General features: G+C 38.5%; 2 protein-coding genes across 3 annotated transcripts; both read right to left on the bottom strand.

Annotated features, from left to right (window-relative positions):
• Positions 1 to 35819: 35819 nt before the first annotated feature.
• Positions 35820 to 115876, bottom strand: CENPI (centromere protein I). Of its 2 annotated transcripts, none has more exons than XM_027053797.2 (21): positions 113581 to 115876; positions 111852 to 112084; positions 110584 to 110721; positions 106479 to 106597; positions 106084 to 106191; positions 91009 to 91057; positions 85827 to 85873; positions 80874 to 80963; positions 80197 to 80325; positions 79797 to 79964; positions 79524 to 79644; positions 71519 to 71610; positions 69904 to 70021; positions 69752 to 69816; positions 64992 to 65086; positions 54618 to 54753; positions 53633 to 53757; positions 51730 to 51778; positions 51380 to 51598; positions 37564 to 37605; positions 35820 to 36861 (listed from the first exon to the last, which is right to left on the bottom strand). In XM_027053797.2, the coding sequence occupies exons 2-21, from the start codon at positions 112069 to 112071 to the stop codon at positions 36727 to 36729; spliced, it is 2265 nt and encodes a 754-aa protein (XP_026909598.1). In that variant the 5' UTR covers positions 112072 to 112084; positions 113581 to 115876; the 3' UTR covers positions 35820 to 36726. The 2 variants fall into 2 exon arrangements, with proteins under 2 accessions (XP_026909598.1, XP_014937222.2); XM_015081736.3 differs by lacking the exon at positions 113581 to 115876 and adding an exon at positions 113417 to 113572.
• On the bottom strand, positions 115873 to 133548 carry TMEM35A (transmembrane protein 35A). Its single transcript, XM_015081739.3, has 2 exons — positions 127053 to 133548; positions 115873 to 117000 (listed from the first exon to the last, which is right to left on the bottom strand). Exons 1-2 carry the CDS (start codon positions 127170 to 127172, stop codon positions 116593 to 116595), a joined length of 528 nt encoding a protein of 175 aa, XP_014937225.1. The 5' UTR covers positions 127173 to 133548; the 3' UTR covers positions 115873 to 116592.
• Positions 133549 to 144179: the final 10631 nt, after the last annotated feature.

Below are 144179 nucleotides of genomic sequence, written 5' to 3'. Positions count from 1 at the left end.
TGATCTCCATACAGTTACGCTAAAGAAAGGCAAGATACTTGCCTAGCAGATGCAAAATTATAATTTCAAGGTGAGAATCTGTCAGTGATAAAAGGATGCCTCACACAGTGTTGTTCGGCCAATAACCAATCAAACTCAGAGTTACCACACTAGCCCCTCCTTCGGTTCAACTTTAAATTCAATCTTATAGGAGTGGATAGAGTTAGTAGGTACCAACTTGGTATGGTTTAAGGAGGATTAAAATGCCTTTACTAATCAAAATGACTTCCTCCACCGGCCCTGCCATGAGACGTACAGTTTCCTATTAATCACTTCTCTCAGGTTAAGGCACTGTCAAAATATAAGTGCTATCTTCAGTCATTATACATTATACTCATTAGTTTATCACTTTCATTATAATCACCAGACAGGTATGAGACACAAGGCAAATGACTATGAAGGGGAAGGCAGAGGGAAAGATTCAGTGTGACGTATGATGGGCAGCTAGAGTCCAGCAGGGCCAGATCAAGATACTTAGAAGCACCAAAGAGATAATGTTATAAACCCCACACACCCATATATAATTCAAGATATAAATAATACTAACCTGTAAAATAAGCATAAGATGGCTCAACAAAAATCTGATCTTTCCCATAATTACTACTATAATTCTTTCTTATTGCCATATAATTCACTCCTTAAAAGTGTACAACTTAGTGACTTTTAATATATTCGGAGTTGTGCAACCATCACCACAATCAACTTTAGAACATTTTTATCACTTACCCCCGCAAAACCCTTATCAGTCACTCCCACCCCCACTTCCACTCCCAGCCCTAGACAACCACTAATCTACTTTCTGTCTCTATAGATTTTCCTATTCTGTATATTTTATATGAGTGGAATCATAGAGTATGTGGTCTTTTGTGTCTGGTTTCTTTTACTTAGCATGTTATCAAGGTTCTTCCATGTTGTAGCGTGGATCAGTACTTCATTCCATTCTGTGGCTGAATGATATTCCACTGCATGGATATGCTACAATTTACTTATCCATTCATCAGTTGGTAGACATGTGGGTTGTTTCCTCTTTTTGGTAATTATGACTATTCCTGCTATGAACATTTGTGTACAAGTTTTTACATGGACATATGTTCTTGATTCTTATAAGTATACACCTAGGAATGGAATTGCTGGGTTATGTGGTAAACTCTATGTATAACTTTTTGAGAAACTGCCAAACTGCTTATCAAAGTGGCTGTACCATTTTATATTCCTACCACACCAATACTTGCTGTCTTTTTTATTATAGCCATTCTAGAGGCGTGAAGTGGTATCTCATTGTGTCAATCCTTGTTTGAAATGTCAAATATCCAATTCTTTCTTTAAAATATTTATTTATTTATTTATTTATTTATTTATTTATTTATTTATTTATTTATGAGAGAGGGAGAATCTTAAGCAGGCTCCATGCCCAGTGTCCCAATGCAGGGCTCAGTCTCACAACCATGAGATCACAATGTGAGCCAAAATCAAGAGTCAGACGCTTACCCAACTGAGCCACCCAGGAACCCCTAAAAAAATCTTTAATTCCTCTATTTAGCTGATTTACTAAGCATATGCTTGATCTGCCAGTTATTAGGCCATCCAGGACTGAGATCAGGTTGAATTGATTTAGATCCTGGAGTCGGAGGGCACATAAGGGAGGGCCTGTTATGTAAAATATTTCCAACATCAAACCAAGACACAAAGATGACTAAGCCATACTCCTTCTTGAATAGAGGGAGGCAGACATCTTCTCAAACAACTGTGAAAAAAAGTAGAATGAGAGAAGTGCTCTAAGGCAATGGAAGAAGAGGGGGGTGTTAGGACAATCCAGATGCAGTCCTCCCAAAGTATAGTGCTAAGCATCCCCAAATGTCACCAAAGTGGCCCAGCTCTCCATTCCTATGCAGCCACAGCATGAAGTCAGTCTTCTTGGAAACAGCTATTAGAGCAGGGAACAAGGCTCTTAGAGATATACTGCACTGAGCCTGAGAGGTATGTTTGTCACTTTCTCATTTCAATCACTATTCATACTTAACTACCCACTGGCTGACTCTTTCAGACTTGGCCTCATTACTTTTAGTCTTACGTCAATTTGTAGGACTGCACTGAAGAATGGCTATAAAGTGCTGTGTAATTCTGAAGTGCATTATGAATAATAATCTCCCATTGCCACCATCTTACCAACAATAAGCAAATCCTACTCCAGCAGTTCCTCATTGGCCTCTTTTCAATCTACTATTTTACCTGAATTGTTCCCATTACACCTCTTTGCAGTATACCCCAACTTCTGGAGATAATGCTTACAAGCAGCTACGCCTTCAGAGAGCTTTTGCAGTCTTACAAGCACTTTGATTCAGGATTTTGCTTTGGAAATAGAAAGCAAGCCGGAGAGATTGCTCCTATTTCATAATGGAGGTGCTGAGGCACAAAAAGATGAAATGACCCACTATTTTTTTTTTAAATCATGTTTTCGGACTGATGTTCCAGTTGTTCTCCCTGTCTTACCATAACATCTACCCATAAGAAAACTTCAGCTTATTAAGATTGTGAGTTTGGGGTACCTATTCCCCAAGTCCTAAGATTTCCTCCTGAGAGTAGCTAAGAGTTAGCAGGCTGCCCAAGCAGAGCTAACTTATATTCAACAGACCAGAGAAGGTAATTTCACTTTTGAACTGCTCTCTACTTTTCTGAAGTGGGACTCAATTGTGCTTGAAAAATGTCAAGCACAACCTAATTGCTCTTAGCCATCTGTCTAAACCCTGCTCACAGCAATGGGCCAGGGAGTTGTAAAAACACGTGATTCCGCCTGAGGGAGGCCTTGGGGAAGCCCTTCAGAAAATAGAGACCTCTAATCACTTATTTCTTTATTCAAATATTTATTGAGCACTCACAAATTTTAAAACTTCAGAGTAGTAATAGCATAGGGGTTACTAGCACAGGTTCTGAAGGTCAGCTGCCTGGGGTCAAATCCTGGCTCTAATGACTGCTTATTGACTTTAGAGTCCCTCTTGGTAAAACAAAAATAATAAAATTACTCATGACTTAGGGTAGATACAAGGATGAAATGAGAGCTACATGTGAAGTGCCTAGCACATTGGCTGGTGCACTGAAAATATTCAATAAATGTTAGCTATTGTTGCTATTTGTGTAGAATCATAACAAACCTGTCAAGGATCAATGGATAGGAGTAAAATTTTACAGCTCTTCAGCCAGTTTCATGGGCCCATTGCTGGAACTGCTCTGGGGAAGAATCATGCCCCAAGAAGAGTGGTTGTAAAGGTACCATGGTTGGAGGAGGTAAGTAGAAATGATACTTAGATGCCAGAGAACTGCTTGTTGCACCACTGAAGTTTCAGAAGATTATCAACACTGAAGAGGATATTATTGGGGTGCCTGGGTGGCTCAGTCGGCTGAGTGTCTGACTTTGGCTCAGGCCATGATCTCACAGTTCGTGAGTTCGAGCCCTGCATTGGGCTCTGTACTGACAGCTCAGAGCCTGGAGCCTGCCTCAGACTCTGTGCCTCCCTCTCTCTCTGCCCCTCCCCTGCCTGTACTCTGTCTCTCTCTCAAAAAATAAATGTTAAAAGAATTTTAAAAAGAGGAAATTATTGCATGCCAATACATTGTATTCTAAGGTAAATGATTCCTCTAATGTAGCCAGGCCTCAACCAGTCCTGTTTTCCATCACATGACAAGGAGCACAATGCAGACGTAGGGCAGTGATTCTTAGGTGCAAATCCCAGAACCTGACAAATCATTCCAACTTCTCCCAGTAGCATTTTACCTGGGATTAGTCCTGCAAGTTGGGGTACTCTAACTGACCCCAGGAAAAGGCAAAATTGTGGCCAAGAGAAGATCTAATCGATGAGCCAAATGAAGAGAGGACTTATTTGGGACTACCTTGAGCAGGTAGAGGGTCTTTTGCTGGGGCATGGTTTGAAAAGAACTAGGGAGGGTGGAGAGTGGAGGTGATAACTGTTTTGACCAGGCTAATGGCTGTCAGGCAGGAATCTTTAACCCCATTCCTGGCTTTCATGTTTATCAATCATCTACTCTGTGCACAGTAGTGTTAAGTTTCACGAGAGGCACAAACGTAGCAATAAATGAGCTTCCTGCTTCCAACCTGTGATTAAACTGAAGTGGAAAAAATATTCTGTATTTTCTACCTATAGCTTAATTCCAGATTGGGGAGTACAATGATAACAGCTGCACTAACTGCTTTTATTTCACATGCAGCACTTAGAGTTAGGGCTTCTTGAACTCAATTCACAGAGTGACATTAAACCGTGCATAGGCACTTCTGTTTGTTTATAGGATTGTAGCCAGAACTGTACAAAATTCTACATTTATGTTCTCTCACTGGATGGGCATTCTATAGTTTTTAAACAACAACCAACCCAGTGAAGTATCTCGAGTCCTCCCAGTAAGGGCTGGAGGGCCCAAGGACATACACACAGTGGATTAACATCATCAGGCATTCCTGTGCTAGATGTGCTGTTTTCCCTTAAGTCCTTTTGCCAGTCGAAGGCCCTGTTTTTGTTTTCCACTCCTGATGGGCTGAACCTCAGAAACAGTGGGCTAGTGAACAACCATTTGTGAACAATCTAATTGTGAGGGAATCAGGGCAATGGCAGACTGAGCATAATGAACCCTAAGCACCAACCAGCTACCAACCCACGCACTGATACACTCTCCAGATTCCTGTGCCCAAGTTCCTCGTACCTCCCACTTAGGGTAAGAAGGCTAACAGTGAGGGGAGGTACCAGGCGAGGCAAGTACTTTTCTATGATTATTTTTCTCTTCTACAAGACATTCTCAAAAAGTTCTCCTTTGCTAGTCTAGGGTGGGTTAGGTGTAGTTCTGCTGAAAGCAAAGAGACCCTTTCTTCCAGCTACGTGAATCTCTGGTTCTGTTTCCTGACTCGCACATAGATGAGCCAGGTTTAGCACCCATGCTCTCTATCTAGTCTTTTCTTCTGTTCAAAGCCACCAAGGCCAAACTATCCAAAAGGTTTCTGCTTATTAAAGGTTGCTGCTACTGGTAGTACTACTATTTCTGTTTATCACTGTTTCTCCTCTTAGAGAGAAGCTCAGCCTGATAGCATAGACTGAGAAATTAATTATTTTTTTAAAATCAAAATATATGTATATATTTTTCAGGAATAGAATTTAGTGATTCGTCACTTACATATAACACCTAGTGCTTATCCCAACGAGTATTCTCCTTAATGCCCATCACCCATTTAGCCCATCCCCCCACCCAAAACCCCTCTAGTAACCCTCAGTTTGTTCTCTGTATTTTAGAGTCTCTTATGGTTTGTCTCCCTTCCTGTTTTTATATTATTTTTGCTTCTCTTATGTTCATCTGTTTTGTATCTTAAATTCCACATATGAAGAAACTCATATGATATTTGTCTTTCTCTGACTAATTTCCCTTAGCATAATACACTCTAGTTCCATCCACGTTGTTGCAAATGGCAAGATTTCATTCTTTTTGATCACCTAGTAATATTTCATTGGATATATATACCACATCTTCTTTTTCCATTCGTCAGTCAATGGACATTTGGGCTCTTCCCATACTTTGGCTACTGTTGATAGTGCGGCTATAAATATTGGGGTGCATGTGCTCCTTCAAATCAGAATTTTTGTATCCTTTGGATAAATACCTAGTAGTACAATTGCTGTGTCATAGGGTAGTTCTATTTTTAGCTTTTTCAGTCATACTGTTTTCCAGAGTGGCTGCAGCAGTTGGCATTCCCTTTAAGACTGAGAAATTAATTCTGACCTCAAGGAGTCACTGTGGGACTTCTAAGAGGGGCTGATATTTAAACTGATCACCAGACAGAGAAGGGCATTCCAGGCTAAGGGAGCAGCATGAACAAGGGTACAGAGGCATGTAAGTGCGTGGCATGTTCAAGAAAACAAATAGCTGAGTTGGGGTGACAATGGAGGGTATTAGAGCAAGGAGAGTGATGTCCAAGAGACTGGATCAAGGTAGGGTGGGGGCAGATTGTAAAGAGCATTAAATGCCATGTTAAGGGGGAGGTGGACTTACTCCTCTAGGCAATGGGGTGTTCTAAGCAGATGAAACACAATCCAATCCACATTTATAAAATGAGCTCTGGTGGCAGAATGGAGGCTTAACAGGCAAAGGCAAGGAGGCCATTTAGGAGGCTCTACCATAGGGCTAGATAAGAAATAAGAGCCATATCTAGAATAGTAATAGTGGGAACTGAAAAGTGGCAGATTTGAACAACACTAAGAAGTACTGGTATGCACGGGGCCCCCCGGGTGGCTCAGTCAGTTGAGCGTCTGACTTCAGCTCAGGTCATGATCTCACAGTCCGTGGGTTCGAGCCCGCCTCAGGCTCTGTGCTGACAGCTCAGAGCTTGGAGCCTGCTTCGGGTTCTGTGTCTCCCTCTCTCTCTCTGCCCCTCTACTGCTCATGCTCTGTCTCTCTCTGTCTCAAAAATAAATATAAGCATTAAAAAAAAAGCTTAAAAAAAGAAGCAGTGGTATGCTGGTAAACAACCGGCTCAGCAGAAAAGGAAAAACCCTTAATTTATAGTGTTTGCTGATTTCCACAGTGTAAATACTTCCCCGTAGCTGATTTCGAGCTATCAACTGGATGTCACTGGATGTGGAATTGAGAAGATCTCAATCAGCTCTTTCGAGCCAGCCAGTGTGCCACTATGAAGTGACCAATTAGATGAGGGGGAGGGTAGCAACGTGGATGGAACTGGAGAGTGTTATGCTAAGTGAAATAAGCCATACAGAGAAAGACAGATACCATATGTTTTCACTCTTATGTGGATCTTGAGAAACTTAACAGAAACCCATGGGGGAGGGGAAGGGGAAAAAAAAAGAGGTTAGAGTGGGAGAGAGCCAAAGCATAAGAGACTCTTAAAAACTGAGAACAACCCAACCCTACCTTGTGGAGATGAGGGTTGATGGGGGGTGGGAAGGAGGGGAGGGTGGGTGATGGGTATTGAGGAGGGCACCTTTTGGGATGAGCACTGGGTGTTGTATGGAAACCAGTTTGACAATAAATTTAAAAAAAAAAGATGTGGGGGGAGGGGAGAGAGAGAAATATCAAAGATTATGGATGTGTCTAATTTGAATGACTCCTTAGGCGTCAAATTAATGGAGAGAGGGAACTCAGAAGGAAAAACAGATTTTGTTTGTTTGCTTGTCTGGGATGGAGGAAGAAAAGAGCTAAGAGGCATACCAGGAGGGAATTAATGACTTTGGTTTTCGACAATGTTGAGTTGGAACTGTTAGCCATGAAATCCAATTTTCAGTGAGGCTCTGCCTGGTAACAATAACTCATACTAATGGAATACTAACACTATACTAAGAACATTATGTATTTTTATGTTCTTTCCCCTTCATAATAACCCTATGGGTCTGGCAGAATAGCTGGAATATAGTAGTTGTTCAACAAATATCTATTAAGTGAATGAATGAATTAGGCACTCTTATTTTCTTTGGTTTATAAATAAGGGAAATGAAACACAGATTCATTAAGTAACTTGTACAATAGCACACAGCTGGACTCAAGCCTGGATTCCATCATTTTTTTTTAATGTTTATTATTTTTGAGAGAGAGAGACAGCGAGCAAGCAGGGAAGGGATACAGAAAGAGGGCGACAGAGAATCCAAACCAGGCTCCAGGCTCTGAGCTGTCAGCACAGAGCCCCATGTGGTACTTGAACTCATGAACCATGGGATCATGACCTGAGCCAAAGTTGGATGCTTAACTGACTGAGTCACCCAGGAGCCCCTAAGCCTGTGTGATTCCAAAACCACTTTGTGATACTATCTGTGTGCTGTGGAGACAAACCATGGCATGGAAGTTTTCTTTTTTATCTTTCTAACTCTAGCCCATCACAATGTCTATACATAGTGTTATGGACTGAATGTTTGTGTCTTCCTAAAATTCATATGTAGGAGCCATATCCCCCAGTGTGACTGTATTTAGAGATAGGGCTTTTGTGGAGATAGTTAAGGTTAGATGAGGTCATAAGGGTAGGTCCCTGATCCAAGGAATTAGAATTGTCCTCATAAGAAGAGTAAGAAAGACCAGAGCACTCTCTTTCTCACTCTCCAATCCCTGCCTTCATGTATATCCACTGAGGGAGGGCTTTTGAGGACAGAGCAAGAATGTGGCTGTGAACCAGGAAGAGAACTCTCATCAGAAGCTGAATCAGCCAGCACCTTGATTTTGGATTTTCCAGCCTTCAGAACTGTGAGAAAATAAATGTCTGTTGTTTAAGCCACCAAGTCTGTGGTATTTTGTTATGGTAGCCTGAGTTGACTAGTACACAAGTACAGGACCATAAATATTTGTTGAATGAATGAGAACTGATCTTAACATTTATATTGGAAATACTATTTTTCAGAGATAGAACCTAGTAGGACATAAGGAAATTAGGAGTTAAAGAAAGCCCCCACATGATCTCTTTGATGGTGGATTTTTCTTTGATGAAAGCTTTGCTCTGTAGGATTATTAAGGGGTTTCTTGCCAGAATTTACAGCGTTATCCATAGCCAAGCCTCAGAAATATCTTCTCCTAAGGATCTTTGTACTCTATTTCCTCAATTCTTAATTTTCTTATGTCACTAGTACAATGGGAGAATTACAAAAGTATTTATTACTTTAACAAAAATGGATTGAGTATCTTCTGTGCCATACAATATGTCCATTATAGTATTCATTTTTTACCACAAACCTTGGCGGTATTTCATGTTACCCCATTTATCCAGTGAGAAAATTGAGGTTGGTAGAAGGTAAGTAATGTGCTCAATGTTCTTATAAGTGAAATCACACATTTAAACTCCTGTTTGGCTTTTCAAAAAAATATCCTCTCCCTTTCTTTACCCTTACTAAACAGTAGGGTGCGACCTCTGCTCAATAATCTTTTCTCTACCTCTTGGCTTCTGGTTATTTCCACTTGGGGGCACAGTGCTAACTATTAATGCATTCTCTTATTTCATTCTCACAACAACCCTAGGTATCTAGCCCAGTATCTAGCTCATAGTAAGTATTCAACAAATATTTTCTGGAAGGATTACTATGTAATAATAATAGGAAGCAACATTTATTGATTTTCCCATGGGTCAGCATCCATTCTAAATATTTTACATGCATTCACTTATTTAATTTCCACAACAGAATGAGTTAGTGACTATTCTTTTTCCACCTTTTAAATATGCCTACTGATAACTTTTTGGGTGTTTCACGGGCATCTCAAATTCAACATGCTTAAAATTGAGTACCTCTTCCCATAGCTCCTTTCCATACAGCCACCCTTCCCTCCCATCTTTCTCCTTCCCTGAGTAGACATCTCTCTGCCTAACATTCTATCAGCCCTGCTTCTAGGAAAAGCATGTATCAAGGCGCCTGAGTGGCTCAGTCAGCTAAGCATCTGACTCTTGATTTCAGCTCAGGTCATGGTCTCACGCTCACGGGATTGAGCCCCATGTGGGAGATTCTCCCTCTCCCTCTCCCTCTGCCCCTACGGACCCACCCCCCCTAAAACAGAGAAAAGCATATATCATTCTTTGATATTTATACGTATCAATGAATGATGGAAATTGGCCCTCCACCATTTCATTGGTTCTTGAGGAATTATGAATACATTACCTCCACTTTCCACCATAGCAGTGGACATGTGATCCAAGCAAGGTTGGATTCTCTTAGAAAAGTGAATCTCTTTTTGGAACAGCTTGCGAAGGATAGGTATTATCTCTGCTTGAAATGTCTGATAGAATTCCCCAGGGAAGCCATCTGGTCCTGGACTCTTATTTGTTGGGAGATTTTTGATAACTGATTCAATTTCTTCGCTGGTTATGGGTCTGTTCAAGTTTTCTATTTCTTTCTTTTTGAGTTTTGTAAGTGTGTGGGTGTTAAGAATTTGTCCATTTCTTCCAGGTTGTCCAGTTTGTTGGCATATAATTTTTCATAGTATTCCCTGATAATTGCTTGTATTTCTGAGGGGTTGGTTGTCATAATTCCATTTTCATTCATGATTTTATCTACTTGGGTCATCTCCCTTTTCTTTTTGAGAAGGTTGGCTAGAGGTTTATCAATTTTGTTTATTTTTTCAAAAAACCAACTCTTGGTTTCATTGATCTGTTCCAAAATATAGAAAGGGAAGGAAAACTTCCAGACTCATTCTATGAAGCCAGCATTCCTTTGATTCCCAAACCAGACAGAGACCCTGCAAAAAAAGAGAACTACAGGCCAATATCCCTGATGAATATGGATGCAAAAATTCTCAATAAGACACTAGCAAATCGAATTCAACAGCATATAAAAAGAATTATTCACCATGATCAAGTGGGATTCATTCCTGGACTGCAGGGCTGGTTCAACATTCGCAAAGCAATCAATGTGATACATCACATTAATAAAAGAAAAGATAAGAACCATATGATCCAGTCAATCGATGCAGAAAAAGCATTTGACAAAATTCAGCATCCTTTCTCAATAAAAACCTTCGAGAAAGTCAGGATAGAAGGAACATACTTAAACATCATCACAGCCATTTATGAAAAGCCCACAGCTAATATCATCCTCAATGGGGAAAAACTGAGAGCTTTCCCCCTGAGATCAGGAACAAGACAGGGATGTCCACTCTCACCACTGTTTTTTAACATAGTGTTAGAAGTGCTAGCATCAGCAATCAGGCAACAAAAGGAAATCAAAGGCATCCAAATTGGCAAAGATGAAGTCAAGCTTTCACTTTTTGCAGATGATACGATATTATACATGGAAAACCCAATAGACTCCACCAAAAGTCTGCTAGAACAGACACATGAATTCAGCAAAGTCGCATGATACAAAATCAATGTACAGAAATCAGTTGCATTCTTATACACTAATAATGAAGCAAAAGAAAGACAAATAAAGAAACTGATCCCATTCACAATTGCACCAAGAAGCATAAAATACCTAGGAATAAACCTAACCAAAGATATAAAAGATCTGTATGCTGAAAACTACAGAAAGCCTATGAAGGAAATTGAAGAAGATATAAAGAAATGGAAAAACATTCCATGCTCATGGATTGGAAGAAGAAATATTGTTAAAATGTCAATACTACCCAAAGCTATCTACACATTCAATGCAATCCCAACCAAAATTGTACCAGCATTCTTCTCGAAGCTAGAACAAACAATTCTAAAATTTGTATGGAACCACAAAAGACCCTGAATAGCCAAAGTAATTTTGAAGAAGAAGACCAAAGCGGGAGGCATCACAATCCCAGACTTTAGCCTCTACTACAAAGCTGTAATCATCAAGACAGCATGGTATTGGCATAAAAACAGACATATAGACCAATGGAATAGAATACAGACTCCAGAATTGGACCCACAAAAGTACAGCCAACTAATCTTTGACAAAACAGCAAAGAACATCCATTGGAAAAAAGACAGTCTCTTTAACAAATGGTGCTGGGAGAACTGGATAGCAACATGCAGAAGAATAAAAGTACACCACTTTCTTGTACCACTCACAAAAATAAACTCAAAACGGATAAAGGACCTGGATGTGAGACAGGAAACCATCAATACCCTAGAGGAGAAAGCAGGAAAAAACCTCTCTGACCTCAGCTGCAGCAATTTCTTACTTGGCACATCTCCAAAGGCAAGGGAATTAAAAGCAAAAATGAACTACTGGGACCTCATGAAGATAAAAAGCTTCTGCACAGCAAAGGAAACAATCAACAAAACTAAAAGGCAACCAATGGAATGGGAAAAGATATTTGCAAATGACATGTCAGACAAAGGGATAGCATCCAAAATCTATAAAGAGCTCACCAAACTCCACACCTGAAAACCAAATAATCCAGTGAAGAAATGGGCAGAAAACGTGAATAGACATTTCTCTAAAGAAGACATCCAGATTGCTAATAGGCACATGAAAAGATGTTCAACGTCACTCCTCATCAGGGAAATACAAATCAAAACCACACTGAGATACCACCTCACGTCAGTCAGAGTGGCCAAAATGAACAAATCAGGAGACTATAGATGCTGGCAAGGATGTGGAGAAATGGGAACCCTCTTGCACTGTTGGTGGGAATGCAAACGGGTGCAGCCACTCTGGAAAACAGTGTGGAAGTTCCTCAAACAATTAAAAATAGATCTACCCTATGACCTAGCAATAGCACTGCTAGGAATTTACCCAAGGGATACAGGAGTGCTGATGCCTAGGGGCACTTGTACCCCAATGTTTATAGCAGCACTTTCAACAATGGCCAAATTATGGAAAGAGCCTAAGTGTCCCTCAACTGTTGAATGGATAAAGAAATTGTGGTTTATATACACAATGGAATACTACTTGGCAATGAGAAAGAATGAAATATGGCCTTTTGTAGTAACCTGGATGAAACTGGAGAGTGTTATGCTAAGTCAAATAAGTCATACAGAGAAAGACAGGTACCATATGTTTTCACTCTTATGTGGATCCTGAGAAACTTAACAGAAGACCATGGGGGAGGGGAAGGAAAAAAAAAGAGGTTAGAAAAGAATTTTTTAAAGATGAATGTTGATCAAGAACTTTGGAAATATGGCCTTTTGTAGCAACGTGGATGGAACTGGAGAGTGTTATGCTAAGTGAAGTAAGTCATACAGAGAAAGACAGGTACCATATGTTTTCACTCTTATGTGGATCCTGAGAAACTTAACAGAAGACCATGGGGGAGGGGAAGGCAAAAAAAGTTAGAGAGGGAGGGAGCCAAATCATAAGAGAGTCTTAAAAACTGAGAATAAACTGAGGGTTGATGGGGGTGGGAGGGAGGGAAAAGTGGGTGATGGGCATTGAGGAGGGCACCTGTTGGGATGAGCATTGGGTGTTGTATGGAAACCAATTTGACAATAAATTTCATAAAAAAAGAAAAGTGTATCTCAAGTGTATATGGAGATGAAAGTTGGCTAGGGTTTGGTAATCTAATATTAGCACTCTAAAGAGACATTCCATAATTTCCTGTTGCAGAGAAACTCATAGTTGCTTCTTTTTATTCTGTACTTTCTAAGGTCTGATCCAGCTCTTCCTTCAGTTGTGACCTACCCTTCCAATGAATTCCATTTTTTGTTTAAGTGAGTTAGAGACTTTTCTTCTTTAATTTAATTTTTTTGCTGCTTGCCACAAAAGGATTCTGTTTAAACCAAACTCAGTGAATGGTACCATTTTATTTACCCAGTAGTTTAGGTTAGAAATCTGAGAATACTAGGCTGATAATGTATTCATCAGTCTTAAAGTCTGATATTAATTTTATATCTTATATCTTTTTAATCTTTCTATTTTTATTGCTACTGCCTTGATTCAGGCCTTTGTCTTGCCTTAAATGCAGCAAAAGTCTTCTTCTGGTTTTTTCCCCTTCTGATATTTTCATGCTATAGTGATTGCTTTCTAAAAACCCAAATCTGATCATGTTACTCCACTATTTAATACCTTTTGTGCTTCCCCATCCCGTTGAAAATGAGTTTTAATTCCTTATCTTAATGCAAAGGGCAACTTATGACTAAGCCCCTGCCTACAATTCTCCCTCTAGAATAAAAGAAAACAAAACCACTATTTTTGTGTTAACATTCAACTACCCCTCTACCACATAGTACAAACCAATAGGCAGGAGATATTTTCAAAATATTTCCTCAAAAGCCCTTAACTCCTGGAGGAGAGTTTTTTTCATCTTTGTAATCACAGTGCCTATTCATAGACACATGATACTTAATTCTCTTCACTCTTTCTTATGCTGGATATTCTCCAATAATTCCTCAGTGGAATTATTTCATTCTATTTCTTTGTTGCTTTGACCCTTCTGTACAAGCCAAAATGTATACATTATTTTCTTTCCTTCCTGTGGTGGTCCCCCAATGAGTCCATGCCTCCCTATATTCATGCCCTATGTGACCCATCCCATATCCCTTGAATCTTGACTGGTCTTGTGACTTTTTTTTTGACCAATAGATAGAACTGACTGTGTGAATGCTGAGGCAAGGTTAGAAGAAGCTTTACGGCTTTTACCTGAGCAACTTGGACCACTCCTTCTCAGAGCCCAGGCATTATGCTAAGCTCAGGCTGCATTGAAATGGCACATGCAGTTGCTCCAGTTGACAGCCCCAACTGAGTTCCTAGCCTACAGCTAGCATCGGCCACCAGTGATGTGAATGAGCTACCCTGAATATCCAGCCAATCAAGTCCTTTGATGAATCCAACCCCAGCCAAGAATTGCCCAGCTGAGCCTAGTCAGCTCACAAGACTGTGTGAGACAAAAAATAGTTTTAACTTTGTGGTGGGTTTGTTATACACCAGAGATAATTAGAACACTGTTCTCATTCCAGCCTCTATCTAAAAAAAGTCTCATAGATAAACTAGCTCATGTTGTAGGATTGAACCTTCTTTCCTGGTTATACTATTGTCCAATCTACTAAATTTTTCCTCCTAGGACAAGCATTCAGAGAAACTAAGCTAGATGACTCAGCCTTACTGTACATCTACAGTTCTGAGTTTCTCTAAAAGAAGTAATATATTCATTGAGATTGACTGATTTTATGAGATAGAGAGAGGGTGTAAGTGAGCGAGGGCTGAGAGAGACAGAGAGAGAGAGAGAGAGAGAGAGACAGAGAGAGAGAAGTGGGGCTCACCTGAAGCGGGGCTCATTTTCACATGAAGCGGGGCTCATGCTCACCCAAAACAGGGCTCATGTTTACCTGATTTGGAGCTCAGGCTCACTCGAAGTGGGGCTCGATCTCACCCCATGTGGGACTCAAACTCATGAATCATGAGATCATGATGTGAGCCAAAGTTAAATGCTTAATCAACTGAACCACCCAGGTGCCCTGATTGGATTTTTTTAAAAATTAGGAGTAGTACTGATTATGGAACTTCTGACATTCATCCTAAGTAATGGCTAGGTACTTTTTTCTTTCATCTCTAAATGTCTGTTCTTGAACTCTTCTATCGGTAGCTATAGAATCCACAGACATCTTTATCCCTACACTTGGTCTCCAGGAGTAAATCCCTCTTCTCTTTGCAATAGAAAGATACTTAACAAAAGTAGACCACTGACATCTCATTCCCACATTAGAAAAGATCTAATGCTTCCCTGTTTTTTCTTAGTGGCTAGTCACTGAAATGTCAATTGTGTCTTTGTGTTTTTTTTTCTGGCAATATATATCAATGGCAACAATTAATAAGAACCAAGTTAACTATTTTCTCAATCTCACAACTTCTCCCTGCAAATCCTCAGCATCTTAACTAAAGATTCTCACTTCAAAGGAGAATTGCTAGATAAAGAATCCAGAGTCCATCCACTACTATCACTTTAGGCAAAATGTTTCCTTAGGTACTTATTGATGATAAAATGGGTGAAGAAGTGATAATAATAATGGTTAGCATTCATCAAGTGATCATTATATACTTAGCACTGTTCTAAGTGCTTTACATATATTAATTCATGTAATTCTTGTCACAACCCTGAAAGGAAGGTGGTATTATTATTCCTATTTTATAGATAAGGAAACTGAGACACGGATAGATTATTTAGGCCACATACCTAGAGTATGGCAAAGTCTAGATTTGAACCTCGGCAATCTAGCTTCAGAGTCCACTTTTTAACCACTATGCTATTAGGTCAAGATTTTGTTCAAAGCTTTCAGACACTCAAGCTTTAAAGAATGAATAGTGAAAGCAGAATTACCCAGTACCTAGTTTTCTTCTATTTTCTTTGTGTTAGAAAAGGATTATTCATTGGTCTGGAAAGGGTAGAACAATTACTAGTATGAATGTTATATCCAAAAATGAGTAAGCAACACTAAAGACAACATCTAAATTCTAGGGACCTGTGCCAGTAATTTACCCTCTGCTCCTCAACTTTACTCCTACCATTCTGTATTTGCTCTCTACAGTTCCCAGGCTTTCTTGCCAACTTAGGTCTTAGGGTCTGCCAATAGGAGGCATTAGCAGGAGATCAGAAGGCGGGAGGAAGAGAGATGCTTCCTGCTTTTGGCTCTGATGGATGATAGCTGCTGGCAGGAGCTGCAGTGCCAGCAATACCAGAGTTTCTAGCCTTGGTTAAGGTGATACTACTTTGGTAGATATATACTTGATTGTAATAATGTCTCTAACAGTGCAATAGTAGGAACAAGCTTATGAACTTCACTCCAGAAATATCAGTTTCTGATCTCTGTATCATCTCTTCCTCCTTTTTCCTCCATGTCTCCCTTTTGCTCTACCATTCTTTTCAAAATCTTTGTAATTAATTCATTTTATTAAATTTCCTGTTTGAAACACTAGAAATAATTTTGCTTTATCTGGCTAGACCCTAAGACCTCAAAGAACTTACAGATGAGACTATTGGATCCCTATCAAAGATCTTTGAGAAAGTGACAATTACAGGAATGGCATCAGAAAACTGAAAGCAGTGAAATATTGTACTAAAAAAAACCCTTTTGTATTGTGAAGAATAACACATACAGAAAAGTGAGCATACATAAATATATAGCTTAATGGTTTACCAAGAATCAGCCATAAACCAGCACTCAGGTCATGAAACAGAACATTATCAACACCCCAGAATCCCCCTGCCAATCATTAGATTGTCTTTCTTCCACAAAAGAAATCATTAACCTGACTTTTATGACAATCATGTCCTCATCTTTCTTTATAGCTTTACTGTCTAAGCATCAGTTAATCTTTAGGTAATGCCTGAACATTAATAATCTGTTTTTTTAACTATTATATACATGTAATCAGGGGCACCTGGGTGGCTCAGTCGGTTGAGCATCTGACTCTTGATTTCAGCTCAGGTCATGATCCCAGGGTGGTGGGATCAAGCCCACATTGGGCTCCACACTGAGTGTGGAACCTGCTTAAGATTCTTTCTTTCCCTCTCCCTTTGCTCTCCCCTGCCTGTGCTCTCTCTTTGTAAAATTTAAAAAAATAAAAATAAATGAACTATTATATACATGTAATTAAACAATATGTATACTTCTGTGCTGGCTTCTTTCACTCAACATCACATTTGTTAAATTAATCCATTCTGATGCAAGGAACTGTAATTAATAAATTTTATTGCTCTATAACATTCTATTTTATGAACAAACATGGCTACCAAACAAGGTTTGATCTGAGGCCATATCAATAAAGTAGGAACCATTTGGTAAAATATCAATGAACTAGATGGCATGCTGTAAAGGATGACCAAGACAGTAAAGGTCTAGCTGTATATACTGGTTTGGAAAAAGAGAAGGCTTAGGGCATAGAAGGAAAGGAACCACAGCTATCTTAAAATTTTTAAAGAGCTACCATGTATAAGAGGAATTGAACTTATTTTATGCAGTTTCAGAGGGCATAATTAGGACCAATAGGTAGATGGTGTAAAGATTTCAGCCATCTTATCACTATATTCTTGCCCTTGTCTTCCATAAAGTTCTTGGAGATAAATAGGGATAAATTAAATGATCTTTATGGTTAGTTGCCTGAGCCCAGGGTTTTTAAATGCAATTAAATAGTTCTAGAAATAATCTTTATCTCAGCATTTTCTTCAAACTTTCTGTTGACAGAGACTTTTCAGCTGGAACAAGCAGAGGCAAATAAATATTAAAGATAAGCCAGAAACTGTATTATATACTGACCATATGAATGATAAGAACTAAATGATGTGAAGACTTCTGATTTGGAAAATTGCCATTTCAGTACTAATCTTTTTTTTTTCAGTTTTACACTAATCTTAAAAATCAATTCCTATACTAGGTAATGCTGGGAACTTTCTAACAAAAAGGTTATCTCAAATATGAAAAGTTAGAGGAAAGCCAGCAGAAATTTCTGGGAGCTTCTGTGTGAGCATGTTTGTCTAACACTACTTGCTTTACAGAGTTATAAAGTTCAAACAAGATAAGGCATATATAAATACTTTATAAACTCTAAAGTGTATTAAACTAGAAGATGGGATTTAAAAGAAAACAAGGTTCTAAAGAACTCTCAGAAGAATCAGCCTAAAGTTCCAAACCAGGGCTTAGTCTGAATAAGTTTTTCAGAAATGAGGCTCCTAAAAATTTCCTGATGAGATTCTTAAACACAATTAAACACATAATAAGAATTAACCTCTAGAGAAGGAGTTAATTTGTGAATAATGAATAAACACAAAAGGATATACCATTAAACTTTAGACCCTCAGGTCAAAATTTTGCTAAGAAAAAGCCTCTTCTAATCTAACATCTCCTTAAATACAATATCAGAGGTTTTTCTTTTATAAGCTGGCCAAGGTACTAACAGGGTTGTTTAAGTGGCTATTGCAGAGATAACTAATAATTAAAGTGGTTTTTGCTAAACTTTATTCCCCAAATCTAAGCATATTAAAGAAAGATATGGAATCTGATATTATTAGTAAATGCTGGAGGAAAATCTCAGAGCTGTCAAATTCTATCTTAAGATTAAAAAAAAATTTTATTTGGGTGCCTGGGTGGCTCAGTTGGTTGAGCGTCCGACTTCGGCTCAGGTCATGATCTCACGGTTTGCGGGTTCAAGCCCTGCATCAGGCTCTGTGCTGACAGCTCGGAGCCTGGAGCCTGCTTCGGATTCTGTGTCTCCCTCTCTCTGTGCCCCTAACCCACTCGCATTCTGTCTCTGTCTCTCCCCAAAATAAATAAAAAACATTAAAAAAAATTTTTAAATGTTTATTTATTTATCCTTGGCGGGCTGGGTGGAAGGAGAGAGAGAGAGAGAGAGAGAGAGAGAGAGAGAGAGAGAGAGCGCAAGCAGGGTAAGGGGAGAGAAGGAGACACAGAATGTGAAGCAGGCTCCAGGCTCCAAGCTGTCAGCTCAGAGCCCGACCCGGGGCTCAAACCCACAAACCGTGATATCATGATCTGAGCTGAAGTCAGACATTGAACCAACTGAGCCACCCAGGCGCTCCTATATCTTAAGATTTTTGATGGATGGGAATGCAAACGGGTGTAGCCACTTTGGAAAACAGTATGGAGGTTCCTCAAAAAATTAAAAATAGAACAACCTTACAACCCAGCAATTGTACCACTAGGTATTTATCCAAGGGATACAGGTATACTGTTTTGAAGAGGCACATGCACCCCAATGTTTATAGCGGCACTATTAACAATAGCCAAAGTATGGAAAGAGCCCAAATGTCCATTGGTGGATGAATGGATAAAGAAGATGTGGTGTGTATACACACACACACACACACGCACACACACACATACATACATACATACAATGACAATCAAAAAGAATGAAATCTTGCCATTTGCAACTGCATGGATGGAACTAGAGGGTATTATGCTAAACAAAATTAGTCAGAGAAAGACAAATATTATATGCTTTCACTCATGAGGATTTTAAGATACAAAACAGATGAACATAAGGGAAGGGAAGCAAAAATAATATAAAGACAGGGAGGGGGACAAAACTTAAGAGACTCTTAAATATAGAGAACAGAGGGTTGCTGGAGGGGTAGTGGGAGTGGGGATAGGCTAAATGGGTAAGGGGCATTAAGGAATTGACTCCTGAAATCATTGTTGCACTATATGCTAACTAACTTGGATGTAAATTAAAAAATAAATAAATTATTAAATGATTATCAGCAAAATAAAATAATAATTAAAAAATAAAAAAATAATAAAAATACTTAGGAATATTTTAACATAGGAAGTTTAAGATTTGCACATTGAAAACCATAAAATATGGGGCGCCTGGATGGCTCAGACGGTTAAGTGTCCAACGTTGGCTCAGGTCATTATCTCATGGTTCATGGGTTCAAGCTCCATGTCAGGTTCTGTGCTGACAGCTCAGAGCCTGGAGCCTGCTTCAGATTCTGTGTCTCCCTCACTCCCCTCCTCCCTCACTTGTGCCCCCCCCAAAAATAAATAAACATTAAAAAAAAAGATTTTTGATGAAGACTTTGTCATTTGTAATGAGTACAATGATTTCAGTTATACCTCTCTCAATTTACTATTAGCCATAGTATGATGTCTCATTGTGATGGGGAAAAGCCAAGTAGATGTGGTTGGGTGTTTTGATTTTTGTTTTGTTTTCTTGAAATTAGAAAAAAAAATGATTAAGACAAAATAGAAATAAAAAAATGTTATTTGAAAGTTACAGAAGACAGAAAATGACAAAATATTGCTGAAAAAACATTTTAAAACCTAAATAATTGGATTGATATACTATGTACATGGGTCAGAAAACTCATTATTTTAATATGTTAATTTTACCAAAATTGATATATAGATTTAATACAATAGCGATAGAAATGTCAACAAGGTTTATTGTGAAAATCAACAAGATGATGCTAAAATTTATATGGAAATGCAAAGGTTCTGGAAAAGTCAAAGCAATCTTAAATAAAAACAAACCAGGAGGGCTTACACTATCAGACATCAAGACTTGTACTATAATGCTAATAATACTATAATACTATAGTTAATAATTAAGACAGTGTGGTACTCACGGGAAGACAGTCACATACACAAACAGGAGGAGTGAAGAGTGACATCAATAAGATGGCCACATAAGATGTCCTTTGCTCATATTCCCCTCTCAACATCAGTTCAGAATACATCCACAGACAAAAGTGCCTTGGTGGGAATATGGGTTCCAAGTAAGAGACTGAAATCCTGATACAGTCTATGAATACAGACAGCTGGTTTGAAAAGACAGGCCCACACCCAGGCTGTTGACTCATCTACTATGGCCCCACCTATAGAACTGATACAGTTGTGTACCCCTAAAGATTTGGATACAGCCCCGTTTAGGTTTGGTTCTAACACCAGTACCATACATCAAGGGACTCAAAAGGAGTCTTACTGTATCCATAATAGGCATACTGATTTTGGTCCAGACTGGACCTTGATGAAGCTTGTGAAATAGATCCAGCCCCTCTTGGTCACAGTCTGAGAACCCCTAGAGAGCACTGATTTAGATAATTACCTATGGATAAGAGAGCCTTTGCGAAAGTCAAGGAGTCCAGTGGAGAAGTTCCAGCATACCATTTAAGCAAAAAAAAAAAAAAAAAAAAAAAAAAAATCCAAGATTGGACACAGTAGAGAGAGTAAGATAAACAATAGAACTTTACCTGCATTATTCCTCCCTGAAGGCAGTATAGGTTAGGGTGAGAAGAGCACCCTTCAGTTCATGATTTCTCCCACAAGGGAAAACGAGAACATGTAAGTGAGCACTGAGCTTACCCACCTGTGCAGGACACTGCCAAAGAGGCCCACATCTCTTTCCCTCCGCCCAGAGTACCAAGTCATGAGTTGTAAAACTTGGGGTTTGGTGAGTAGCTGGGAGAATAGGAGCTGGAGTTAAGAACATATCAAAGGGACATGGATCCTAATAACTGTGTCAGGAGTCTGTTCCCAAACTGCTAAGGACTACTCACCTGCAGATCATCCCAACTGGCACATAGACACCCTCAAAGCTCCATGCACTCCATGCACATTTCTCCCTAACCCCTTAGTTGGTTCCCTGTGCAAATTCCCAGTGACAGTGAGATCAAGCTTTTTCAGACAGCTAGTGAACACGTGCAGAAAGCCAGCCTGAATCACAGAAAGACAATTCAACAAAATCAGGAAAATAATATACAAACAAAATGTAAAGTTTAATAAAGAGATAGAAATCATACAAAAGAACCAAATAAAAATTCAGGAATTGAAAACTACAATGAATGAAATGAAAACTGCAATAGAGAGTGTTAACACTAGACTAGATCAAATGGAAGAATCTGTGATGTAGAAGAAGGGACCTTTGAAATTATCCAGTCACATGAGAACAAAGAAAAAAATGAAAACATCCAACTTGAAATATGGGATATCATCAAAAGAAACAATCTATGAATTATTGCAATGAGTCCCAGGAGACAAGAGGGAGAAGGGAGCATAAAGTTTATTTAAGGAAACAAATGGCTGAGAACTTCCCAAATCTGGGTAGACATTTGGCTATCCAAGTCATAGGCCTTCAAACAAATTCAACTCAAAGAGATCTTCTTTAAGACACCTTATAATAAAACTGTAAAAAATCAAAGACAAAGAATCTTAAAAGCTGCAACAGAAAAGAATCTTGTCACTTATAAGGAAACACCCATAATGCATTCAGTGGATTTCTAGTAGAACCCTTATAGGCCAGGAGAAAGTGGCGTGATTTATTTAAATTGCTGGAGAAAAAAACCCTGCCAACTAAGAATACTTTATCTGGCAAAGTTATCCTGTTGAAATGAAGCATATATAAGGATTTTCCAAGACAAACAAAAGCTGATGGAGTTCATCACCACTAGACCTGTATTATAAGAAATGTTGAAAGGAGATTTTCAAGTTGAAATTAAAAGATACTAATAGGTAACGTGAAAACATATGAAAATATAAAACACACTGACTGGTATAGGTAAGCATATGTCATATTCAGAATATTCTAATACTATAATATGATGCTGTGTAACCACTTAACTCTAGCAAAAAGGTTAACGACAAAAGTATTAAAAATAACTATACCTATAGTAATTTGTTAATATACAATTTAAAAGGGGGTAAATTGTGACATCAAAAACAAAAATAAGGGAAAGAGTTAAAGGTGAGAGTTTTTTTGCAAAAACACTAACTCAAAAAGATATCTGCACCCCCATGTTCATAGTGGCATTATTTACAATAGCCAAGATATTGAACAAGACTTAGGAGACAACTTAAGTGTTCATCAATGGATGAATGGATAAAGAAGTTGTGAAATATATATGGATGGACCTTGAAGGCATTATGGTAAATAAAATAAGTCAAACAGAGATGGGTGAAAATAGGTGAAGGGGATTAAGATGTCCAAACTTCCAGTTATAAAATAAGCCACAGAGATACAAAGTACAGCACATTTAGTCAATAATATTGTAATAATGTTATATGGTGACAGATGGTAACTATACTTATCATGGTGAGCACTAAGTAATGTATATAACTGTTAAATCACTATGTTGTACACCTGAAACTAATATAACATTATATGTCAACTATATTTCAATAACAAAAAAGAGAATATATAACAATCCTATATATGCACCCAACATTGGAGAACCTAAATATATTAAGAAAATACTAACAGATCTGAAGGGAAAAATAGACAACAATACAATTATAGTAGGAGACTTCGATACCTCACTTTCAACAATGGATAGATCATCCAGACAGAAAAACAATTTGAAAACTTTGAATTTGAACTACACTAAAGACCAAATGGACCTAAAAGACATATACAGAAAATTCTATCCAACAACAGAAGAATATACATTCTTCTTAAGTGCACATGGAACGTTCTCCAGCATAGATTACATTACAGTTCCCCAAATAAGCCAGCAAATTTAAGAAGACTGAAATCATACGAAGAATGTATTCCAACTACAACGATATGAAACCAGAAGCCAATTATAGAAGAAAAATTCACAAATATGTAGAAATTAAATGACACATTCCTGAACAACCAATGGATCAGAGAAAAAATCAAAGGGGAAATTAAAAAAATCTCACAACAAGTGAAAATAGAAATACAATATATCAAAACTATGGGATGCAGTGGAAGCAGTTCTTGGGGGTAAATAATAAATGCCTCCATTAAGGAAAAGAAATGAAAACAAAGGACCTACCTTTACACCTTGAAGAACTCAAACAGAAAGAACAAACTAAGCCCACAGTTTGCAGAAGGATGTAAACAACAGAGATATATGAAGTAGAGACCAGAAACATAATAGGAAAGAGCAACAAAACTAAGAATTGGTTTTTTGAAAAGGTAAATAAAACTGGCAAGCCTTTAGCTACACTAACCAAGAAAAGAAGAGAGAAGACACGAATAAAATCATAAATGAAAGAGGAAACATTACAACTGATACCACAAAATATATAGCATCATAGAAGAATACTATGAACAATTATATTCCAACAAATTGGATAACTTAGAAGAAAGGGATAAATTCTTAGGAACATACAACCTACCAAGAATGAATCTTGAAGAAATAGAAAATTCTGAACACACCAACAATGAGTAAGGAAATTAAATTGGTAATCAAAAGCCTCCCAACAGAGAAAAGTCCAAGAGGAGATGGCTTCACTGGTAAATTCTAAAGAATTTAAAGTATCTAATGATTAAATTAATTTAAAGAGTTAATGCCAATCTTTCACAAACTCTTCCAAAATATAGAACACTTCTTAACTCATTCTATGAGGTCAGTATTACCCCAATATCAAAACCAGACAAAGATATCACAAGAAAATACAAACCATTATCACTCATGAATACAGATATTGTAAATACTCAATAAAATACTATCAAGTCAAATCCAACCACATATAAAAAGTATTGCATTCCATGACCAAGTGGGATTTGACACAGGAATGTAATGTTGAGTAAACATATAAATATCAACCAATAAATTACAGAAACAAAACCATATGATCATCTCAACAAAAGCAGAGAAACCAATACCTTTTTATATAATAAAAGAACTCAGCAAATGAGGAATAGAAGGGAATTTCCTTATAAAGAACATCTACTAAATGTCCATAGCTAACATCATACTTAATTCCAAAAGAATGAAAGCTCTCTCCCTGAGTTCAAGGAACAAGAAAAGGATGTCTACTCTCCCCATTTCCATTCACCATTCTACTGGAGGTTCTACTAGCCAAGATAATTAGTCAAGAAAATGAAATAAAACAAAACACATCAGATGGGAAACGAAGTAGTAAAAAAAATCTCTATTTGCAGATAGCATGATCTTGTGTATAGATAATCAAAATAAATCATCTAAAAAACTATCTGAGCTATTAAACAAGTTCAGCAAGGTTGCAAGATACATGATCAAAATACTAAAATCGGTTGTATTTCAAAACTGCTACAACTGAACAGAAAAAAAAAAAAAAACCAACCCTGATTTTTAAAAAAGGGCAAAGAAACTGAATTGACATTTCTTTGAAGACACAGAAATGGCCAAAAGGCATATGAAAAGGTGCTCAAATCAGTAATCATTAGGGAAATGCAAATCAAAATCATAATGAGATATCACCTCATACCTATTATGATAGCTATTATCAAAACAAGCAAACAAACAAACAAAAACCCAAAGATAACAAATGTTGTCAACACTATGGACAAAAAAGAACTCTTACAAAGTATTGGTGAGAATGTAAATTGTGTACTTCTATAAATAACAGTATGGTGGTTCTTCAAAAACTTAAAAATACAATTACTATGTGATCCAGCAATCCCACTTCTGGGTATATATCCAAAGGAATTGAAATCAAGTTCTTGAAGACATACCTGCACTTCCATGTTCACCGCAGCATTATGCACTATAGCCAAGACATGGAAACAACCTAAATATCTATTGATGGATGAATTGATAAAGAAGATATGTTATATACATACAATGGAACATTATTCAGCCTAAAAAAAAAAACAAGAAAATTCTACCATTTGTGACAACATAGGTGAATATAGAGGACATTATTCTAAATGAAATAAGCCAGCCACGGGACAAACACTACATACCATGTATATGAAGAATCCAAAACAGTCAAATTCATAGAAGCAGAGAGTAGGATGGTATTGCCATAGGCTGGAGGGAGGGGGAATGGGAAGGTAATATTCAAAATGTACAAAGTTTCAGTAAAAAAATAAAATATAGATAAAATCAGTTGTATTTTTATATACTGATAATGAACAATAAAAAATGAAATTAAGAAAACAATTCCATTTACAATATCACCAAAAAGAATAAAATACTTAAGAATAAATTGAACAAAGAAGCATAAGACTTGTACACTAAAAACTAAGTGTTTGAAATTAAGTAAAGCAGACTTCAATATATGGAAAGATATCTGGTGTTTATGAACTGAAAGATTTAAAATTGTTAAGAGGACACTACTCCCCAAACTAATCCACAGTTTCAATGTATTATCACAATTCCAATTGTCTTTCTTTGCAGACATTAACTAGTTAATCCAAACTTCATATGGAAATGCAAGAGACCCAGAATAGCCAAAACAACACTGAAAAAAGAGAACAAGGGGGATTATCCATACCTCTCAATTTGAAAGCTTACCACAAAACTACACTAATCAAGACAGTGTGGTACTGACATAAGAACAGACGTATAGATCGTTGGAACAAAATTGAAAGTATAAACCCATACTTCTATAGCCAATTCATTTTTGACAAGGATGCGAAGACAATTGAATGGGGGAAGTAATAGCCTTTTTACTAAATGCTATTGGGATAAATGTGTATCTTCATGCAAAATAATGAATTTGAACCTCTAACTCACACCATATAAAATAACTCAAAATTGATGAAAGGTCTAAGACTGTAAAACTCTTATAGAAAAAAATATTGATGTAAGGGTAGATGGGGAGGTGGGGGAGAGTGGAAAGCAGGTGATGGGCAGGGAGGAGGGCACTTGTTGGGATGAGCACTGGGTGTTGTATGGAAACCAATTTGACAATAAATTATATTTAAAAAAATATTGATGTAAATCTTCATGACCTTGGTTTGGGCAACAATTTCTTAGACATGACATCAAAAGACAAGCAATCATGGGCGTGTGGGTAGCTCAGTCAGTTAAGTGTCCATCTCTTGATTTCGGCTCAGGTCATGATCTCGTAGTCATGAGATCAAGCCCCGCATTGGGCTTGGTGCTGGGCATGAAGCCTACTTAAATTTCTCTCTCCCTCTCCCTCTCCCCCTGCCCCTCCCCCATCTCTCTCCCTCAAAAAAAAAAATACAAGTAACCAACGAAAAAAATAGATTGGACTTCATCAAAGTTGAAAAATTGTGTGTACGAAGGGCACTATCAAGAAAGTGTAAAGGCAACGAAACATTTGCAAATCATATATTTGATAAGCATCTTGTATTCAGAATATATAAAGAAGTCTTCCAACTCTACAACAAAAAAGACCAACTACCCAATTTTTAAACATGGGCAAAGGACTCAAATAGGCATTTCTCCAAAAGATACAAAATGGCCAACAAGACACAAAAAGAAGCTCAACATCATTAGTCATTAGGTGAATGAATATCAAAAGCCACAATGAGATACCACTTCACACCCACTAGCATGGATGTAATTTTTTAACACTGAAAAATAATAGGGATGCCTGGGTGGCGCTAGTCAGTTAAGTGTCTGACTCTTGGTTTTGGCTCAGGTCATGATCTTGTGGTTCATGGGTTCAAGCCCTGTGTCAGGCTCTGCACTGGCAGCATGGAGCCTGCTTGGGATTCTCTCTCTCTCTCTTTCTCTCTCTCTCTCTCTCAAAATAAATAAATAAATAAAACTAAACAAAAATGAAAAACGTTAGTGATTATGTGGAAAAAATGAAACCCTCATACATTACTGATGGGAATGTAAAATGGTGAAGACTCTTTGGGAAACAGTTTTGCAGTTCTTCAATAAGTTAAACGTAGAATTACCATATGACTCTGTAATTCTATTCCTAGTTATATACCCCAAAGAACTGAAACACAGGTGTTCAAATAAAAATTTGAATGTTCATAGCAGCACTATTCACAACAGCCAAAGGTGAAAACAACCTAAATGTCCATCAACTCATAAATGGATAACAAAAGATGGTATATCCATACAATAGAATATTATTCAGCCATAAAAAGTAATGAAGTACTGATACATATTGCATAATGTTGAAACCATTAAGCTAAGTGAAAGAAACCAGACCCAAAAGGCCACGTATTGTATGATTACATGAAATATCCAGCATATGCAAATCCATAGAAAGAGACACAGATTGGTGATTGCCTGGGGCTGGGAGAAGAGGGGAAAATGAGGAGCAACTGCTTAACAAGTACATTTGGAAGGGGTGATGAAAAAGTTCAGGAACTAGATATTGGTGATGGTTGTATAACATTGCAAATGTATTTGTTGCCACTGAATTGTACACTTCAAAATGGATAATCCTAGATTTTGTAGTAATAACATGGAATTCTAAACATGATTAAGATTTTTTATACAGAGTATATTAGAAACTGGGTTAACTTTTTGAAATAAGCCTAATTTTTACAAAAAGATGCTCAACATCACTCGTCATAAGGGAAATACAAATCAAAACCATGATAAGATACCACCTCACACCTGTCAGAATGGCTAAAATTTACAACACAAGAAAAAACAGATGTTGGAAAAACATATGTGGAAAAACGGGAAACCCTCTTACACTGTTGGTGGGAATGCACACTGGTGCAGCCACTCTGGAAAAAATTAAAAATAGAACTACCCTACAACCCAGCAATTGCACTACTAGGTATTTGTCCAAAGGATACAAAAATACAGATTCAAAGGGGTACATGCACCGTGATGTTTATAGCAGCACTATCAACAATAGCCAAACTATGGAGAGAACCCAAATGTCTACCAACTGATGAATGGATAAAGAAGTGGTATCTATATCTATATCTATATCTATATCTATATATACACATACACACACACATACACACATATACACAAAGGAATATTACTCAGCCATAAAGAAGAATGAAATCTTGCCATTTGCAACAATATGGATGGAACTAGAGTGTATTCTGCTAAGCAAAATAAGTCAGAGAAAGACAAATACCACATTATTTCACTCATATGTGAAATTTAAGAATCACCTGAAATCAAATATATACAATTATCCACCTAAAAACGTGAGATAGCTCCCCAATTTTATGTAAAATACCATTCACTGGGACACCTGGGACTTCCTGGTTCATAGACAGTCATCTTATAACTTTACTTGATGAAAGAGGCAAGGGAGTCCTCCAGGGCTTCTTTTTACAAGGGCACTTAACTCATTCATAATGGTTCTACCCTCATGACCTAATCACCTCCTAAAAGTCCCACCTCCAAATATCACATTAGGTTTCAACATATGAATTTGAAAGAGGGGGGCACAAACTTTCAGTGTATATACACCCCATTATCTGCCTCCCTTTCCCCATCAGCCCTATAGTCAACCACATTACTTTCTGTCTTTATAAACATTTGCCTATTTTGGACATTTTCATGTAAACAGAACCATACAATATGTGCTCTTTTGTGAGTGTCATGTTTCACTTCACATAAGTTTTTGAGTTTTTTTTCCATAGTATAATATATATCACTTCTTCGATCCTTTTTTTGTTTTGTTTTGTTTTGCTTTGTTTTTGGCCAAACACTATTCCATTATATGGAGATAGTGGGTTTTATTTATTCACTCATCAGTTGGACATTTGGGTTGATTCTTTTGGCTATTATAAATAATGCTGTTATGAACATTTGTGCACAAATTTTTATGGGGACATGTTTTCATTTCTTTTGGGTTATATACTCAGGAGTGGAATTACTCATACAGTATCTCTGTTAAAAATTTTGAGGAACTGCCAAATTGTATTTCAGAGTGGCTATACTATTTATAGTTTAGTCAGCAATGTATGAGTCTTTTAATTTTTCCACATACTCACTTGTTCTTTTATTATAGCCATCCTAATGGTTATAAAGTGGTACCTCATTGTGGTTTTGATTGAATTTACCTAATGACTTTTAATGTTCTTATTATCCATTCACAGACTTTTCTGGGGAGAAATATCTCTCTGGATCTCTTGCCCATTTTTTAATTGAGTTGTCTTTTTACTATTGACTTACAAGAGTATACTCTAGATACAAGACACTTCTCAGATACATGATTTGCAAATTTTTTCTTCCATTCTGTGCATTTTCTGTTCACTTTCTTGGTGGTCTCATTTGAAGCACAAAGTTTCTAATTTTGATGAAGTTCATGATTTTTTTCTTTTACTGTTTGTGCTTTTGTTATCTCAAGGTCATTAAGATTTACAGTTTTTATCTAGTTTTACAGTTTTAGATGTTACATTTAGGTTTTTGATCCATTTGAGTTAATTTTTGTATATGATGTGATATAGGGGTCCAACCAGATGGTTTTGCATGGGGATATCCAATTGTCCCAGCACCACTTTCTGAAAAGACTATTCTTTCCCCATTGACTGTCTTGTCATACTTGTTGGAAATCAAACTGACCTTACTTGAATGAGTTTATTTCTGGACTCTCAATTCTGTCCCATTCTTCTATGTGTATCCTTATGCTAGTATAATACTGTCTTGATTAGTGTAGCCTTGTAGCAAACTCTGAAATAGAGAAGTGTGAGGACTCCAACTTTGCTCTTTTTCAGGGTTATTTTGGTCATTCATGGCCTATTTCCATTTGAATTTTAGAATCACCTTGTCCGTTTCTGCAAAAATGCCAGCCAGGGTTTTAATCGGGCTTGCATTGAAACTAGATCAGTTTGGGGAGTATTGCCATCTTAACAATATTCAGTCTTCTGATCTATAAACATGGAATATCTTTGCATTTATTAGATGTATTCTTACTTTAAACCGTTTTGATAAGGTGTATAGCACTGATGTTAAACCAATCTTACATGACTGGCATATATCCCAGTTGGGGAGTATAATCCCTTGTATATTGCTGGACTTGATTTGCTAGTATTTCCCTGAGCTTGAATGTATAGACTGTTTTCATCAAATTTGGTGTATTATCAGCCATTATTTATTAAAATATTTTTCTATCCCTTTGTCTCCTCCTCTGCTATACCCATTATGAGTGTGTTTGTGTGCTTAATGATGTACCACATTTCTCTAAGTTTCTGTTCATTTTTCTTCATTCAAGTCCATGATTTCCATTTGGAGTGCGTGTGTATGCATTCTATCCCTTACAGATATTTTCCTTTGGATGTCATTATCATCATATATTCCTTTTAATTATTTTAAACATGGTTGAAGTTCCTTTAAGTAGGCTCTATGCCCAATGTGGGGCTTGAACTCATGACCCTTAGATAGAGTCGCACTTTCTACTGGGCCAGCCAGGCGTCTCAAACATGGTTGAAGTTTTTTAGACATATTTATAATGGCTGCTTTGAAGTCCTTGTCCACCAAGTCCAGCATCTGATGCTTTCAAAGGAAATTTCTATTTTTCCTGTGGATGGGTCACATGTTCCTATCTCTTTGCCCCTTATAACAGTTTAGATAATATACTGTAGCAGCTCTGGATACTGATTGTCCTTGTTCTGGGGCTTATTGCTGCTGTTTAGTAACTTGGCTAGACTAATTCTGTGAAGTCTGTTTCTCCACAGTATGCAGCCTTTACTTTTCCTGTTTGGATTTTTTCTTGCCTTTATCTCTAAACCTGGCATCCTAAGGGTCATCCCTGGGTCATTACAGTTTAGCAGTCAGTTACTGATTGACCAGAATTGTGTTTAAGTTCCTGAGCCAGTAAGGTTTTCATTTTTTGCTGTGTGATCTGTGTGGCTTGGAGACTGCTTTCACATTATAGGAAGTTTACAAGTTTGTTCCACTGAGGACTAATAGCAAAGCAGTTTCCTCTCCAGTTGCTGCTGAGAGAGTGTGGCCTTAGGTATCAGCACATTATTCTATATCAGGCCTCCTTTGCTGTCTCTTTCTGATCTCCCTGTTAAACTTCAGATCTGCTTCCACTGGTATTACACCATGCTTTTGCTCTCTGGTAACTGTTACCTGATTTTTATTTTGAACAATTCCTTGGAGGCATATATTGCTCCACTATCCAAATAAAGTCAGACCCCTCAGACAGGGCCAGGATGTTGCCAATCTTTGTGGTTTTCTCTTACCTCTCCATGGCAGAACCTCTGTATTATAGACCAGTATCTGGGACTGATGGGAGTTGCCATTTGGTTTCTAAGTGCTAGAACACCTCTTCTGAAACAAATTTGGGAGAGGGAATGGGTGTAGCCTTTACCACAAATGTTATAGCCTCCCTACTACTATTACTGAATCCTGTATGTTTTGAATAAATTGTTCTCAATTTGTTGTAAATCCTTTTATTATTCTCCAGAGACTTTTAATGATTGTCTTTGCTAATTGTGACCAATTAGACAGATACTCCTCTGGGAAGATATCACAGTTCGTGGGTTTGGGCCCTGCGTCGGGCTCTGCTGACAGCTCAGAGCGTGGAACCTGCTTTGGATTCTGTGTCTCCCTCTCTCTCTTCCCCTCCCGTGTTCATGTTCTGTCTCTCTCTCAGAAATAAATAAACATTAAAAAAAATTTTAAATGTAGTCTTGTTCCATATCATGTGATATTAACTGTGTTATTGTATCCAGGGCTGGAATACTCACACATGACCAGGATATTAAACTCTTGAATAAATGCTTATTCATAGTTTCAGCACTTTTTCCAGAAAGGGTCAGGCAACCTGTGTTCACCCACAATGTAGAGTATAACAAAATGCATATTACTTCAATATGCTACTACCTTCTGTGACAGTCTTCAATTGCATTCTGTAAGTTATACTTTGATTACATACACTTCAAAGGTAAGAAAAACTTTGTATCTTTTTCCCCCTTTATGGCTTTCAATGAAATTTCACAGGTTTTCTATCATTTTATATGCCAAATCTTTGAAAGACATACATTAGAGTCTAAATTTTGCCAAAGAGGGAATCAAGATGCAAAGTACTTAAGTGACTTCCAAGGTCATACAATTCATTAATGATAAACGTAAAACTAGAAGCAATGAAAGGATTCCTCAATATCCAGCCTTCATCTCTGTGCACCAAATCTAGTTAGATAAGCTAAGATTCCTCCTAGAAAGATAAAAAAAAAAAATTGCTCTTCTGATACATAACTAAAAGTAGACTTTAGGGCACCTGGGTGGCTCAGTTAAGCATCCAACTTCGGCTCAGGTCAGGATCTCACAGTTCCTGGGTTCGAGCCCCACATCAGGCTCTGTGCTTACAGCTCAGAGCCTGGAGCCTGTTTCAGATTCTGTGTCTCCCTCTCTCTCTCTGCCCCTCCCCTACTTGTGCTCTCTCTCTCTCAAAAATAAATAAATAAACATTAAAATAAATAAATAAATAAATGTTAACTTTAATTCACATGTACTTATTATGCTTCTGGGGAAGACATCCTTTTCTGGTATTATAAATATAAAGCATTGATGATTCAGATCAAAAATATATTCTGTTAAACATTGTTGGCCATTGTTGCTATAACATTATTTCTCACAATTCTGGAGGCTGAAAGTCCAAGATCAGGGTGCTATAACATGGACAGGTCTGGTCCTCTTTCTAGCTTGTACATGGCTACCTTCTTGCTGTATCTTCACAAGGGGGAGAGAAAAATCGGTATCTCCCTTGTTTCTTTTTTTTTTTTTTTTTTGAGAGAGAGAAAGCACACGAGTCAGGGAGAGGGAGGGAGGGAGAGAGAGAGAGAGAGAGAGAGAGAGAGAGAGAGAGAGAGAGAGAGAATCTTAAGCAGGTTCTACACTTACTGCAGAGCCTGACGTAGGGCTTGATCCCATGGCCGTAGGAACATTACCTGAGCCAAAATGGAGAATCAGACGCTCAACCAACAGAGCCACCCAGGTCCCCTTCTTGTCTCTTCTTATAAAAGTACTAATCTCATTGATGAGGACTCCACTCTCATGACCTAATTACCTCCCAAAGGGTCCACCTCCAAATACAATCATGCTAGAGGTAAGGGCTTCAATGTCTGAATTTGGGGGAAAAAACATTCAGTCCATAGCATCCATCTTTATCAAAAATAGAATTCTTATGTGACAAAAATATAGGCTTTCTATAATAAAAAATTAAGTAAAAAGTTACATCAATTGAAAAGAGATGGTAAAAGTATAATATCAATTTTAGAGAATATTTTTTCTTATTTCTAGTAAACCATTGTGTGACATAAAATGTATCTGATTTAGAGAGAATGTCTGCTATGTTAACAGAAATTATGTGAGATACCATAGACTTATCTAAACTTTTCTTTCCAGGTCATCCTCAAGACCAAGAGGAAGAAGTTATGATAAAAAGAAAAATAAAATGTTAGAAATCTAACAGAAATTTAGTATTGAACATTATTAAGTCAATATTTATAACATCAACAATGTTATATAAATACTAGGTAAATAAAATTATTGTTATTTTTGTACAATTGGGATAATAAACCAAATTTTCTATTTTTCTCTTCTAGACAACTTTTGCACTAAAGCAAAATATTCTTATTTAAATCTTATTTTTGTCATGAACATTCTTCAAAAAAGAGTTTTTAAATAACTAGATTTGGCTTATTTGCACATCCATTTATATAATCTTAAGTGGGTTAAAAAAATTGATCAAGAGAATAATATGGACTAAAAAGATCCCCAGGGAATCCTTACTGAACAAAAAGACAAACATAAAGGAAAATAGTTTTTTTCCTGGGTCAAAAACTTAGGTTTAGAAATTTCTTCCATGACTGGAAGACTGTTAGGGGTTAAATTTTAGGAAAAATAATCAAATCCCTTCTCACAATTGAAAGTTCCACATGACCTTAAAGACAAAAATATCATGTCCTGAGTAACAATATGGAAAGTTATTTAGAACACAAACTTAAAAACAAAGAGAACTCTCTAAATGAGAAAGAGTATCTATTGGGGATGCTATCACATTTACTTCAAAGTGGCTAAAACTTTTTTACCTGGGTATATAGGCAATATTCCACACCAATAAATACTCCTTCTTGTTTGACACACTTTTTTCACTTGGCTTCCAGTCTCCTGACTTTTCTTTAGCCACCAGTGGGTCTTTCTGTCATTTGCTGGTTCCTCCTTTTCTCTTCTACTTTTTAATGTTGGCATATACCATAGGGCTCAGTCCTATGCTGTCTTTATCTGCTCTTTTCTAGCTGCACTAAATGATCTTATATGATGTCATGTCTATTCACTAATGACACCAAAATTAAGTCTACCAGTCCCAACTTGTACCCTGAATTCTAGACTTGGGATATCCAACTGCCTACTCCATCTTCAACCTAACATGGCCAAAACAGAACTTCTGATTGAGCACTCCTCCAAATCTGTTCCTCCTCCAGTATGCCACATCTCTGCAACCCAGAATTCACCCAGTTGCTCAGTCAAAAACCTAAGAGTCACCCTTTTCTTCTCTCTTTCCCTCTCATATCCAAGCTAACAGCAGATCCTATCTTCTCTACCTTTAAAGTAGAGCCTAAATCCAATACCTAACCATCTCCCCATCATCTACCATACTAGTCTAAGACTCTTTCCTGGAACTCTAATAACTTAACCGGTCTCTCTGCTTTAACCCTTAATTCTCTTCAGTCTAACTAACCTTCAAACAACAGCTCCCATACAGGTAAGCCAAAGTATATCACTCTGCTCTCAATCCTTCTAATGACTTCTTACTGTATACCACATTATTAGGGCCTTTATGAACTACTCGATGGTTTCTTTCCTATGTCATTCCTTACTATTCTTCTCCTTTAATTACTATGTTGTAACCTGACTGGTCTCTCTGCTAGCTCTCAAAAGTATGCCAACTAAGTTAACATTTTTAAGCCCTTCACAACTTGCCTTTGACTCTGCCCAGAATGCTCTTCCCCCAAATATTCACATGGCCCATATACTTATTTCATTAGGGCTTCTGCATAAGTCACCTCCTCCAATAGGCCTTAGTCCCTAACCACCTTATCTAAAGTAGCAACCCTCTAAATATTCTCTCCCTATTCCTTGTTTCTTCTTTATAGCACCTCATGTTATATTTCTGTTTACATTTTTATTGTCTGCCTTCTCCAAAAGGACGTAGTAAATTTCACAAAAGCAGTACTTTGTATTGGTCACAGCTATACAACCAGCACACAAAAGAATATCTGCCACATAGTAAACTAGATAAATATGTACTGAACCCCAAAAATGAATGAATGGGATTCGAGTCTGAGCACTACCCAATAATATAGTTTTATTTTGCTTTAGAGGAAAAACAAAAGCCACAAGAATGTGCCCTTAAAACCAAAAGTAAACTCAGCTTAATTTCTCTCAAATGACATGAATTTTATTAAAAGGAGAAGAGTTACTCAGTAGCAGTGAATTTTAATTTTCAGCAAAATATTCTAGCTATGATAAAATTTTTTAAAAGCTTCAGAATGATCCCCCAAAATAAAGTCACGGTTTATTTAAATGAGCCTGAACATGTAAAAATGGGACATGTAACATATACATATATACACATACACAAAATAGTACAGTTTTATGAAATCAAAGTGGAATAAATGGGAACATTTTAGATTATCCCACAATCCTCTCCCCTTCCTTCTCTCATCAAATTGCTACCAGTGAAGGCCCAGGAAGCTACCAATTAGCTAGAGCTGGCTTTAAGCATTAGAAATGTATCCTGTTAACTTGATGCTGACATTGTTGTTCACAATAAGGAAAATGGCAATATCCCCAGAGGTTTCAGAAGCGGCAGGGCTTTTTGCACGAGTATGTCTGTGGCTTAACTGCCACTATATGTTATCTGCTCTCTTCCACTGATGCAACTTAGAGTCCACAAGAATGTGAAAAATTCCACCACCTAATAGATGAATCTCTTTATGTACAATCTGGTGGAAGGCTGAGCCTGATGATGAAGTCAGTTTTCACTAGTGGGCTAAAGAATCTAGATCTTGAAAAATAAATTTAGCCACACTGAGGCTCTCCTGAGCCATGCACAGAAGGCCAGTCCAAGTGTTCCGAGGATGGCAGTCTGTTGGTGAACAGATTATGGCAACTCAAGTTGAGCCACTTGGCCTCTCTAGCAACAAGGAAAAGAATTTAGTCCGGTATGGTCAGTTTGTTTCAGTCAAAACTCATTTAATGTTGATGATGTGGTTTATGCTCTCTGGTCAGGGGGGTAGAAGAACGATGAATACTACTCCTTATGAAAAGTTTCAAGCCTTGTAACCCCTCTGAAAATAAATAGTCCAAATACCAGTTCCATTTCTTTCCCTGCAGGCACAAAAAGGGGAAAATTACTTATCAAATATTTACTAGGCTTATTCTCTACCTCCTGATCTTTGCCTAGGAAAAGTTCCCAATGTCCTGAATGCACATACCAAGAGTTAGCTCAGAGGAGCCAGGTTTATAACTGGAACTCAGGCACTAAGTAATATTCAAACCAGAAAGTACCCATAATTTAAGGGCTAAACATTCCTTTTATTATACTGGCAAAAAAATTTTTAGCTGTTCAACTGAACAAGTACTATGAAATGGAAATGGGTCATCATTCGCACATTCTAGAAATTTAACATTTAAAATAGCTAACATGGGAGCAGACATTATGTTACTGCCTACATTAAATATGTACACAACAGAGTTTCTGTAACAATGAGACAACTATGTTAGGTTATGTTGAATCAGCCTCATTACAGTCACACTTTGAATACATGCAACTGTATTATAAAATGAGAAAATGCACAGATACAACAGCAAGAGTCAAACTATGAATAGCTGTATCTTAGAGAAGACTGTATAGGGTATGCGACAATAAATGCACATCAAAGTCACTGGAATGAATTCAGAAGGCAAACACTTCACTTTGACTTTGTGGAGGCAGCAGGATTAAGGTTGGGAGAAAAGTGAAGGTATAAATTTTTTGATGAAATGAAACTGTAGTAAATCCCTGAACATGATGAATATAAATTTATTTACCCGAACAGAGCTCATGTTTACTCTCCTTTCTTCTGGCCATTCCTTAAAAAACAAAAGCAAAAAAGAAGTGGGGAGATATGAGGATGGAAATATTTGGTTAGTAAAAATTACTAGAAAATTAAGATAGCTCTTCATTGTCTGATTCATTTGCTACATTTTATTCCTGCTATCGCTTTTGGATTCCTTTTGAATAAACACTCACAATAGCCTTCGATATTGCTCCCTAGAGCACACACAGAAGGAAAATAAGATCACAGTGAAGAAAGTATACATCATTTTGCTAATTTATGGCCTCAAATATGTACTCAGTCACTGGGGTGAAGATGAAAGATGTTAGAGAAGGCTTCTTCTGAGGTATAGGACACCCGAACAGAGTCCTGAAGGATGAGAAGGAAGTCTGGTGAGGCAGTCTCTGTACACAGTAGATTCTGTACACAGAAACTGTGATTCTTTATGAAAACTCAGATCTAGGTGATCTCATTTATTTCCTATCTTTAACTATCACCCACTATACTTCAATGAAAAGTCATTAATTCTAAAACAAACATTTTTATATATTACTAAGAAAAAACTATGCCTATTAAACTATATATAACACAACGTCTTCTAACACTTAAAATTTAAAAAATTTTTATTTTATAATGATTGAGTTTTAGATGTAGGCAGATTTTGATCATATATCCTTTTTATAAACATGAAATGATAAATATAAACAAAATTAAGTAGGGAAAGTATTCAGAGTCCTTCTCTTCTGATTTTTCTACTCAAGAGCTGTAGATAACTATGTTTTTTTCCCCACACAATATCATCTTCTGTGCCAGAGTGTTGGCAATGGAACATTTCTTATAAGAACTAAAAGATACTGGTACTGGGATCCCAATTACATAAACCTAACCTACTTTTGGCACCTGCTTCTAAGAAAGTCCACAACATGTATGGTTTACTTCTTCCCTCCCCTCTTCCTCCAGGACATTTGGTTTTTGGGGCTTAAAAGAGTGTTCCAATATTTCCTGAAAGTTTTTTCCCCAAGCTTCTGACAACCATCCCACAAGGTCTGATTTTGGCAACCCCCCGGGGCACACTCAAAAACAGCAAATGATGGGGCACCTGGGTGGCTCAGTAGGTTGAGTATCTGACTTCGGCTGAGGTCATGAACTCGCGGTTTGTGGGTTCGAGTCCCATGTCAGACTCTGTGCTGACAGCTCAGAGCCTGGAGCTTACTTCCGATTCTGTCTCCCTCTCTCTCTCTGCTCCTCCACCCTCGCACTGTCTCTCTCTCTCTCAAAAATAAATAAACATTTAAAAAAATATAAAAAAAAAAAACAGCAAATGACAACTATATCTTGATTGCTGCCTGGCTGACACTGATGACAAGACTCATCCTGATCTCTAAGAAGTTCAAAAGTGAAAAAAATGTGTTTTTACCGATTAAATATACTCTAAATTCCATGCTGATGAATTCCATATTTATATCTCTAGTTCCAACTTCTCTCTTGTGCTGCAAGTCCAGCTACAAACTGCCTACTTACACTTCTCTTAGATATCTAACAGGTATCTCAAACCTAAGTAGGTCAAAACAGAACTTGAGTCTCAACTTGCCCTCCCCCAAAACCAAAATAACTTCTCCTATTCTTTCATCAGTATTCCTGTTATTAATAAGTGGAACCAACATCAACCCAGTTGCTCAAGTAAAAAAACTCAAAAGTCCTCTTCTTTTCCTCATTCCCACTTCCAATAAAATCATCAAGTCCTGCCTGTTCTACCTCTGCAATATATCTCAAACCAGTCCACTTCTATCCATCTCCACTACCACCACATATATACAAATCTCTATTGCTATCTCCTGTATAGACTCCACCAACAGCCTCCTAATTGGTGCCCCTGCAGCCACTTAGGCCTCCTCTTATAACTCTGTCCTCCACCAAAAAGCCAAAGTGATGTCTATTAAACATAAACTCAGACCATACTACAACCCTGCTTTAAAATTTTTTAATTGTTTCCCATGACACTCCTAACAGACTCATAAGAGAGATAGCCCCTGAATCTCTGCCACCTTATTTCATTCCATTTTCCCTCTTTTCCTTAAGCTCTAAGCCAAACTGGCCTTCCTTTTTCCCTTGAACCTCTTGAGCCATTGTGCCATTCCCACTGCCTAGAATGCTCTTCTTCCAGCTATTCTTAGGCTGGCTTATTCTCATCTTTTAGAAGAAATCTCAGACCAAATACCACCTTCTCAAAAAGCCTTCCTTAAACACCCATTCCTCACAACTCCCCAGTCACTTTCTCTCACCCCACCCTGTTTATGTTCTTCATAGCATTTCTCAAAATTTATAATTATGTTTATTTACTCATTACTTGTTTATTGTTTGTTCTCATTAGAATATAAACTCCATTTGGGCAGAGATATTGGTATTTGTCTCCATAGGCACTATACTCCCAGTGTGAGAAGCACAATAAACACAAAATAAATATTTGTTGAATGAATAAAGAAACAACGATTGATTCAAAGGTAATTATGATAATAAAATGTAGAGCTTCAGAACTGCCTGAAATGAAGGCTCTACAAATGGTGAAAATATTTTGACTCATTAAGTGAACAGAGCTCTTTGACACTGAGAACTGATTGGTCAAATTATATTTACTAAATTATCTCTAAAAAGCTGACTAATTTGAAACATTAACAATGTTAAAATTCAGTAAAATCAAAATGTCAGAATCAAATCATACTATCATGGTATCAGAGGTTATTTTTACCATCTCAAAGGTAAGATACTTAGATAATGAAAGTTAGTTGGTGACAAGGGCTCAAAAAGGCGCTCTTTTTAAAACAAAAATTGACATTAAAGCCTAGTACTTTCAGAACCATATAGAAACATTACCAGTTTAAAAACTGGCAGTTTCAGGGGCGCCTGGGTGGCTCAGTCGGTTGAGTGTCCGACTTCAGCTCAGGTCATGATCTCGCAGTCTGTGAGTTCCAGCCCCGCGACAGGCTCTGTGCTGACAGCTCAGAGCCTGGAGCCTGCTTCAGATTCTGTGTCTCCCTCTCTCTCTGCCCCTCCCCCACTCATGCTCTGTCTCTCTTTGTCTCAGAAATAAATAAACATGAAAAAAATTTTTTAAAAAACTGGCAGTTTCACATTTTGCCAAATGTGCTCTATGCCACTAGAATTTAAATCTTCTAGTCAGAACCAACCTTCCTTAATAAACATTTTAAAAACTGTTTTCTGCTTTAAAAGAATGTATCAATTCCTGAGCTTTCAAAATGAGTTTGCTCACCTATGTTCTAGTTGATAATATTTACTACTTTAGAGACTGAATTTTATAACACATACGGTCTAGAAGAAAAAATTATTTGACTTATGAAAATCATTTCTACTTTATCTATGGTTTATTACATGCTTTGCCAAATAAGAACTGGGTGCAACATTATTGACTGGGTATGGAGAAACCAACAACCATTCATGGTTAGCAGTAATGTAAATCTGTATGAATTCTACTGAAATGAATTTAACAACACCCAACAAAATTAAAAAGACATAACCTTTGAGAACAATTCCACTTGAGAGCAATTTTATCCAGACACACTTGTATATGTATGAAATGATGTATATGGTTTAAGAATATTCATTAGAGGGACACCTGGGTGGCTTAGTCAGTTAAGCATCTGACTCTTGGTTTCAGCTCAGGTCATGATCTCACAGTTCATGGGTTCAAGCCCCACATCAGGCCCTGTGCTGACAGTGTGGAGCCTGCTTGGGATTCTCTCTCTCTCCCTCTCTCTCTGCCCCTCCCACAGTCAATCTCTCTCTCTCTCAAAAATAAATTTTAAAAATTAAAAAAAGAATGTTCATTAGAGTATAATTTCAAAACAGAACTAGAAACAACTTAAGTGCTCAACTTACAACTTACATGCTTAACTTTAATATAGATTCATATGATGGAATACTATGGAGACAACAAAAAGAATGAGGCAGCCCTTTGCATACAAAAATGAAACAAAGCCAAGATATTGAGTCAAAAATTCAAGAGGCCGTAGATATCGTATATAATGTTGTAAAAGATCATTTACACAGAAATATACAATATATCTCTAGAAGGATATTCAAGAAATTGAATGTGGGTGCTTTATGATAAAAAGTGTCCATATGGAGTTTCACTCCCAGGAGAAGATCATGACTTCTATGGACACACTCCCCAGAAAATGAGAAAATTTGGCAAAGACCATTTTAAAAAACCCAGCACTTATAGTATCTGGAAATTGTCCTAAGGGTATATTAATGTACAAATATAACAATATTTATTCAAGAAAATCTACTAAAATTCTGTAAGAACAGCAAGTGTCTGGGGCATGTGACCTGATCTTTCCTATGTGAGTGTGGCTGAAAGGTCAGGGCTATAAATACCTACATTAAGAATGAAGGAGGGGCACCTGGGTGGCTCAGTCAATTAAGTGTCTGACTTCAGCTTAGGCCATGATCTCTCGCAGTTTGTGGGATCCAGCCCCACACTGGGCTCTGCACTGGCTGTGTGGAACCTGCTTGGGATTCTCTCCCTCCCTCTCTCTCTGCTCCTCCTCCACTTGCACTCTCTCTCTCTCAAAATAAATAAACTTAAAAAAAAGAATGAAGGAAGATTTCAATTCAATAATCTAAACTACTGCCTTAAAAAACTAGAAACAGGAAGGCAAACTAAACTCAAAGCAAAAAGAAATTACAGGTGACCCTTGAATACAGGGGGTTAGGAGTGCCAACCCTGGCACAGTCAAAAACTCTGTGTATAACTTTGACTCCCCAAAAACTTAACTACTAATAGTATACTGTTGACCTGAAGTCTTACCAATAACATGTCAATTAACACATATTTTATACACATTATATATTGTATTCTTACAATAGAGTAAGCTAGAGAAAAAATGTTGTTAAGAAAACCATCAGGAAAATACATTTACAGTACTGTACTGTTATTGAAAAAAAAGGGGGTGCCTGGGTGGCTCAGCTGAACCAAACTCTTGGTTTCAGCTCAGGTCATGATCTCACGGTCGTGGGTTGGAGTGGGCTCTGTGTTCACAGAGCAGAACCTGCTTTGGATCTTCTGTCTCCCTCTCTCTGCCTCTCCCCCACTCAGGTTCTCTCTCTCTCAAGAATAAATAAATGTTAGATTTTTTTAATTAAAAAAAGAAAAAAAGAGAAAGAAAAAAATTCTGCATTTAAGTGGACCCATAGGAGTCTCAGACTTCCTAATTCCAAAACTTACTCCAAAGTTACAGTAATTAAAACAGTATGGTACTGGCATGAAGACAGACCTATATACCAGTGGAACAGAACAGAGAGCTGAGAAATAAACCCTCATGTAGAATATGGTCAAATTATCTTTGAAAAAGGTTTCAAAATCATTTAAAGGGGAAAGAACAGTCTCTCCAACAAATAGTGCTGGGAAAACCAGATATACACAAGCAGAAGAATAGAGGTGACCACTTACTTTATACCATATACAATAATTAATTCAAAATGAATTATAAACCTACACATAAGACTTAAAACTATAAAATCCCTAGAAGAAGACATATGAGGAAAGCTTTATGACAATGGATTATGCAATGATGTCTTGGATATGACACTGAAAGTACAGGCAACAAAAGCAAAAACAGAAAAAAAGGCAAATGGGGCTACCTTAAACTTGAAAACTTCTATATATTAACAGGCACAATTAAAAGAATGAAAAGGCAACCTATAGAATGGGGAGATATTTTGTAAATCATTTATCTGATAAGGGGTAAATATCCAGATTTTTAATTTTTATTACCTTTTTTAAAAGTTTATTTATTTTGAGAAAGACAGCATGTGATATGAGTGGGGGCAGGGGCAGAGAGAGAGAGAATGAGAATCCCAAGCAAGCTCCATGCTGTCAGTGCAGAGCCTGACACAGAGCTCAATATCACAGGCCATGAGATCATGACCTGAGCTGAGATCAAGAGCCAGATGTTTAACCAACTGAGCCACTCAGGCACCCCCAGACTTTTTATATAAAGAACTCATACAACTCAACAACAAAAAAATAAATAACTTGATTTGAAAAAATGGGCAAGGGACTTGAATAGACATTCCTCCAAAGAAGATATACAGATGACCAATGAACACAGGAAAAGATGCTCTACATACTAATCATTAGGGAAATGAGAATCAAAACCACAATGAGGTACCACTTCACATTCATAGGATGGCTATTAAAGAAAAAAGGGAAAATAAGAAGTGTTGGTGAGGACATGGAGAAATTGGAACCCATGTGCCCTGCTGGTATGAATATAAAATTAATATGGAAACACCTACGGAAAACACAGTGTTTCTTCAAAAAAATATAAATAGAATTACCATATGATCCAGCAATTCCACTTCTGGCTATATACCCAAAAGAACTGAAAGCAAGGACTTGAACATACAATTTTATAGCCATGTTCATAGCAGCATTATTTTCAAGAGCCAAAAGTGGAAAGTAATCCAAATATCCATCAAAGAGCAAACAGACATGGGTGGATCTAGAGTGTATTATGCTAAATTAAATAACTCAGACTGAGAAAAACAAATACCATATTTCACTCATATTGAATCTAAAAAACTAAACAAATGAACAAACAAACAAACAAAAAGCAGAATTAGACCTATAAATACAGAGAACTGATGGCTGCCAGAAGGAAGGGGGAGTATGAGGGATAAGCAAAATGAGTGGTGGGGAGTGGGATATACAGGCTTCCAGTTATCAAATGAATTAAGTCATGGAAATAAAATTATATGGTGACACATGGTAGCAACACTTGTGATGAGCATAGCATAATGTATAGAAAGACTGAATCACTATGTTGTACAACTGAAACTAATGTAACATTTTGTAAACTGTAACCTGCTTCAGATTCTGTCTCTCTCTCTCTCTCTCTCTCTTTCTCTGCACCTCTCATGCTCATGCCCTGTCTCTCAATAATAAATAAATGTTAAAAAATTTTTAAAGGAAAAGAAGTCTTTTCAACAAATGGTGTTAGGAAAACTGAAGCGCCACATGCCAAAAAATAGAGTTAGATACCTATATCACATCCTATGCAAAAATTAACACAATTTTTTAATCTAAAAAAAATCACAATTTTTAATCTAAAAAATCTAAATATAAGAGCTAAAATTATAAAACTCATACACAAAACATGGGAATAAATTCATGATCTTGGGTTAGGCAGTGATTTCTGAGCTATGACATCAAAAGCACAAACAATACACTAACGCCAATTATCCAAAAAGGAAATTAAGAAAATCCTATTTATAATAGTTTTCAAAAGAATGAAATATTTAGGAATAAACTTAACCAAAGGATATGAAAGACTTATACACTGAGAAACTATAAAACACCAATATAAGAAATGAAAATATATGTAAAAATGTTTGAAAGACATCCTGTGTTCACGGATTCTGAGAATATTGGTAAAATATACATACTAGCCAAAGTAACATACAGATTCAAAGATTCAATGCAATCCCTACCAAAATCCTAATGGCATTCTTTACAGAAAGAAAAAAAAAACTATGAAATTCATAGAGAACTATAAAAGACCCTGAATAGTCAAAAGAATTTTCAGCAAGAATAACAAAGCTAGAGAAATCATACTTCCTGATTTCAAAATATATAGCAAAGCCTCAGTAATCAAAACAATATGGTACTTGTATAAAAACAGACACAAACCAATGGAACAGAACAGAGCTCAGAAATTACAAGGGTGCCAAGAATACACACTTGGGAAAGGAGAGTCTCTCCAATAAATGGTGCTGGGAAAACTGGGTATCCATATGCAAAAGAATGAAATTGGACCCCTACCTTACACCACTTACAAAAACAAACTCAAAATGGATGAAAGACCTAAATGTAAGACAGGACAACATCAAAATCCTAGAGGAAAAAACTGGCAAAAACCTCTTTGACCTTGGCTGCAGCAACTTCTTGCTCAACACGTCTCCAGCAGTGAGGAAAACCAAAGCAAAAACGAACTACTGGGACTTCATCAAAATAAAAACCTTCTGCACAGCGAAGGAAACAATCAGTAAAACTAAACGGCAAGTGACAGAATGGGAGAAGATATTTACAAATGACCTATCAGATAAAGGGTTAGTGTCCAAAATTTATAAAGAATTTACTCAACTCAACACCCAAAAAACAAATAAGCCAGTGAAGAAATGGGCAAAAAACATGAATAGACACTTCTCCAAAGACATCCAGATGACCAACCGACACATGAAAAAATGCTCAACATCACTCATCATCAGGGAAATACAAATCAAAACCACAATGAGATACCACCTCACACCTGTCAGAATGGCTAACATTAACAACTGAGGCAACAACAGATGTTGGCGAGGATGTAGAGAAAGAGGATCTGTTGCACTGCTGGTGGGAATGCAAACTGGTGCGGCCACTCTGGAAAACAGTATAGAAATTCCTCAAAAAATTGAAAATAGAACTAGCCTACGACCCAGCAATTGCACCACTAGGTATTTATCCAAGGGATACGTAAGCTGTTTCAAAGGGGCACATGCACCCCAATGTTTATAGCAGCACTATCAACAATAGCCAAAGTATGGAAAGAGCCCAAATGTCCATCAATGGATGAATGGATAAAGAAGATATGGTATATATACAGATAAAGAAGATGTGGTATATATATACAATGGAGTATTACCTGGCAATCAAAAAGAATGAAATCTCGCCATTTGCACCTACATGGATGGAACTAGAGGGTATTATGCTAAGCAAAATTAGCCAGTCACAGAAAGACAAATATCATATGACTTCACTCATATGAGGACTTTAAGATACAAAACAGATGAGCATAAGGGAAGGGAAGCAAAAATAATATAAAAACAGGGAGGGGGACAAAACATGAGACTCTTAAATATAGAGAACAGAGGGTTGCTGGAGGGGTTGTGCGGGGGGGGGATTGGCTAAATGGGAAAGGGAGGGGCTTAAGGAATCTACTCCTGAAATCATTGTGGCACCATGTGCTAACTAACTTGGGTATAAATTTAAAAAAACAAATAAATTATAGAAAGAAAAATGAAAAATTAAAAAATCTATAAAAAATTTTTAATTAAAAAAAGGAAGAAATCCTGCCATTTATGACAACATGGATAAACCTGAAGGAAATTATGCTAGGTGAAATAAGCTAAACACAGAAGGACAAATATTACATGGTACCACTTATATGGTGAATCTAAAATAATCAAACTTGGGACACCCGGGGGGCTCAGTTGGCTGAGCATCCAACTTCGGATCAGGTCATGATCTCTCTGCTGCCAGTGTGGAGCCCGCTTCAGATGCTCAGTTTCCCTTTCTCTCTCTGCACCTCCCCCACTCGTGCTCACTCTCTCTCAAAAATAAACATATAAATAAATAAACAAACATACTCCTAGAAATTGAGAGCAGAATGGTGGTTGACAGGTGCTGGGGAGACAAGGACATACAAAGTCATTTTTCAAAAGCACAAATGATAAAGGAAAAAAATTCATAAATTAAAAGTTCAACAAAATTAAAAACTTTTGTCCTTCAAAAGATAGCAACAATGAAAAGACAACTCACAGAATAGAAAACTTTTATAAATCATTTCTCTGATAAGTAATCTAGAATATAGAAATGATTCTCAATGAGTCGATAACAATAAAACAAATACATTAAAAATAAACTAATTTATTTTTTATTTTTCTAAATGTTCATTTATCTTTGAGAGAGAGAGACAGAGCACAAGTGGGGGAGGGGCAGAGAAAGAGGGAAACCCAGAATCTGAAGCACGCTCCAGGCTCTGAGCTGTCAGCACAGTGACCTTTGCAGGGCTCGAACCCACAGACCGGGAGATCATGACCTAAGCCGAAGTTACACGTTTAACTGACTGAGCCACCCAGGCGCCCCCAGAATAAACTAATTTAAAGTAAAAGTAAACCAAAAAATGGTCTGACTCTTGATTTTGGCTTAGGTCATGATCTCATGGTTCTTGAGTTCGAGCCCTGCATCTCGCTCTCTGCTGTCAGCACAGATCCCGCTGCACATCATCTGTCCCCCTCTCTCTCTGCCCTTCACTTGCTCATTCTCTCTTTCTCTCAAAATAAATAAACTTTAAAAAATGGGCAAAAGGTCTGAACAGACCTTTTGCCAAAGAAAATATATAATGGGCAATGGGCAATAAGCACATAAAAAGGTGCTGAACATAAAGAGCTATCAGGGAAATAAAAACTGAAACCACAATATGGTACTGTATCACACCCTCTAGGATGGCTAGAATAAAAAAAAGAATAACAAGTCTTGGGGAAGATATGGGGAAAACAGAACCCTCACACACTGTTGGTACAAATGCAAAATGGTACAGCTACTTTCAAAAACAGTCTGGAAGTTCCTCCAATAATTAAACATGGATTATACCATATAATCCAGCGTTCCCACCTCTAAGTATATCCCCAAGAGAAATGAAAACATGTTCACACAAAACCTTGTATACAAATCCTTATAGAAACATCATTCACAATAGCTAAAAAGTGGAAATAACCCCAAAGTCCATCAACTAATGGATAAGCAAAATGAAATATATCTGCCCCAAAAATATATTATCTGGCAATAAAAACAAATGAAATACTGATACATGCTATGCCATAGATAAACCTTGAAAACATTATGCTAAGTAAAAGAAACCAGTCACAAAATAACATATATTTTATGAGTTTATTTTTATGAAATTCCAGAATAAGTGAATCTACATAGATATAAAAATAGATTAGTATTTGCCTAGAATGGGGGCAGGGAATGGGGAGACAGAAGTGACAGCTAAGGGGTGTAGATTTTCTTTCCAGGATAATAAAAATATTATAAAATATATTGTCATGAAGGCAAAGCTCTGTGAATAATCTAAAAGCCATTGAACTGTATACTTTAAATGTGTGGATTATACTGTATTTGAATTATATCTTAATAAAGCTGTTTTAAAAAGCCTAATTTTTTTAAAGTGCCCTATCTTTTAGAGGTATATAATGAAGTATTTACAGCAAAATTGTATAACATTTGGTATTTGCTTCAAAGTAACTGGGTGGAGTGAGAGGGTTAAAACCGGTTGGGAGTAGAGACTGAACTGGGTGATGGGTATGTGGGGATTTATTTTACTATTCTCTCTACTTGTGTATGTTTGAAATTTACAACATGAAAAAAGTTTTGTAAAAAAAAGTAACAAAGACCTAATGCTATGGTAAGGAATGCCAAAATCTATGGAAAGGTAAGCCAGTATCTAGAACGTGAGAAGCCAGATGGGTAAACCTCATTCTCAAAATCGCTCTTGGCTTTTCTTCCACAGCTTCAAAGGGCAAAGGTAACTAAAGTCAAAGCACAGGTTCTGCCAAAGTAGGAAGTCTTATAACCCAAGCCCCAATTTAAACTAGAGACCCAAAAGGCTATACCTTCAAGTTAAGAGTTTATCAGAAGTAAATTCGCCTTCTCAAAGGCTGGTCTATCCACCTATGATCAAGGGAACCTTAGGCATAGTACTTGGATTAGCGTAGTCCCAGACAAAGAGCACTCCTAGGTATCTATGGAAGTAAATGAAAGTTCTCTCTACAGGAAGATCTCACTCTAATCTGATTCCTTCTACAGATAATATTCCAGGTATCCAGCACATGGCCAAAGATAACCAGACACACAAAGAAATTAAGCAATATGAGGAAGAAGCAGCAGAAAAAGGAGGCAAGCAGTACACACAAACACTTCTGATACTGGAATTATCAGACAGATTATAAAACAATGTTTACTAAGTTAAAGAAAGGAAACACTGAATGGTTAAAACAAGAAGCAATAAAAATGGCTACCTAAAGACAAAGAAGAAAGAAGAAGAAGGAGACAAGGATGGAAGAGACATTTCTACAGTTTAGATTTGGAACTAGGTAAATGTTTTACATATTCTATGTTAAAAGTAACCTCTAAAGCATGAAAAGAAACTGAAACAAATATACCTAAATGTATATAAAATACAGTACATGCTCTGTACAGTTTTAGTAGGATTTAGTCCAGAAGCAAAAAGAACTAAAATTATTTCAAATTTCATCCAGTAGTCTCACTATTAATAGTAATATAAATGCTATGAATTTGAAACAAGTTTATATATATATATAAATCAGACAAATTATTATGAAGATGAGAAAAACAGAAAGAGAAGAACGAATATCAGAAAATCACTAAACTATACACCTCTGAAATCCCTCTATGTACTTAAAAATATAATTTTAATTCAAATACTGAAATCATTCAATATGTTTCTGAAGGCCTACATACTAATTTTTTCACCATCTGGTCCTTGACTACACTTCAAAACCTCATATCCTATAATGCTACAGTCTAAACTAGTGGTTCTCAACCCTGGTTGTATATCACAACAATTATATTAAAAAAGCAGATTCTGGATGTCACCACATTGTTATTAGATCAGAATCTCAGGGTGGGAGCATCAAGGATGTATACTTTAGAAAAGCACCCTGGGTACTTCTTCTCAGTTAAGGGAGAATCCCTGCTCAAGCCCTACAATTCTACTTAAGTTCCCCAAACGTGGTAAGCTCTAAAAGAGGGGTCAGCAAACCACGACCCAGGTCTCACATCCAACCCAATGCCTGTTTCTGTAAATAAATTTTCATTAGAACACAAATCAGCCCGTTTGTTTACCTACTGTCTATTGCTACTTTCATGCTACAATGACAAGGCTGAGTAGTCTTGATTGAGACAACATGGCCTGCAAAGCCTAAAATATTTACAATCTGGGCCTCTAATGGAAAAAGTCTACTGACCCCTTATCTATCTTTGCATTTTTCTTCAAATACTTCTCCATCTTGGCAAGATCATGCTCATCACTCAAAGCTCTGACTGGCACCATTTCTGTAAAGCCTGAACTGGGTTAGTACCCCTGTATATTTTTTTCAATGTCCTCTGTACTTTCCCTATATTACTCATCATTCTTTATTCTAAGATGTCTATTTAATGACCACCACCCTATCTAGACCGCAAACACTGAGGACAACACCCAGATGTGTCTTGTTTACCACATTGCCTGATTCATTACATGCATATATTAAGCATTTATTCAATAAATATCTCCCCCCTCCTGTACATTTCTTTTCCATCTTATTAGATTTCTCAGTGTTCCAATCTGTTAAGGGAATTCTGAATTTAGATTCTATCAGTGTATCTGTAATCCCATCATATTGTGTCATTTACACATTTGATATGCACACCATTTGAATTCCTCAAGTCACTGATAGTGGTGAAAATGACAAGGTGAAAATGATAAAGTCCTAAGAAGACTGGACCCCCTCCCTGCCAGCACAGTGACAGCCATCAAATCAGCAGTCTTTAGTGTAGCCTACATTTTCCATCTTGTCTAGAAGGATTTTATGAGAGTTTCCACTTCTTCACAGCCATTTCTTACCTGGTACCATCTCTACCCAAGTAGAACTGAACTAACAATCACTCCCCCATCTTTCTCACAACGGTACCTTTTTCTCATTTCACCTCACTATATTGTAATAATGTTTACAAGTCTGTCTTTGCCACAGCCCAAGCCTGGAGGATAATCCTCCTTGGGAGGATAGAAACTTACTTAAATTAACTTTGAACCTCCAGAACCTAGCACAATGTCCAAAAATCGAGCTGACACCAAAAAAGGAATGAATGAACACGTCTTACAATTCAGACACAATTTATTGCATTTCCTATTTCTGCCATTATAGCACTCCTATATAAAATCTAAAAATCCTTTAAACGTCCTTACCTGGAGCAGAAAGGAAACTGTATAACTCAATAGAGCTGGGTGATGAACTAAATTTAAACTGCTTTTATACTCTGCTACTCCAGCTTTTTCTATGACTTCATGGTCAATATACAATCCTTTCTGGAAAGGTTTGGATGTCCACAGGCAACCAACCATCACTGTCAAATAGTGATTAAATTCTTTATAGGTCTTGGTGCTGAAATTGAACTCTGATTTTGTCTGTTGGGAAAGAAAAGAAATATTCTCATTATAATCTTTTCTTCCTTTCCTTCTTATTCCCAATAGATCATATATATCCAAACTCAATTTTTCAACAATGGTGATTTAATACAGAGCGTTGTCATCTATACCTTTTGTACCAACTCATTTTTCTTTGCAGCAGTCAAATTTTTACGATACCTAAAATGGAGAACAGAATGAAATTTTGAACATTGAATGCTTTTGAAATGTGTAAACATAAAGGTGTACATTAAAATTTTTTTAATGTTTAGTTATTTTTGAGAGAGAGACAGAGTGTGAATGGAAAAGGAGCAGAGAGAGAGGGAGACACAGAATCCAAAGCAGGCTCCAGGCTCTGAGCTGTCAGCATGGAGCCTGACATGGGGCTCAAACCCATGAACCATGAGGTCATGACCTGAGCCGAAGTCAGCCGCTTAACCAACTGATCCACCCAGGCACCCCAAAAGTGTCCATTTTAAATGTAAATATATGCAGATGTGACATACACAAATAACCAGCTGCCTAGTTAAGGTTTTTATTCTTCTGTGCTACACTCCTCTTAAAGATAAAAGTTAATAGAGGCTCAAATATTGAGTTGTACATTTAAGATATGCACTTAACTATATGTAAATTTTAGCTGCCTGAATAAAAAAGAAAAACCAATGAAGGAAATACTTTTAATGTTTCATTATAAAAAATTAACAGAGGCTCAAGAGCAGTCACTAATATAAAACATGTTCTCTTAATGTAGAAAAAAGGTACAGTAGAAAGGATAAACGGGAAACTTATAAATTTATTTTTTTCTTGCCTGGGAACAATTACTAATTAGTTTATAAACATTCTAACCTTGGTATAATCCTTAAAGTTATGCCAAAGGGGTCTACGACAATTGTGGACTAAAAGAGGAATTTCAGGGGCACCTGGGTGGCTCAGTCGGTTAAGCGTCCGACTATTGATTTCAGCTCAGGTCATGACCTCACAGTTTGTGGTATCAAGCCCCACATCAGGCTCTGCACTGAAGGGCCAGAGCCTGCTTGGGATTCTCTACCTCTCTCTCCACCCCTCCCTTGCTCACATGCGTGCTCTCTCTCAAAATAAATAAATAAACATTTAAAAAATAAAAAGAGTAATTTCAGTCTGTAAGTGAAAGAATTAGAGGGGATCAGAAACTCCTCTTACAGTTTCATATAATTGGCAATAGCTCCCCTCATCTACCAGAAAATGTTCACTTCTTTTAAAGTTTATTTATTTATTTTGAGAGAGATAGAAAGCAGGGTAGGGGCAGAGAGAGAGGGAAGAGAGAGAATCCCAAGCAGGCTCCACGCTGTGAGCACAGAGCCTGATGCGGGGCTTCAACTCACAAACAGTGAGATCATGACCTTAGCCAAAATCAAGAGCTGGACGCTTAACCAACTGAGCCACCCAAGTGCCCTAAAAATGTTCTTTTTACCAGAGATACTACATAGAACTAAACTAGTTGTCAGCAACTAACTAATTTTTCTTTAGGACACAGCAATGAGAATGGACAATGCTGAGGGCACCAGTACCACTGCACAAAAGATTTGTTAACTAAGAATGTTTTTTTTTTTTTAATTTTTAAAATTTGAGTGTGGCTGACACACAATGTTACATTAGTTTCAAATGTACCACACAGTGATTTGACAAGTATATACATTATGCTATGTCTACCACTGTAGCTGTCACCATACAATGCTATTACAATATCACTGACTATATTATTCATGCTGTGCCTTTTATTACCATTAACTATAAATTTTTTAAAACCATATCCCCCATGGTGACATTTCAAAAACACAGTTAAAATAGTCCCATATCAGAAGGTCATCACCAAAAGAAAGACATGTTTCCTATTTCAATAGGTTCTGGCAGGAAATAAAAATAGTTTTATTGTCTTTAATATTTTATTGTATACAATATATTACAGGGTATAAATTATAATTTACTGTATAGTTGAAAAACAAAGATAGAAGTATGATGTGTTAATTTATATAAAACAGTAAAAATGTTTTGTACCTGTCCATGATATAACACAGCTGGTTCAGGATACTGGAATCTAGGCTGAGGAGAGCAGGATAGAAGATCCCCGGAGGAAACAATACCACTAGTGGAAGGTTATAATTTACATATATGTCACATACCTTTTGGGAAGAATGATAACATCAGTATACAGATTATTTCCCAGAACACCTCAACCAAGTTCACCCAAAGATTTATCAATAGAGAATAAGCAATAATAGAACATCAGATTTGGGTCTGCCTGATTCATAAATTGAATAGGTAATCACAGCCTGCTTAAAAATGTACCTCACTAAACATCAAACTTGCCATAGAGGATTATTTCTACAATGTCATTACTAAAATATTCCATTTTTTCCTGGGGAGAGGGCTTTAAGTTGGGAAGAGAGGAGAAGGGAGTCTTTAAGGGAGTATTAATCCCATTAATAGTGATTTATCATATTAGTTAGCTATCAACATGGAAAATGAGCATGCTTCTAAAATATATAGCACAAGACAATTAGTGCAGGGAGGAAGCCAAGAAAACTGAGATTAGTAGGTACTTCCAGGATAATAGTTTTGTCCACATCAAATACTACAAAATATAAGAAGACCATAATCATAGATGTTTTGAAAGGTAGAAGTGGATATATGAAGAAACAACAGGGTATTTTTTGGGTTTTGCCAGGAGTTTGGAGTGTACAATGAATGAGTAAAAAGTGATGCTATAGACAGACTTCTGCCGAGGGTCAGCATTCTTCAGGGGAATGTCTATTAAAGCAGTACCTGAACTTTTCACCAAAACCATTTGTTTCTCCATTTTATGAAAATCAGTTATTCAGGTGAGAATCTAATCATGAACTTCAAAATAAGAAGCTTATTTTAACTGTGTTAAACATAGTCACAGTCCAACTTAATAGTTGTACATAAAATTTAAATAATAGACCAGTAAAGCAGACAGCCAACACAAAAATCAAAATAGACAATATGGGATGTGTACTACCTTCTCATAGAAATCCAAAATAAAGTGCAGTAAGAAAGTATTGTTGCTTTCCAAGCGCATTGCAGTAGTGGACAGCCACCCTATGTAGTCAATCAGTTCAGACACAGTGTTCATGGATCCACCTAAAGTGGTATCCCTGCAATAAGAAACCATGACACTCAGACCCACATTACCAAAAGTCTTCACAATTTCTAAGCTAAAGTTAAATAATATACAGCAAAAAGTTTTTTAAGGATTTCAGAAAATGATCAGTGCTCCAATGTATAATTGAGGTTTTTTTTTTAAACCACAGTGATTAACCATAAAACTACACAGTGCTCCAGGGAACCATTAAGATAAATTCACAGAACATGCCCAGCAACTACTCTACTAGTAAACATCAGAAAAAAAAAGATTAAGCTCCAGACAGACTTTAGATGTCCAGGAACCACAGAATTCAGCAAATTAGTTTCTAAGTATACAAACCAAGACTCAGTTTTACCTGAATTACTGAGTTGAAATGCTATTAAAACTAATTTCACTTTAACTGGAATTCAATTCAATCCTAAAACTGAATTAGTATAATTTTTGGCATCTTTCTTCCAGTAATAACCAAATGTGGTTATATTATATCCTTCCCAAATCAATAAACTGTGTCTCTTTATTTTTTTTAAGATTTTATTTTTAATTAATCTCTACACCGAACATGGGGCTTGAACTCACAACTCCGAGACCAAGAGTTGCATGATCTACTGACTTAGCCAGCCAGGTGCCCCAAACTGTGTCTCTTTAAATCACACTTAAACACTGACTCCTGATTTCACTTCTCTCTCTCTCTCTCCCCCACCCACCTCCGCTAGCTCTCTCTCTCACACTTTTTTTTTAAATATTAACTTAAAATTTTTTTTAATGTTTGGTTAGTTTTGAGAGAGAGAGAGACAGAGAGATAAAGACACAGCCTGAGCAGGGAGGAGCAGAGAGAGAGGGAGACACAGAATCCAAAGCAGGCTCCAGGCTCTGAGCCATCAACACAGAGCCCAATGTGGGGCTCGAACCCAAGAACAATGACATCATGACCTGAGCTGAAGGCAAAAGCTTAACTGACTGTGGCACCCCCTCCCCCGGACCTTGTGCATGCATTCATTCTCTCTCTTCAAAAAAAAAATCACAAAAAAAAAATCTCAAGAAAAAAGGGAATAACAAGTTCAATTCATCTATCCACTCACCCTGTTCTTCAATCCACTGTTGAGTGGACTAGGAAAAGACTTACAAATGTGATTTCATACCTTTACCCTCTGATCTAGGTGGCCAACAATGGTTATGCACAAGATATAAAGAACGGCAGATAGTCTTAGAGCCTGAGAAATGATTATGACTCTACCACCACCCACTGATGGATCAGTGTCAGAGTGAACAGGGAAAAGATCAGGAGACCATTCACAAAGGTGGGCATCCATATTGTCAACTGGCTATTTGCAAACTATATTTTAACTATGATTTTTGGCAGCACCTGGCAAAGGTTTCTGAAATAATTTGAGCAATGATGATTGCTCACAACAGCACACTTTGAAGTGCTTCTCCACAGGACACAGAGGCACTTAAAAAAAATTTTTTTTAACGTTTATTTATTTTTGAGACAGAGAGAGACAGAGCATGAACGGGGGAGGGGCAGAGAAAGAGGGAGACACAGAATCGGAAGAAGGCTCCAGGCTCTGAGTCATCAGCCGAGAGCCGGACGCGGGGCTCGAACTCACGGACCGTGAGATCGTGACCTGAGCCGAAGTCGGCCGCCCAACCGACTGAATCACCCAGGCACCCCGAGGCACTTTAGATGAAACAATATTCTGTTCAGGACTGCATCCTACTCCCCACACACAGCAACATGTTTACCATCCTTGGCTACCACTCACTAAATAATGGTAGCACCCTCTTCCCATTCACAGTGCCAACCAAAAACGCCCAATGGAGAACCACTGCTGAGAATGGCTTCCTACCCTTCCCTCCTTATGATCTACAACTACAATTTACTCCCTCTTTGACAGTCATGTGGCATATGGTCATATGAGAGGGACATGGCATTATATCCATATTGCCAAAGAGAAGGAGTTACTGAGAGCATAAGAGATATATTATACAATGCCAAGTGGTATTATGACACTTAAGTTATCTACACTTATGTCCATTTGTTTAAGACTTTTAGAAAACTCCTTTTTAACTGCCCTGATGAAATTCATGACACTAGTTTAAAAAGGATCCTAGGGGCCCACGGAAGGGGGTACGAAGGCGGAGAGGCAGTGCATGCTACACGAACTGCAGGAGGGAGCCAGGGTGGTGGACGGGCAGCCCGCCCGGCAAGGTGGAATCCCCGAGTCTGGCTTGCAAAAGCGGAGGGACCAGACTGTGTGAGTTCTGACAGCCAGCGGGACTTAACATCTGGAAATTATAAGTCAACAGCTCTGCTCTCAGAGAGCGGGGAGGGTGAGAGGACGCCAGGAGGGAGAGGTGTTGAGCCCTGGAAGACAGAGCTCAGCTCGGTGGGGAACAAAGGCGCTGGACAGCGCCATCTCCCTCTCCCATCCCCCAGACAAAATCCCAAAGGGAACCAGTTCACGGCACCAAACTTGCTTGCACCACGCAAACACCCAACGCTGTCCTCCTCTGGATCCATCCCTCCAACGGGTCTGCCTGCCTCCCTCCCAGTGCTGCAGGGCACCTCCTGCAGGGGACCACCAGCGGCAAAGCCAGCTAAGCCTGCCCCTCCCACCCCTGTGCACCCTGCGGATCCACCATGGCTAATACGCCAGATCCCATTAAAGCAGCATCACAAGCCTGGCAGTGTCCAGGTAGCCCAGACAGGGGCCACACCACTCCACAGTGAGTCCTGCCCCTGGGAGAGGGGAAGATAAGGTACATAGCAGTCTGACTGTGGCCCCATTGGTGGGTTGGGGACAGACATTGGGTCTGACTGCAGCCCCACCCACCAACACAAGTTACTCCAAATAGCACAAGGGAAGTGCCCTGCAGTTCCGCGCCACCCCAAGGACTACCCAGAATGACAAAACGGAAGAATTCGCCTCAAAAGAAACTCTAGGAAATAGCGACAGCTAACGAATTGATCAAAAACAATTTAAGCAATATAATGCAACAAGAATTTAGAATAATAGTCATAAAATTAATCACTGGGCTTGAAAAAAGTATAGAGGACAGCAGAGAATCTATTGCTACAAAGATCAAGGGACTAAGAAATTAGTCATGAGGAGCTAAAAAATGCTATAAATGAGGTGCAAAATAAAATGGAGGTGACCACAGCACGGATTGAAGAGGCAGAGGAGAGAATAGGTGAATTAGAAGATAAAATTATGGACAAAGAGGAAGCTGAGAAAAAGAGAGAGAAAAAAATCCAGGAGTATGAGGAAGGAATTAGAGAACTAAGTGATGCAATCAAACGGAACAATATCCGTATCATAGGAATTCCAGAAGAGAAAGAGATAGAGAAAGGGGCTGAAGGTGTACTTGAACAAATCATAGCTGAGAACTTCCCTGATCTGGGGAAGGAAAAAGGCATTGAAATCCAAGAGGAAAAGAGAACTCCCTTCAGACGTAACTTGAATAGATCTTCTGCACCACATATCATAATGAAACTGGCAAAATACAAGGATGAAAATTCTGAAAGCAGCTAGGGATAAACACGCTCTAACATATAAAGGGAGACCTATAAGACTAGTGATGGATCTATCTACTGAAACTTGGCAGGCCAGAAAGGAATAACAGGAAATCTTCAATGTGATGAACAGAAAAAATATGCAGCCGAGAATCCTTTATTCAACAAGTCTGTCATTTAGAATAGAAGGAGAGACAAAGGTCTTCCCAAACAAACAAAAACTGAAGGAATTCATCACCACTAAACCAGCCCTACAAGAGATCCTAAGGGGGATCCTGTGAGACAAAGTACCAGAAACATCACTACAAGCATGAAACCTACAGACATCACAATGACTCTAAACCCATATCTTTCTGTAATAACACTGAATGTAAATGGACTAAATGCTCCAACCAAAAGACATGGGGTATCAGAATGGATAAAAAAAACAAGTCCCATCTATTTGCTGTCTGCAAGAGACTCATTTTAGACCTGAGGACACCTTCAGATTGAAAGTGAGGGGATGGAGAACTATCTATCATGCTACTGGAAGTCAAAAGAAAGCTGGAGTAGCCATACTTATATCAGACAAACTAGACTTTAAATTAAAGGTTGTAACAAGAGATGAAAAAGGGCATTATATAATAATTACAGGGTCTATTCATCAGGAAGAGCTAACAAGTATAAATGTCTATGTGCCAAATACAGGAGCCCCAAAATATATAAAACAATTACTCACAAACATAAGCAACCTTATTGATAAGAATGTGGTAATTGAAGGGGACTTTAACACTCCACTTACAACAATGGATAGATCATCTAGACACAAGATCAATAAAGAAACAAGAGCCCTGAATGATACATTGGATCAGATGGACTTGACACATATATTTAGAAATCTGCATCCCAAAGCAACAGAATATACTTTCTTCTCGAGTGCACATGGAACATTTTCCAAGATAGATCACCTACTGGGTCACAAAATAGCCCTTCATAAGTATAAAAAAATTGAGATCATATCATGCATACCTTCAGACCACAATGCCATGAAGCTTGAAATCAACCACAGGAAAAAGTCTGGAAAACCTCCAAAAGCATGGAGGTTAAAGAACACCGTACTGAAGAATGAATGGGTCAACCAGGTAATTACAGAAGAAATTAAAAAATATATGGAAACAAATGAAAATGAAAAGACAACAATCCAAATGCTTTGGGATGCAGCGAAGGCGGTCCTGAGAGGAAAATACATTGCAATGCAGGCCTATCTCAAGAAACAAGAAAAATCCTAAATACAAAATCTAACAGCACACCTAAAGGAACTGGAAGCAGCACAGCGAAGACACCCCAAACTCAGCAGAAGAAGAGAAATAATAAAGATCAGAGCAGAAATAATATAGAATCTAAAAAAACTGTAGAGCAGATCAATGAAACCAAGAGTTGGTCTTTTGAAAAAATAAACAAAATTTATAAACCTCTAGCCAGCTTCTCAAAAAGAAAAGGGAGATGACCCAAATAGATAAAATCATGAATGAAAATGGAATTATTTCAAACAATCCCTCAGAAATACAAACAATTATCAGGGAATACTATGAAAATTACATGCCAACAAACTGGACAACCTGGAAAAAATGGACAAATGCCTAAGCACCCACACACTTCCAAAACTCAAACAGGAAAAAATAGAAAACTTGAACAGACCCATAACCAGTGAAGAAATTGAATCAGTTATCAAAAATCTCCTAACAAATAAGAGTCCAGAACCAGATGGCTTCCCTAGGGAATTCTACCAGACATTGAAAGCAGAGATAATACCTATCCTTCTCAAGTTGTACCAAAAAATAGAAAGGGAAGGAAAACTTCCAGACTCATTCTATCAAGCCAGCATTACTTTGCTTCCCAAGCCAGACAGAGAGCCAGCAAAAAAAGAGAACTACAGGCCAATATCCCTGATGAATATGGATGCAAAAATTCTCAATAAGATACTAGCAAATCGAATTCAACAGCATATAAAAAGAATTATTCACAATGATCAAGTGGGATTCATTCCTGGGCTGGAGGGCTGGTTCAACATTCACAAATCACTCAATGTGATACATCACATTAATAAAAGAAAAGAGAAGAACCATATGATCTTGTCAATCGATGTAGAAAAAGCATCTGACAAAGTTCAGCATCCTTTCTTAATAAAACCTTCGAGAAAGTTGGGGTAGGAGGAACATACTTAAACATCATAAAAGCCATGTATGAAAAGACCACAACTAAGATCATCCTCAATGGGAAAAACTGAGAGCTTTTTCCCTGAGATCAGGAACAAGACAGGGATGTCCACTATCACTGCTGCTGTTTAACATAGTGTTGGAAGTGCTAGCATCAGCAATCAGACAACAAAAGGAAATCAAAGGCATCAAAATTGGCAAAGATAAAGTTAAGCTTTCACTTTTTGCAGATGACATGATATCATACATGGAAAACCTGATAGACTCCACCAAAAGTCTGCTAGAACTGATACATGAATTCAGCAAAGTCGCAGGATACAAAATCAATGTACAGAAATCAGTTGCATTCTTATACACTAATAATGAAACAACAGAAAGACAAAGAAACTGATCCCATTCACAATTGCACCAAGAATCATAAAATACCTAGGAATAAACCTAACCAAGGATGCAAAAGATCTGTATGCTGAAAACTACAGAAAGCTTATGAAGGAAATTGAAGAAGATATAAAGAAATGGAAAAACATTCCGTGCTCATGGATTGGAAGAATATTGTTAAAATGTCAATACCACCCAAAGCAATCTACACATCAATGCAATCCCAATCAAACTTGCACCAGCATTCTTCTTGAAGCTAGAACAAGCAATCCTGAAATTTGTGTGGAACCACAAAAGACCCCGAATAGCCAAAGCAATTTTGAAGAAGACCAAAGCGGGAGGCATCACAATCCCAGACTTTAGCCTCTACTACAAAGCGGCAATCATCAAGACAGCATGGTATTGGCACAAAACCAGACACATAGACCAATGGAATAGAATAGAAACCCCAGAACTACACCCACAAACGTATGGCCAACTCATCTTTGACAAAGCAGGAAAGAACATCCAATGGAAAAAAGACAGTCTCTTTAACAAATGGTGCTGGGAGAACTGGACAGCAACATGCAGAAGACTGAAACTAGACCACTTTCTTACACCATTCACAAAAATAAACTCAAAATGGATAAAGGACCTGAATGTGAGACAGGAAACCATCAAAACCCTAGAGGAGAAAGCAGGAAAAGACCTCTCTGACCTCAGCTGCAGCAATTTCTTACTTGACACATCCCCAAAGGCAAGGGAATTAAAAGCAAAAATGAACTATTGGGACCTCATGAAGATAAAAAGCTTCTGCACAGCAAAGGAAACAAGCAACAAAACTAAAAGGCAACCAACAGAATGGGAAAAGGTATTTGCAAATGACATATCAGACAAAGGGCTAGTATCCAAAATCTATAAAGAGCTCACCAAACTCCACACCCAAAAAACAAATAATCCAGTGAAGAAATGGGCAGAAAACATGAGTAGACACTTCTCTAAAGAAGACATCCAGATGGACAACAGGCACATGAAAGGATGCTCAATGTTGCTCCTCATCAGGGAAATACAAATCAAAACCACACTGAGATACCACCTCACGCCAGTCAGAGTGGCTAAAATGAACAGATCAGAAGACTATAAATGCTGACGAGGATGTGGAGAAACGGGAACCCTCTTGCACTGTTGGTGGGAATGAAAACTGGTGCAGCCGCTTTGGAAAACAGTGTGGTGGTTCCTCAAACGATTAAAAATAGATCTACCCTATGACCCAGCAATAGCACTGCCAGGGATTTACCCAAGGGATACAGGAGTGCTGATGCATAGGGGCACTTGTACCCCAATGTTTATAGCAGCACTTTCAATAATGGCCAAATTATGGAAAGAGCCTAAGTGTCCATCAACTGATGAATGGATAAAGAAATTGTGGTTTACATACACAATGGAATACTACTTGGCAATGAGAAAGAATGAAAGATGGCCTTTTGTAGCAACGTGGATGGAATTGGAGAGTTTAGGCTAAGTGAAATAAGTCATACAGAGAAAGACAGATACCATATGTTTTCACTCTTATGTGGATCCTGAGAAACTCAACAGAAAACCATGGGGGAGGGGAAGGAAAAAAAAAAAAAGGTTAGAGAGGGAGGGAGGCAAACCATAAGAGACTCTTAAAAACTGAGAACAAACTAAGGGTTGATGGGTGGTGGGAGGGAAGGGAGGGTGGGTGATGGGCATTGAGGAGGGCACCTGTTGGGATGAGCACTGGGTATTGTATGGAAACCAATTTGACAATAAATTTCATATTTAAAAATAAATAGATAAATAAAAGAATCACCTTTTAACAACAACAAAAGAAAGGATCCTAGGGGGGTGCCTGGGTGGCTTGGTCAGTTGAGCATCAGACTCTTGGTTTTGTCTCAGGTCCATGATCTCATTGTCTTTGGGATGAAGCCCCACATTGGACTCTGCCTTCCCACTCTCACTGTCCCTCCCCCGCACTCACGAACTCACTCTCTCTCAAAATATAAATAAATAAACATCTTTAAAAAAATAAAAAGAGGTTCTTTGTTTGGAATTTAGTATTTTTGAAAGAAAATATAGAAATGGAAGGCTCCTCTATCGGGTTACCTGAAGATTTACACTGCAAATTGGCGAAAGATTATAAATGCAAACACAGTGTCTGTAATAGAACTGAGATGTTTGAAGAGGTTAAACATTTAATTTCCTTATGATCGTGGTTCTCAAACTTTAGCTAGCATCAAAATTATCAAAGTTTTTGTTAAAACATAGATTACTAGGCCCTACATCCAGAGCGTATTTCAGTTGTTCTAGGATAGATTCTGAGACCTTGCATCTCTAAAAAGTTTCCAGTGATGCTGATGCTACTGGTCCCCAGACATCACTTTGAGGAGCACAGCCTTACAGGAAACTTTCACTATCCATAATATTCTATTTCTTTCTAAAAGTTACCAGACATATGTGATATATGGACACACTACAACAATGAATATGAATAACTAAAAACAATTTCTAGGCAACTCCCAAGCTTTTATTCATCATGTTCCTCTCAAAGGAGGAGATCACTATAGGTATAAGAACACATAGGAAAATAGGAGCTAATCTAACCAAGCTAACCACTAACCACGTGCAACTGAAGCTAAGGGATCCCTATACTTAAATAAACTGTGACTGATAATGTAAGGAATTTGAATGCTAATTAGATATTTGAAGATACTAACTAATTTTATAAGTCAAAGAAAAATACCATATGATGTCACTTAGATGTGGAAAAACAAAACAAACGAACAAAGAAACAAAAAACAAACAAACAGAAGAAGCCTCATAGAGAACTGATGACTGCCAGAAGAGATGGAGGTCAGGGGGGATGGGCAAAACAGGTGAAGGGGATTAATAGGTACAAACTTTCTATTATAAAATAAGTCATGGGGATGAAAAGTATAGCAAAGGGAATATAGTCAATAATATAGCAATAACTTTGTAGGGTGACAGATGGTAACTACACTTATCTTTTAAGTTTATTTATTTATTTTGAGAGAGAAAGACAGCATAAGCAGGGGAGGGGCAGAGAGAGAGGGAGAGACAGAGAATCCCAAGCAGGCTTCGCACCGTCAGCACGGAACCTGATTCAGAAGCTCAAACTCACAAACCATGAGATCATGACCTGAGCCGAAATCAAGAGTTGGATGCTTAACCAACTGAGCTCCCCAGGCGCCCCATAACTACACTTATTGTAGTGAGTACTGTATAATATATAGAATTGTCAAATCACTATGTTATACACCTGAAACTAATATAATGTTGTGTGTCAATTATACTTCAATTAAAATTTTTTAAATGATGATAAAATAAAGCTATTAATTTTTTGGTGTTATACTGCTATCATTTTTCAACAGTTGAAATGATGTGTGGGTTTTGCTTTTCCCTTAAAAAAAAAAACCTAGAACAAAAGAAAATGAGGAGTGTTATAAATTAGAAAAAAACAATTAATCATGACCTGATAACTGTTAAAGCTGGATGATGCATACATAAGGATAACACTGTACTATTTACTGTCCTTTTGAATATGTTTGCAATTTTCTATAAGAGTGCTTTTAAAATTAATGTTAAAAAATAATGTGGCTGATAATATAGGAGAAGCCAAAGATTTTATGTAGAAAGAGTAAAAAAGGGCACATTTAACAATAATCAACATAATGGAAAGCTGGGGTTCTTTTTTTTATTTCAAAGTGAAAAGAAATTAATGTACGTAACCAAAATACATCAGAGAAACCAAAACCAAAACTGTACAGAAAAATTACAGATTTTCCTAACCATCATCAGAACTGACTTTACATGTAAGTAAGAACATATTTTATAAAGTGAGCTAAACTGAATGGAAGCCAAAGATGCAAGTTTTAACATCAGCTCTCCAATGTTTTGCTATAGTAACTCTTGTAAGTCACTTAGAGGATTAGGGGTTGCTTTCTGATTTATACAATTGAACTTGAAGAATTTAGCCTCCCTCACAGGATTACAGGGAAGAAAAGCAAAAAGAAACAAAAACATTTTTGTTAAGAAAGCTATGACTATGTATTTACAATAAGGTCTCGTGCCATACTATTAAACTCTCTGCAAACATTTTAATGCAGATCATCTCTTGTGGAGTGTTGTAAGAGAACTCACAGAGGACTGTCCATCACAGGTTTCATGTGGATGTCCGTAGAAAGCCACAACAGCCAATTCTGCAATAGTTCTTTCAAACTCTGGAGAACACTACACTGAGGAATCAAAACAAACAAAAAAAAATCATTCATAAAACCATTCAGACACACTACAGTGTCGAGAACAAATTAAAACCAGAGGCTTGGCGGTGGAGATGACTGCATCTAATTCAGAACCTAATAGCTGCTGCTCCAGCCTGATCAGTCTCCAAGAGACAGATGAATGCCAAGTACAAGTTTATATTGCCATTTTCTCTACAAGACTGCCCCCAGCTTATCAGCCCAGGAACAGACTCTTGTTTCTCTAAATTACATTCATTTATAACATATACTACATCTTCAAATAAAGTATCACCTACCCCTTGCTGTCTCCCCTTCGATATCCTTTAAAGTTGCTATAGAAGTGAGTTTCCCATCCATTTCACCTTGTGTCACAACTACAGTTTACTCCCTTTTTGACAATCATAAACTTTATCTTACCTTCTGTAACTGTGGAAAACAAACAATTCTAGTCATTCTCAGGCTTTGCCTTGATTTCTCAGGGTCTCATTTACATACAAATACAGTCTTGACAGAAGTGTGCCCAGAGCATTAATGAGGATAAATCATAGTATCTATAAATTTGAAAGCTATCCATATCATCCCAAAACCTAATACAGGAAACCTTTATTACATATCCTTAACAACAGGGGGAGAGCATTCGCACATATCCTTAACAAATAATGGCCTAGATACTATTTGAATTTCTCTAGTGATAGGATGCTCACTTCACAGAACAGTTCAATTAATACTTTTTAAAGAAACTGACACCTTGCATTCAGGTTATAAATATGTTCAAGTTGAAAGTGACCTTGGAATCACCTAAAACAGTGTTCAATTTTGGTGTCAACCAAGGATTTAAACATCTGAGAAGGTAGTAAACATTACCATGTCATATTCAGAAAACTAAATCCTTTCATTCCCCACTCACTTATTCTAATCCACGCAGTCCCCACATTAAAGTCATGAGATTTTTATGTTTATGAGAGGAACATGGGCTAAAAAAAAAAAAGGTTGAGAAGCACAGCTCTACCCTATATAAGAACCTTCTCTACATAAATATCCCCAGTAGATACACCCACTAAGCCTATGCTTGACCTATTCTAACACCAGGAAATATACTACCTCTTAAAGTCCTTTATTCCATTTTGAGTTTCCTCTACCTATAATGAGATACTGCCGTGGGATGCCTGGGTGGCTCAGTAGGTTAAGCAACCAACTCTGGATTTCGGCTGAGGTCATGATCCCAGGGTCGTAGGATCGAGTCCCACATTGTGCTCCGTGCCGAGTATGGAGATCTCGCTTAAGATTCTCTCTCTCCCTGTCCCCCACCCCACTCTGGCATGCACACACATTCTCTCTAAAAGAAAAAAGTTTATTAAAAAAAAGATACTGCCCTATATCTAATACTGCCTTCTGAAGTCACATAGAGATCTGCTCTTTCCATGGGACAATCTATCAATTATTTGAAAAGAACCACAAAATATTCATCTTTTTTCCTCCAGGCACAATATTCCTGGTTCCTTTACTATCCCAAGCTAGAAATCTCAAAGTCATCTTGTGTCCTTCATGCTTCATTTCATCACCAAATCCTATCATTTTTTCTTTTGAAAATGCCCAACTTTTCCATTCCTTCCAATCCCCCTGTAACTACCTAGCCCAGGCCTTCGCATCTCTAAGATTACTTTATCCTCCTAGTCAGTCTTCTTTTTCTAGTCTCATCTCCCAAACCCCCATTCTTTCTCTATGGCTACCAGACCTTTGTTACTTAAGTACTCTACCTATTATATCCATCTTCCCTCAAAGAACCGCGTATGGCAAAGGAATAGCAGTACATAACAAGGTCTTAAAAATGTTCAAACTCTTTCCTTTTACCCAGTAACTTCACTCCTGGAAATGGATACCAAGAGAAGAAATCTGTATTATGAAGATGAGCAATATAGTTATCTATACCTACAAAGAAACAAATTAGAGATAATAACAGAAAAAGAATTAAATACATTTTTGTGAACTATGACTAGGTATTGACTATATTTGACTAATTCCGGATTGATTTTTTTGAGAGAGAGAGAGAGAGAGAGGGAGAGAGCACGTGCAAGTTGGGGAGGAGGAGAGGGAGAGAAGACATCTCAAGCAGGCTCCATGCCCAGTGTGGAGCTTGATCCCACGACCATGAGATCATGACCTGAGCTGAAATCAAGAGTTGAACACTTAACTGACTGAGCCATCCAGGTTCCCCTGTATTCTGATTTTTAAATTTATGTCCACTGTTTTTATAATTATATAGGAGATATAAATCAATGTGGACAAAAATTAGAAAATTAACATGTCAAAATGAAAAAAGCATTGTTACAGTGGATTTGTGGGATTTTCCCAACCAAAATTCTTCAAGAAAAAAGTTGTTTACTGATAGGCACAACTAGCTAAGCACAAACAAAAGCACTGAAGATGTGAAACTATTAGAGTTTTAAACATTATTTATTATGTTAAGCTGGGTAATCAAGCTATACAATAGCTAAGGTGATAATAAGTCATTAAAAGCCTCATAAACTCTACTCTGTTTTCTCTTTTGCCTTTTAAAAGCCTCAAAAACTGGAGCACGTGGGTGGCTCAGTCAGTTAAGTGTCCAACTTCCGCTCAGGTCATGATCTCACAGTTCGTGAGTTTGAGCCCTGCATTGGGCTCTGTGCTATCAGCACAGCTATCAGCCTGGAGCCTGCTTCAGATTCTGTGTCTCCCTCTATCTCTGCCCCTCTATCCCTCCCTCTTTCTTTCTCTCTCAAAAATAAATAAACATTAAATAAATAAAATAAAAGCCTCATAAACTAACTGAATTTTTAGCTAATTCTACCACAGGTCACATTGCTGTTATCCTTAGCCACTTTCCCAGAATGAAAACCCTTTGATCACTTATCCTTTCTTGTACCCTATACTTCTCTGTGCTTCTTTCTCTCTTTCATTGATCTCAACCTTTCCAAATCTTTCAATTACAGTTTCCACAACTTCTATTCCATGATAATCTAAACCTATACCTTCATATTCTTCAAAGTATGCTTTCCATCTTCTTATTCTAGTCATATCCTGGCTCTCCCTCCCCACTCGAGGACACTTTTCTCTGAATACATTTCCATATCTCCCTTCAACACCTGGAGGTAAGCAATGCCCTAGCTTCCTTGCTAACATGAGAAAAGAATGTAAGCCCATTCTTTGAGAAGGTAAATATAAAATCAGAAATGAATCTCCCTTTAAAAGGAAAGAAATCTGGTTCTGCCCCCATGATTCCACTGAAACTCCTCACAAAAGTAGCACAAAATTTCTGTATTATCAATTCCAAAAGAAACTTTCTTTGGTCCTTATCTTTCTGGATCTTCCTGGGATATACGGCAACATTCTTCCTTCACTACTTCTTGATATCCTGTATTCCTTTTGTTTCCTTGGCACTACTGTTCTTATGGCTCTTTTCATAGCTCTTGAGAAGGTTCCTTCATAGACTCTCCTTTTCAGGTAAGTGTTGAGTATTCCCCTGAGTTCTGTCCTTGGCCCACCATCTGTTTCCTTTCCTCTAACCCTTTCTCTCCCCAGCCTCCCACTCTCAAATATAAATATATGTATGTGTGTATAAATGCATATATACTTACTAAGTTGGACCATATGAAATTAACACTGATCAAATACTTTTGACCTACAAAATGGCAATTTTGTATGGTTCAACCTAATATTTATAGATAAATAGCTCCCTAGAGTGATGGAATAAGAGAAGAGATAAAGAATGACCCAATTACAAGATAGGAAGAAAATCACAAAAAGCTGCAAAATGAAGTCCCTGAAGATGTATTGGCTGGGGAGAAGTGGTAGGTATTGTCATGTGAATGATGACGTTGGTCAGGTAGTAAGTACAAATAATATAAATTAACCTCAAATCCAAGTTAATGTGACAGGTAGTTAATAAAGTACCATTTGATTATGACAAATACTAAGCAGGACAATACATTTTTACTGTAAATGTGGCCAACAGTAAGTGACTTAAGGTGAAAACAATGTTACAAAAGAAATACTCTTTATATTGTCACTCTTCTGAAATAGGAATAACCATTCTATATAAAAGTGGCTCTCAGACTCAGTTGGGTAGAACTCTTGGAACTCAGTGGTCTTTTTGGAGAACATACCAAAATAGTAACACATTTTAATTTTATATAAGGTTGGAACAATTTTATTAGCAGAAAATAAGAATGTTATAAATATACAGTATGAATGTCACAGGGGATTTTGTTTGTTTTGGCCATTACTGTATTCCCAGTGTCAAGAAGAGCATCTAGCACATGGTGGGTTTTCAATAAATATTTGTAAAATGAGTAAGGGTATCTATAAAAATATCAACCACAACAATCAAACTAAGTATGGTTAAGTATTTCCCAGTTTGTTTTTATTAATACTAATTTGCCATCTGTTCATTTACTTTGTCACCTGCTACAATTGGAAGCAGTTCAGGAAAACTGTATGCAACAAAACCTTTACAAATAAAAATCTATGCATTAACTTTGACTTGAGTGATGTAGCATCTCAAATCCAGATCCAAGGGAATCCTGGTAGAAAACCACTGCTTTAATGTGGGTTTAGAATCATGTACCACTGACCATAAAACCATACTTCCTATTTAATCTAAGCAATACAGTATTTTCTTACCTTGAAATAAATGGTTGATATAAAGAAGAGCTGTGCTAGATGGTCAAAAAGAAGTGGTTTCACCTCTAGGAATTGAAGAAAAAAGATTATTCAAGATTCCTTTAATTAATATTACAATGAATTAAAGGACTCCAAATTTTCATGATACATACCAGAGAAGCTACTAAAAGGAATCCAGCTCACAAGCTGAAGGAACTGTGATCGACAACAGAGGCCATCCCAGAGAGGAAGGCTCTTATACAGGAATGTTTCACAGGAATAGAACCCCTCCTACAACACAAGTCCATAGTAATAACTCATATAAACCTCTTCAGTCCATAATTACTCTCTAAACAACCAGTTTATTCTGTGCTATAGTTCTTTTAGACCAAATTTTTTTGTCATCAATATAATAAAAGCCTTGGGTTAAGTGCCAGAGTTCCTCATTAAAAGGACCAGATGATTCATATTTGGATACATTACCATCTTCACCAACATAGTTTTCAAATACCATAAAACATCAACTAGAAAGAAGGTAAAAAGACAAGTTATGTAATGTTTTTAAAGATAAATGAAATTGTACTACTCTGGAGTATATGCAGTCACTTGCACAGTCAATAAGATGTACACAATGTTATAACAGGGCTGTAATTTCTTTAGAGGCCATAGACCAAATTCAAACTCTGGGCAGCTCCATCAGGAGGAATACTGAATGTGTATGTTGCTTATATTCCCACCAAAGAGAGGATCCAGGGCTTTCCTTTTTTTTTCCTGTGTTGCCCTGAGCCTTAAATAATGGCATGCACCAGGACTCCATCTTAGACCTCCTTCTCATGACATGAGTTCTCTGAACAATATCATCTATAACATAGCTAAAACCACCACCTATATAATGAGGAGTCCTGTAGTTTAAATCTCATTCCTCAGCACTAGACTCATTATCTAACTGCCTACTGGGTATGACCTTTTAGATATCCAACAGGCATCTTTTAAGTCAAAATTCTTTCCTTCCAAGCCTGCCTGTTCCTTCTACATTTCCCTTTCTCACTGAATTCCATCATCATCCTCCCAAGCAGGAAACCTAAAAGTCAACCTAAATTCATCCCTTTACCCTCACCACCATAAAAATCACATCCAACTTCCAATTCAATGGCCTCACACCAAATCCTTAAGATTTATTCAACACATTTATTGGGCATCTTTTTTGTACCACATACCAAGATGAGCAATTGTACGGGAAGAAAATTTAGACATAGTTCCCCCTGACCAGGAGCTTATGTGTGAAAACAGAGATGCTGCAAGAGACAGGATACAGGTAAACACAGTGAACTAAGAGCACATAAAACAAACATCTAAACCAGACTAGGACAATGAGTATAGGCTTCTTGATGGTGCTGAGTGGCAGCTTAAAGTACAGCTAGGTTACTTACATAGGCCAAATAATTAATTGGCTAGTGGATTAAAAAATATTTATTGATTATGAGAACACAGTAACCCTATGAGATCTTACCAATGAATTCAATTGAATGCATTCAGTTATATCTTCAGTTTGTTCTCTTAAATTACAGCCCTTTCTCTCTTATTCGCATGATTTAACAAATTCTTTCTTCAAATCCAACAGTACAGAGATAAACATTAATTCAATTCAACTCTATTTATAACGAGTTTTGAAATGAGTAAATACGGTTTACAAATGATGCCGAGCACTAAAGAAAAGGTATTCAATGGATATCTAAATAAATTTTAGAAAGAAGTGGTGGCATGAATATGAAGCAAGTGGAATCTTACTTGTAAGAAGTACTCTGCCCTGATGATAGTGTCCAGTAAGTTGGCAAATTCTTTTCCATGTTCATAATTATTCACCTTATACCAAATACACTCTGGAGCAGAAATATTAAACATAAGCAACTGGTTGCATGACAATAAAAACTATACAAAATATAATTACCACTACTCTAAAATGACAAATGATAAATATAAACAAGTAATCAGTCTTATACATCCTTATACATCCTAGCCAACCTGCACTGCAGACTGTAACAGTTATGAGGAGTGAGATCGATGTTCCTCAAGAACTTCATGACATAGGGAAATCTTACAGTGAAAAAATAAACTAGTAAAATTAACATACAATAAATGTGATTAGCTTAAGTCACATAGTAGTCCAAGAGAGTATAAATGTGTGAATTAAAAGTTTGAGTATAACCCAAATTTCAACTAGGGTGAGATGGGGATAATCTCAGAGTGGTAGGACTTTAGTAAGTGGTAATCTAATAAAATATCACATCTTATCTAAAGAAAAACTGAGCAGGAGAAGGAGAGTTAGCCTGGAACTGACTAAAACCAATTTTGAACACTAGAAAAAAGTCAGGTGTTGCTTACCCAGGAAAGAAATGATCTGGCCAACAGAAATACGATCTCTAAAGAAACTGATCCACTTGGAAAAATTAAATTCTCAGGTCTTACTAGGGACTGGATGAAAAACTCCCTTACTGCTCTTTCCTTCAATTCTGTAATTAAGAACTCTTCCGATGACTAATTTGGCTCCCATCTACACTGACAGCAGAGATGAGATATTATTGTTGGCAGAAATATGTAACATGAACATGTTACCAAAAATAGTTCTTTTTTTAATTTTTTTAATTTACATCCAAGTTATTTAGCATATACTGCAATAATGGTTTCAGGAGTAGATTCCTTAATGCCCCTTACCCATTAAGCCTATCGCCCCTCCCACAACCCCTCCAGCAACCCTGTTTACTCTCCATATTTAAGAGTCTCTTCTGTTTCGTCCCCCTCCCTGTTTTTATATTATTTTTGCTTCCCTTCCCTTATGCTCATCTGTTTTATATCTTAAAGTCCTCATATGAGTGAAGTCATATGATATTTGTCTATGATGGGCTAATTTTGCTCAGCATAATACCCTCTAGTTCCATGGAGTTGCAAATGGCATGATTTCATTCGTTTTGATTGACGAGCAATACCCCATCATATATATATATGTGTGTGTGACACACACACACATATATATACACATATATATGTGTGTGTATGTGTGTGTGTGTGTGTGTGTATATATATATATATATATATATATATATATATATATATATATACGCCACATCTTCTTTATCCATTCATCCATCGATGGGCATTTGGGCTCTTTCCATACTTTGGCTATTGTTGATAGTGCTGTTATAAACACTGGGGTGCATGTGCCCCTTTGAAACAGCATACCTGTATCCCTTGGATAAATACCTAGTAGTGCATTGCTGGGTCACAGGGTAGTTCTACTTTTAATTTTTTGAGGAACTGCCATACTGTTTTCCAGAGTGGCTGCACCAGTTTGCATTCCCACAAGCAGTGGAAAAGAGACCCTCTTTCCCTACATCCTCGCCAACATCTATTGTTGCCTGAGTTGTTAATGTTAGCCATTCTGACAGGTGTGAGGTGGTATCTCATTGTGGTTTTGATTTGTATTTCTCTGATGACGAGTGACGTTGAGCATTTTTTCATGTGTCAGTTGGCCATCTGGATGTCCTCTTTGGAGAAGTGTCTATTCATGTCTTTTTCCCATTTCTTCACTGGCTTATTTGTTTTTTGGGTGTTGAGTTGGTAAGTTCTTTATAGATTTTGGATACTAACCTTTTTTCTGATATGTCATTTGCAAATATCTTCTCCCATTCTGTCAGTTGCCTTTCAGATTTGCTGATTATTTCTTTTAATGTGCAGATTTATTTTCATGAGGTCCCAATAATTCATTTTTGCTTTTGTTTCCCTTGCCTCCAGAGACGTGTTGAGAAGTTGCTGCAGCTGAGGTCAAAGGAGTTTTTGCACGTTTTCTCTTCTAGGATTTTCATGATTTCCTGTCCTACGTTTAGGTCTTTCATCCATTTTGAGGTTTTTCTTGTGTATTGTGTAAGAAAGTGGTCCAGGTTCATTTTTCTGCATGTGATTGTCCAGTTTTCCCTGCACCACTTGTTGAAGATACTGTCTTTATTTCATTGGATAATCTTTCCTGGGTTGTCAAAAATTAGTTGGCCATACGTTTTGGGTCCATTTCTGGGTTCCCTATTCTCTTCCATTGATCAGAGTGTCTGTTCTTGTGCCAGTGACATAGTGTCTTGATGATGACAGCACTGTAATACACCTTGAAGTCTGAGACTGTGATGCCTCCTGCATTGGTTTTCTTCTTCTAGATTACTTTGCCTATTTGGGGTCTTTTCTGATGCCATACAAATTTTAGGATTGCTTGTTCTGGCTCTGTGTAGAATGCCTGTTATTTTGATAGGGATTGCATTGAATACGTAGATTGCTTTAGGTAGTATTGACATTTTAACAATATTTGTTCTTCCTTCCCAGGAGCATAGAATATTTTTCCATTTTGTTGTGTCTTCTTCCACTTCTTTCATAAGCTTTCTATAGTTTTCGGTGCATACATTTTTTTTACCTCTTTGGTTAGATTTATTCCTAGGTATTTTATGGGTTTTGGTGCAATTGTAAATGGGATCAATTCCTTGATTTCTCTTTCTGTTGCTTCATTGTTGGTGTATAGGAATGCAACTGATTTCTGTGCATTGGTTTTATATCCTGCAACTTTGCTGAATTCATGGATCAGTTCTAGCCATTCTTTTGGTGGAATCTTTTGGGGAATTCATGGATCAGTTCTAGCCATTTTTTTTTTGGTGGAATCTTTTGGGTTTTCCATATACACCATCATGTCATCTGCAAAGAGCTAAAGTCTGAACTCCTCCTGGCTGATTTGGATGCCTCTTATTTCTTTGTGTTGTCTGAATGCTGAGGCTAAGACTTCCAATACTATGATGAATAACTGTGGCAAGAGTGGACATCCCTGTCTTGTTCCTTAGGGGAAAGCTCTCAGTTTTTCCCCATTGGGGATATTAGCAGTGGGGGTTTTATATATGGCTTTTATGATCTCAAGGTATGATCTTTCTATCCCTACTTTCTTGAGGGTTTTTATCAAGAAAGGATGCTGTATTTTGGCAAATGCTTTCTCTGCATCTATTGAGAGGATCTTGTCCTTTCTTTTATTGATGTGATGTATCTCATTGATTGTTTTGTGGATATTGAACCAGCCCTGAATCCAGGTATAAATCCCACTTGGTCATGGTGAATAATATTTTTAATGTATCATTGGATCCGGTTGGCTAGTATCTTGTTGAGGATTTTTGTGTCCATGTTCATCAAGGAAATTGGTCTATAGTTCTCCTTTTTAGTAGGGTCTTTGTCTGGTTTTGGAATCAAGGTAATGCTGACTGCATACAAAGAGTTTGGAAGTTTGCCTTCCATTTCTATTTTTTGGAACAGCTTCAAGAGAATAGGTGTTAACTCTTCCTTAAATGTTCGCTGGAATTCCCATGGAAAGCCATCTGGCCCTGGACTCTTGTTCTTTGGGAGATTTTTGATTATTAATTCAATTTCATTACTGGTTATGGGTCTGATAAAATTTTCTATTTCTTCCTGTTTGTTTTGATAGTGTATATGTTTCAAGGAATTGGTCAATTTCTTCCAGATTGCCCATTTTATTGGCGTATAATTGTTCATAACATTCCCTTATTATTGTATTTCTGCTGTGTTGGTTGTGATCTCCTATGTCATTCTTGATTTTATTTATTCGGTCCTTTCCTTTTACTTTTTGATCAAACTGGCTAGGGGTTTATCAATTTTGTTAATTCTTTCAAAGAACCAGTTTCTGGTTTCATTAATCTGTTCTACTGGGGTTTTTTTGGTTTTGATAGCATTGATTTCTGCTGTAATCTTTATTATTTCCTGTCTTCTGCTGGTTTTGGGTTTTATTTGCTGTTCTTTTTCCAGCTGTTTAAAGTGTAAGGTAAGGTTGTGTATCTGAGATCTTTCTTCCTTCTTTAGGCAGGCCTGGAGTGCTATATACTTCCCTCTTATGACCACCTTTGCTGTAGCCCAGATGTTTTGGGTTGTGGTGTTATCACATTGGCTTCCACGAACTTTTTAGTTTTCTCTTTTACTTCTTAGTTAGCCCATTCATTCTTTAGTAGGATGTTCTTTAGTCTTCCAGTATTTGTTACCTTTCCACATTTTTTCTTGAGGTTGATTTCGAGTTTCACAGTGTTGTAGTCTGAAAATATGCACGGTATGATCTCGATCATTTTGTACTTGTTGAGGGCTGATTTGTGTCCCAGTATGTGATCTATTCTGGAGAACGTTCCATGTGCACTGGAGAAGAATGTGTATTCCAATGCTCTAGGATGAAATGTTATGAATATATCTGTTAAGTCCATGTGGTCCAGTGTGTGATTCAAAACCATTGTTTCCTTCTTGATTTTCTGTTGAGATGATCTGTCCATTGTTGTAAGTGGGGTGTTGAAGTCCCCTACTATTATGGTATTGTTATCAATGAGTTTCTTTATGTTTGTGATTAACTGATTTATATATTTGGGTGCTTCCACATTTGGAGCATAATTGTTTACCATTGTTAGAACTTCTTGGTGGATAGACTCCTTAATTATGATATAATGCCCTTCTTCATCTCTTGTGACAGTCTTTATTTTAAAGTCCAGATTGTCTGATATAAGTATGGCTACTCCAGCTTTCCTTTGCCGACCACTAGCATGATAGATGGTTCTCCATTCCCTTACTTTCAATCTGAAAGTGTCATTAGGTCTAAAGTGGGTCTTGTAAACACTACATAGATGGATCTTATTTTCTTATCCATTCTGTTACCCTATGTCTTTTGATTGGAGCATTTAGTCCACTGACGTTTAGAGTGAGTACTAAAAGATATGCATTTATTGCCATTATGTTGCCTCTAGAGTTGGAGTTTCTGATGATGTTCTCTTGCCCTTTCTAGTCTTTGTTGCTTTTGGTCTTTTTTTTTTTTTTTTTTGTCTTTCCCCCCCTCAGAGAGTCCCCTTAAAATTTCTTGCAGGGCTGGTTTAGTGGTCACTAACTCTTCATTTTTGTTTGTCTGGGAAACTTTTTATCTCTCCCTCTGTTTTGAATGACAGCCTTGCTGGATAAAGAATTGTTGGCTGCATATTTTTCTGATTCAGCACATTGAATATATCCTGCCACTCCTTTCTGGCCTGCCATGTTTCGGTGGATAGGTCTCCTGCAAACCTGATCTGTCTTCCCTTGTAGGTTAAGGACTTTTTTCCCTTGCTACTTTCATGATTCTTTCCTTGCCTGAGTATTTTGTGAATTTGACTATGATATGCCTTGTTGATGGTCGGTTTTTGTTGAATCTAATGGGGGTTCTCTGTGCTTCCTGTATTTTGATGTCTGTGTCTTTCCCCAGGTTAGGAAACTTTTCTGCTATGATTTGCTCACACAACTCTTCTACCCGTATTTCTCTCTCTTCCTCTTCTGGGACCCCTATTATTCTGATGTTGTTCCTTTTTAATGAGTCACTGATTTCTCTAATTCTTAAATCATGCTCTTTTTCCTTAGTTTCCCTCTTTTTTCCTGATTCAGTGGTCTCCATAAGTTTGTCCTCTATATTGCTGATTTGCTGCTCTGTCTCATCCCTCCTTGCCACTGTGGCATCCATTCAAGATTGCAGCTCAGTTATAGCATTTTTTATTTCATCCTGAGTAGCTTTTAACTCTGCAGAAAGGGATTCTAATCTGTTTTCAATCCCAGCTAGTATTATTATTGTGATTCTGAATTGTGGTTCAGACATCTTGCTTTTATCTGTGTTAAGTCCCTGGCTGTCATTTCTCCCTGTTGTTTCTTTTGGGGCAATTTCATTCGTTTCGTCATTTTGAAGGAAGAAAAGTAATTAATAAAGTTAAAAAAATTAGAATTAAAAAATTAAAAACAACATAAAAAATCAAATAAAGGATGCTAGATCCTAGGTGTGTTATGGTATTGTTTGTGATAGGAGCTTGACAGATTAGAGAAAAAAGGGAAAGATAAGAAGAAAAAAGGAAAATGTTTGAAAATTTGAAAAAAATGAATGCAATGAAATAGAATAAAATGAAATGGTGAAAGTAAAAAAACAGAATTTGAAATATTTACAAAAAAGTAAAAAATAGAAAAAAATTTAAAGAAAAATATTTTAATAGAAATGGGAAATAAAAATATATTTTTTCTTTTTTTGTATTCAAGAATAAGAAAAGAAAAACATTGAATAGATGGACCAGCAAACAGACAGAAGTATGATTGGAATTACATCGGTTTCCCCTAGAAGGCAACTATGAAGCACTTTATAGTCCATATACTAAGGCAGAGAGGCTTGTGTTGTTCCGGAAGAGAGAGATTGGTCCAGTTGGGTGGGGTTTAGTGTAACCGCTCCATTCTCCACTAGATGGTGCTGCTTAGATTACTGGAGTGGATTGCTGTGGCACCTGCAGGTGTGTATGCACATGTGTGGAAAGGGTGAAAATGTTGTCACCTAGCTACCCAGTCTCTAGTATCAGAATTCTGTGCTCTCCCCCACCAGCAATCGTGTACCCCTCCTTTGTCTCCAGCTTCCATCCACTCCCTGCTTTTACACTGTCCGTGACCTAGCCATCAGGTTGCCAGGCGGCACCTCCCTCCTGAGTTTTATCTCAGATGTGGCTGTGTTTTCCAACCCCTCACTTCTGAGGGACTACAGCTTTGACCCGCTCAGACTGTCTGGGAGAGGGTCTCACTGAGCAATGGCCAGGTACCCGCCCGCCCCCAGTAACATTCGCGGGACCATGCTGCAACTGACGCCTAGAGACTGCAGCTAGGTGCCAACCTGCCCCAGAAAAACTTCATGCGATTGTGTAGAAGCAGCGTTTCAGGGACTGTGGTAAATCACAACACACATCTGGCACCAGGCTGCCCCCTTAATGTCTTTGTTCCAGCACCAGTGAATATGGTTGTTCTCCAGGGTCCGCTGGAACCCTTGCCTTTGGGGTGGCCACACAGCCTCTACCAAATGTCCTCCCAACAGGGGAACTGCGTCTCCCCATTTGGTCCTCTGCTCCTGGGGATTCGCCTGTCCCACCAGAGAATCGCTGGTTATTGAGCTGCAGATTTTCAGACTCTGCACTCCCCCAGTTTATAAAGTGTTAATGGAATTTAAACCCTCTTCTTTCTCCTTTCTCCCTTTTTTGTTCAGTCCCTGTGGCTTTTTCCACATTTCCACTTCCTCCTCAGCTGCTTTTGTGGGGCTTGTTTTCTCCTGTACTCTCCCCCAGCTCTGTACTCTCTCTGCAAGCAAAAACAGCTCCTTTCCCTCCACGGCTTCTATCTCTCCCAGTTCACCTCTCCACACTGTGTACCTGTGGAGTTCTGTGGTTCAGGTTGTGCAGATTATTGTTTTAAACCTCAAATCAGTTTTCTAGGTGTGCAGGATGGTTTAGTGTTGATATGGCTGTATTTCATGGATAGAGACATAAAAAAAACTTCCATGCTGTTCTGCCATCTTAAGAATTATTTCTAGTATGAAGTAGTAAGTTGATATCGTGACATGTATTAGTCTTCTCGAGTGTGGTTAGCATTAATCTGATTATTTTGTGGGCTGAACAGCAAGTCTCTGGACATACAAAGATGAAGAGGTTTTGGGATTGTGATGGTCATCAAAATGGAGCCACCCAGTGAGTTTGGGTGGCCATCTAGCAATGTTTCCTTAACAACATACCTCCTTTATTACTGTATCTTAAAATTAGTATAAAGGAAGCATACCAGCTCTGAATATATGATTATTAGAGATAGTTACAACATATGAAGGCTCCTCCTATTTAGAATTTGTCACCCTTATAAAAGATATAAGCTATTTGGTTCCCTCCTCATGCAATCAATGAGTTTAAATATCAATTTTTACCTTCCTGTAATGTTTGACTCAACCAGTGATAGAGTCTCAGTAAGATGGACTCGTCTTTGACAATGTTAATATAGTGAAGCAGCAGAGAGTTGTTCAACACTGCACCCATCTGAGAAGGCAGCTGCAAAGACAGAACAATCAAGTGTAAGTATATGAAAAGGAGTAAAAGGAACATAGCAACAAGGGAATCATCAGATAGGAAATACACAATAAAAATAAAGGCTGTGAAGATTGAATGGAAAATATAGATAAGCACATGGTCCAGTCACATACCTCTAAGGAATGGATGTTCTTTAAGAGTTGAGGGAAGCTTTTAAGCTGTTCTAGTGGAAATGATCCATTACTACGGAGATAATCAGAAAGAGCCATCCCTTTTTTCCCACATTCTTTACTGCAGCTACTAGAATTCAGCATGGGTATAACTGAGTAAGAATTCCATTTCTAAAGAAGAAAGACAGTAAAACAATCTATCAATGGACTAGACAGACTACAAACTAAATGTAAAAGCAGTTGTTAAGTTGTTCAGTTAATGAAGTCTAAATGTGGTTCACACAGAATTCTAGGTAATTAAAATGTATTTAAATTTCTATAATCTCTTGAATCATCTGAATGGTTACTGTTTGGCTTTAAGAAAAGAAACCTGCACAAATCATTTGGAGTTTTAGACACTTACTCTTTTTACAGGATGGACATTAGCTGGACCTAACATTAATTTTACAGGTTCAGGAGGGGGTCCCTGAATCCTTTGCCTCACAGCAAGTAGAGCTGTCTCCCACAGATTCTCTGAATTCCTAAAATAAATCTACAAGAAAATTGGATTAAAGTACATAAATAGGTACCCATAACATGAAGCAATATAAAATACAAAATTCTTAATTGAAAATGTATTAATTATGATACATTTCTCTGCCATGCAAATGGTTTTTTTCTGATCAAGAATCTATTTTATACATTAAATAGAATTAAAACAAAATGCCAATCCCTTAGAAAACTTCCTAGAAACAATGCCATAATACTAGATTTTAAAACGGTATGCTGTACGGGGTGCCTGGGTGGCTCAGTCAGTTAAGTGTCTGTCTTCAGCTCAGGTCATGATCTCACAGCTCATTGGTTCAAGCCCCACATCGGGTTCTGTGCTGACAGCTCAAAGCCTGGAGCCTGCTTAGGATTCTGTGTCTCCCTCTCTCTCTGCCCCTCCCCTGCTTTCACTCTGTTTCTCTCTCTCAAAAATAAATAAACATTAAGAAAAAAATAAAACAGTATGCTGTAAACATTTCATTTCAAATCTGTAAATTAACTTAATAAAAATATTTCGATCTCAATATGACTTATCACTCTTTAATCCCTCACCTTTTTCCTTGCAGGCAAAGATACAGAAATCAAAGTAGGAGCAAAGAACTTATACAGCGATAACAAAGCCTGGAGGTGAGGCTGCATTCCCTGAAATGAAATAAGAGTTCTCAATTTTCAATTCTTTGGCATAAGAAAGAAAAGTAACAATAAAATAAACAGATTAAACATATATTCCAACCCTAATTTTACTATGTGATATGGCTATTGGAAGATGCTATAAAAAAATCAAAGAATAAATAATCAGACATTTTAAGTCAACTATCATAAAACTACCCTCATGAGCCTGTGGACTTCTTTTATGACCTTTTCTTTTTTACTTTTTCCTTAATATTTTATCTTGTCTTCTATGCCCATGCCTGAGGTCTACAGTCATACTTACTAGCATGGCTTACTTTCACTGGTAGCATACTCAGGACTCAAAGTTGACTCATTCTTGATTTAGACAGAAAGGTGGGAAGACAAAAAGGGAAGCTAAGAAAACAGGGCAAGGAAATATTAATACGTTATCATAATTCCTGGAAAATTAACTAGGAAATCCAACAACAGGTACGCAGTAGTCAAGCAGCTTGATACGACTAAAACAAGTCTTAACAAAAATATTAATTTTAGAATGACAGAAGTCATTACTGCTGGACACCTGGCTATCCAGGTAGACATATCTGGCTATCCAGAGAAAGCATACTACTAAAATGAATTCCAAGAAGGGGCACCTGAGTGGCTCAGTCAGCTAAGCGTCTGACTTTGGCTCAGGTCATGATCTCACATTTCGTGAGTTCAAGCCCTGCATCAGGCTCTGTGCTGACAGCTCAGAGACTAGAGCCTGCTTCAAATCCTATATCTCCCTCTATCTCTCTGCCCCTCCCCTGCTCATGTTCTGTCTCTGTCTCTCTCAAAAAATATTTTAAAAAATTTTTAATGAATTCCAAGGAAATAACCAAATTGTTTTGTTGTATTACAATTTTGTTGAATCAAATATTGTACAAAATAAGACAGGCAGAAATTGGGGCTTAGAAATACAGTGTTCCTATTTTTGTAACAGCTTCTTGAAATTAAATTTGTTATAACAAAACCAAAATAAACCAATTTATCTACACCAAAATATCTTCTGATCTCTGTACTAATTGTCAATTAGTATCAGAGTTTGCTTTGAGTTGGAATGCTTTTTGATAGAGAAAATATTTAGTAGAGGAGAGACCTTTAGAACGTACTGTCTAGTTAACTAAACATATCTTTGTTGTTAAAAAGTTAACACTCTTTTCTTTTTTAAAAAGAATTCCAGTTAAATATGACATATTGAAAATAGATGTTTAACTCTGGGTCCTCCCAAAGCCCCACTAAAAAGTAAAGGAATGAAAAAGGCATAAAGCACAAGTTCAAAGAAAACAAGACAGGATACAACAGCAAATGAGACATCCCAACAAGATTTTGGAACCTAGAATAAAAATGGACAAATAGTAACCAACTTGGCAAAACAGAGAAAATAAAATCTAAGGTAGTAACAGAAAAAGGAGCAGCAGATTCATGTTTTAGAACTCTCAAAAGGACTCAGGAATTTGAGGGACGAGATACCTCTGAAAAGTGGGGGCAGCAGAAGTGCAAGAAAGGCAGCAAACAGGAGGATTGGTTGAAAATCTAAGTAAGAAGCAATTAGAACCCCAAATTCCTTCACCACACTAACAAACATCAAGATTTTACTCTCTTAAGATGAAACTGGAATTAGATAACAGGCACAGCTGAGGGAGGGTACCAGGACCCTTCCTCACCCCTTTCCACTGCCTGCAACCCAGAGTGCTAGGAACCAAGCTGATAACCTGTGATGGTTAACTGTATGTGTCAACTTGGCTGGTCCAGAGTGCCCAGATACTTAGTCAAACATTATTTTGGGTGTTTCTGTGAGGGTGTTTTAGATTTTAAATTGGTAGACTTTGAGTAGATTGTCCTCCATAAAGTGGGTGGACCTCATTCAATCAGTTGAAGGCCTATAAAGAACAAAAAGACCAGCCTCCCTCAAGCAAGAGAGAATTCTTAGCAGCCTGCCTTCAGACTTCACCTGTAACACCCGCTCTTTCTGGTTCTACAGGAGACTGTCTTTGGACTAAAACTGAGACATCAGCTCTCCAGGGTCTCCAGCCTGCTAGCCCACCCTGCAGATTATTGGCTTTCTAGCTTCATAATCATGCAAGCCAATTCCTTATAATAAATATCTTTCTACATATCTATACACACATCCTATTGATTCTGCTTATGGAGAAGCCTGACTAATATATGCCCTAGGCAGGAAACAAGAGGATTCCTCTCTGGGAAAAGTGACACAGCAATCTGTGGGGCTCCCCAGTGAAACATCAAGATCCAGCAATGAACAAGACCTGCTCACATGCAAAAGTTTCCAATCACCATTTTAGTTCTTTATTATTAAATATGGACAAACAACGTTTTCCAGGCATTTGAGAAAAGCCTCTACTGTGAAGCACCAAATTAACTAAAGAAAGGAACTCTGAGGAAACAAGAGACCAAGCTGGAAACAGGAAAAGAATCACAGCCAAAGTCACATAGGCTCACGCCTAGCAGAGGGTACAATCCTAGAAACCATCCTCACCAACTCCCCACCCCTGTTCCAAAGACTGTTCTCAACAGGGCCTGGTGTATATATGATAACAACATGCCTGCACCACTTCCCACCAGCCATGCCTGCCACCACAAAGACAGTTGCTGTATTTTGTTTCTTTCACAGATCAGGAGTTATAGGGTATGAATGGGTATAGAGAGGTTACATGCCTTTGCAGGTGTCAGAAATCCATATATCCAATATATTTTCTCAAACACACAGATTATGCCTGTTACTGCTATACACGTTGTGCTACATGTAAGCACAGCCACGATTTCTTGGTTTGATACTGTTGGACTTGACCAAAATCATCAAAATTCAGCTAATCAAAACAATTCTAAATGCCTCTCTATATGGCTGCCTAGGTGGCTCAGTTGGTTGAGCATCTGACTCTTGATATTGGTTTAGGTCATGATCTCGTGGTGGTGAGAATGAGCCTTGCCTCAGGTTCTCTAAGCATGGAGCCTTGATATTCACTCTCCCTTTCTTTGGATTCTCTCTCCCTTTCTCTCCCCGTCTCCCACTTACAAGCATGCATGTTCTCACTCTCCTTCTCTCTCTGTCTCTCTCAAAATAAGTATTTAAAAAAATAAAAAATAAACGAATCTTTATAAATGGGCATGGATAATGGAATAATAATGTACTATATAAAATGTTACTAATGAAGCCATATATTTAATGTCTGGGTTTAAAATTTTTACACAATCAGGGGCACCTGGGTGGCTCAGTCGGTTAAGCATCCAACTTCAGCTCAGGTCACAATCTCATGGTCCATGAGTTCAAGCCACATGTTGAGCTCTGTGCTGACAGCTCAGAACCTGGAGCCTGCTTCAGATTCTGTGTCTCCCTCTCTGTCTCTCTGCCCTTCCCTTCCTCACATTCTGTCTCTCTCTCTCAAAAATAAACATTAGAAAAAATAAAAAAAAATTTTACACAATCATGTACTAAACAATTTTTAAACTTGAACATAACACTATTGTTTCAATTAATACATCAGCAAGATCTTTTCTAAGTTTATTTATCTTGAGAGAAAGAGAGAGAGTGCGAGGGGGGAGGGACAGAGAGGGAGAGAAAGAATCCCAAGCTGGCTCCATACTGTCAGTGCACAGCCCGACTTGAGGCTCAATTCCACAAGCTGTGAGATCATGACCTGAGCTGAAATCAACGGTTGGATGTTTAAATGACTGAGTCACCCAGGCACCCCCCAAATCAGCAATATCTTACTTATGCTAAGAATTTTCTTATTCCATTGAAATACTTTGCTGTTAACATGAAGAAACTATAACTTTTTCACAATTTATATTATTGTAAAATAAAATTCAACTTGGACAAAAACATGATCATTAATATATTCAGAGAGCTAAGAGAAGACACTGGACTGACACAATGAAAACAGGAAGCTATTAAACAAGAACAATCAAGGGTGCCTGGGTGGCTCAGTCAGTTAAACATCTGACTTCAGTTCAGGTCATGATCTCACGGTTTGTGAGTTTGAGCCCCGCATCGGGCTCTGTGCTAACAGCTCCGAGCCTGGAGCTTGTTTGGAGTCTGTGGATCCCACTTTCTCTCTCTCTCTGCCCCTACCCCACTCATGCTCTGTCTCTTTCTCTCTCAAAAATAAATAAACGTTAAAAAAACAAATGTAAAAACAAGAACAATCATTGAATTGTACTAATGGGAAACCTCACACTGGAGAAGCATGTATGTGCACATTTGTTTGTATTTTTCATTAAACTTGCGTGCCTTTTGGTAGGTCATGCAGGCTTCAGCAGTTAAGACAGGCACTACAACTTCCTACTGATTTATACCCAAAACTTCACAGACTTGTTACCAGGCAGGTATAGTGAAAATAACAATGCAAGAAAGCTGTAAGGATAAGAGATAATGGTCAAGGAATATACTAAAGTCTATGTGTCAAGAAAGGAATGCTTTCCTAGATCACATCCACAAAAACATAAATAAATAAACTAACACTTTACTTTAATAAAGTAGCCACTTTTGATTACTCTCCAACACTTATTTTCCAGCCATAACAACACAGTTTCCTAAACAGTCTTGCTGCTTAACATCTATATATGTCTTTTCTTATGTTGTTCCCACCGCCAGGAGTGCCCTTCTCTTCCTTCTTGGCCTGGTTAAATCCTATTAATCTCTTAAAATTTCTCTTAAGAATTACCACTCCTCCTTGACCCTCATCTATTTCTGATTTTTTTTTATTTTGTTTTCAAAGCTCAGCAGATAATAAGCTCCCTGAAGATCATGATTCACTCAATTTATATCTCCAAAGCTCAACTCAGTACCTAGCACAGATACACTGGCCAATTTTAGGTCTTTTTGGTACTCACCATTTTGGCCTGAAGACCAAGCAGTTTTCTCACACGAAATGGTTTGACTAGAAAAGATAAAGAAAAGTACAATGCATGAGGTTCATAATAAAAACAAACCACGTGGCTCATAAAACATCTTCGTACAACACATCAAAAATATAAACACTCTGTTCAATTAAACCATTAAGCAGACACTCTTAGATAAAAGCACAAAAAATAATTCCCACAAAATCTTGTCATTGAACTAATGCTACCAGTTAACTTTATAAAGGCCAATAGAAATGTTAATTCCAGATACTCTGTCGAACAGAGAGGACGATGGTGGCGTAGAAGGACACTGTGATAACCTCCTGTTGACTGCTTAGATTCCACCAACATCCACTTAAATAACCCAGAAAACCGCTGCAAGACTAGCAGAATGAACTCTCCAGAGCCAAGCATAGACAAGAGGCCCACAGAAGAGGGTAGGAAGGGTGAAGAGGCAGTGCGTGCTACAAGGACTGGCGGGAGGAAGCCGGGGCAGTGGAGGGGCAGCCCACCCGGCAAGGCAGAGCCACCGAAGTCTGGCTTGCAAAAGCAGAGGGGGCAGGCTCCATGAGTTCTGACAGCCAGCGGGACTTAACATCTAGAATGTTAAAAGTCAACAGCTCTGCTCTCAGAGGGTGGGAGGGCGAGAGGACACCAGGAGGGAGAGTTGTTGAGCCCTGGAAGGACAGAGCTCGGCAGGGGAACAAAGGTACTGGCAAGAGCCATTTCCCTCTTCCATCCCCCAGCAGAAATTCCAAAGGGAACCAGTTCTCATCACTGAACTTGCTTGCACCACGCAAACACCCAATGCTTTGCTTCTGTGGATCCATCCCTCCCACAGGCCTGTTTCCCCACCCCCCACCCCCGGTGCTGCAGGGACCCTCGCAAGGGGACCACAGACAGCAAAGCAAGCTAAGCCTGCCCCTCCCACCCGAGCACCTTGCAGATCCACCCCGTCTAATACGCCCTTGGCCAGATCCCACCGAAGCAGCACCACAAGCCTGTCAGTGTGCAAGCAGCCCACACAGGGGCCACACCACTCCACAGTGAGTCTTGCCCCTGGGAGAGGGGAACATAAGGTACACACCAGTCTGACTGTGGCCCCAGTGGTGGACTGGGGACAGACATCGGGTCTGACTGTGGCCCCACCCACCAACACAAGTTAGTCTGGACAGCACAAGGGAAGTGCCCTGCAGTTTGGACATACTGCAGGGACTAACCTAAATGATAAAACGGAAGAATTCTCCTCGAAAGAAACTCCAGGAAGTAGTGACAGCTAACGAATTGATCAAAAACTATTTACGCAATATAACGGAACAAGAATTTAGAATAATAGTCATAAAATTAATCACTGGGCTTGAATAAAGCATAGAGGATCTTGCTACAGAGATCAAGGGGCTAAAAAATAGTCATGAGGAACTAAAAATGCTATAAATGAGGTGCAAAATAAAATGGAGGTGACCACAGCATGGATTGAAGAGGCAGAGGAGAGAATAGGTGAATTAGAAGATAAAATTATGGACAAAGGGGAAGCTGAGAAAAAGAGAGAGAAAAAAATCCAGGAGTATGAGGGGATAATTAGAGAACTAAGTGATGCAATCAAACAGAACAATATCTGTATCATAGGAATTCCAGAAGAGGAAGAGAGAGAGAAAGGGGCTGAAGGTGTACTTGAACAAATCATAGCTGAGAACTTCCCTCATCTGGGGCTTGAACAAATCATAGCTGAGAACTTCCCTCATCTGGGGAAGGAAAAAGGTATTGAAATCCAGGAGGCACAGAGAACTCCCTTCAGACTTAACTTGAATCGATCTTCTGCACGACATATCATAGTCAAACTGGCAAAATACAAGGATAAAGAGCAAATTCTGAAAGCAGCTAGGGACAAACAGGCCCTAAATTACAAAGGGAGACCCATAAGACTAGTGGCAGACCTATCTACTGAAACTTGGCAGGCCAGAAAGGAATGGCAGAAAATCTTCAATGTGATGAACAGAAAAAACATGCAGCCAAGAATCCTTTGTCCAACAAGTCTGTCATTAAGAATAGAGAGATAACGGTTTTCCTAAAGGAAATAGAAGCAGAACAGCAAAGACACCCCAAACCCAGCAGAAGACAATAAAGATCAGAACAGAAATAAACAATACAGAATCTAAAAAAACTATAGAGCAGATCAATGAAACCAAGAGTTGGTTTTTTGAAAAAATAAGCAAAATTGATAAACCTCTAGCCAGGCTTCTCAAAAAGAAAAGGAAGATGACCCAAATAGATAAAATCATGAATGAAAATGGAATTATGACAACCAATCCCTCAGAAAGACAAGCAATTATCAGGGAATACTATGAAAAATTATATGCCAACAAACTGGACAACCTGGAAGAAATGGACAAATTCCTAAGCACCCACACACTTCCAAAACTCAAACAGGAAAAAATAGAAAACTTGAACAAACCCATAACCAACAAAGAAATTGAATCAGTTATCAAAAATCTCCCAACAAATAAGAGTCCAGGACTAGGTGGCTTCCCTAGGGAATTCTACCAGACATTTAAAGCAGAGATAATACTTATCCTTCTCAAGCTGTTGCAAAAGATAGAAAGGAATGGAAAACTTCCAGACTCATTCTATGAAGCCAGCATTCCTTTGATTCCCAAACCAGACAGAGACCCCGCAAAAAAAGAGAACTACAGGCCAATATCCCTGATGCATATGGATACAAAAATTCTCAATAAGATACTAGCAATCGAATTCAACAGCATATAAAAAGAATTATTCACCATGATCAAGTGGGATTCATTCCTGGACTGCAGGGCTGGTTCAACATTCGCAAATCAATCAATGTGATACATCACATTAACAAAAGAAAAGTTAAGAACCATATGATCCTGTCAATCGATGCAGAAAAAGCATTTGACAAAATTCAGCAACGTTTCTTAATAAAAACCTCAAGAAAGTCGGGATAGAAGAAACATTCTTAAACATCGTAAAAGCCATTTATGAAAAGCCCACAGCTAATATCGTCCTCAATGGGGAAAAACTGAAAAATTTCCCCTGAGATCAGGAACAAGACAGGGATGTCCACTCCCACTGCTATTGTTTAACATAGTGTTGCAATCAGGCAACAAAAGAAAATCAAAGGCATCAAAATTGGCAAAGATGAAGTCAAGCTTTCACTTTTTGCAGATGACATATTATACGTTGAAAACCCAATAGACTCCACCAAAAGTCTGCTAGAACTGACACATGAATTCAGCAAAGTCACAGGATACAAAATCAATGTACAGAAATCAGTTGCATTCTTATACACTAATAATGAAACAACAGAAAGACAAATAAAGAAACTGATCCCATTCACAACTGCACCAAGAAGCATAAAATACCTAGGAATAAACCCAACCAAAGATGCAAAAGATCTGTATGCTGAGAACCATAGAAAGATTATGAAGGAAACTGAAGAAGATATAAAGAAATGGAAAAACATTCCGTGCTCATGGATTGGAAGAATAAATATTGTTAAAATGTCAATACCACCCAAAGCAATCTACACATCAATGCAATCCCAATCAAACTTGCACCAGCATTCTTCTTGAAGCTAGAACAAGCAATCCTAAAATTTGTGTGGAACCACAAAAGACCCCAAATAGCCAAAGTAATTTTGAAGAAGACCAAAGTGGGAGGCATCACAATCCCAGACCTTAGCCTCTACTACAAAGCGGCAATCATCAAGACAGCATGGTATTGGCACAAAAACAGACACATAGACCAATGGAATAGAATAGAAACCCCAGAACTACACCCACACACGTATGGCCAACTTTGACAAAGCAGCAAAGAATATCCAATGGAAAAAAGACAGTCTCTTTAACAAATGGTGCTGGGAGAACTGGACAGCAACATGCAGAAGGAGGAAACTAGACCAGTTTCTTGCACCACTCACAAAAATAAACTCAAAATGGATAAAGGACCTGAATGTGAGACAGGAAACCATCAAAACCCTAGAGGAGAAAGCAGGAAAAAACCTCTCTGACCTCAGCAGCAGCAATTTCTTGACAGATCCCCAAAGGCAAGGGAATTAAAAGCAAAAATGAACTATTGGGACCTCATGAAGATAAAAAGCTTCTGCACTGCAAAGGAAATAACCAACAAAACTAAAAGGCAACCAACGGAATGAGAAAAGACATTTGCAAATGACATATCGGACAAAGGGCTAGTATCCAAAATCTATAAAGAGCTCACCAAACTCCACACCCAAAAAACAAATAATCCACTGAAGAAATGGGCAGAAAATATGAATAGACACTTCTCTAAAGAAGACATCCAGATGACCAACAAGCACATGAAAAGATGCTCAACGTCGCTCTTCATCAGGGAAATACAAATCAAAAGCACACTCAGATACCACCTCACGCCAGTCAGAGTGGCTAAAATGAACAAATCAGGAGACTATAGATGCTGGCGAAGATGTGGAAAAACGGGAACCCTCTTGCACTGTTGGTGGGAATGAAAACTGGTGCAGCTACTCTGGAAAACAATGTGGAGATTCCTCAAAAAATTAAAAATAGATCTACCCTATGACCCAGCAATAGCACTGCTAGGAATTTACCCAAGGGATATAGGAGTACTGATGCATAGGGGCACTTGTACCCCAATGTTTATGGTAGCACTTTCAACAATAGCCAAATTATGGAACGAGCCTAAATGTCCATCAACCAAGGAATGGATAAAGAAGTTGTGGTTTATATATACGATGGAATACTACTTGACCATGAGAAAGAATGAAATCTGGCCTTTTGTGGCAACGTGGATGGAACTGGAGAGTGTTATGCTAAGTGAAATAAGTCATACAGAGAAAGACAGATACCATATGTTTTCACTCTTATGTGGATCCTGAAAAACTTAACAGAAGACCATGGGGGAGGGGAAAGGAAAAAAAAGTTAGAGAGGGAGGGAGGCAAACCATAAGAGACTCTTAAAAACTGAGAATAAACTGAGGGTTGATGGGGAGTGGGAGGGAGGGGAGGGTGGGTGATGGGCATTGAGGAGGGCACCTGTTGGGAGGAGCACTGGGTGTTGTATGGAAAACAAATTTGACCGTAAATTTCATATTAAAAAAAAAAAAAGAAATGTTAATTCCACAGAATAAATGTAGTAAAACTGGAATAAAAATACTCACCATTCTCTTTTCTGGTAAGTAAATACAGCAAATGGCACACATAAGGGCACTGTTATAATATAAAATTTTAAAAAGAAATGACAATATATCTTGAACAGAGTGGCAACGCATCTTCCTCAAATGTCAATTTTATCCTGATTAAGTAAAAAGGCTGCAGAATTTTGCTGAACAATAGCTCTTAAAGCTTCCCTTTTTCATACTACATAGTAGTGGTAAAAACCAACAGCTTTAATTGGTATCTCATTACACTATTTTTAAGTTTCTTTTGGAATATAGAAACACTGCAGACAATTTAAAAAGAGAAAAAGATCTTCTAGGGGCACCTGGGTGGCTCAGTCAGTTAAGCATCCAACTTCAGCTGAGGTCATGAGCTCATGGCTTGTGCGCTCGAGCCCAGCATCAGGCTCTGTGCTGACAGCTCAGAGCCTGGAGCCTGCTTCAGATTCTGTCTTCCACTCCCTCTGCCCCTCCCATGCTCATGCTCTGTCTCTCTCTCTTGCTCTCTCTCAAAAATAAATATTAAAAAATTTAAAAAAAGATCCTTCTACCTAACAAAAATTCATGCATTCCTTCCAGTAGTCCGTATTTAAGATACAAACAAACTTTTATCTTGTTTCCCACTTAAAAGCATTTTCCCATGTTGTTTTGTCTTCAAAATAATCATTTTCAATGATCTTAATATGGCAATGAGTGGATACTCCATAATTTAATTAACCATTTAGCTCTCAGTTTGGCAAAGAGCACACATTCAATAGATTTGTTACTTAAGTTACTGAATGACTGGTTCCTTTATAACATTTCATTTTGAGAGTCCATTTATTGAGGTTTTATTCTAGATTAGGGGTCAGCAAACTGCAGTTCATGTGGTTTTGTAAATGAAGTTTTAGCAAAACATAGCTACACACATTTCATTTATGAACTCTCTATAGCTGCTTTCCTGCTACAACAGCAGAGCTGAGTAGTTGTGACAGAGGTCTATGGCCCACAGAGCCTAAAATATTTACTATCCTGGCTCTTTACAGGAAAAGTTTGCCACTACCTGTTCTAGAAGAAAACATAGGAGAATATCTATTTTTTTTAACCTTTCTTTTTCAAGAAGAGACAGAGCATGAGCAGGGGAGGGGCAGAGAGAGAGGGAGACACAGAAGCTGAAGCAGGCTGCAGGCTCTGAGCCATCAGCACAGAACCCAATGTGGAGCTCAAACCCACAAACTGTGAGATCATGACCTGGGCTGAAGTCAGATGCTTAACTAACTGAGCCATCCAGGTGCCCCTAGGAGAAAATCTTTAGGACCAGAGGGCGGCGTTTTTTTTTTTTTTTTTTTTTTTCTTTCAGAAAAGAAAATGATAGCCACAAAATAAAACATGAAAGAAAAAGCCTCCATAAATTGGAGATCATTCAATTTACAACATCTGTTTATTGGGCAAGTAAATAATCTATCACAGGGACGAGTAAACAATAACCTGTGGGTCAAATCCAGCCCATCACTGGTCATTATAAATAAAGTTTTATTGGAACATTGCCACAGTCGTTTATGTATTGTCTATAGCTGCTTTCACACATCAGCAGAATGAGCAGTTGTGACAGAGACAGTATGGCCCTTAAACCTAAATATTTACTAGTCGGCACTTCAAGAAAAAATTTGCCAACACTTGCTGTAGAAAAAAAGTAGGGGCACCTGGATGGCTTAGTTAGTTAGGTATCTGACTCTTGATTTCGGCTCAGGTTATGATCCCACAATTCATGTGATGGAGCCCCACATGGGGCTCGATGCTGATAGCGCAGAGCCTGCTTAGGACTTTCTCTCCCTCTCTCTGCCCCTCCCCTGCGTGTGCACATGCTCTCTCTCAAAAATAAACATTTTTTTAAAAAGTAAGTGATGTAATGGAATTAGAGAAGGCAACAAAAGCAAAAACTTTCTTTAAACAAATTTGTATTTTGGTAATCATGAATCTAAACTTTAAAATCTGAAGTACAACATTCCATATTGCCTGTCCTCTACTTAGAAATGGGTTCACATTCTGCACATACTTGTAAGAAGCATGAATTTAGATACAGGGTTTTTTCTTAAGGAAAGGACATACATTATGACCAAGTCTGATATAATCTACACAAAATACAGTAACATTGAGTAAAAAACTCACTACCTCATATCCCTAGGATATAAACCATTAGCAACACTATTTGTCATGCTGGGTATGAATGAGTGTCACACAATCACTTGCTCTGGGCTCCAACATTATAGGAACTCTGATGTTCTTTTTCAATCACATCTAAAAAGGAAAAACTCATATACATCTAGGACTTTGCAATTGTCTTTCTGGCAAATGGTAAGCACTGCCTCTGAGTCACTCAAGAGTCAGGCTCCCACCAAATTATATGAAAATAACTTTCTGAAGTAATGCTTTTAAAAGTTAGGTTCCTTATTTCTTGATGTGGGTGATATTTACACAAATGTGTTCAGTTTATGAAAATTAATTGAGCTGATCAATTATGATATAGTCAATTTTCTCTACATATATACTTCAATAAATATTTTTAAGAGACAGAAAAAGGGTAAAGAAAAAGAAAAAAAGTAGGTCCACCTCCCTCTTGCCAAGCTGATCAAGAAACTCATCAGCATCATGAAAACCATTCAAGTACAGGTATATGATCTGACAAACATTTATGAGTATCTTGTGTTCATTCATTCATTCATGAAACAAAAATTTATTGAGCAGTGACTAAAACAGACAAAAAGGCCGGCTCTTATGAAGTTTATATTCTACGTGCCATGAACAGTGTTACTAAATACTTGGGTTATAAAATGCTCAGTCTCTGCCTGGAAGAACTCAGTCTATTAAGCTATTACAAGAAAGGGGAAAGCATGCTTTAGTATTTCCCACTCTTAACAAAGTATGCTTAAACATAGAATTCATTTGTTTTGTATTTTGATTAGTTTAAGAACAAAAACCACATGAAGTTAAGAGAGATGTCAAAGGTAAAGGAGAGTCGATCACATACTACTTACCATTCATCCACTCCTGTGTACCACAGGACAAAGGGATGAACATTAATTACTCTTGTTATTCAAGGTACTTCTCTTTCATTCTTGCATAGAAAAAGACTTCCTTTGACACTTAGTCCACCCAACTTCAGTACCTCCAACTTACCTATACTCTATCTGCTCACTACTAACCTCTTAGTGACTTCCAAAAGTTCGCTGAGGACTTACACGTCTGACTCAGTCTTCTACTATAACCCTAATCCCAACCGCATGTCAGAAGATTTTAATGTCTCTATCAACAAATCACCTTGTCCTTACAGCTTATTGACTTCTGAATTCCAATGACCTGATCACCATTTATAGAACTACTGTATATTAGATACCCTGATTGACCCTGCCTGCTTTCTTGCCAACTCAGAAATGTTGTTTTACATTGTATCCAGCTGTTTAAGTACATTTCTGAGCTGGCATGAAAGCAAAGAACTGCAGCTCCCAAAAACAAAGTGAAAGAGAGAACACTGAATATTGAACAAGTTCTCACCCCAAGATTTCTGCCAAACCTTAAAAATCTTGAACTTACAGCTTTAATAGCTACAAAGGGAGGTAGGAGACGGGTAGGCAGGTGATAAAGCTTAGGACCCACCCAATGTGTGGAATATACAAAGGATCTATTAGAAAACTAGAAACCTCAGGGCACCTGGGTGGCTCAATCAGTTGAGCGTCTGACTTCAGCTTTGGTCATGATCTCGCTGTTCATGAGTTTGAGCCCCACATCGGGCTGTCTGCTGTCAGCATGGAGCCCACTTCAGATCCTCTGTCTCCCTCTCTCCCTGCCCCTTCCCTGCTCATTCATTCTCTCTCAAAAATAAACATTATAAAAAATTTTAAAAAGAAAGAAAACTATGAACCTCAAGAACCACACCCTAAGCACCCAGGTATGAAATAAAAACAAACCCCACTGTGCTGAAGAGGACGGCAAGTAAACTTGCCTGTCCTGGCCTTGGGGATGGGTGAAAGGAAAATAAAGCCATTCCAAAGAATATGTAACCACAAGCCAGTCATATACAGGTCTACAGTGTGAATTTACACTAGTGATATGACCCGGAAAACCTCAAGTGAATAATTTTAAGTGGTTCCAGCTTGTATTTCCCAGAAAAAACATATCTGATAAGGGACTTGTACCTAAAATATACAAAGAACACTTACAACCCAGTAATAAAAAGATACCCAATTTAAAAATGGGCAAAGGATCTGAATAGACATTTCTCTAAAAAAGATATATACATAGCCAATAAGCACATGAAAAGATGTTCAACATCACTAATCATTAGAGAAACACAAATCAAAACCACAACTAAATACCACTTTACATCCAGTAGGATGGCTGAAGTCAAAAAGTCAGACAAATTAAGTTGGTGAGGACATGATGAAATTGGTACCCTCATACACTGCTAGTAAATGGTCCAAACAGCTTGGTGATTCCTCAAAATTCTAAACATAGAATTAACATACAACACAGCAATTCCACTGCTAGGTATATATCCAACAGAATTGAAAGCAAGGACTTGAACAGTTACTTGTATGCCAATGGTGACTGCAGCATTATTCATGGTAGCCAAAAGAGAAACAACCCAAGAGTCCATCAACTTGTGAACAAACAAAATGTGGTATATACACACAATGGAAAATTATTCAGTCATAAACGTGAATGAAAATCTGATACATGCTATAACCCGGATGAAACTTGAAGACATTATGCTAAGTGAAAGAAGCCAGACACAAAACGACAAAAATTGTATGATTCTACTTATATAAGGTGTATAGAATAAGCAAATTCATAGAGACAGAAAGTAGATTAGAGGTTACCAGGTGCTGGGGGAAGGAGGAATGGAGAGTTACTGTGTAACGAGTAGAGTTTCTGTTAGGGCAATGAAAACATTTTGGAAATAGATAGTAGTGATGCAATTAATGCCAATGAACTATACACTTAAAAATAGTTAAAGTGGTACATTTTATGTTATGGAAAAAATATAACAGGTTAAAAAAATGAAGTATTGATATATGATACAACATGGATGAACCTTGAAAACATTATGCTAAGTAAAAGATGCCAGTCATAAAAGACTACATATGATTCCATTTATATGAAATGTCCAGAATAGGCAAGTCTCTGAAGACAGAAAATAGATTAGAAATAGGCAAATCTACTCAGCGATGAAAAAGAATGAAATCTTGCCATTTGCAACAACATGGATGGAGTTAGAGAGTATTATGTTAAGTGAAATAAGTCAGTCAGAGAAAGGTATCATGATTTCACTCATGTGTAGAATTTGAGAAACACAACAGATAACAGAGGGGAAGGGAAGAAAAAATAAAAACAGAGAGGGATACAAACCATAAGAGACTCTTAAATACAGAGAACAAACTGAGGGTTGCTGGAGACATTGGGGTGGGGGGTATGGGCTAAATGGGTGATGGGCATTAAGGAGGGCACTTGTTGGGATGAGCACTGGATGTTACATGTAAGTGATGAGTCACTGGGCTCTACTCCTGAAGCCAAGATTACACTGTATGTTAACTAACTTGGAATTAAATTAAAAAAACAGGCAAATATTTAAAGTCAGAAAATAAATTAGGAGTTGTTTAGGAACCCCTAAATAGAAAGATGGGGGAATGACAGATAAAGGGTATGGGGTTTTAGGGGTAATGAAAATGTCCTAAAATTGACTATTCTCATGGTTGCAAATATCTGTGAACATACTAAAAACCAGTGAATTGTATACCTTGAGAAGGTAGACTGTATGATATGTGAATTATATCTCAATAAAGCTGTTCTTAAAAAGTACCCAGAGAGAAAAGAAGAAATGACAGATTACAATTAAACAGACTCAACAAGAGAAAGAAAGAGCCAGTGGAATAATATTTTCAATGTCCTGAGAGAATTTAACTGTCACCCTAGAACAGGGCACTCTAAGACATTTTCAGACAACAACAGTTTACTATCAAAAGATTCTCACTGAAAGAATACTCTAAAGGAAATTGATCTCAGATTGAAGGTCTGAGATGCAAAAACAAAAGGTAAACAAAGATATTGGTAAATAAGTGGGCAAATCTAAACAAACATCAACTGTGAAGATAATAATGATGTCAACTTCATGTGCATGTGGAGAAGAGTGGAGAAGAATGAGATAGAACTAAAACAAGACAATAGCATATAATCTGGAAAGGCTTTGATCAGAGGTAAAGTGTTCTTAGGACCTTGCCTCATTTAAGATGAGGGTAAAGATACTGGTTACCTTTAGACTCTATGAAAAATCATATTAGAAATTAAAACTGAGAAAAATTGAAATGTTTATCAATTCATTAAAGAAATAATATGCCCATTACATGCTAACATAAATAACATATTCTATGAAAAATAACTATATTTACTATATTTTCCAGAAGAAAAACAGTAGGAAGAGTGACATTGTTGTACATTTTTACAATAAATATGCATGTTAAAATAGATACAATAACACCTAAAAGAACACACACAGAATGTATAACTAACTTCCAAACAAGAATAGGGGGAAAACCACAATCAATCGAAAATAACAGAGAAAGGGGGGGGGGGGGAAAGGCAGAAAAAAGCCAATCATTTAGAAACTTTCAAATAAGATCTTTGAATTTATTCCTAGTATATCAATAATCACTACACTGGTAAATTATTGTCTAGATTAAAGACAAAAATCATCAAACAGGATTTAAAAATAAAATCTAGTTACATACTATTCAAAAGAGGCATCTAAGACATGAGGACAAAAAAGAAAAAAGATTAAGTAAAACCCCAAAAGATGGAAATATACCAAGCAACTACCATCCAAAATAAAGCCAGAGTAGCAATGTCAGTCTCCTACAAAACAGACTAAAACAAAAAGCATTTCCAATAACAAAGAGTTACTCCATGTTTATTTATTTGGGGGCGGTGGGCAGAGAAAGAGGGAGGGAGAGAATCCCAAGCAGGCTCTGCACTCAGAGCAGAGCATAATGGGCTCAATCTCATGACAGTGATAACACGATGTGAGCCATATCAAGAGTCGGACACTTAAGCAACTGAGCCACCCAGGCACCCCAGAGTTACTCCATGATAACAGGTTTGATTCATCAGAATGATAAGAAAGCTATAATTGGGCAAACACCTAATAACAGATTCAAAATAAATAAAGCAAAAACTGACAGAACTTTAAAGAAAAACTGACAAATCTTCCATCAGTGGGAGATTTTCAACATACTTTACTCCATAATCGATAGACGGGCAGCAACAACAAATCCATAAGGAAAGAGAAAATGTCAATTCCAATAACCTTATTCCCTCACTCTACTTCAACAACTCTCTCGCCATGGTCACTCTGAATCTTGTCATCACACTGAACCATCGACTCCTGAACCTTAAACTCCAATGCAACAATTTCCTATTATTCCAGCTTTTAACCCCACTACAGGTCTTGACAATCACCAAAGCATTCCAAACCCCTGCTGTGTATGTTCCCAGTCTGCCCTCTTCTGTCTTCACCTACTTCCCCTTTCTATCTAGACTCCCTGGTCCATCAGCTCAATCATGCTCTTGTATTCTTATCTGACCTATCCTTTGCATATTAGTAACATCACATATCCATGCTCTCTAACCCCATCTGGGCCTTCAAAACTTCTGTCTCTAATCATCTCCCATTCCCATTTCCATCAGAAGCTATTTCAAAATGTATACTGTCTCCTCAAACATAGCATTTTATCTTCCCCTCCTCACTGTTAGAAAACTGCCTCCTACTTGAGTGAAAACTTGAAAAAAAATTACCACTGGGCAGGAACTCCCTCAACTGTGTCCCTTACTAACCCACACATGTATTAGCATCAACACCCATCCTTTTTCCTTATTGTCAGGAGAGGTATCTTGCTTCCTACAGAAACAAATTCTTATAATTTTAACTCTGATCCCTAGTCTTATTTTGATGCCTTTCCTCTATACCACCACAGAACCCTGTGGATACTCTCATAGGATTTATCACCTTGTACTTATCTTTTCCCCTACTACCTTTAAAGATCATCCAGGCTAAGTCTCTTACTAGGTAGCTTACCTCAGCAAAGTTATTTAGCTTTTCCATGCCTCAGTTGTCTCTTCTCTAAAAAGGGAATGATACAATTTTGCCGTAAATCCTGGCTCTAGTCATGTGACCCTGGGTAATTATTTGACTTCTTTCTGCCTCAAGACTTCTCATCTCTAAAATAGAAAAACAAAGGGGCGCCTGGGTGGTTCAGTTGGTTAAACGTCCAATTTTGGCTCAGGTCATGATCTCACGGTTTGTGGGTTCAAGCCTGCGTCAGGCTCTGTGCTGACAGCTCACAGCCTGGGGCCTACTTTGCATTCCATGTCTCCCTCTCTCTCTGCCCCGCCCCTGCTCACACTCTGTCTCTCTCTCATTCTCTCTCTCTCAAAAAATAAAATAAAATGGGGACACCCGGGTGGCTCAGTCTGTTAAGCGTCCAACTTCAGGCTCAGGTCATGATCTCGTGGTTCGTGAGTTCCAGCCCCATGTCGGGCTCTATGGTGACAGCTCAGAGCCTGGAGCCTACTTCAGAATCTGTGTCTCCCTCTCTCTCTGCCCCTCCCCCACTCGTGCTCTGTCTCTCTCTCAAAAATAAACATTAAAAAATTAATGGCACAAAAACAGACACTCAGATCAATGGAACAGAATAAATAAGCCAGAAATAGACCCACAAACATATGGCCAACTAATCTTTGACAAAGTAGGAAAGAATATCCAATGGAATAAAGACACTCTCTTCAGCAAATGGTGCTGGGAAAACTGAACAGTGACATGCAGAAAAATGAACCTGGACCACTTTCTTACACCATACACAAAAATAAACTCAAAATGGATGAAAGACCTCAATGTAAGACAGGAAGCCATCAAAATCCTTGAGGAGAAAGCAGGCAAAAACCTCTTTGACGTTGGCTGCAGCAACTTCTTACTCAACACATCTCCAGAGGCAAGGGAAACAAAAGCAAAAATGAACTATTGGGACCTCATCAAGATAAAAAGCTTCTGCACAGGGAAGGAAACAATTAGCAAAACTAAACGGCAACCGACAGAATAGGAGAAGATACATGCAAACAAGATATCAGATAAAGGGTCAGCATTCAAAATATATAAAGAACTTATCAAATTCAACACCCAAAAACAAATAATTCAGGGAAGAAATGGGCAAAAGACATGAATAGACACTTCTCCAAAGACATCCAGATGGTCAACTGACACATGAAAAAAATGCTCAGCATCACTCATCATCAGGCAAATACAAATCAAAACCACAATGAGATACCACCTTACACCTGTCAGAATGGCTAACATTAACAATTCAGGCAACAGATGTGACGAGGATGTGGAGAAAGAAGAACACTTTTGCACTGCTGGTGGGAATACAAACTGGTGCAGCCACTCTGGAAAACAGTATGGCAGTTCCTCAAAAATTAAAAATAGAACAACCCTACGACCCAGCAATTACACTACTAGGTATTTATCCAAGGGATACAGGTATGCTGTTTTGAAGGGGCACATGCACCTCTATATTTATAGCGGCACTATCCATAGCCATTGATGGATGAATGGATAAAGATGTGATATGTATGTATACATACACAATGGAGTATTACTCAGCAATCAAAAAGAATGAAATTTTGCTACTTCCAACTATGTGGATGGAACTAGAGGGTATCATGCTAAGCGAAATCAGTCAAAGAAAGACAAAAATCATGACTTCACTCATATGAGGACTTTAAGATACAAAACAGATGAACATAGGGGAAGGGAAGCAAAAATAATATAAAAACAGGGAGGGGGTGAGGCACCTGGGTGGCTCAGTCGGTTGAGCACCCACTTTGGCTCAGTCATGATCTCATAGTTTGTGAGTTCGAGGCCTGCTTCGGGCTCTATGCTGTCAGCTCAGAGCCTGGAGCCTGCTTCAGATTCTGTGATTCCCTCTCTCTCTTCTCCTCCCCCACTCACGCTCTGTCCCTCTCTCTCTCTCAAAAAATGAATAAACATTAAAAAAATTAAAAAACAAAACAAAACAGGGAGGGGGACAAAACATAAGAGACTCTTAAATATGGAGAACAGAGGGTTACTGGAGGGGTTGTGGGAAGGGGGATGGGCTAAATGGGTAAGGAGTATTAAGGAACCGACTCCTGAAATCATTGTCGCACTATATGCTAACTTGGATGTAAATTAAAAAAATAAATTAAATTTAAAAAATTAAAGCATTAAAAATTTTTAAAGAAAATAATAAAATAAGGATAAAAGCCTATATCTTTTAAGGTTGTCAAGAGACTTAAATGGGTTAAAACCACATTTTATCTGGTGTATATTTTATACTTACACACATTTTAGTTTGGCCCAGCTAACTTTCTAGTGTCCACTAGTCACATGAGGTTAATGGCTACCATATTGGACAGCACAAGTACAGAAAATAGTAGGTGCTCAATAAGCATATTTTAAAAGTAAGCTCTGTGTCTAACATGGGGCTTGAACTCATGACCCAAGATCAAGTCACATGTTTCACTGACTGAGCCAGCCAGATGCCCCTCAATATTTTTTTAAAGGAATATTGATGTAAAAAAATATTGAATTTTAAAGGAATATTTCAGAACCCCAGGACTAGAAAAAATACTTTACATAATCCAATATTTTTTTTACATTTTAAATCTCTGAAAATAGGACTAATCTTATAATTGATGCCATGACAGTTTTAATGACAGCACTTTTTAGTAGTGGTTCATAAGATAATGATGTCTCTTACAATTGATGGCATCTTAGAGTTGATAAAATAACTGTATATAAAGCACCGAATGCCTAGCATATAAGCCTCACATATATTATTATGTCTTACTGTTATTTGTATTTTCAATTCTAAATTCAATGTCTGGCATAGTATGCAGTTAATAAATGTTCATTAAGAGAATTTCTACAGGATGCCTTGTGCTCTCAAACTTTGTACATCTAAATCCAAATATATTATATGCCTTCCAAAACTACCTCCTTCCCTTTCATGTTCAAAGGTACCATCATTCTGAGCCATGCTGAGAAATGGCTCAGATCTTGATCTCCTGATCCTTTCCTTAATCCAGTTTAGGTATCAGATCCTGTCAATTCTTCCTTTATAATTTCCACCAAAACCTGTCCTTTCACTTTTTCATCCCCACTGCCACCTCTTTAGTTTAGGACAGTGGTTCTCAAACCTTTTGGTCTCAAGACTCTTTACGTTCTTAAAACTTAGAGGATCCCAAAGATCCTTTTGTTTATCTGGTTTATATCTATAGATACCCACCATATTAGAAATTAAAACTGACAAATTTAAAAATGGTTATTAATCCATTAAAAAATAATAAACCCATTACATGCTAACATAAATGACTTATTTTATGAAAAACTACTAATTCTCCAAAAAAAATGACTAGAGTGACATTAATGTTTCAGACTTAATAGAATACAGCTGGATTCTCTGCTTCAGCACTAAACCTGGTTTGTTTTCACTGAAGTAAATGAAGAAAATCCAGCCTCACAGACATGTAGTTGAAAAAGAAAGGAATATTTTAATAGCCTTTTCATAAAATGGTGTATATTAGTCTTGATAAGTGGTAGTCTCTTAAGGGTTAGCTGCAATGTGGAATCTGAAACCTTATCAATGAACTCTTTGTACTGTTCTATTAAAATTCATTGGTGTATAAAATTAAAGTCTATTGAAAAAACATTAAAGAAATAAAGTCTTTTGAAAAAGTATTATGTAAATAAATAAAATTCATTGATATATCTTGCATTTTGAATGGATCTTTTACCCATGTATAATTTTATAACATCATACTTAGTCATCTGGAAAAGACTGGTTTATTGAGTTATACCAAGCTTCCAAATATTGACACATTTCATTACAATTCACATTTATTATTATTGTTACCAATCTCATCAGAAAAGTTTAAGTATTGGGAAGCTGTCAAGTTCACAGTGGTAGATACAAATTTTCCCAACTCATAATTTTCACTTGAAAGCTCAAATCAGTGGGAACAAATACTTCAAGTTGTTTCCTTTGAAATGACAGGCTGGCTTTTCATTTTTGAGAAAACATCTGCCAAATACCCACATCTGAATAACCATAGTTTAAACGTCAGTCATTCAAGTAAAAATGGTATTCCATGAAGAAAGCAGCTAGTTTAGCTCACAACTCAATCACATAAGTGCTATTCCTCAGGACAACAATTATACTTTAGTACACAGACGGGATTTATTTGTACTTCCTATTTCATCACACAGAATATTAAAAACATGTCTCAAAGGTTGAAATTTAGTAAAATTAATGCGTTATTTTTTACTGCTTCATTTGAGACATTAAGAGAAACTAGCATTTTTGTTTTTTACTACAGTGAAGAACAAAATGACCATTAATACAGTTTGGCCCCACTGCCCTGATTCTGGCTAAGGCACCAGTGAGAGAATGAGAGAGAAAGAGAGACAGAGCACAAACTGGGGAGGGGCAGAAAGAGAGGGAGACACAGAATTGAAGCAGGTTCCAGGCTCCAAGCTGTAAGCACAGAGCCCAACGCGGGGCTCGAACTCACAAACCATGAGATCATGACCTGAGCTGAACTCAGACGCTTAACCAACTGAGCCACCCAGTTGCCCCTCAGGCACCAGTTATATTCACCATTACTTTATAGCACCATCAGTGCAAATGCCAACACAATGAAAATAGCAGATAATATCTTGACATTGCTATGAAAATAATTTTGACTTCTCAGAACTCCTGAATCAGGGAGACTCAAGGGGCCCACAAATCATATTTGAGAATTTCTAGTCTAGGACTTCATCACTTTATACCTGGATTATCATATTAGTCTCCTAACTATTCTTCCCAACACTAGCCTCTCTCCTTATTCATATTGTTTGGCATACTAAACACAACTTCCAACAATTCTGCTTTCAACATGTTCTTCCCAAAAATTATCACTGATTTCCCCATTGGATAGAGGATAAAGTTCAAATTCTTTAGCATCACCTTAAGACCTCTACAATCTTTCCTCATCCAACTTTTTCAGCCCTACCTTCCCCCACTGCCTGACACAACTGTAGTTAAGTCAGACTGATCTATTGAAGTTCTCTGGGAACAAAATTTACACAGCTAACAACTTTGCTTGAAATGTTCCTGTCATATGAAATAATATTTCCTTTTATCAAATCTCACATCCTATTCAACCTTTAAGGACTAGCTTGATGCCCACATACTTTATTTATGATGCTTTTTCTAATCACTCTGGTTTACAGTGCTCTCTTCCTTCCTGGAAAAGTCACAGCAATTATTATCCCCACATTGTCATATACTATCTTTGATAATTTAACTCTTAAGGTATTATTTAACTTTATGTACTTTCCTTAATCCCCCAACTGGATTTTAAATCCCTGGAATACAGAAACTCTCTGCTAAACTTTTAATCTTCTACAGTGCCTAGTACAATGCAACAAATACAGTGAAAACATCAATTTTTAAAAGTAAAATCAATGAATGAATTTCCTTTCCAAAGCCAAGAGGAATTTGGTTAAATGAATGATTCACACGGTCTACGAACTACTGGTGGCCCTTGAAAGTCTTCCAGGTGGACAGCAGATTGATTTCTTAGAGTTACTAATGTTTTCAAGGGGAATAATTATGCTATTTCATCAAAATCAGTCCACTAGCATCTCATCAAAAGCAATTCTCTCCTCATTAATTCTGATGAGGTTTTTGCAGTGGTAATACAAGAAAATGTAGAATAAGTGACCCACAGGACTCTGTTAAAGTGGTTTTAAAGGGAAAAGATTACAATCACTGCCCTAAATTAGCAGAGATTCCAATGTGGAGTCAATTCTATCTGTAACATTTTATTTCCTTAAAAGAAAATATAAAGCAAATATGGTAAAAACTTTGTTAATATGAAAGACAGGTGCAAGAGTGTTATGCTTTATACTTTTCTATATGTTTAACATTTTATTTTTAATTTTTTTAATGTTTATTTTTAATTTTTTTGATGTTTATTTTTGAGAGAGATAGCACAAGCAGGGGAGGGGCAGAGAGGGAGACATAGAATCCTAAGCAGGCTCCAGGCTCTGAGCTGTCAGCCCAGAGCCCGACGCAGGGCTCTAACTCACATGTTGTGAGATCATGACCTGAGCCGAGGGGAACACTCAACCAACTGAGACACCCAGGAGCCCCCTTTTTAAAAAATGTTTATTACTTATTTTTTGAGAGAGAAAGAGACAGAGACAGAGCATGAGCTGGGGAGGGGCAGAGAGAGAGGGAGACACAGAATCCAAAGTAGGCTCTGGCTCTGAGCTGTCAGCACAGAGTCCAACATGGGGCTCAAACTCACGAACCATGAGATCATGACCTGAGCCAAAGTCAGAGGCTTAACCAACTGAGCGACCCGGGTGCCGCTGACTATTTTAAAATAAGGAAAAACAGGGGCAACTAAGTGCCTCAATTGGTTAAGCCTCCAACTTCAGCTCAGGTCATGATCTCACGGTTCATGAGTTCAAGCCCCGCATCAAGCTCTCTGCTGGCTATCTGCTGTTGGCATAGACCCAGCTTTGGATCCTCTGTCCCTCTATCTCTCTGCCCTTCCCTGCTCGCGTTCTCTCTCTCTTTCTCTCTCTCTCTCAATAAATAAACAAACAAACTTTAAAACTTAAAAAAAATATTTAAAATAAGGAAAAACAGGGCACTGGGGTGGCTCAGCCGGTTGAGCATCCAACTCTCAGTTTTGGCTCAGGTCATGATCTCATGGGTTCATGAGTTTGAGCCCTGTGTCTGACAGTGCAGAGCCTGCTTGGGATTTCTCTCTCTCTTCCCTTCCCCAGCTCATGCGCATGCGTGCTCTGCCTCACTCTCTCAATAAATAAATTAACATTTAAAAATAAATAGAAATAAGGAAAAACTCATTGTGTGGCACTTTGACGCACAAATCATGTGTCAATATACAAGAGCGTACCATTTGATTGATGCATAATGTTGTCCAATTTTTACTTACCAGTGCATCATCTTCCAATGAGGCAAAAAAGAAGCCGTAGAGTAAGTTAATTTGCTCCTTGTGATCAATGAAGTCAAACATAGCAACCAGCCAACGATAAAAAAGTACCTATCAAGAGACAAAATGCTTATCTTTAGAGAAATGTAACTGGCACAGGAGAGAGCTTAATTGCCCACTCAGGGCTATTTTAGAAGCCTCTAGCACAAAGTAGGATAATAGATTTTATATCTCAGTAAAAAATTTCTGCTTTAGCAGAGTCCCTGCATCAAGTTATATTGTTCCAAAGCCACAGGTTTTCCACAAAAAGCCACTGCCATTACTCCATAAGTGGCTCTTCCTTGCCAGCCCTTAAGTGGTTCTGAAGGACTTATCATCAAAGTGTTTAAAAAGATTACCTTGGTGCTACCAGAACACTTGCCAACACAAAGCCAGGAGACCGCCTTAACCACAGAATCTTCTGATATTAGAGTTGTTGGAATCATGCACTTCAATATCCGAGTGTTTACAACATTTCCTGGAAAGCAGACAAAACTGCAAATTAAACTACATTTTAGAATCTTGTTTATTACTTTATTATTCACTTAGTCCAAAAAAATCTCACTGTATACTGAAGGCAATAAACAGTGAGTAATATTTGATAGATCTCTTATCATCATTTCAAAACATAGTTTCAAAAAAAATGTACCTTTAACTTCTAATATAAACTATAAAGCAAATTCTTTGACTCTATATTTCTATTTAAAAAGGGAGGATGAGTACAGTGTTTCTCTTTGGGGTGATGAAAATGTGTGGGAATTAGAGAGTGGTGATGATTGTACAACTCTGTGAATATGCTAAAAAAAATCCTGAACTGCATACTTGAAGAGTGAATTCTATGGAATGTGAATTATACTTCAAAAAAAGCCTTACAAATTTCAAAGATTATTTTTTATTTAGTTATTATTTTTTAATGGCACAATAGATTCTTATTTAAAGCTACAGACAGACATCTTGCATGAGCTGCTTCATTTAAGAATAAATATATTTGTATTCTCCATCCCTCCCAAAAAGTGGGGAGGACAGCAGAATGAAACAGCTATTCTTGGAATTAGCTGGCAGTAATATCATTCTATACTGGTCCAATCTTTCCATCATACTCTCTGGCTTCCATGGTATTCTCCCATCTGGTAATAGAAGTGATGCTGCAAATAGCTTTGTATACACCCTATATCAATTTCTGCTTATGAAGGTTTAAAGAATTAAATGCATATCTCATCAATTTTTTTGGTACGTAAACATTGCTTCATTTGCATTATAATGTGGTAATCACACCAGTCACTGAAAAAACAACTATTCTCAACTTCTCATGCAAATAGAATTTTCAAAAGCATCTTGGATCCATGTCTTTAACCACTGTTTCACATGCATTACAGTGTGCTGATCACATCCATTCACTATAATAACACAGTTCTCACTTCTGCAATTAGCATTCTTAGAAATTATCTTATACAGTTTGTTTTAGATGTATTCTAGGATGATGATCACATCCATTTATGGAAATAACACTGATCTTAACTTGGCCCGTAGGTAACATCTTCAGAAATATCTTACACACATCTTTTTTTTCCCTGAGGGTGAAGACCTCTATTTATTTTTTAAATAAAAATTACATATATTTAAGATGTATAGCATGATGATATCATACGCATATACATAGTGAAATGATTACTACAGCCAAGATAATTTACAATTATCTCCTCACATTGTTAACATTTGTGTGTGTGTGGTGAGAGCACCTGAAATCTACTCTCTGACCAAATTTCTTGTATTCAGTACAATATTATTAACTATTGGGGCACCTGGGTGGCTCAGTCAGTTGAGCATCTGACTTTGGCTCAGGTCCTGATCTCACTGTTTGCGAGTTCAAGCCCCACATCGGGCTCTGTGATGACAGCTCAGAGCCTAGAGCCTGCTTCAGATTCTGTGTGTGTCTCTCTCTCAGTCTCTCCCCCACTCACACTCTGTCTGTCTGTCTCTCTCTCTCTCTCAAAAATAAATAAACATTAAAAACAATATTAACTATAATCATCATGCTATACATTAGTCTCTAAATTTATTCATTCTACATATACCTCAATTTCTACTCCATTATTCTGTGGAGAAGGAAGGAAGCAGTGATGGCAGGTGATGAATCACAAGAATAAAAATCTCTCTATTCCACTATGGTTCCTTGTTTTCATTTCTCTTCTCTCCCTTACTCCCATCCCCAACTCTTCTAAAGTTTAAAACAGTCTGACCACTAACACTTCACACATGTACCAAATTCAAAGGGTGAATTCAATAGACTTAATACTTACTTCCCAGCAACTTTTTAATTTCTAAAGTGTCTGAAGTCCTTTTTTCAAAACTTTATTAACTTTGAGAGAGAGAGAGAGAGAGAGAGCGCAAACAGGGGAGAGGCAGAGAGGGAGAGACGGAATCCCAAGGAGGCTCTACACTATCAGCAGAGCCCAACACAGGCTCAATCTCATGAACCATGAGGTCATGACCTGAGCCAAAATCCAGAGTCAGAAGCTTAACTGACTGCACCCCAAAGTCCTTTTGTACTTAACTGTGAAATTTGTAGCACACCTGCCCCTGAATATGCATTTCAACTTAGCAAAAGAGCTATATGTAAAGATATAGTAGTGATGGAGGGTATCACAGAAATAACGAAAAGGAGAAAAACAATTAAGGAGGCCACATATGACATCTCCAATTCCAGCTTAACAGATAAATGAAGTTAGAATAGAAAGAAAGAGATTATTTTTAAAATTGCCATATACTAGTTTCCAAGGCTGAGACATGCATTTGCCACAAGACCTGACAAACATCATGGAAACCTTCTAACCATTACTTTCTAAGATATCAAAAAAAGAGAAATTCCAAAATAGAAAATACTTGTATATTCCATACATGTTTTAAGGGGAGAAGAAATAGAATTGACAATAGACACTGATTAGTTAAACATGGATTCCTGGAGGGGCGTCTGGGTGGCCCAATCGGTTAAGTGTCCAACTTTGGCTCAAGTCATGATCTCCTGGTTCATAAGTTCGAGCCCTGCATCAGACTCTGTGCTGACAACTCAGAGTCTGGAGCCTACTTCAGATTCTGTGTCTCCCTCTCTCTCTGCCCCTCCCCCACTTGTGCTCACTCTGTCTCTCAAAAATAAATAAAACATTTAAAAAATTAAACATGGATTCCTGGAAAAATATTAGAACCAAAAAATTTAGGGGCACCTGGGTGGCTCAGTCGATGAAGCATCCAACTTCAGCTCAGGTCATGATCTCGCAGTTCATGAGTTCGAGCCCCAAGTTGGGCTCTGTTCTGACAGCTCAGAGCCTGGAGCCTACTTTGAGTTCTGTGTCTCCCTCTCTCTCTGCCCATTCCCCCACTCTCATTCTGTCTCTCTCTGTGTCTCAAAAATAAATAAAACGTTAAAAAATAAAAGAACCAAAAAATCTGAAACCGCTTAAAAGAAGAGCCAATTTTATCAGGTCAAATTTAACTTTGTGGGAAAACACAGAGAATTAATCAAGTAAAGGTAGAGAACTAAAATACCTGGGAGTCATATTTTGGTTTCAGCTAGTAATGTGTTGTTGCTTTAAAACATACACCCCTGAAAACATGATGCTAGGGTATACACAAAGGAACCCAATATGCAAGGGCCAGCAAATAACATATAAAGCAACCAGTTTTGACAGATGTCTTAACAGTTCAAAAAAAAAAAAGTAGAAAGCCCAATAGCAGTGTGGTACAGTATAAACACTAGAAGGGGAGTTAGAAGATCGAAGTTCCCCAGTTCTAACTCTGACATTAAGCAAGTCTCTTTAACCACTCTGAGTCTCAGTTTCTTCACGTTTAAAATGAGGATGTTCAAGGCCTTAAATACCTTCCGAGTCTGAATTTGGATGAGAGTAGGTTAAAAGGTTCTTGTCAAGTAAAAAAGAATATGGGTCAGGTGTTATTTCTTTCTAAGAACCCCTCCCCCTCCATTCAAAATGCACTTAGAAGAGGAAAGAAATAATTTCCACAAAAACAAAAGCATATTGTCTGTTAGATAATAGACACTATAAAGGAACCAGTATCAACAGGGACTTGCCATAAGCAAGTAAACCTAAAGCAATGAAACAGATCAAGTGATCTCTTAAGCTGCCTTCTAGCAGCATTATTTAAAGTATTATCTATCCTTTTAAGAGAAATACTAAAAATGACTCCCATATATTTGGAGATAAGAGTCTATACATTCTATTTGTAAAGTCATGTGTTAACTAACCATTCTCAACATATGCACACAGAAACTTTTGGTTCATAAGGTAGCTTGAACACAAGAAAGGTCCATTTTATAATCTTACCAGATTGGCTTTATGAAGAGAATAGTACAAATAAGGAACTACAGCTGATACCAATAAACAATCTAATTCAAAGTCTGGAAGGCAAAACTAACTGCAAACTGATGACAAATGTATCCCCTTGACATACCAAATTTGCCACTAAGTGCCACATTTAGTAGAATGTCAATTCCTTCTGGAGCTAACCCACTCTTCCAAGCCACATTTTCCACAGTTTTCAAGTGTTTTTCCAAGGTTTTATCTCTACTCCGTGAAGTTTCAACAGGACCTGGAAAAAGGAACAATATTAAATAGTGGGACCTTTAAAATTCTTTCAGTCTTCAACCTCAACAGTTGCAACTTGGGATAGTATAAAGAAATAGCTTGGGGTGCCTGGGTGGTGCAGTCGGTTAAGCGTCCGACTGCAGCCAGGTCACGATCTCGCGGTCCGTGAGTTCGAGCCCCGCGTCAGGCTCTGGGCTGATGGCTCGGAGCCTGGAGCCTGTTTCGGATTCTGTGTCTCCCTCTCTCTCTGCCCCTCCCCCATTCATGCTCTGTCTCTCTCTGTCCCAAAAATAAATAAAAAACGTTGAAAAAAAATTTAATAAAAAAAGAAAAAAAAAAAGAAATAGCTTTATGTTAAAAATGTCTTCCCCAAAATGTTTCAAAGCCTTTAAAATTCTACAATATTTAACAGCAATGGAGCAATAGCACCTTCAGTGAGGAAAACTGAATCATGCTCTGGCATCTCTGATCTAAAGTAACTAAAAGCACTGAACTTAGACTATAAGCTGATCCAATACTAGAGCAGTAGTTCCCAAACTCTGCTGCAAATTGGAATCACCTAAGGAGACTTTTAAAAATCCTGATGCCCAGACTGCATTCCACACCAATAAAATCAAAATGTCTAAGACTGGATGCCAGGCATCAATGTTTTTTTAAAGATTCTCAGATAATCCCAATGTGCAGCAGTTTGGAAACCACACTGCCAAGAGTTTGTTTTGTTGTTGTATCCCTAGTACCCAACATACTGACATTAGTAACTGCTCAATAAATGCCTATTAAATAAAAAAAAGCATGAATGAACAAAAATATGCTTTCCTTTAAAAACTCATAAGGGAGTACCTGGGCGGCTCAGTGGGTTGAGCATCCCACTCTTGGTTTTGGCTCAGGTCGTGATCTCCCAGTTCATGAGTTTCAGCCTCACAATGGGCTCTGTGCTGATGGTGCTAGGCCTGCTTGGGACTCTCTCTCTCTCCCCCCCTCTCTCTCTGCCCCTCCTCTGCTCATGCTTTCTCTCTCTCTCTCAAAATAAATAAAGTTAAAAAAATATTTAAAAAATTAAAATCCATAAGTAAAAGGTGTAGGATATTTTTTTTACAGAAATAGAACTTTCATAAGAAAAATTATCTGTCTTACCTTTCTCAAAGTATCTCACTGCTCTTTTCAGAGCATCTTCTGCTTCATCATCAGCATGTCCATAATCTTTCACTGGATCGTTTTGTCCATGTTTTAAGCTGCACTTTGAGTCATTTAGGTCCTCTTCTTTCAAGGCCAAGAGATTAGTCTTATAACTATCACTATCTTGTGAAGTCCTCTTTTGTGCCTTAGAGTCCTTAACTCTCTTTTGAGGTGACATTATTGCACATGTTCTATACAGAAACAAGTGTGAAGTTACCATTAAACAGGCAAAGCATCCCTTTTTACTCCACAAAGACAGGAACCATATCTGCCTGGTATTCCCAAACATTCAGTACACAATAACTATCACACAAGCAGCATACACACAAAATACCTGACAACAATCCTGGCAACAAAGTCTATAGGTTAACTTGCACAGAAAGCCTTTGACCGAAATAGGAATAGGGAGAAACAACTCTCCAAGGTAACATTTACAAGTTGAACTTGACTTATTGTGGAAAAAAAGAGTACAAGCAACATAGCAAGCTCTCTTAAAATGGCTCTATCACATAATAAGTCCAAAACTATTCCATCTCATACATTCAATCTCACTTTCTCCACTCACTCCTATATTTCTCCACCCTCCTTGATTTTGCTTTTAATCTTTTATGCTCGCCACTTTGTGAGTGCTAAATTAAAACTGCACAGTTCAAAAGTCAAACTGGTGACCAAACTAAGGATTCTCACAACAGAATTATTCCTCGTGAACTCATTTATTCCATAAATAATTATTGATCAACTACATGCAAAGCACAGTTCTAGTTACCAGGGATAAGATAACAAAACAGTCAAGGTCTCTACCCTAATGAAACTTATGGGGGTAGCGTGGGGAGGAGTGTGAAAGAGGGGAGTGATACCATCTGATTTGTTGTAAGACCGTTTCAGCTGCAGTGTGGAGAAAAGAATGTTAGGGGATCAAGGAGTGAAAACAGACCAATTTTTAAAAGTCTTGCAGAAGTCCAGAAGACATAACTGTAGTCTGAACTAGGCCTAAAACAGCGGTGGAAGAGGTAGAAAATGACTGATATGTTTTGGAGATGGACTGGGCAAGGCTGTGATAAAAGAACTGGATGTAGGGAAAGAAAGGCTAAGAGAGGAACCCAGAATGCCTTTTAACTTTTGGCCTCAAATAGGAAAAACTAAGGAAATGGTCGGAAAGACAGTTACTCAATCCCACCTCCCTACAACATATGAGGCCGGAGCAGGAGAGCAATACGTATATCTAAGCCAATGGGAAGTTCTAGGTTCTGAGTAGTTTCCTAGGGTACTAGAAAAGAAGCGAGGGATAGCAGCTTCTGAACCCATCCAGTTGAACCGTCCCATCATCGCTTCCCATGAACCCGGCCCTTCACAGCCTGCCCCAGCAAAGAACTTGGCCATGGCGACTCACCCACTAGACAGATACCTGGGCTGGGGAAAAATCCGACCCCAGCCACATCTTGTAGGAGAGTCCTGCTCAGAAATCAGGAGATTCCCTCCGCTCTGAGGGCCCCCATTTCGCGCAGCCTTTAAAAGTACCTCACCTGTTCGAGCCCCGTGTCGGGCTCTGTGCTGACAGCTCAGAGCCTGGAGCCTGCTTCCAATTCGATGCCTCCCACTCTCTCTCTGCCTCTCCCCTACTCACGTTCTGTCTCTCCTTAAAAAAAAAAAAAAAAAAAAAGGAAAAGAAAAAGAAAAAGTACCTCACCTAACACGCTCCTTCTTCAAAGCCTCCAGAATTCAAAAACCGCCTCCTAGATTCAAATAAATGGGCCCCGCCCCGCGCATGCGCTTCTGCGGAGACCCAGTCCGCGGCCAGGCAGAGGCGCGCTTTGCTGAAGCCTGATTGGTTGCGTTTCAACTCAAGGACGCGAGGCCGTGAGCGGGCTGACGCAGACCCAATTCCGGAGAGCCGCTCCCCCCCCCCCCCCCCGCCCCGGGCACGGGGGGCGTGTGGGCCGTTGCTGCCAGAGCTAGCTGATTGGCCGTTGCTGCCAGAGCTAGGTGATGGCTAGCGCTCCCACTGTCTTAATAATGTTTGCCTTTGTTATTTTGCTTGAAACCCGACAATTAGTGTCTCGATTCCTGAATTTAACAAGAGCAATTCAGTTATAGTGATCATTTTGCCCAGATTGACCCCAATGTCGGGACTTTGTAGAAAAACATGAAACTGCAAACTTAGCAATAAAGGCTGCTTCTCCCTTGCTGTACAAGAGACTTAGGTTATGAAGCTGTCGCTTTTCCCAGGTGAAGCAAGGGGGTGGGAAGAAGGGACAGCTGGATCTGCCCTCTTTATACCGAGGTTGGGCAGCCATATCTTCCAGGGTTTGCTAGAAACCTGTGTCCTAAAGTAGGTGTGTCACCTTGCACGTAACCCGCCAGGCAACACGTAAAGATTTCTAACTTTGGGGAATCAGTGAGTTTTAAAGAAACTGGCTAAAACAGCAACATGGGCTTAGTCTGAGACCTGAGTTTAGTCCCTAGTTTAATCTCTTAACTAGAGTAGGAATTAGAGAGGAAAGGTAAACTGAGTGGCTCTTACTGATTTTTTTTGAGGCCAAAGCATACCCATAAATTGTAGGCAAAACTGTAAGAGAAAACTGAAATCTTAGGAAGAAATGACGAATCAAAGATTAAGTTGATATATTTTGGAAAGATGACACAGAAATTACTATTGACTGCATCTCATGATTTTCGGAGTACTTTCATGAACTGTTGTTTAATCATGCGTAAGAATTGAATGTTTGATATTTGCTATGACAGCTGCTCCTATCTAGTAAAACTGAAAATTTCTCGAGTCATTTTTCATACTTTTAATGATTTCATAGACCCAAATGTGAATTGGAAGGGATTTTAAACCTTCAATCCCCTTCCCTTTTGTAGATGGTGAAACTGGGGCTCTGAGTGGTGAAATAACTTTACTAATATGACAGGTCTGTGGCATTGGAATTTGTGCCACTTTGTGGACACACACAGTGAGAGAACACTGGTTCACCTTTATTTAATATACCTGCAATTTTCTCTGAAATCACTCTTCCACCTTCCCTTGGCATCATCTAGTGAAACAGAACTCCAAAAACCTGAAAATTGTATTGATCCTAATTCTATGGCTTTCTGTTTTATATGCTGACATCACAAAATTGTGGGGAAACTTAAAATGAGATTGGAAAGTTGGTAACCTCGTTAGTATATTAAGTGATTATACTTCTCCTTCTCTTTCTTCTCCCTTATCCAGAATCAGAAATAAAAGAGCCTGAATCGCTTGATATGACCCTTTCTTCCCAGATTTTCATTATTTGTCCAGGCAGTTTCCTCCAAATTTCAAAAATTTTTATTTTGAAAGAATGAGAGAAATAAGACAGAGGTATCAATTAACAAGAACAATGACACTGAAGAAAATACAATAATTTGTACTCCCCACACACACAACACCCCCACCCCTCTCCCCATCCCTGGCACAATAATATTAAAACCATCAAAGTACATCTAACAAGGAGAAACAGCAGTATGGAATGAAGAAAGCAATGTTTCATACTGCTCAATCCAACTAACCCATATCAAATGTCCTTCCCCCAGATAAATTCCACCCACCAGAATTGATAAAGAGGTGTAGAGGAGACAACCATGGGAGTAACTTGGATCTCTGCTTACACTTGCAAAGTTCAGTGAAGATTCAATAGGAATAGTGAGTCTGGCAGGGAAACACTGGTTACAGCTCTGTCAAGTTTCAGATGATCTAAGAGAACAGCTAGAGTTTGAGATTCACAGAATTCTAACAGGACTAATCCCTGCTCCCTCAACTGCAACAGTGGAGCAGCTGCCAAATCCTGGTTAGCTGCTGAGAATAGTAGGAAGTGAGACAGCTTTTGGCTTAAGAAAATCCAAAAAAGAGGTCTGGTGACAAGTTACTGTGTCAGTTTCAAACTGTGAGTAAAGGAGCTTAGTAGGTTGGATTGGGGCAAAGGAAAGGTGAAACTTCCAATTTTATAACTTGAAGAATTAGATTATGTACAGACTGCATATATCCCTTCTTTTAATTAAACTGAATATAGAGTATTTAAAATTTCAACAACTGTTACAGTGGAGGCTAATCAGTATAACTCAGTGTCTCAAATTGAAGGAACTTTTTCCTAAAGTGATAAATTGGTTCTCAGCTTAATCTATTGAGAGAAATTCCCTCATGCCACAGAAACATATCACTTGATTTATACCAGAAGTAAGTAGGATTCTCTTTATAGGAGGTTTATTTTATTCTGCCCTTACTAGAATCAGTCTATAAAGGGAAGGATACCTGTGCAGGATTAGTTTAAGATCAGAGCCTTCTCCTCGCACCTGCATGCACGCGCACGCGCGCACACACACACACACACACACACACACACACACACACACAGTAAATACATTTTCCCACATATAGTCTTACAGTCACATGCTTGCTGGAGTCCATCTCACAAATACACTTCAATAGTTAGCCATATACATGTGCATGCAGCAAGATGTGAGAATTTCCCCGGAGTGATTAAAGGTGGTACACTATGTCTATGTGGGGAGGTCATTTTAGGGTATAGGTGTACACAAGCCAATAGGGCCATTAACTTGCAGATTATATTTTTTCCTTTCCCTCAAGATAAATAAATCAAATGAAAAACACACACTGACATCTTCCTGGGTGTGATGGAGGCAACTGCCTGGAAGGTCCACTTTTTGCACTTTTGCTTTCCTATGATAACTTCATTTTGCCCTGAGGGGCCTTCTCATATAAGGAGGACTGCTCCTCTGCATTCCCGGAATTCCCTGCTTGCCCTGGTGGTGGTGAGGGCTTCTTCTCAGAAGACCGGTCTTCTGGCTTGCGAGCAATCAACAGGCGGCAGGTGAGCAGGATTCCAAACACCAGAGCATGGGCGTAGCGTTTGAGAGGATCACCAACTAGCTGATGGAAGAAGAGCACAGCCAACACGAGCAAGAGTAGGAAGAAGTTGGCCACATCTTTGGGACGCCCAGGCACAAGGGTCATGACAATGCCACAGGCCACCTCAAGAGCACCAATGCTTTTGCGGAGGAGAATGGAATTGATCCCCATTTTCTTCAGCAGAGGGAGGGCTCGGACATAGCTCTTGTAAGCACGTTTCTAGAGTGAAATACCATAAGGAATGCCACATTAACCATGATTTTAACATTAGAATGAAGAAAACACAAGCAAGGTCCTCCTTCCCCACCATTCCCTTTCTATGTCCCCAATAGGTCCCAATTTTTTTTTTTACTGTGGCCCCTAAGTAAAATCTTGTAATTAAGATGAGAAAAAAGCAAGCAATCTTCTGAGGACCCTGTGATCTGAACCTTAGTAACAGCACAAAAGAGAATTTGGCTTTATTGTTAGAAATTATTTTCTGATTATAAATCATAAACAACACTAAAAGCATTTTAAAAAAACTTAGGGGTGCCCAGGTGGCTCAGCCAATTAAGCATCCAACTCTTGATTCCAGTTCAGTTCACGATCTCTTGGTTCTTGAGAACAAGCCCCTCATCGGGCTCTGTGCTGACAGCATGGAGCCTGCTTGGGATTCTCTCTTTCCCTTTCCCTCTGCCCCTCCTGCTTGTGCTCTCTAAATAAATAAATAAATAAATAAATAAATAAATAAACAAACATTTAAAAAATAAATAAAAGAAATTTTATTGGGCCCATAAAATCTGGTATGGATTAGCCATATCTACATTTTCTAGCACTTGCCTCATCCAAACCCAGTTGAATATGAATACCAACCAAAATGAAACAAGGCAAGGCACATTATGGTAAGGCTTCACTAATTTAGACTTCCCTAATTTGGAATCTGATAAGTCAGACAAAAACTGAGCTAGAGTTTATATCTGTGTAATCTGTAAAAATTAAAAAGTGAGTGCTATGTGAATAGAAAAATACAAATGTATGCACATACTAGACCCTTATATATCTTTAAAATATAGTAAGATAAAAATCATTCTCATGGTCATTGAGATAAATCCTTAGGCCTTTACAAGACACTACTTTGATTAGCCTGGTGCAAGTTCATTAATTTTAATTCAACAAATATTTATTAAACACCTACCATGGATTATGCAATGGAGATAAGGAGGTAAATAAGACAGGGTCAAGAAGCTCTTGGTCTAGTGGCAGGAAATAGATACATAAAACACCAGTAAAGAGCAGTGTGGTTAACAGCACATGATAGAAGCCTGTACAAGGTCTAATTATAGCCCAAAGTGAGACATCATAGAACAAAGAAGGGAGTCACTGGATACATTACAAAGCAATAAGATTATATTGACCTTAGAGTAATAGATAATCATATTTTTCACTGTATTCAGATTGGCCTGATCCTCATTTTTTAGTAAATCAATGAGATTTCATCAAATGTCTTACTAGGTGGGCCCACTGCTTTGTTTTTAGTAAGTATCCATTAATTCATTCAATATTTATTAGTGCCTCCTTGTGCTAGGCACTGTACTAGGTACTTTGGATACAGATGTCAATCATTCAAAGGCCCTGCCTTCCTGAAGCTTGAGTTTATATGATGAAAAGTAATGTAAATACAGAAGTGCAATAAAGTGTAATGGGTGCTGAATAAAATCATATAGTGGATAGAGTAGAGGCAAGCCAGAGTGGTCAAGTCTCCCTAGATGGAAACTGAGAAAAGCTAGAGTGGAATATTAAAGGAAGAGCAGGTGTTTGCAATATCAACAAGGGAAGCTCATTGGGGCACAGGAAAATGGACGAGCAAAGGCCCTGAAGCACAAAACTGACGTGTGTGTTTCAAACACTGCCCCAGTTCAGCATAGGTTGGAGGAGGGAGAGGTCAGAGTAAGACATGAGACAGAGGAGATAGATATGAATAATGGATCATGAAAACTATATATATCCTTTTATATATGTCTATATATGTGTCACCGTGAGATCATGGAGAACTATATATGTTGTGTTGGAGAGGTGGACTTTATCCTATAAGCCAGGAGGAGTAACATAATTTGCTTTTGAGAAAGGTCCCTTTGGAAGTAATGTGGAGGATGGATTGGGAGAGGTATGCTTGGAAGCAAGGAAACCAAATAAGAGTAGGGTAATGACAGTAAGGAGAGAGGGAAGGGATAGTCAAGAATACTTTTAATGCAAAATCAACAGAATTTGGTGTCATATTGGATGTGGACACTGAGGGAGAGGGATACGTCAAGAAAGATTCTCTGTTCTCTGGATTGGGTACCTGCATAGAAGAGTGTTACCATTCTCCAAGTTTGGGGATGCATCTGGAAGAACAAGTTGGGGGTGGGGCAAGGGGTAGGAAGGAATAAGGGACTCAATTTGGGTTTTTTTTTAGTTGAAGTATCTCTAAGACATCTAAGTGGGGATGTCTGGTAGGCAGCTCAGTATGAGAGATCTGGGATAAAGATACAGAATGGATAGTCATCAGTATCCCAGGTAGAATGTATTCAGTAGGGAAAATTGTGTGACAGATGTTTAAGAAATGGAAAAAGGAAGAGAATCCACAAAGTAGACAGAAGAGAGTGTAGTCAGAAAAGTATGGGGAAAGCCAAAAGACAAGGTCATGGGGGCCAAGGTTTTCAAGAAGAGAATAATCAAAAGTTCCATATGCAAGGCAAGGATTATAAGAATCAGGAAGAAAGCCAATTTGACCTCTTAGAAGCATCTGGCACTTAGAATATGTTCACACAATCTAGGTTTGGAACAAATGTTAAGTCATTTCTCTCACTTCTGGATAAGTGAATACACCTTATTTCATGGATTAATTATCATGAGTGGCACAAGATAATCCTCTATGAGGACTGTTAAAAGACCAATGGTTCAGTGGAAAAAACCCCATGGGTTTTGATTCAATCAGACTTGCCTTTAAATCCCATCTCTGTCGCTTTCTACTTGGGTGTCCATAGGCAAATTATTTTACCTCTCTGAGCCTCATTTTCCTGGCCAGGGTTAAGATTAAAGTGAAATGAGCAAGGCTATTTGCCTGGAATGCAAAATTTAAGAGGGCACCAAAAACACTTCTTGATTAAGGTAGATAATATCTGTAAAGAACAAAATATCAAAACTTTAAGTAAAGGCAAGATCCAAGTCAGCACTTGCACAGCTCTGCCTCACTTACCTCTTCCTAATCCTGGCCCTGTCAGATCCTGTGTTTAACATTTCACCTCACCCTGTCCCTGAGCACATAAAGAAACACAGCAAGTTAGACATTCTTCCTCCCTCATCCCATTTTCGGTTAATCAGGGATTTTGACAGAAATTAGGGGAGAGGTTCACCGGTAAGCAGTGGAAAACCCTGGGCTGAACTGAGCCAGACCCAAATGGAGCAGAGCATAGATGAGGGTTAGGGCACCTGGTGGTGGGGAAAAGTATGCCTGTTTCCTCTTGCTGTTAAACTAGATGCCACCTGCCAATTCTTTCCACTCTGCACTCTGGTGACAATAGCAGGGCAACATTAAGGAAAGAAATCTAAACCCAAGAGGCTTCCTTAACACTTTTAAGTAAGGACCATTTCTAATTAACAACACAAAGCTTCCCAAAAGGCAGTTCCTAATCCTAAATGTAAGCTTCTGACAAGATGAATGAAGGAGATAAGAAGAATTTCTTACAGTCAAGTTCAGAGCCAAGACTTTCAGATGCTGGCTGAGTGGCTTCTGGAAATGGTTCTGTTTTGGCTAAGGCTAACCACCCATCATTCAATAATAGATTCTTAACTATACCAGAGTGGAATCTGTAGCACTCGGCCAAATTCCAGGTCTTTAAATAAAGTTCCTAAGACTTCAGCGACCTTTATTTTCTTTTTTCTTTTTAATATTTATTTATTTCTGAGAGATGGAGACAGAGCACGAGTGGGGGAGGGGCAGGGAGAGAGGAAGCCACAGAATCTGAAGCAGGCTCCAGGCTCTGAGCTGTCAGCACAGAGCCCGACACGGGGCTGGAACTCACGAACCATGAGATCATGACCTGAGCCGCAGTCACCCAGGCACCCATAGTGACCTTTTTTTTTCTTTACATTTGCTGTAACTCCTTATTACTTTTTCAGTTGTTTCTCTAACTTCTTAAACAACAGCTGTGGCTCTTTTATGAGGCTATTGCCTCTTTATTTCCCTTCTTTCCTACAGAGGAAACTGCATGACCATAAGCCATTTCATCAAATCTTTAGTTCAAAGTTGAGTAGGTACAGATAGCACCTATTCTCCAGGACTCTAGACAGGGAGTGTTTAATTTGTTAGAGATGGGACTCAGCTTGGGTGGGGTTTTGAAATTATAGGAAGCCCTTTATTCTTTCTCCTGTGGAGTAGGATGGAGACATCAAAAGAATCCTACTATTGTTAGCCCCATCAATGTTTGGTCTGGGCCACTTCAGTTCTAACAATAGAAGGGTCGCATGTCTTGAGTCTATTATAGTAACTAGATCTCTAAAGACTTTAATTGTTCTAATAGTAAGAATAAAGAGAGTTGACCTAGTCACTCTCCCAAAAGGCTCTCACAGATCACTTTGTTAGATCTGTTTCCTTTCCATTGCAATGACCTAGACCCTGTAACCATAGTTTCCTTATAGGGCAAGGAAGCAAGAAAAGAGGAGTGTTTAGTCAAATGTTTCAAATCCCTTCAATGGGAAGCATACAGCAATATCCTTGGGCTGAGATTCTTAAGATAAGCTAAATTTCAATTTTAGTTTTGCCCCTAAGTTGCTTGGAGAAAATTATTAAGTATTTTATTATCTGGGTTTCCCCTTTTATAAATTAAATGTGCAGTTTGGAGATTTAATAAAAAATCACAGCATCATGGCATCAACCAAGGGCCACAAACACACATTTCATAATTAATGAACCACACAATGAGAAGACCATGTGTTTGTAAGCCACAGTGATTATTTTAATGGTAATAACAATGAATCAAACAGGTATATTTTTATTGTATGAGAAAATATGATTCAGACATGAGTCAAAAACATATGGAGCCTTTCTTTAGTCATACTTTTTTTTCTTTTTGTCATTTACTATTCACAACACACCAGGGTCCATGATCTCATGTTAATGATATTAAATTTGAACAGCTCAAAACTGCCTAATTACGAAGCACCAGAGTGGTTCAGTCAGTTAAGTGTCTGACTCTTGATTTTAGATTGGGTCATGATCTCACAATTTGTGAGATCGAGCCCCACGTCAGGCTCTGCACTGACAATGCAGAGCCTGCTTGGGATTCTCTCTCTCCCTTCCTCTCTGTCCCTCCCCTGCTCTCTCTCTCTCTCACTCTCAAAATAAATAAATAAACATTTTTTAAAAACTGTCTAATTACATTCATCTTCAAGTGCAATTAATAACTGGTCCAAGTCAGCTAACAGGACAAAATGCGAACAGAGGCCAAATGGTTTGGTCCACTTCAGTATATTTATGCCAGTTAGGTAAAAGAAAAAAAAATGGCTAATCTACTGTGTACCTCCATTTGTATAAAGTTCAAAAACAGGTAAAACTAACTTACATTTTTAGAATTCAGGAAAATAATTACTCTTGGGGAGGTAGTAGCTGGAAGGAGCCCCAAGGGGAGTTTCTGGGGAGCTGGTAATGGTCTGTTTGTTGATATGGGTGCTGGTTGCACAGGAGTATTCTGAAAATTCCTTGAGCAGTTCATTTATGTTAGATACACGTTTCAGAATGCTATTCTTCACTAAAATTTACAGAGAAAAAAACTATATGAAAGCCAAAGAGGGCACTGACAAAAATATATTTTGGCTAAAATTCTCAGCCTGGTTGCTGTCTTAGACCATAACCACTGCAGAATATACTGACTCAAGTATGATTTTCCTGCATCTCTGTAGGGAAAAAGTGCCATATGTGAATTATTATTTCCTAAGGGCAATAAAAAGCCATCACGTGTTTAATTGTCAAATATCCATGTGAATGATAAACACATTTTAAGCAATTCTCTTCCCCACTGCATTTTAGGGCAGAAGAATCTGACTTCAACTGTTAAAGAAAGGTAGCTCTGAAACAAGCACAGCTGTTGGCCATTGAGGGGCCACAAGTTCCTTGGCATAAACTCCAATGTAGTTTAGCGTGGGATGGCTAGTTGTATGAACTAAGTAAAGTCACTTCACATCTCAGGGTCAGTTTCCTCTCTGACAGAATAAATGTACTGTACCACCTCAGAGAGCAGTCTAGGCATCAGTGAATTACTGTCTTATTACCTAGCTGGAAAGCAGTTAATGGCGGTGATTGGAAGCATAAAAGATTACCTAAGGGCATTAAATAAACTGCCCAAACATGAGGGCATTTGACTATAAGATAAGCAAATCAATCAAATCAACAAACCTTCCCTATGAGGGGATGTAAAGAAGCAGAGACTTGCCCTGTTTTCCTTAGGGCCACAATCCCTTGGCTTCATTGTGACAGGAATTTGGCATTTTCTTACCATTCTACATGGGGCCCCTTTTGACTACAGAATGGAACCACTGCTACAAAGAGCTGAATACCAAATTTAGAGCAAGTCAACCATTTGTTTGTTCCCCATCACTGCACAGGAAGCTGCTTAGCAACATTTGTAAGCGTTGTCTCCTAATTTCAAGTGAATTAATGAAGGTATTTAGTCAAGGGAGTGATCAGTCATATTGAATTCACGTGGGCTTTAGAGTACTCTATAATGATACTTGCTAAATTTGGAGGAGGTATGGGGCGACACACACCAAATGGGCAATTCAGAGAGACATCTGGAAGTTCTGCATGGAATCCACTGTGCATTACCCAGCAGCAAGTGTGGAGTTTTCAATATTAGCTAATTGCATAAATGTCTGTTCACCAGGGCACATGAAAATAGCATCTTGCTCTTCTAAATGCCTGATTTCAATCCCTTAAACTGACCATTCAAATTAGTCAGGAAGCCACTGCATAATGTAGAATCCATGATCATCATTACTTCACCCAGAGCATTTCTTAAACACTCACTATATGTAAACACTATACCAGATGCTTCCATATATAATCTCGATTAATATTTGCAACAACTTTCTGAGGTAAAGTTGAGGAAATGAGGAAACTGAGACACCAAGAATGTCAGGACTCAAGCCCAAAGCTATCTGACCAAAAGCCTATGCTCCATCCATTAACTTTTCCTGGCTTCTGCAGTATACAGGAAAGAAGTTCATAGTCATGTGTCCATTTGGTTCTTAGCAACGATTCTCCATGGAGGGGACAACACATAGGCATAACACTAATGGTTTTAGAACAGGGGAAAAAATAGTGGCAGAAAAGAAAAAAACCAAAATTCTAAATTTGAAAAATTGGTTTCAAAGTAAAAGTATGGATTGGTGCAATTGTACTGTTACAAAAAAGAAGCAAGAATGTGCCAGGTATTTTCAAGAATCAGTTGTAAGTTCTGACATCCAAAAAGGCAGTTGTGATCATTAATGACTCCTCTACTGAGAGAACTGAGTCATGGACTTGGTTTCTAATCTCTGCTCCCACAACAGTTTACCCTATGATATTGGATCAGTTTAATCCATCAGTAAAATAAGAATAACTAATTAAATGAATTTACCTCACTGATATGTTTTAAAGAACAAATAATCTTTAAACTACCACACTTTGAGATCTTGTAAGAAAAGCCACTGCAGGCAATGCATGACTATCAATGCAGAGGAATCACTCCTACATGGAAAACAGAAAATTCCAAATAATCATCACAGCTGATCTAGAGTTGGGGTCCTGAGGGGCCATATGCCCTTCTAAGAGCAAGAAATGGCTCCTGTACTACATAATCAAGATCCAACCAGAGAAATCTGAAGGGTGGTGACCAGCCAAGAGAATGCTCCAATAATTCATTCATTTGCTCATCCATTCAACAAATATAAACTGAGCCCCTTCTTTGTACTAGAATTGAATTTTTCCCGTTTCCTATGGATTCAAGAATAAAGCTAGGCCAGCCCAGGACTGGTGCAGTGGGCCCTGTGCCCATCTCCAGCCTGGGGCCCAATGTTCAATGCAGGAGGGGACCTTGGAAAAGGCAATCTGAAAATCCTCCTCAAGCTTCACATTACTGTGAGGTCTACCTCCCAGATAGATACAGTTCTTCCATTCCCTCCAGATGTCCCTAAACACATAATCACAGAATTGTGTGTACACACACACACACAACACACACACAATGTTTCTGTCCTGCTATATTAGCTTACACCTATTTAAACATGTTCCTTTATATGATATGAAAATTTGATATTGGTTTCTTCTGACTTTCATTAGACTGCAATAAACAGCTTGACCCCCTAGGAAGAAACCTACTATAAACCCATTGGTGGCTGGTCCTCCTCAGGAACTCCTGCCAAGCTGGCAGGAAGCTTCCTGGGTGACTCCATCTTAGTTGGATTGCCTGCAGAGCCTAACATTGTACTTAGGGTGCAGCTTGGGGGAGGGGGCTCTAAAACAGCTGAGGAGGGCCTGGGGGACAGGGAGTATACTGAAGAAGCGTACTATGTCCTGAGGAAAGGGAAAGCTCAAAAATACCTAAGGTGCACACACAAACATAGAAATATCTGTACATACTAAAAGTAAAGAAAAGCAAGAGCATATTCACGTATTTATAATCTAACACCAAACTACTACCACCAAGACAAAAATATAGTGGCATGTCCCTCCCACCCTGTCCCTCTGCCTTTGGAGGCTTCTGCTACCCCACCTCCCTGCCCCTCCCCAGTGCAGGCTGCCTTGGATACTCATTTTGACCTGATTTCAATTCCATCTGGTCAAGCGTGATGGGAGGAGGGGAGGGGAGAAGAAGAAATATATTAGGATTTGCCACTGGGGCTAGACCTAGACCCTTGAGTCCCAGCCACCCTCCCCCACCTCAGGGTGATCCTGTGATAAGAGAGACATGGAAAGCACCAGCTCAAACCCTGACACAGAAGCCAGAGCTGCCTGCAAACATTTTCTGAGCATCTACAATTTGCCAGTCTCCATCCATTTGCAGCTCCCATTGAGGAGCCCTCGAAGGCTCCGCAGTGGGCTCCAGGAGAGCTATTTATTCCTGTCAACGTGTGGGGCTATTCCTCCTTGCCTCAGTCCTAATGGGGAGTCTCTCTTGCCTCTTTTCTCTCTCCCTTCCTGTTCCTCCCCTAAGCTCCTTTCCTTCTTGACCTTGAGAGCTCAGTAATGGGTTCCCTCCCATTACTGGCAGTCTGGCAAAGGCAGTGAGAAACAGGTTCTCTTCAGCTGGGGCAGGTAAATGAAGAGGCAAAGTGACGGGGAGAAGCGAGAGACAGAAAGTGCTGGAAACATCCCCTGCCATCCCCTAGCACTCTACAGCATAGGAACAAGTCCTCTTCACGTCCAACTAGGGAGAGCAGCCCAGCCCCCAGGTTGCAGAGGAAATGTTTTGACCAGTCACCTTTGGTTATTCCAACTCTGCAGAAGGGAAAACCTGCAGAGGACCTGGCCCTGAGCATCCACAGGGCAAGATGGGGATTATGGATTATTTCGCAGGAGCGAAGAGGCAGACTTTGCAGATTTTGCAGATTAGCCCACAAACACAACACAACACAACACAACATCCAGGTCTCCCTTGAGTGAAAGGGAGGAAGCAGGTGCTCAGTGACCTTTATTTGGGCCAAGACTGCTTTGTTTCAAGCATACAGACACAACACACCCAGGGGGCTAGGGGATCAGTTCTCCTCCTGGAATGAGGAATACCTTTCCTGCCCCTAAAAAAATCACCAGTTTTAGTAGCCCTTTCTCCTCCAGCTGTTTCCCTCCTTCCCCTTTGTTCTTCCCGAAAATGAATAAACTCTCCAGCTTGCTAAACTCCTAGCTCCAGGGGAAGGAATCAGACTTGCAGACTGGTTGCCCACACTTTGGGTGTGCTAGAAGGATGGAAGGGTTCCTGCCAAAGACAGGTGCTACGCAGGTCTCAGCCTTCTGGTTTATTTGGAGGTGGAGGTGTACTCGCTGGGCAACCCCTCCCCCAACTGGTGTTCAGTAGCTCCAAAACAGTTGCTCCTGGCATAACCCACATCGCTCTTGCCCAGATGCTCCTTCAGAGCTGCAAAGTTGTTGGGGAGAAGGGATGGTCCGGGGTGGGGGTAGGGGTGAAGGGGGTGGGACCACGGACGGGGAAGAAAAGAAGGGGAGAGGTATTCGCAATCCCTCGGGGGTGCGTCCCTCATCACCCATTTGTTTCACTTACCATCTCACTGTAGGCATCCTTGCTGAGCCTGGGGGTCAACTTGATAGTTCCCATGAAAACAAAGAAGAGTCCCAGGGCCACTGAGAGGGCCACGACAGTTACGGTTCTGGGGGACGCCATGGGGTTACCAAGGCAGGTCCCAACCAATCCTTCGGCTTTGCGCACCCTGTCTAAGGCGCAGACAGTTAGCACAGAGAGAGATAGAAGGAAGGAGAGCTAGAGGGATGCTGCGGAGGCAGCAGGCAGCTAGAATGACAAAGGAAGAGGAGGGAGCTCGGGAGAAAAATTGAGAGATTGAGATTCAACCTCTCTCACTACAACAATCGCTGGGTCCTAATGCCCTACGCTTACTCCTCACTGGCCAAAAGCACAGTCTAGAAGTTAAATGGAGCCCTCCACGGAGGTGGAAACTTAAAATGGGGAAGTCGTAAAATTGGGAAAACGTAGGTTATGGTTCGAGTTCAGTCCCTGGGCTGTCTCCGGAATGAGGAATCAGGGAAGAGCTCCTTTCCACCACTTCCCACCAGGAGCACTTTTCATTTCTATAGTCCTCTAGTTAATTCACTCCACTCTGGTTTTTCAACCTCCCTCCTTCTTTCCCCTTTCCTTTCCTTCAGTCCAAAACATTACTCCTCAGTTTGCTGGTTTCTGCAGTGGGTAACATTCAAGGATAAAACTGCAAAGTTTCCAGCTCCATTGCTGCTGAAGAACGCTTTATCTTTCTCTTCCTCAAAAACTTTTAATGGCTCCCATTGCCCAGTGGTTAACTCCAGGGTTTTAAATTAGGCATTTGAGGCCCTCCACATTTTGACCCCTGCCTCTCTTTGGAGGTTTATCTCCCAATAGCTCCCATGCCACCCCTTATCTCCTATCTACTCATGGCCCCATAAACCTGAGCTTTCCCACCTCTCCCTATTCCATCACTCTTCATTAACATTCAACCTTTTCCTCAATGTCACCTCCTCTGGAAAGCCTTTCCTGATCCATTCCCAGCTGGATATCGTTTCTCCATCCTCTGATTTCCTGTAACAATAACCAATGTTTGTTGACTGTTTACTAAGTGCTAGACACTGCCCTTTACTTGTATTAACTCATTCAGTCTTTTTATTTATTTATTTATTTATTTATTTATTTATTTATTTATTTAGAGAGAATTCCAAGCAGGCTCTGTTCTGTCAGTACAGAGCCCGACACATTGCTCAATCCCACAAACCATGGGATCATGCCACGAACTGTGAACTGTGGGATCATGACCTGAGTCGAGATCAAGAGTTGGAGGCTTCACCGACTGAGACACCCAGGTGCCCCAACTCATTCAGTCTTTACAGCAACACTGTAAGCTAGGTATGAGCTCCCCACCCCACACACACCCTTTTGATGAGGCAGTGTTCATTAATAGTCTAGAGTCAGGTCCAGAAGGTCCAGGGTTTAAATGCCACCTCTGCAACTAACTAACTAACTAACTCTGTGAACTTGGATAAGTCTCCCAACTTCCCCAAGCCTCCCATTTCCATATTTGTAAAATGTCTGTGAAGATTCTGCCTCAAAGGTTTGTTATGAGAATTCGATATAAGTAAATTGCCTAGCACAGTGTCTAACATACAATGATGTAGCTCCTTTTTTTGCTTCTTTTGCTTTCCTAATCTACTCCACAGTTAGTTTAGGTTATAAGCATTTCAAAGGTAGGAACAACTTCTATATATTCTCCATAGTACCTAGAACAACACTTTTTGTGCACGAGATCCTAATAAATCTTCCTTGCAAAAAAAAAAAAAAAACTGATGAATTTAAATGCACATATCCCTGGGAGTGGTAACACTTTAAGTTTAGCAATCATTTACATCTTATTGTGGAAGAATTTCAATCTTTCGTGATTATGATTTGACCTATAAATTAATGAGTGACTACAATGTGCACACAAGTGAATTAGGCACTATAGGAATATGCAGATAAATGAGGCATAGACCCTGTTCCCAAGGGGTTTGTTCTATAGTAGAGAGTAGGATTTGTTAGAGAGGAGCAAAATGAGCACGTTGGGAAGCCCATTCACATAGTTAAGCAACTTATCAAATATATATATATGTATATATACCATTTTCCTTTCAAGTTACATGATAATGGGAATGATAATATTCATTATAAAATGTGTAAAATACTGAATAATAGAAATACTAATAATAAATATAAGGAAAAAATAACTTGTGATTCCAACGTGCAGAGATGAACATTGTTATTCTGATTGGTCAATATTCTAATTGACCTTTTTCCTAAATGCCTCTCTATGTACAAAATATATATAAATTAATTTTTCAAAATTTGATCCTACTAAAGAATCAGTTTTATAGCCTGTTTTTTTCACTTGTTAGCATTTTTCCGTATCATTAAACTATCTTCAAAAACAGAATCTTTTCAAAATGATTGTATAATACTTCAGCATCATTTGAATGTATTATACTTCATTTAACTATTCACATGCTAGATATTATTGGTTTAATGGTGTTTGCTTCTGTAAATAAAGATGCGATGCACATCTTTGTATGTCAATCTTTGTCTAAATTCCTGTATTTTTCCTTAGGATAAATTTCTAGATGTTGGATGGGTCAAAATTATGAACTTTTCATATATGTATATTCCTTTTTTTTAAGTTTTTTTTTTTTTGAGAGAGATTGAGAGCATGAGCAGGGGAGGGGCAGAGAGAGAAAGGGAGAGAATCCCACGCAGGTTCTGTGCAGAGCCCCACAGGGGTGGCTCCATCTCACAAACCGTGAGATCATGACCCAAGCCGATCAAGAGTCAGATGCTCAACAGACTGAGCCACCCAGTCACCCCTATACATATTCATTTTTATATGTACATATTTAATAATAGCTAACATTTACTTATCATCTAGAGAATACCAGACACTATTCTAACTGATTTGCATGTATTGTGAGATTAGTACTATTAATTCCCTCCATTTTATGAATGAGAAAACAGAGCAAGGAGTGAAGCAGTGACCCAGGTCCATAGCAGGGCTGCCACCTATTGGGGTATTCAACTTAAACCTGTGTTGTTCCTCCATTTGCTGTTGCTGCTCCTTTAAATCATTTGAAGAGATGAATGCTTAAAAGACTCTTGATACATATTACTTATGTGCTTTCCAAAAAGCAAATTTACCTTCCCATCAGCAGTATAGAATATGTATGCATCACCACATCAGATCTGCATTGAGAATTTCAGTGTTTTTTATCTTCATCAATTTCATTCATAAAAATGTTTTGTGTATTATTAGTGTGTTAGGACATTTTTTCATATATTTGTTGGTCATATGTATATCTTCTGTTTATGTCCTTTTCCATTTTTATTTTGAGTATTGATGTTTTTTTATTGACTCTAAGAACTTTTCATATCATACTAACATCAATTATGTTTTAAATATTTTCCCTAGTTTGTGTTTGCCAATAAATCTGGTGGAGTCAAATCTAGCAATACTTTTACAACTTTTTCATTGCTTTTACACTTAGAAAATTCTTCCCAATCTAGCGGCCGCTGAGTGGTTCAGTTGGTTGTGCATCCAACTCCTGATTTTAACTCAGCTCACGATGCCAGGATCATGGGATTGAGCCTCATGTGGAGCCCTGCATCAAACGCACTAAGTGTGGACTCTGCTTAGGATTCTCTCTCTCTCTCTCTCTCTCTCTCTCTCTCTCTCCCCCTCTCTCTGCCCCTCTGTCCCTCTTTCCTGCCACTAATTCGTGCTCTTTCTCTCTCAAATTAAAAAAAAAAATTCTTCCCAATCTCAAAATTTAACATTTGCTTATACTTTTTTTTAAATTTTTAAGTTGATTTATTTATTTAGAGACAGACTGAGACAGAGTGAGTGAGAAAGCAGAGAGAGAGAGAAAGAAGAGAGAATCCCAAGCAGACTGCACAGTTCGCACACAGCCCTATGTGGGGCTCAAACTCATGAAACCTGAGATCATGACCTGAGTCAAAACCTAGAGTTGGATGCTTAACCGACTGAGCCACCCAGGCACCCCCAACATTTGTTTATACTTTTTAAAGCTGTTTTAGGCTTTCATTTTTTTTCATTTACTATTGTTGATGAATTCTGTCTTCACTGGTTTGTGATGCTTCCTTTATTGTATATTGGGTTCTTATCTTTTTATTAGGTCAGTCTCAAGGCTTGTGTTCCTTTGATTTGTTTGTTGATTCCTGTGACAATACTATGTTTTAAATATTATAACTTATGTGTACATTTTAATATCTTATAAGCCAAGTGTCCCATCATTATTATTCTTTTTTGAAAATTTCTTTGCTATTATCCTTATTCATTCTTTTAGGTGAATTTAGAATCACTTTATCAAGGTAAAATAACTTTGAATCTTGACTGGATTGAATTAAACATATAATTAATTTTTAAAGCTGTCATCTTACAAAATTTAGCTTTCCCATCCAGAAATATGGCATCAATTTCCATGTTTTCAAATCCCACTTGCTAAAAGATATACAAATATCCTTGTTTTCTTTGTGTAAAGCATATGCATTTCTTAAAAAATTATTTCCAGGGATTCTGTGCTATTTTTTGTTGTCATCACAAATGGATTTTTTTCTACATTATATCTCCTAACTGGTTGTTGCTGGCTTACAGGAAAACTATTGATTGCTATTCAGCCACTTCATTGAACTCTCTTCTGAACTCTCTCTTTTCTGAGTTAAATCTGAGTGTTTCAATTGATTCCCTTGGGTGTCTTCTGGCTAGACAAACGAATCAGCTACAAATAATGATGACTTTTGTTTCCTTTCCAATAGTTATACTTCATTTCTTTTTCACATCTTACTGTGTTAGCTACAGGCCAGCTAACATTTGCTTGGCCTGGGGCAAGAGTACAAATGGAGGCCCACTTCCCACAGGTTAAGAAACCATGAATTGGAACACAAATAGAAGGAAGAAAGCCAATGCTTGTTGCTACTGGGACACAATCATTGTTATGGAAGAATCTATTGTTATTGAGAGAGGAAGGACTTGACACGTTGATTTGTTTTTTCTCTTACTAAGCACTTCAGCTGCTCAAATTCTCCCTGAACACCAAAGCATTTGTCTGATAGCAGCAGCAGAAGTCACAAACCTTTGTGGCATTCAGATGCATTTGCCTTTTGTTTCAAGTACACATGGCAAGCAATATGAAGTATTCCCCTGACATTTGAATGATGTTAATTATGAGACCAGGGGTTTAGGGTTGTGTGCTGTGCCAACACTGAGCACTGGATCCTGAATGTCACAAGTGCCCATGTGTTCGTTAATAAATGTATTTTTGTGTATTTGTAATATGAGGGATCTAAACTATGCCCAGGTCTGATGATGGTGCTGGTTACTCAGAACACTTCTAAGCACTTTTAAAGACTAGTTTTGTCTTCAATCCTAGTTAGAATAGTTCCAGTTAATAGAGAGCTATCATTTACTGAGGGCTTGCCATGTGTCAAATGCCATTATAAGTGCTCTACATACATTATCTTATTCATTCGTTATAACAACAACCCAAAATAGGAACTCTTGTTATTAAGCTTTGCTTGGCTAGGTAACTTTCTCAAAGTCACATGTTTGTATGCTGCTGAGCTGGGATTTGAAACCCAGGTATGTCTGAAAAAGGTTCATTTTATCAACTGCCACATTATGCAAGCTTGTATTTAGTCATTTATCATAACATTAGCTATTGGTTTGAGATGATTCTTTGTCTTTAGTTGGCTCTGGAGGCAAAATAGAATACTGGATTTTAAAATTTTTTTAAGTTTATTTTGAGAGACAGAGACAGAGAAGGAGGGGGCAGGGTCTGAGAGAGGAGACACAGAATCCAAAGCAGGCTCCAGGCTCTGAGCTGTCAGCACAGAGCCAGATGAGGGGCTCAACTCACGAACTGTGAGATCATGACCTGAGTCGAAGTCAGATGCTTAACCGACTGAAACACCCAGGTAGGTGCCCCATGAATATTGGATATTTAAACTTGAAACTGAACTGAGATCCAATAGCTGGTTCTTAGAAAGAGGTGGCTCTCCTTATTGTCTCATAGGGGATGAGAAATTCTATTCTTTATTCATACCGTTCCTTACATCCTACCATTTGCATATTTGTAGGTTTTCCTTCCAACTGCAGAGGTCTCTGGGTGGTGACTACACTGGGGTCACAAACTCACATGCCTACAGAGGGTGAAGACTTAATGTAAATGTGTAAATTCCATGAGACATTAGACAACAGATACTAAGTTTTTTTTGTATTGTGATCCCTTCATGCTCTGGAAAATTCTGAGGTAACTGGTAATGAGACCACCAGTTATGTAAAATACAGATCATCTTGCATTCTTTTGGTGATATTCAAAATGTGACCTGAGAACCCCAAGTGGTCTGTTATTTCCTCGAGGTACTTTGTGGGTTTGTCTCTTAGAGACTCCATCTCAGGTTATGATCTCATGGTTCATGAGTTCAAGCCCCACATTGGGCTCTCTGCTGTCAGCACAGAGCCTGCTTCAGATCCTCTGTTTCCCCCCCCCCCCCGCACCTCCCCTGATCGCTCTCTTTCTCTCAAAAATAAACATTTTTTTAAAAAAGCTTTCCAAGTGATTCAAATGTGCAACCATACTAATGAATATTTCACTCTGCTTTGTTGCCTCAAAACTCAGTGACCTCAGCTGTATCTCTGGGAAACACAAGGCACATGGTGGAAAAAGAGTGAAAAGTGAAAAGAGAAACAAGGTTATGGTGGGGTGAGTGTCTCTGTCTACTGTAGGCAACATATGTTCTTTATAAGGTAGGTGTGAACAACAAATTCTGAGAACAGCTTACATGGTAATGACTCTTTCCTCAGCTTCACAAGTAGTGCTAATCGAGACTCTCTACAGCCTCAGACTGAATGTGTCAGTTATATCAAAATACCAACTGACAGGTAGCTGTACTTGGCAAATTACTGCTCTTCAATTTTAACTCTTTGAGTTACTTCCAAAAGAGAATCAAGATCATACTCTATACATATCAGGGTTGTTTTTTTGTTTTTTTTTGTTTTTTTTTTTTTGTAGCTGTTAGGACCAAGTTAGAAACTGAGCCTAACCCAGGATATGACTGTTTCCAGAAATAGTGTGTTCTGTGAGCACAGCCTATGCACTGTGTTGTCCCCCAGGGTGCAGTTTCTTGTTTCGTCTTACTGTAAAGGCAGAGGCAGGCAGTGACTGGAACCTGCAGTTCAGAACATCCCCAAGGACCCTGAGCACTGAGCCATAAGGAGAGTGCAAGCTTTCTGCATGTCTTTACAGCTCTTCTTTCTGTGAGGGAAGGCAGTAGAGTACAGAGTGCAACAACAGCATCAACAACAGCAACAACAGCATCACTTGGGAACTTGTTAGAAATGCAAAATCTCATGAAAAATAAGATAAAAACAGGGCGGGAGGCAAACTATAAAAGACTCTTAAATACAGAGAACAGACTGAGGTTTGCTGGAGAGGGGTGGGGTGGGGAGATGGGCTAAATGGGTGATGGGCATTAAAAAGGGCACTCTTCAGGATGAGCACTGGGTGCCACATATAAGTGATGAATCTCTGGCTTCTACTCCTGAAGCCAATCCTACACTGTATGTGAATTAACTCGAATTAAAAAAAAATGCAAATTCTCTGGTCCTACCCTATACCTACTGAATCAGAGACTCTAGAAAGGGGCCCCAGCAATCTGGTCTATCAAGTCCTCCAGGGAATGCTGATGCACACTAAAATTTGAGGACCATTGATTAAAAGTTAAAAGATTAGGAGTGGAGACACAGGCATCAGACAGCTGAATTCAAGTGCTGGTTCCACCACTTACTGTGTGACTTTGGGCAAGTTATTGACCTGTCACTAAATGTCAATTACCTCATCTGTAAAATATAGCTACCAATTTTCTTATCTGGAAAATAGGTACCTACATGGGATAATGCATATAGAGCACCAATCATGGGGATGGGGCAGAAAGTATTTCATTTATGTTTCTTCACAGAATCATGGAACATAAAAGCATGGAGGGGCATCTTAAAAACAATCTAGTCCTACCATTCCATTCAACTTAATAATGGCTCTTAAAAGAATTCCAGGTGCATAGCATCCTGAAAAGAAAGTAGAGATACATGTCATTATTATTAAGGGTTTGCTGGTGTTGGTGAGTTAGAGAGGCTCAAAATTGTAGCCTCTAAGTTGTTGTAGAATTTGTTCCCTTGAACTGAATCCCAGGCATGAAGCTGAGGTGCATGTATTGATGGCATTCCAATGTGGATCAGGACATGGGATGATTGTCCTCTGTTAATTCCTCTACATTAAGCTCTTAAGGAAGAGATTCCAGTATTGGAATGCTATTAATATTGAATTGCAAACTTCAACACTATAAAAAGCAAAGGGCTGGGACCTTATTAAGTGAGAAAATGAACATTAGCACCAGCCATGTAAATATGAGGTAGTAAATATCTGTGTTACCTTAGAAACCAGAACATAAAGGTAGCTAGGTAGTTTGGTGACAGTTTCCAGGGTAATTCCTCCCACATACAACATAAGAGCTTGCCTATTATGTTAACTCCTTCTCTACATGCCCACTGGACCCTCACTCAATGTTCCACTATCATCTCTCTCTCAAAAAAACAAAAAACAAAAAACAAAACAAAACAAAAAACCTCCCTTTCTGATTTCCCTGTTTTTGTTAGTGCTGATGCCATTCTCCTAAGTACTCTCTTCAAAAGCCCTTGATATTTATCAGTGAACGGAAGGGCCCCATAAGTAATATGTATCTCCAAACCTAAGAGATACAGTTTAGAAAAAATTAGACAAATAAATGATCGACTCTTCAACTGAAATTAAAAAAAAAAGCTCAAAGTGGATGAGACTAGCCATGTGTGACTTCCCTGAAGCAACTTCTTGTAAATATAATTTGTACATATACTGCAGATGAGATTGAGATGCCTACCAATATCTCACCTGGGAGCTACCAATCTAGAATGTAATTCACGTTAAGATGAGCTGTTACCTTGGTAACTGTGACATGTAATGAGGATAGGAGGCAGGTAATATTGTAATGACAGAGAATTCTGGTAACTAGTTGGAGGTGATGGAAAAAAGAACAGTGGAGAGTCAGTGTTTATCCAACACCGTTCAAGTAACAGGGATACTGGTCTGATAGACATGTTACAAATAACCCAAAGAATTCTCTCAAAACCATTCACCATCATCTGTTTAAAGTGCAAGTGATATTCTGATTGCTAGTTTGGTTTCTCTGGTACATAAATAGCTGGTGAGTATCACCCTATATAGAATATTTCAGTCACTAGAAACTATTCCTCACTGGCATTTGGCTTGTAAGCCAGTATCCTATAAATCTGCCTCTTGTAAGTTAGTCCCCTCTGAGTCTAAATCACTTCCATAGGAACTGATAAAATCTCTGTTTCACAGTCTGGAATATGAGGGCTTTACCAAGGTGCTTCAATTCACTTTTTTTCTCTGATATTTTACTATTTTTCCTTGTTATCAATGTAATGTATATCCATTGTAAAAAAAAAATTTGGAAAGTACAGAAATGTAAAAGAAGCTGACAAATGAGTCATTCCTAAGCCTGATATCTAGAGGCAACAACTGTAAACAGTTGGTGTATCTCCTTCCAAAGCATTTTTTGTTTTATACATTTATGATCGTACTGAATGCATAATTCTTTATCCTGCTTTTTTCATTTAAGGTTGACTTCTACACATATTTCCACGTCATTACAAACTTTTCCAAGGCACAATTTTAAGTTAAATTTTTACTAAAGTGTAATCTACATACAGAAAAGTGCACATATTAAGAGTACAGACTGATAAATTTTCACAAAGTGAACACAACTCTGTAACCAGCACCCAGATGAAGAAATAGAATATTATTGGTACCTCAGAAGCCCCCACATTCCCCCTGCCAGCCATTACCCACATCCAAATGGTAATGCCATTCAGACTTCTAACACCATACCGTAAGTGTCATTTTAGTGTCTCTGCGATAGTCTATGAATAGGCCATATTTTATGACCATATTTTATGTAATCATTTTGTGTTTTTCTAATGTTGGACCTTGAAGATGCTTTTTAATTTGTAACTGTGAGACCCTTTGGGCATATATCATTGTTCACATCTCTATCTCCTTAGAATAGATTCCCAGAGGTGAAATTTCTGGGGCAAATGGTGTGATATTTTAAAAATTCTTGAGGGGAGCCTGGGTGGCTCAACAGCTCTTGATTTGGGTTCAGGTCATGATCCCAGGGTCATGGGATCAAGCTCCGCATCAGTCTCTGTGCTGAGTGTGGAGCCTGCTTAAGATCTCTCTCCCTCTCTCTCTCTCTCTCTCTCTCTCTCTCTCTCTCTCTCCTTCTCTCTCTGTCTCTCTCCCCTGCTTGTGCTCTCTCTCTCTCTAACTAAAAAAAAAAAAAATAAAACAATAAATGATTCTTGATTCTAATTGCTTTCCAGGAAGTTTCTATCAGTTTAAAATCCCACCAGCAATGTGTGAGAGCATCTGCCTCACTGTCCATGGTCTACTTCAAGGAATAACAGATCTTTTAAAATGTTTGCCAATCAATATACTTTGCATGTTCTGACATTACTAGTGAGGTAGAACAATGTACTTTTTGACTATTTATATTTCTTTTCCTGTGAATTATGTCTTCAAACCTTTGCCAAGGTTTCTATTAGGGTCACTGTGTTTTTCTTATCAGTTTATATAAGCTCTTTATACACTCAAGATAATGACCCTCTGCCATACTTATGTATTTTTTTCTGTTTGTTGCTTATTATTTAATGTGTTAATTGTATCTCTGTCATATAGAAATTTTTAAGGTTTATATAGTAATCTCTACCTACTTGGTATTTTTTTCCCTACTGGTTTTCAGTTTAGGAAAGTCCTCCTATAAACAAATTTCAGATGCATAATTATCTATGTTCTATTTTAGGGATTTTATGATTTGATTTTTTTGACTTTCAACTAATTCATCTGGCATTTTAGTTGATGCATGGTGGGAAGACTCAAATTTTAATGGACATCAGCTTCGGTGCTTGTTACAGACCCAAATATTTCTGAGCCTATCCCCCTGAGATTTCAATTCTGTAGGTGTGGGGTGGGGCTCAGTAATCCCCATTTGTTACAATCATCCCTGAGGATTACATTGTAGATGAGCCCTTGTCCACATTTTGAGAAATTCTTGCAGAACTCAGTGCTCTGTGCTCTGCCTTGGCACATAGACTTAGCACCTCCCATCTGGATAATTGCAGCAGTCTCCCTCAGCTTCCAGATCACTGCACCCTAAAATCTATCCTACACACAACATCTAGAGTTCTGTTTCAGAAACATCTCATGCAAAACTCTTCATTAGCTGCCTATCGTGAAGGAAACTAGATCAAATCCCTCATCCAGCACTCCAGGCCCTTTATTATCTTCCCTGACCTATTGACCTGATCAACCAGATCACTAATGACTTCAGCACAACTCTCCTGTCTAGCCTGGCCTGCCTCCTCCTGGGCCTTGGACACAAATTGCTCATTCTTGTTTTCCTGTTGCAGCTCCTACCTCTCCTCGGGTTATTCAAATCCTATGCATTCAACTCAATTTTCACATTCTTTTCCTTCCCTGACTATTAAGATGATATACTGCTTTGCTAGAATTACCAAAGCCCAAGGCTGTGTAGTCTTCCGTTGTGAGTCTTCCCATCAGGTCACACAATTTAGAGGTTGTGGTCTGTACATTTATCCCTCACAACCTCTAATGAAGTCCTAAGGTCAAGAATGTGATTAATGGAGAATCTGGTTAATGGAAGTGATTTTTAAAAAATGTTTATTTATTCTGAGAGAGAAAGTGCTCTTGCACACGTGAGCAGGGGAGGGACAGAGAGAGAAATAGAGGGAGAGTCAGAGAATTCCAAGCAGGGTCCATGCTGTCAGCACAGAACCTGACTCAGGGCTCGATCCCATGAACCGTGATCATGACCTGAGCTGAAATCAAGAGTCAGACGCTTAACCGACTGAGCCACCCAGGTGCCCTTAGAAGTGATTGTAATACATGTTATTTCTGAATGCTAATGCTGTAGCCTCTCAGAAATCTTTTCTTTGGATCAAAATGAGAACATTTGACAAATTTCTAGAGACTTCACCTTGTTGTGATTTGGTTTGCTGATAACAAAGTCAAGCAAAGGTTATCTCGGTTTCAGCTCTTATTTAATTTAACAATATTGCTTGTCACTTATGACATGTCCATTTATTGACTTTCCAGTTGAAGAGTCCAACCTTTACTATAATATGGGATATTTCTTTCCCCTCTTACAAAGCTAATGATTTCTCTTTTATAGAAGAACCTGCTTTATCAGATTAAATAAATATAAAAGGGTTAAAGGCTAAATAATTACATTATAGCTTCCTTAATCTCTTTTCTCTCTTTACCCCTCAGGGGTCTACCTTCTCAAATGACAGACTTGCTTTAAGGAGTTCGCTTGGATGCTCAGAAAACTAGGGTTGGGAGTGAGTGAATATATGCCCTTTCCCTTTCAGGTAGACAAGGGGAGGAGTCAAATCAATTCATCAAATATTCATTGAGCTCCTATTAGGGAATCTGACTTTGTGCTAGGCACAACAATGAATGCCAAGATGATAAACTGATAATGGAGCAAAAGGGCATGGGAAGGAGAAGAAAAAAGAGTGAGGAAAGGAATAAAGCCAGTTATATGCATAACAGGGGACTAAAAGAAGAGAAAGGGAGAAGAGAACCAAAGGTACATTCTCCAGCCTGGTCTCACTTGATAGCAATGTGCAGGCCTAGAAAGCTGAAGCAATGGTTTGAGTTCTAATAGTGCTTAAGAACCACTAGAGTGGTTAGGAGGACCATAAATAGAGTCAAGCATTTACCTACGCAAGCCTTTGGAATGGAAAGTAAAAGTTCTCTCTTTCTCTCTTTTTTTGAAATGGTATATACCCACGTATGCATGTGTGTATACATACACAGTATATAAAATTATTTTTGGGTGATGATAGCTAACACTTACTGAGTGTGTACTTACTGTGTTCTAAGTACTTTGCATATATTAACTTATTTCATCTTTATCACAACCCTGTGAGGTAGGTGCAATTATTATGGACATTTTTTTCAGATTAGGAAATTGAGGCACTGAGCAATTAAGTAACTTTCCCAAGTTCACACAGCTTATGACTGGTGGGTCTGGGCTTTGAAATTTGGTCTGGTTGACTTAATGTTTGCTGTTATTTGAGGTACTTGGCCGTGTTTAACTCACTACTGTACTCACTAGGGCTAATGCCTTGCACTTAATAGGCATGTTATACTTTGAATAAATAAATAACTGAAATGTTGGCTATAAAGTGCTTTCCAGTAAAGCCCGATTACTATTAAATATAAAAATTGGGGAGCCTGGGTGGCTCAGTCCGTTAGACCTCCGACTTCGGCTCAGGTCATGATCTCATTGTTCTCGGGTTCCGAGCTCCGCATAGGCACCTGTACTGACAGTGTGGAGCCTGCTTGGGATCCTCTGTCTCCCACTCTCTGCCCCTCCACCGCTCTCTCTCTCACAAAATAAATAAACTTAAAAAAAAAACATAAAAATTAAGTGTCATTTAATGTAGATTTACTTTGCTGTAAATCTTAATTCTATTCAAAACAATTTTTTTCCAGCACACATGTGTGTGCATACTTCAACGTTCTCTTACTCCTTTGGCTGGGCTCCTGACCTCTGTAAAAATTAGAGGAATCACTGAATGTAGTCCAGGAGCTGGCAAATGAATTAGTGGTATCTAGCTAGCCTCCTTCTGTATTTTGAAGTTGAAAAAACAATTCTTGTCCTGAGGTTTTAGGATTTAATAGCCCTGCGTGGGATCCACTTCAGAAACCAGGTTTACCTTGTCATAAGAACTTAACACTTTTCTGAAGCAATATAAAATAGGGGAACGAATGCCTGAAAACCATAGGGCCCCTAAAAGGGCCGACTTTTACGAAAGGTTGCGATTTGAAGAAACCACCCCGCCCTTCATCTCCCAGTTTTCCAACCCGTCATGGATCTGAGCCCGCAATTTTGGTTGAGTTAAATTGCAAGCACCCCAGAGGTGGGTAGCACACTGTTCACACTTATCCAGATCCACCAATGGGGCGAGAAGTGCAGACGGTGGGCGGGGTCGCTGGGAGGGGAGGAGAGGGGACCTAGGGCAGAAACCTTAGGGAGGGCAGGTGGGGGGCAACGGGGCGTTTAGTGATTTTGAGGAAGGTCTCTAGAGAAGTGCCCCGGTAAAGTAGACAAAAGGACCCCCCGAAACTGGCTGCCCAGAGCAGGGGCGGCTGCCCGGCGCCTGGGAGGAGCCCCGCGTCCCGTCGCGCACTGCCCCGGGCTGGCTGCGTGTGCGTCGAGAGTCGAGCCGCCCTGCGTACCAGGAAGTGACTCTCACTAGCGGCAGCCATTCAGGCCTTTGGCTGGCTTTTTCGTTCGCCGCCTCAGGTTCGTAAGAGGATTTATTGGTTACAAAGGTATGGGGGGGGGGGTACGTGGAGAGCTCAGAAAGCCCGATTGAACCCTCACTGTATAGAAAACTGCTTACTGAGCCAGTCTGCCCGCGGGACGGGGCATTGAGCAGGCAGGCATGGACACGGAAGGGACCTGCCTGTACGAGGTTGCGTGCAGCCCTTCGGCAGCCGGTGCTCTGACCTCAGCCCTCCCCTGGCCCTGCACCTCTCGCCCAAATTCAGTGACAGTCTTAATTACAGACAAGGTGGGTAGAACTTGCCCGAAGAAGAGGGGGAGGGAGGGGCTGGTGAAGCGGTTTGGTGGGGGAAGGACCTGATTGAATGTGGGTTGCCATGAGGACTCAGCACTACACCCTTATGTCCATCTGGTTTATCCAAGAACCGTGTCTGGGACTAGGCCAACTGAAGGAAGAGTGAACAGAGAGTGTAAGCAGGACCCTTGTCTGTGGGTGAACATTTTGCTCCAAGAAGCTCCTTGACCCCACACGGATCAGACCTACCACAGATTGGAACCTCTCTGGGCATTTCAGGCAGGTTAGCTATCCTAGCCCTAGAAACGTAGTCTACCTTCCTATCTGGCAGCTCTGGACCCTGAGTTCCTTTCCGATTAATTCCTGAGGCAGAAACTGAGCAGTTTTCACATTTTTTTTTAAACTCAAGCATTTATTTAAAACAAGAAAAGGTATGAAAAGAAAAGTCTTTTGAGTGGACAAATGCCTCCTGTGACATCAAGAAACAAAGAAATATAATCCACTTTGGTATTATTCTGCCTTGAAAAATGTATTTCACTAGAGAAATTACTAAATATGATGAAAGGCTCTTTACCAGGACAGATGACTGGTTGGCGGTAGTAGGGTCCTATTTGAGACCATATCTGATGATTTGGAGGAAGAGACCTAGATGGACAAAGGCCCTCCTGCTGAGGGGTACAGGGCAAGTGGAGCACAGTCATGGTGGCATTCACCAGTGAGAGGACCTACACACTCAAAACAAATTCTGATTGTTGTGGGGTATGGATAGCTGTCTTCAATTCTCAGCTCTCCTATCCCTCCTCTGGCAATCCCTAAATGGGCCTGCAGCTTCCTTCATCCTTGTCTGTCATCTGGAGGGACCAGTACCACTCCCTTTTCCCTCTCAGTGCCCATTCTTTATTCTTTGTCTCTTACCTCTTCACTCATTTCCTCCCTCTGGCCTTTGTATTTCTTCATATCAAATACATACATTTGTGCCACTTTAGAAAAATGTTTATTGCAGGTTACACACTTTTGATAGTGTTAATAGGTGGTCCAAAGCAGGTCTTAAACTCACCACACTCTAGCAGGCACTAATGCAGAATGTTATTAAAGTTCTTTTGTTTGTGTTTTGTTTTTTAAGTTTCCTACATAATTTTACTTATCCTAACAGCACTTGCATACTTTATTACATCCCACTAGTTTTGCAGGTCCAACACATGGAACCATGAAGAAGTCAAGTGATGTGCTTCATATCAGAGCCTAAGGAAGGGCAGTGACTCGTGTTGAATGCCTGCCATATTAGGCACAGCCCTGAGCACTTCATACATATGAGCTTGTTTGATTCTTAGCACAACCCTGAAAGATAGGTGTTACTAGTCCTGTTTTTATGAGTGGTGACACTGAGATTCCTAGTGCTTAAGTAACTTGCCCAAAGTCACATAGCTAGTGGGATGCAGAGCTGAGGTTAGAATATGGCTCCAAAGCTCATGTTATTAATGACTTGCCTCTTCCAGGGAGTAAATTGGATGGAGGGTGCTATGCATTAACACCTGAACTTTGGTACAACTTAAATATTTTTTTTAGAAATTTGAAATTCCCCCCAAATGCTTCCATGTTGTGACAGTTGCTTTCTTTAGTACTTTGTAAACACACAAAATGGTATATGGGCTAAATATTATAGCACCCATGTTGGCATCCTTTAAGTTACCTAGTGGTCATGGCATACTAACTTTACAGTAATAAGAGGAAGCCATGGAGGAATCTTTGTTAATAAATCTATTATTACATACATTGGAGATGTGTGTGTGTGTGTGTATGTGTGTGTGTGTGTATTCCAAATTAGGTATGACTTACCATTGGGATGTAATCCAAGATAGAGGACAAGGGCAAAAAGGTAATTTCGCAGCTCATCATTGATGTGTCCAGCCAAGTCCATTCACATATTCTTGGTGCTCAAACAAGTTACACAGAAATGATCAGGCACCATAAGGTAAATAGGCAAAACACTGAGTCATGTGTTAGAGGAAAATGGATTCCTTCTTCCTTCCAGAGTGAGGCTTTCACCTGTTCTAACTCTTACAGCTTATGCCTTATAGTTACCCCTACTTTAACTTCCCCCTACCCAGTCCCATACTGTCTTTAAACATCATGACACTTATAGTTAACACATACCGAGTTTTTGCCAGGTGCTAGATGCTGTGCTCAGAGTTTTACAAACATCATCTCTATTTAATCTTCTGCTGAGTACTTTTTATTAATTATCCCTTATTTAACTCTTATAACCACGATATGAGGTAGGAACAATTATTATCTCCATTTTACAGATAAAAAAAAAAGGAAGGTGATAGGGAATGATTAACTTGCCAAGTAACTAGTAAGTGGTG

Source organism: Acinonyx jubatus, chromosome X, assembly GCF_027475565.1.
Source record: "Acinonyx jubatus isolate Ajub_Pintada_27869175 chromosome X, VMU_Ajub_asm_v1.0, whole genome shotgun sequence".
Lineage (NCBI taxonomy): Eukaryota > Metazoa > Chordata > Mammalia > Carnivora > Felidae > Acinonyx > Acinonyx jubatus.
The sequence above is the reverse complement of the archived record's forward strand: the minus strand, read 5'-3'. Positions and strand labels throughout refer to the sequence as shown.

Bases quoted from the DNA above. Each gene is read 5' to 3' on its own strand.
- CENPI (XM_027053797.2), bottom strand. From the start codon at position 112,071: ATGTCACCTCAAAAGAGAGTTAAGGACTCTAAGGCACAAAAGAGGACT. The intron at 71,611-79,523 runs GTAAAAATTGAT...TTTCTGCTCCAG, and splicing joins GAGTCAAACATTACAGGAAG to AGTGTATTTGGTATAAGGTG. The intron at 70,022-71,518 runs GTAAGATTCCAC...CTTGTGTTGTAG, and splicing joins GGGCAGAGTACTTCTTACAA to GAGGGGTTCTATTCCTGTGA.
- TMEM35A (XM_015081739.3), bottom strand. From the start codon at position 127,172: ATGGCGTCCCCCAGAACCGTAACTGTCGTGGCCCTCTCAGTGGCCCTG. The intron at 117,001-127,052 runs GTAAGTGAAACA...ATTTCACTCTAG, and splicing joins AGGATGCCTACAGTGAGATG to AAACGTGCTTACAAGAGCTA.